The sequence below is a fragment of the Myotis daubentonii genome, chromosome 15, assembly GCF_963259705.1.
Source record: "Myotis daubentonii chromosome 15, mMyoDau2.1, whole genome shotgun sequence".
NCBI lineage: Eukaryota > Metazoa > Chordata > Mammalia > Chiroptera > Vespertilionidae > Myotis > Myotis daubentonii.
This window is the reverse complement of record NC_081854.1, coordinates 9,242,575-9,365,760: the sequence shown is the minus strand read 5'-3', so window position 1 is coordinate 9,365,760 and position 123,186 is coordinate 9,242,575. Positions and strand designations below refer to the sequence as shown.

Genomic DNA, 123,186 nt, shown 5'->3' with positions numbered 1-123,186 from the left:
TAAAGAAAAGCATGGTGTCACAAACAAAATATTAAGTGTAACATTTTTCTGATTGGATGGGCAAAGCTGAGAAGATGGGCCAGGCCTGGGGTTGGGGGGAGGAGATGGAGAACTGGGCATTTCATGCTTTGGAGTGTGGGTTGGTTTCTGAGGCAGACTTGGTGATATCTGTCCAGGTCCCTCAGCCACAGACCATGAGTAGGACACCAGTAGTTGAGCAAATGTGGGTTTACTTACTTTTTAAGATTTTTTTCATAGCCTTTATATCTTTTTTTCATGCTGTTGAGCATCTTTGATATCATTACTCTGAACTATATTTCAAGTACATTTTTATGTCTTCTAGAGAATTCTCTTGTTTTTCATTTGGGGGTTGTTTGTCTCCTTACTTTGGCTCCCAGTTTGGGTTTGTCACTATGTATTCATAAATCAGTGGTTCTCAACTTTGGCTGCACATTAGAATCACCTGAGAATCTTTTTAAAATCCTGATTTCTGGGCCTCACCCTCTGGAAATTCTCTTTCTTTGTTATGGAGGGAGGCCACAACATTAGTAACAAAGAAACACAATTTCCCGAGGATGAGGCCCAGAAATCAGGATTTTAAAAAGCTTCCCAGGTGATTCGAATGTGCAGCCAAGGTTGAGAACCACTGTCGTAGATCCTCTACAGCTCTCAATCTGAAGTGCAGGACACAGTCAAATGCTGTTTCTGACTAATTAGGACAGGCAAAGCCTCAAAGCCTCCAGAGACTGCCTACAGACTGATAGGATTTCCACTTGAATTTGCTCCTGGCAATCATCCTCAGGTGTGGGGGAGTTTTTTCAACAGGGTGAGGCCACTGCTTTTGCCTGGAGACTAATTGTTCTTTTGGTCTCTTAAGTAGCCTCGGGGCAATGTATTTTCCATGAGAGTGGGTCAACGGTCTTTCTTCCCCCACTCCCACCAGGCAAGGGAACTGCCTGTGTGGAAAAGATGTCCTTCGCTGTGTGAGGGAATGGCTCAGTAGAGGAAACTGGGGGTTTCTGCCTTCTGAGCTCTAACCCCCGAGTCCCTAGTCCTGGGTTCTGCTCACACAGCTCCAGTCCACCCCGCCCCCTCTCTGCCACAGCACAAGGTGGAGTTTTGTACGTTGGCCCTTTAAGAGGGTGCCTGAATCTCCAGCCATCTCTCCCTGTCATATAGCAACACCGCTGCTTTTCACAGCCAGGTGCTGTGTAGGTACTCATCTCAGTTGTGGTGCTCTGGCAGGGGGCCCCAGCTTGGGGATTAGATCCAAGAGTTCTCAGTTGCAACTCCCCACAGCTGAGATATCTCCGGGACTTCAGATGCTGCCTGTGGGCACCTGGCCAGCCCTTGCGCCCCTCCGCACCGCCTACCAATCTCTGCAGTCTCCACTTTCAGTCCTTGGGTGTCAGGGTTCCATTGATTATGCAGGAAGTTTTTTCTGTATTTTAGTTGTAATTCCAGTTTGTTCCTGGGGGCATGTTCTTGCAGCATCCCCTTGCTCTACTGCCATTTTTAAACTCCTCAAGAATTTTTTAAAGTAATTTTGTTATTTATTGATGAGAGAGAGAGAGAGAGAGAGAGAGGGGGGGGGGGAAACAATGATGTGAGAGAAACATGGATTGGTTGCCTCCCACAAGCACCCTGACCAGAGCCAGGGATAGAACCTGCAACCAGGTATGTGCCCTTGACCAGGAATCCCTTGACCCAGAATGGAGCCCTCAGCTTTCCCGTGCATGACACAACCTCTCACCTACTGAGCCACACCAGCAGGGCTCTGTTTGTCTTTTAATTGGAGCATGTCATCCATTTATATTTAAAGGGATTATTGCTAGTTATGTATGCTTGCCATTTTATGGTTTTCTGATTGTTTTACATATTTGTCCAATCCCATAGAATGTAAAGCTCCCAGAGTGAACCTGAATGAATATTGTGGACTGGGAGTGATACTGAGGTGTCCATGTAACTCCATGGATCGTCCCCAATGGCCCATGCTTGTGTGTATGTTGACAATGGGGAGGCTGTGCATGTGGGGGTACATGGGAAATCTCTGGACTTTCTGCTCCATTTTTCCATGAATATAAAACTGCTCTCAAAAAAGAAAGTCTATTTTACAAAAACGAAGGAGGCTGACACTATGACGGATGGTTCTGAATTGACTAGCCTGCATGTGGCCTGAGCTTTGAGAATGTTTAACTCTCTCCCTGGGGGATTCCACATGTGGCCAAGGTCAAGACTCTCTGAATTTAGGGTTGTTGGAGAGCTTTACAACCAGGCAGGATAACAACCTCCTGAGACAGGTATCCTATATAGTAAAAGCCTAATATGCTAAGTATCCAGGCATCCCATCACCCATTCAACCAACCAAATTGTAATATGCTAATGATATGCCAAGGCCACCCAACCGCTTGCTATGATGTACACTGACCACCAGGGGGCAGAGTCGACCCGTCGACCAGTTGCTATGATGTGCACTGACCACCAGGGGGCAGATACTCTGACTGGTAGGTTAGCTTGCTACTTGGGTCAGGCTGATCCGGACTGGATACTCCCTGGAGCCCTCCACGGTCCCCCCCACCCCAACCTTCCCGCTGCTGGCCAACCTCCCATGTCCCTCCCTGGCCATGATCGTACACCAGTGCGGTCCCTTGGCCTGGCCTGCACCCTCTCACAATCCAGACACCTTGGGGGATGTCGGAGAACCGGTTTTGACCCGATCCTGCAGGCCAGTCTGAGAGACCCCACTGGTGCACGAATTCGTGCACCAGGCCTCTGCTGGGGTCTGGCCCCAGCAGGTCCAGGGGTTCCCATAGGTGTGGACGGAGTCGGCGAAGAAGGAATGACGGAGGCAATGTTCAGTTGATCAGCATGGTTGGGTTCTCTCGCCTGGTTCTATCCAGGATTCCCAGCCAGGTTCTGTCCTGTTCTATCCAGGATTCCCAGCCAGGTTCTGTCCAGGTTCTCTTGCCATGTTCTCTCGCTAGGTTCTCCAGCCAGGTTCTGTCTTCTATTGTCTTGTTACATCTGTATTTATTTTTTATTTTATTTTATTTTATTTTTTTAATTAAATCTTTATTGTTCAGATTATTACATTTGTTCCTCTTTTTTTCCCCCCCATAACTCCCCTCCTCCCAGTTCCCGCCCCACCCTCCGCCCTCACTCCCCACCCACTGTCCTCATCCATAGGTGCACGATTTTTGTCCAGTCTCTTCCCACATCTCCCACACCCCTTTCCCCCCCAAGAATAGTCAGTCCATTCCTTTTCTATGTCCCTGATTCTATTATAATCACCAGTTCATTCTGTTCATCAGATTATTTATTCACTTGATTCTTAGATTCACTTGTTGATAGATGCATATTTGTTGTTCATAATTTGTATCTTTACCTTTTTCTTCCTCTTCCTCTTCTTAAAGGATACCTTTCAGCATTTCATATAATCCTGGTTTGGTGGTGATGAACTCCTTTAGCTTTTCCTTATCTGTGAAGCTCTTTATCTGACCTTCAATTCTGAATGATAGCTTTGCTGGATAAAGTAATCTTGGTTGTAGGTTCTTGGTATTCATCACTTTGAATATTTCTTGCCACTCCCTTCTGGCCTGCAAAGTTTCTGTTGAGAAATCAGCTGACAGTCGTATGGGTATTCCCTTGTAGGTAACTGAGTTTCTTTCTCTTGCTGTTTTTAAGATTCTCTCTTTATCTTTTGCTCTTGGCATTTTAATTATGATGTGTCTTGGTGTGGTCCTCTTTGGATTCCTTTTGTTTGGGGTTCTCCGCGCTTCTTGGACCTGTAAGTCCATTTCTTTCACCAGGTGGGGGAAGTTTTCTGTCATTATTTCTTCAAATAGGTTTTCAATATCTTGCTCTCTCTCATCTTCTGGCACCCCTATAATTCTGATGTTGGTACACTTGAAGCTGTCCCAGAGGCTCCTTACACTATCCTCGCATTTTTGGATTCTTTTTTCATTTTGCTTTTCCGGTTGGATGTTTTTTGCTTCCTCGCATTTCAAATCATTGACTTGATTCTTGCGCTCCTCTGGTCTGCTGTCGGGCGTCTGTATAATATTCGTTATTTCAGTCCGTGTATGCTTAATTTCTAGTTGATTCCCCAATATAAGATCGAGAGTCTTATTAGTTTTCGTGTAGATCTCATTAAGTTTATCGGCAGCTTCTAAACAGTTCTTGAGAGACCTTAAAAGTGTGGTTCTGAACTCTATATCTTCCATTGACAATTTTGTCCTGTTTCTTTGTCTCCGCATTTTGTTCTACATCTGTATTTATACCAGTTGATTTTTAATCCTGTCAATTTCTATTCCAAAGGTTAGGGCGTTTCTTATCTCCATTCCAGGGTGTAAAGATTATGTAGTTTAAGCGTGATTGTTCATAGTTAAAGTGATTAACTACCCTCCTGGCACTTAGTTAAGGTATTTTATTCCCTCCCTAACTTCTGGGAAAAATCCCTACCTGGGGAAACAACCTTTCTCGGAGAGGTGACCTTGGTTAAAACACATAGCCCAAGAAGGGGAGCAAACATATTAAGAACAGTATGCCATATACACCAGGTCCCTTGAGACATATGCTGTGCAGATGTTTCTTCCTTGCAGCAACTGTGTCAAACAGCCAGGATGGACCGGCTTCCGGCAAATTCCCCCTTTTTTATTTTTTTAAATGATAGTGCATGTAAATCAGTAGCCACCTCTTGGATTGGGTTGTTTAAGACTCAGAAGACGACTGACAAGCAATGATAGTGAGCATAGCTATAAACATAGTGGATGGATTGCACAAGGAGCCTTGTTCCGGTAGAAGGTTGCTGGCCTCTTCAGTCAAGGGATTTCCGCTGTCCTCAAGTCGGTGGTTTGGTTGTCCTTGTTGATCTGGCTAGCGGGCGACTTCATTGGTGACGGGCTTCCCGGAGCGTCAGCGAGGTGAAGGGCTGGATCATGGGGTCCATCAGGGCTGTGCTAGATGGTGATGTCGGTGTCTGGGGGGGGAGTCAGCTGTGCCCTCTGGGTCGGCTGTTATGGATGATACCGGGGAGGAGGAGGATGAGGAGGAGACGGAGGGTGGTGTGACATAAGGTCGGATTAGATGGTCTGGAATCCACACAAGAGAGTCTGCATCCTGTGGAAATATACAAGCATATCCTCTCCCCCAGGTTAAAAGTACATCAGATCCCTTCCAGGCTCCTGTAAGTAAGTCTTTCCATTTGATGAAATAAGTGAGTTTCTGCTAAATGAAAGTTTCTTTTGCTGATTTACTCAGAGTCCTTGGACTTGGCTGAGAGAGTAGCTTCCACTTCTCGCTTTCCTACCATCTGTTGGGCCTCAGTTGTTAACTTCTTCAGCTGACCCCATGTTGGCACCTCAGTCCCTTGCAGAGCCTTTCTTTTCTTCTTTTTTCCGCTTTTCTGTCATCGGGGCAACTCTAAATCTTTGGAATGATGGGACAAGGAGCTTCTCTGGGTCCGTTGTGGTGACGCACGTAATGCATTTACTCAATCCAAAGCAGGCATTAAAAAGAAAAACCCCAAATGCTCTCTTGTATCCATTTTAAGAGTACGATTGGCGCTTTCCGCTATTACCTGAGTCCTGATCTATCACCCCAGGGAGAGCTTGCCAATCCTGCACTTTCCCGGGGTGGAAAGGCTGCAGTGGGGTTAAGGATAAGGATCCTTGGGCCTACCTTCTCCCATGCCTTTACATTTACCTTTCCTTCCTCAGAAAAGCATGGACATACTTCTTGTATAAAACGTTCCATCTGACTGGGCGTAACCTTAACTCCTCTGCTAGCAAGCATATGTGTTAAAAGATCAATACGGAGTCTTTTTTCTTTAGACTCAGTATGGCACATCTTCTCAATCTAAGTTCTGTACTATCCACCTTCTTACCCTACTTATCCCCTATAGGGGGGTCTGCAGCACCCTGGTGGAGTCCTATCTGTCCCGAGTGTGGGGGTTCTCAATGGGGGGGGGGGGCTTACCTAGGGGAATCCTGTTCCAGGGGTTCCCAAAGGTGTGGACAGAGTCAGCGAAGACTATCCACCCTCTTCCTATGGTGGAGTCCTATCTGTCCCAAGTGTGGGGCGCTTACCTAGTGGTCCCTGTTCGGGCGCCAATTGTTGGGGTCCAACCCCAACAAGTCCAGGAGTTCCCAAAGGTGTGGACGGAGTCGGCGAAGAAGGAATGACATGGAGGCAGCATTCAGTTGATCAGCATAGTTGGGTTCTCCAGCCAGGTTCTGTTGATCAGCATAGAGAGGTTCTCCTGCCAGGTTCTATCCAGGATCTCCAGCCAAGTTCTGTCCAGGTTCTCTTGCCATGTTCTCTCACTAGGCTCTCCAGCCAGGTTCTGTCGCCAGGTTCTGTCTTCTATTGTCTTGTTACATCTGTATTTATACCAGTTGATTTTAATCCTGTCAATTTCTATTCCGAAGGTTAGGGCATTTCTTATCTCCATTCCAGGGAGTAAAGATTATGTAGCTGGCCTCTACTTACTAAATAATAGAATAAACTACAAAGGAAGCTGAGGCCAGGTGGACAGTGGAAAGACATTGAAGAACATCTGGACTGAATGAGATGCATCCAGCTCCTTTTGAAGCACCCATCTTATATAAAAGCTGCTGTTTGAAATTTTAACTCTGATAGTATGGCTTCTGTAAATGCTTGCTTGCTTAAAAAATAGGGAAAACAAGACCACTCCCATTCCAAAGAGGCCGTAAACTATGCCCCAGACAGAGTTGTCAGTGCTGGAGCCAGGCCAGGCCTTGAGATAGGGTCTCATGGCCCCTTCCCAGCATGCAGGCCTTCTTTCTCAGAAGGTCCAGAAGTCTCATTCCAAATTTGGGAGACAAAGGACTAGAAAAAGTATAAATAGAGAGAGCTTCCTCCATGTTGGGGGCCCAGAATTTGAAAGACACATTTTTCTCTGGACCTGCAAGGAATCCTATCTAATAAAAGAGAAACATGGTAATTAGCCATACCTCCGCTACCCTTCCCATTGGCTAATCAGGGCCATATGCAAATTAACTGCCAGCCAAGATGGTGGCCGGCAGCCAGGCAGCTTGAAGCGAACATGATGTTTGCTTGCTTCAGTGACGGAGGACTCCAACGTTCCCCGCCTGCCGCTGCCAGCCTCTGAGCTTGCAGTTTGAAACATTGTTACAAATATAAAAGCTAAACAAAACCCCAGAAACCTGCTTTCAGCCAGCCGGGATCTCAGAGCTGGAGTTGAAACAGTGTTTCGATTATAGAACCCAAACAAACCAGATCCCTGCTTTCAGCAGCAGAGGCCTAAGAGCTGGAGCCAAGCCTCAGAGCTAAAGCTGGCCCAGAATAAAAAAAGAAAAAAGAAAAAAAGGAGCGGTTGGGAGCTTCAGTCACCCGCCAGCCTGAAAACAGCCCTCAGCCCCTCACCCATACTGGCCAGGCACCCCAGTGGGGACCCCCACCCTGATTCAGGACACCCTTCAGGGCAAACCAGCTGGCCCCCACCCGTGCACCAGGCCTCTATCCTATATAGTAAAAGGGTAATATGCCTCCCAGCACTGGGATCAGCGGAGCCACGAGGCCTCCCGGCACCGGGATCAGCGTGACAGGGGGCAGCGCCCAAACCCCCTGATCGCCCTGCGGCTGTGTGTGTGACAGGGGGCGGGGCCACAACCTCCCTATCCACCCTGCTCTGTTCATGACAGGGGAAGGCGCCCCAAACCCCTGATCAGCCCTGCTCTGTGCCTGATAGGGGGGAGCTCCCCAACCCCCTGATCGCCCTGTGGCTCTGTGTGTGACAGGGTGAGGTGCCCCAACCACCCCCCCCCACGGGCCCTGCTCTGTGTGTGACGGGGTAGAGCCATAACCTCCCCATCGGCCCTGCCCTGAGTGTGACAGTGGTGGCGCCCCAACCCCCTGATCGGCCCTGCTCTGTGGGTGATAGAGGGCAGCGCCCCAACCGCCCCCCACGGGCCCTGCTCTGTGTGTGACGGTGTAGAGCCATAACCTCCCCATCAGCCCTGCCCTGAGTATGACAGGGTGCGGTGCCCCAAACCCCTGATCCGCCCTGCTCTGTGTTTGACAGGGGGCGGTGCCCCAACTCCCCTATCGGCCCTACTCTGTGTGATGGGGGGAGCTCCCCAACCCCCTGATGGGCCCTGCTCTGTGCATGACAGGGTATGGAGCCCCAACCTCCCTGATGGGCCCTGCTCTGTGAGTGACAGGGGGCAGCGCTCCAACCCCCTGATTGGCCCTGCTCTGTGCATGACAGGGGGTGGCACTGCAACCTCCCCATCAACCCTGCCTTGAGTGTGACAGGGGCCGGTGCCCCAACCCCCCAATCGGCCCTACCCTGAGCATGACTGAGGGTGGCATTGCAACCTCCCGATCCGCCCTGCTCTGTGCATGACAGGGGGCAGTGCCCCAACTCCCCAATCAGCCCTGCTCTGAGCCCAACCAGGGGCTGCACCTAAGGATTGGGCCTGCCCTCTGCCACCGGGAGCAGGCCTAAGCCAGCAGGGCGTTATCTCCCGAGGGGTCCCAGACTGTGAGAGGGCACAGGCCGGGCTGAGGGACCCCCTCCTCCCCCCAGAGTGCACAAATTTTTGTGCACCGGGCCTCTAGTTTAATAATGAAATGTAACTCCCTTTCTCTAAGCATGGCTTGGTTTTTCTCTGGTCTTCTGCAACATTTGAGATCACACCCAACCAAACCAATTATAAAAAGACATCTTTGTGCCCTAACCGGTTTGGTTCAGTGGATAGAGCATCGGCCTGTGGACTCAAGGGTCCCGGGTTCGATTCTGGTCAAGGGCATGTACCTTGGTTTCAGGCACATCCCCAGTGGAGAGTGTGCAGGAGGCAATGGATCAATGTTTCTCTCTCATTGATGTTTCTCACTCTCTATCCCTCTCCCTTCCTCTCTGTAAAAAATCAATAAAATATATTTTTTTTGAAAAAAGACATCTTTGTGAATATCTGAGAAATTAAAAATTGGGCCAAGGATTATTTAATATTCAGGAGTTACTACAAATTTTGTATAATGATCTATTTATATGTAAAAAGTAAAATCTAGCCCAAGAGAATGGAAAACAAGGGCTGAAATAAAAACTTGTGCACAAATGTTCATAGCAGCCCAACTAACAATAGTCAAAAGGTGGACACGACCCAACTGTCCATAAACTGATGGATGGATAGACAACTTGGGATATCAAGACAATGAGATATCGCTCAGTCATAAACAGGAATTAACTTTTTAAAAAATATATATTTTATTGATTTTTTACAGAGAGGAAGCGAGAGGGATAGAGAGACAGAAACATCGATGAGAGAGAAACACCGATCAGCCGCCTCCTGCACACCTCCCACCGGGGATGCACCCGCAACCCAGGTATATGCCCTGGACCGGAATTGAACCTGGGACCCTTCAGTCCGCAGGCTGATGCTCCATCCACTGAGCCAAACCAGCCAGGGCAGTAATGAACTTTTAACACATGCTGACATAGATAACATTTTTTAAATCTCATGATTTTTAGAGAATGTTTTGGGGTGACATTGCTTAATGAAACTATATAGGTTTCGTCCTGACCAGTTTTGCTTAGTGCTTACAGGAGCCACCCAGGTACGGAAGGGTCTTGGTTTGAATCCTAGCCAAGCGCACCTACCTGGGTTTCAGGTTCAATCCCGGACCCGTGTACCCAGGAGGCAAACAATCTATGTGTCTCTTCTCTCTCTCTCTCTCTCTCTCTCTCTCTCTCTCTCTCTCTCTCATCAATAAAAATAATTTTTTGAAGTAAAACACTTTATTTAAGGAAAAGGCAGCTTGGGGGCGGGCAGAAAGTCTAATAAGTAACCGATGGCAGCTGCCTTCCGCACATTGAAGCCAGTGTCTGCAACAGTGATGAAAACATGACCAGAAACTGCTTCACCAGAAATGACTCCAACTCAGGCTGAGTGTTGCAGGTGTCCCTGTCGGATGGTAGGCTTTTAAAACCCACTTTATGGAGGGACGATGGACATAAAAAGCTGTATATATCCAAAGGATGCAACTTGGTGAGTTTGGAGACAAATAGACTTTAATTTTTGTTTGAAAATGCAAATGCACCCAAGCATGTTTGTGAACATCTCTACGCAGTCCATCCTCTGCCCACGTCACTGCAGATGAATCGCAGCCACAAGACACTGCGCTTCTCTGTCTCTTCCTGAGAGCGACTCCTGGGTCTCGCATCGGGGAGGGGATCCCAGAGACTCCGACGCACCTGCAGCCCAGGTCTCACAGGCACCAAGGAGGCAGGAGAAAGTGGGAGCAGGGCTTGAGAAGGGTTGTGCCCTCATCTGCCCATATGTCCCATGTCCTCTTCATTTCTCCTCTGTCCTGGCTGAGATTCTGTGGACTTCCCGGGCCTGGGCTAAGAGAGTGGGAGCGGTGGTGAGTTAAACCAGGTCAAGGCCAGAGAAACCCACTGGGGAGCATCCCGGAGACTGAGGGGAGGGACAGAAACCACATGAGGAGAGGGAAGGGAGAGCAGGGTAGACACAGTACAGACAGGTGGGAGGGGGGAGGTCAGAGGAGGGGTCACAGAGGTGGCATCTAAGTGGCAGGATAGTAAGACTCCCATCGATTCAGGACCTGTGACCCAGACTCTGTGCTGAGCATGTTAATGGCACAACACACTGCATGGCATTCACCCCCACATGCGTGGAGAAGGTGACATCATTACCCAAAGTCCCATGGACGTCCAGCTGCCCACATGTCCTTCTGCGAATAGTCCAAGAAGCAGGTTGGCTGGGCCCAGGGCCCAGAGCAGAGGGTGGGGGCTGTGCTCTCCAGCTGGGCAGCCGGCTCCCGCAGCTCAGATGCTGGCTGTCTTCTCAGAAAGGCGCTGGAAGGCTCTGGTGTGTGGTGGGGGCTCCTGTTGGCATGGGATTAGGCTGCCGGCCTCAATGGACATTTTATAGGAATGTTAGACTACATGGGACAGCTGCTGTGACATGGGAAGTGACCCAAGCTGGGGGCACCCTGGCTTTTCTGGTTTTGAGATCAAGAAATGTCCCTGCCTCGGTTTCCCCTTTGTCCCTAACCTCCATCTTGCCCCTCTCTGCACCTATGTTTCCCTTTCTGTGTCCCCTCTCCTGCTCCTTGGTCTGTCTTCCTCTGTGCACCCCCCCCCAAGGTTGTGCTCACCCCTCAACCACAGCCTGTCACATGTCCCTCCAAATCCCTGCTAAGTCTCCCTATATTTTGCTGAGGCTGGCCTGGCTAAGAGGATTGGAGCGTTTGCTAAATGGGACCAGGACAGGGTCAGAGAAAGGCTTTGGGACACTTAGGGGCCAGGGCAGCCACAAGAGGGCGGCAGAGGAAGCTGGAGACTGGAGACAGAGGGAACATGGAGCTCAAGCATGTCAAACTCCGGGCGGGCAGCCCACATGAAGCCCACAAAATATTTTTGTGGCCCAGGCAATATAACGATATGTAAGAAAGGTTTTACTAAAAATTCTGTAACCTAATTTTCACAATATTCTGTTCTGCATAATTATTAATAACGAAATACAACGTTCCCTAATGACTGATTACTATAATCGTGTTGCAGTCTTTGCCCTTAAGCGCCTTGTGCGCAGGCGCACCATATCTCTCCACTAATACCAGCAGCGAATATTGTAGCAGCCGATGGCCACGTCATTGGTCTTGGACTGACTTGTTTGGTGTGCGCAGCAGGAAATATTTCACTTTCGGAGAACAAGGAAAATAGGTTTATTTGCACCGTGCTCATTAATTTGTGCAGTTATTCAGTGTCTGGTAAGTTAATGTCCAAGGAAAAATATCAATTTTTATTAAAATGTTCTATTAGTTTATGTTAACGATGACTCCTTTATTTCAGCATGTCTCTATCAAAATAAACCTACATTTTATGAAAATTGAAGCTTTCAGTTTTTGTGGCCACACATAAACTTAAACCTTGTTTATTTGGCCCGTGTTAGCCTTTGAGTTTGACATGCTTGATGTAGATGGTCAAGTTTATAGATCATGTGGACCCAAAATGCACATGGTTCTCAAACACCTCGAACAACTAGGATCTGGACCCAGAAAAATGTCTTGGTTGTCGACCCAAACTTCAGTTTTCGACCAGACAATCCCTTCCTGCTGACACCTCAGCATGACAAAAAGCACCTCTCAGGCAACAAACAAAGGAGATAGAACACTTTGGCTGCTGGGGGAATCCACCCTTAGCACATTTTTAAAAGATAAACAGGCCATCAAGAGTGCTGACATTGCTAAGGGCGTGAAAGTGCTCCCAACACAACCATCCCAGGCACTTGAATAGATAGAAACCCTGTTGTTGATTGGAGGAAGGAAAGCCTTCAGGGCTAGTAGGGTGTGGTTCAATACATTTAAGTAATCTGTTTATTCACACAAAGGTTAAACCCTTTTTAGCAGTTGGCGGTCTGGAACAGATTAATGCCATTTACATAATTTCTAATGGGAAGGGGGGAATGCTTGGGTTTTCAAACAAATCGCTTCGCTAACGGCCTTCTAGAACTAATGAAGTTTGAGAAAGGAGGTTCCACTGTACAGATTTTGCGATACAAAGCAATGTTCATGGACCCTTGACTTACTGTTTATTTATACACGATTCTTTTTAACAATTAATTTTACAGAGAGGAAGGGAGAGAGAGAGAAACATAGAAACATAGGTCCCTTGCCTCCAGAATGCTCCATGATTGGGGATGGAACCCAAACCTGGGTCTGTGTCCTGACTGGAACCCAACCTGCCACATTTTAGTGTCAGGGACAAGGCTCCAATCAACTGAGCCACACACCTTCCCGGTGACTTATTATTCTTTTCATTGAAAAAAAGACTTTCAATTAGGGTTGACATTCAATATCATATTACCTTCAGGTGCACAACATGATGGTTAGACATTTATATAACTTGGAAAGTGATTTCCCCGGGGTAAGTTTAGAGCCCACCTGGAACCATGCATAGCTATTAGTATGTTACTGAGCGCATTCCCCATGCGGTGCTTTACATCCCCATGACTATTCCATACCTGTCAACTAGTACATCTCCATCTCTTCACCTTTCACCCCAGACATGCCAACCCCTCCCATCTGGCGACCATCCATTTGTCCTCTGTATCTGTGAGTTACTTTCTGCTTCCCCCCGTTCTGATTCCACATATAAGTGAAATTATATGGTATCTGTCCTTTCCTGTTTGACTTATTTCACTTATTAGCATAATATCCTCTCTAGGTCAATCCATGTTGTTGCAAATGGTAAGATTTCATTCTCTTAGTTGTTGTTAATCTAAACCCAAGGATATTTTTCCATTGATTTTTAGAGAGACTGGAAGGGATGGAGGCTGGGGAAGAGAGGGAAAGAAGGGCAGAGAGAGGGACAGAGAGATGTGAGAAAGATACATGGATTGGTTGCCTCTCGCTCCCACACCAAATGGGGTGGACAATCAAACCTGAAACCCAGTTTGTGCCCTTGATCTGAATTCAAACCCCACACCCTTTGATCTCACTGGCCAGAGCAAGATTTCCTTCTTTTTTATGGCCCAGTGATATTCCATTGTCTCTGTGTGCCATAGCTTCTTTAACTATTTGCCTTTCTATTGGAGTGATTAATGTAAAGTCATCATTGTTGCCCTAGCAGGTTTGGATCAATGGATAGAACGACAGTCTGTGGAATGAAGGGTCCAAGGTTCGATTCTGACCAAGGGCACATGCCTGGGTTGAGGGCTCGATCCCCAGTAGGGGGCTGTGCAGGAGGCAGCTGATCAATGATTCTCTCTCATCATTGATGTCTCTATCTCTCTTGCTCTCTCTCCCTTCCTCTCTTAAATCTATAAAGAAATATATTTAAAAATAATAAATAAAGTCATTATTAGCCTTAACTGGTTTGGGTCAGTGGATATACCGTTGGCCCAGGGAATGAGGGTCCCCAGTTAGATTCTTAACAAGGGCACCTACCTGGATTGTAGGCTCTATACCTGGGACAGGTTGGGGTGCCTGTGGAAGGCAACCAATCGCAGTGTCTTTCTCACATTGCTGTTTCTCTCTGTCCCTTCCACTCATTCTAAAAATGAAAGGAAAAATATTCTGGGGTGAGGATTCCCAATAACATATATATAATTTATTTTAAAAATATAAAACAATCATTGCTATTCATGTAATTTATGCCATTTTTTTCTGGTTGTTGTTGTTGCTTTTAATCTTCTTCCATTCCTTTCCTATTCTACTGCTCTATTTCCTGTATGTTGATTTTGTGTAGTCTTATCTTTAAATTCTTTCCTCCTATTTCTTGTGTATGTCTTGCACCGGGTTGACTTGTGATTAAATGGACCCTTCACTTATGACATATCACCAGCCACTCTATGAATTGACAGTTGGAAATCCTTGATGAAAAAATAACCCAAGCCAAAACCGGTTTGGTTCGGTGGATAGAGTGTCGGGCTGCGGACTGAAGGGTCCCAGGTTCGATTCCGGTCAAGGGCATGTACCTGGGTTGCGGGCACATCCCCAGTAGGAGATGTGCTGGAGGCAGCTGATCGATGTTTCTCTCTCATCGATGTTTCTAACTCTCTATCTCTCTCCCTTCCTCTCTGTAAAAAATCAATAAAATATATTTAGAAAAAAAAATAACCCAAAATTGAACTCCTTTCTCACCGAATCAAGACCAGATGTATTAATGGCCAGTTTGCAACCAGAAGAGGAGATACAATGAACACGACTTCTATAAATTTGTATGTCAACTTGAAAGTGAAGCTTAGGAAAGTCATTTTAATTTTCAATACATTTATTATTTTGCAGCACCATTTTTCCACTGGTGAAAACGACAAAGACATAATCTAATAACAGGCAATGAGTCATAGTGAAATAGATTACGTTAAAACCAATAAATTCTACCAACGGAAAATACAAATGTGACAAATTTGTAACACGTTCATTGCCGAGAAGTAGAAGCTATTAAAATATGTTACGAAAAATTAATAAAAATATAGATACTTGAGTTGACTATTCCTGGTGTCCAATGATGCCGCGAGAAGGGGGTCAGTTCTCCGAGTCCAGGGAATGCGATGGGAAAAGCACCAGGAAGCCGCGAGTCACAGATGTGCACACTGGAAAAGCGCGCCCAGTCCTATGAGCGCCAGAGCCCGCCGCCAGGAGGAGCGCGGAGGCTAGGCTGAGTCCTTGGGAAAGTTCTGGCCTGCAGCTCTCCAGGGGATCCCACACCAGCAGCAGCTATGGCGCTCCCAGCCTGAGAACCTGCAGCGAGGTCACCTGCGCCCTAATGGGCTCAGCCAGGACCATGGAAAGAGCAGGTGCACGCCACGCGCATGCGCAGTGGCCACGAAGGGAGCAGAGCCCAGGCCACCTCCCCCAGGTGGATGCTTAGAGGTGCGCCAACTCTGCACTACTGGCTGCCAAGACACACTGACCAGCGATTCTCGCACCCGCGTGGGCGCACACCCGGGTCCCCTCTGGTCCATCCCGCGGCATCTGCAGGACTTGGCGGGGACAGAATCCCTTAGAGATCCAGGAGCTTGTAGGAATCCTCCTCAGGCTCAGCCCAAGGCTGGCAGGAGGAAAAGTGCCCCTTCCAGGGGCCTTCGGGTGAGCGCAGCTCTGTGACTCTCGGGGTCACAACAGGGTTGATAGAGCAACTTAAGTGGTGGGGGCCCTGAGGCCAGGCTCTGGCCTGGGCTGGAGCTGGAGCTGGAGCTGGAGCAAGTGCAGCGGGGACTGTGCCCGGGACGCCCTGCGCAGGGCCCCAGCAGGCCTGGCTGTAGCTGAAGACGCGGTGCTCTGCTTCAGGGAAGACTTCGAAGGGGCTGTGCGGAGGGAGGCTGCAGAAAGCTGGGACCCCGTGGTGCAGGGCGGCAGCGGGGAGCACAGGGCCGGCTGGGAACACTGGCTCCTCAGGGAACACACATGAGGCAGGCAGCACAGGGCTGGCAGGGAGCACAGGGTACCCCTGGAATGCAGGGCCCCCAGGCGCAGGCCTAGGCGCAGGCTGAGGGGCGGGGGCTCCCGGTTCCTGGGGCGCAGCGTGGGCTCCCTGGCCTTGCTGCCCGCACAGTCGCTGCAGCCTGCGGTCTTTGGCCCTGCGGTTCTTGAGCCACACCTGGGGAGAGAGGGGACAGGGAGCAAGTGTAAGCGGGGAGAAGCTGGGCGGGACCGCCTGCGCCCAGGGCTGAGGAGGCTCAGGGAAGGAGGGCCGGCCTCACCCTCTCCCTCCGCCCCCAGACCCAACTATCTGCGCGGGGTTGGCGTGGGCTCCAGGGAAGGCGCAGAGGGAAGGAGGGGCAGGGCTTGGACACCCAGGGACCAGGCAGGGGTCTGTGAGAGAGGGTCCCGGGTTCTCCCCAGAGGCCCGGAGTTCTGGGACCGTGCCTGGAGAGAAGCCAGGGGCTGCAACGTGTTGTCGGGTTAGCCCCACACAGGGCTGAGGTGGACTCAGGGTCCAGCCCCGGACCACACGGCTGAACCAGGGCAGCACTTGTTCCTTCTGGCCTGGTCTCCCCTCCTCCTCCCACCCCCCCGCCCCGCTTCGCAGAAGGGCATGGATTAGGCCAGGGGGCAGCAGGCAGTGGGAGCGAGTGGGGTGATTCCTGGGGTGGGGGTGGGAGTGGGGGCTGTACCTGCACTTGGTGCTCCTGCACCTTCACCTGCTTCGCCAGGGTCTCGCGTTCCTCGTAGGTCCCGTAGCGTTTCTTCTTGTAGAATTCCTCCAGCTGCAGCCGCTGTTCTATGCTGTACACCGTGCGCTTCTGCCGCCTCTTCCCCCCATGGGCTGGGGAAGGTGGAGAGGCTGGCAGAAGGGGAAACAGGCTGAGATGAGACCCACAGACAGTCCGCAGCTCACCAGGCCTTTGTGAGAGTGGGGTCCCCAGGCGCAGGGCGGGTACCGCGCTGTGGATAAGAGCCTGGCATCTGACCCACACCCCCAACTGGCCGCCCCGACCCCTGACCTCTGTAGGCCTGGGCGTCCACATCTCCGAAACGGGCTGGGAGCCGCGCCTGCGTGCTTCTTGCAGGGCCCACAGCCAGGCACGGCGGGGCCCTCAAACTCACCCAGGCTGGTGCCCTGGGTGGGCTTCCCCTCCCGCGGCCCTCACCCCGAATGTGTGATTCCATCCCCCAAACCCACCAAGCCTCCCAGAGAAGCTGGCCCTGGTTGAAGCCCAGGAGCCTCCAGCCCCGGCCCCAGAATCCCACCTGCACAGCCCTGTCTGCTCTCCTCTCCTCCCTCCCAACCCTCCGCGTTAGCAGACTCACCCGGGGGCGACTCAGCTTCCTGCATCTTGGATGCTGCTGGGTCCTCTGCGCTAGAAGCTCTCGCCACCAGCCCTGCCAGTCCCGCCTTAAATACCTGGTAGGCACTCACCACCCACCGGGCCCACCCTAAAGGTTCTGCCAGGGACTTGTCCTCGCCCCGCCCTCAGGCCACCCCCTGTGGGGGGGATGGGCGAGTCACAATCATTGATTAGTCCTTTGATAGCGAAACTATTGCACCTGGTCCTTTTCCTGGGGGCTGGGAGACTTCAGGGGCCAGACAGCCTTGGTCTTGCCCCCAAGGGGACGCAGTAGTGTGTCTGGGTGAAAGAGTTCCTCTAGTCGCCAGCCAGTGCCCAGGGGTCATCCTCTCCCTTCCCAAGGGGCTGGGGAACCCGGCCTCTCATGCCTTGGAGTGCGGGCTGGTTTCTGAGACAGACTTGGTGATATCTGTTCAGGTCCCTCAGCCAAATATCGTGAGTAGGACGCCAGTAGTTGAGCAAATGTGGGCTTCTTTACTTTCTAAGAATGTTTTAAAGAAATTTGGTTATTTTTTGATGAGAGTGAGATAGAGAGAAACAATGGTGTGAGAGATACATGGATTGGTTGCCTCTCACAAGCACCCTGACCAGAGCCAGGGATAGAACCTGCAAGCAGGTATATGCCCTTGACCAGGAATCACATGACCCAGAATAAAGCCCTCAGCTTTCCCGCGCATGACACGACCTCTCACCTACTGAGCAACCCCAGCCGGGCTTCCTTTGTCTTTCAATTGGATCTTGTCATCTATTTATACTTAAAGAGATTATTGCCAGTTATGTGTGCTTGCGATTTTATGGTTTTCTGAGTGTTTTGGAATCCTCTGTTCCTCTTTTATTTTCCTGTTCTCTTGTCCTGTATGTTGAGGACTTTCTGTAGTGCTATGTTTGAATTCCTTTCTCTTATTTCTCGTGTACCTCCTGTAGACTTTTGGTGTGTGGTTACCTGGACCCTTGACTTAGGACAAATGAACAGCCTCTCCTTACATTGGAGGTTGGAAATCCAGAAGAAGAAAAAACACACACACCCCAAACCACCCCTACCTCACACCACACAGGATCACTGCTAGATGTATTCAAGGACAGTTTACAACCAGGAAAGCAGAGACAGTGGATAGGGCTTCTATAGCAGTGATGGCAAAACTATGACACGCATGTCAGAGTTGACACGCGAACTCATTTTTTTGGGGTTGATTTTTTTGTTAAATGGCAATTATATAAAATAAATATCAAAATATAAATCTTTGTTTTACTATGATTGCAAATATCAAAAAATTTCTATATGTGACACGGCACCAGAGTTAAGTTAGGGTTTTTCAAAATGCTGACACACCGAGCTCAAAAGGTTTGCCATCGCTGTTCTATAGAGTTTTATGTCAACTTGAAAATGAAACACGTGGTCAAGGTCATTTTTAACTTTTATTAATAAATTTATTATGTTTGAGGGCATTCGTTTGCCACGGTTGTAAAGGACAAACGGATATGTAACAGGCAACGAGAAGCACTGAAATAGTCCTTAACATCCAGAAATTCTACTGATAAAAAAATACAAATGGGACCGATGTTCAGAACCGTTCATTGCGGAGAAGTAGAATCAATTTCAATGAATGAAGAGAAATGAGCAAAGAAATAATAAAATCATATAAAATAAAATAAAACCCCCAAACACGTGATGAGTGTTCCCCGTGTCCAATGATGCCGCGAGAAGGGGTCAATTCTCCGAGTCCAGGGAATGCGATGGGAAAAGCACCAGGAAGCCGTGAGTCACGGGTGTGCACATTGGAAAAGCGCGCCCAGTCCTACGGGCGCCAGAGCACACTGCCAGGAGGAGCGCGGGGGCTGGGCTGCGACCTTGGGAAGGTTCTGGGCAGCAGCTCTCCAGGGGATCCCACACCAGCAGCAGCTATGGCGCTCCCAGCCTTGAGAACAGGCAGCGAGGTCACGTGCGCCCTAATGGGCTCAGCCAGGACCATGGACAGAGCAGCTGCACGCCACGCGCATGCGCAGTGGCCACGAAGGGAGCAGAGCCCAGGCCACCTCCCCAAGGTGGATGCTTAGAGGTGCGCCAACTCTGCACTACTGGCTGCCAAGACGCACTGACCAGCGATTCTCGCACCCGCGTGGGCGCACACCCGGGTCCCCTCTGGTCCATCCCGCGGCATCTGCAGGACTTGGCGGGGACAGAATCCCTTAGAGATCCAGGAGCTTGTAGGGATTCTCCTCAGGCTCAGCACAAGGCTGGCAGGAGGAAAAGTGCCCCTCCCAGGGACCTTTGGGTGAGCTCAGCTCTGTGACTCTCGGGGTCACAACAGGGTTGGTAGAGCAACTTAAGTGGTGGGGGCCCTGAGGCCAGGCTCTGGCCTGGGCTGGAGCTGGAGCTGGAGCTGGAGCTGGAGCAAGTGCAGCGGGGACTGTGCCCGGGACGCCCTGCACAGGGCCCCAGCAGGCCTGGCTGTAGCTGAAGACGCGGTGCTCTGCTTCAGGGAAGACTTCGAAGGGGCTGTGCGGAGGGAGGCTGCAGAAAGCTGGGACCCCGTGGTGCAGGGCGGCGGCGGGGAGCACAGGGCCGGCTGGGAACACTGGCTCCTCAGGGAACACACATGAGGCAGGCAGCACAGGGCTGGCAGGGAGCACAGGGTACCCCTGGAATGCAGGGCCCCCAGGCGCAGGCCTAGGCGCAGGCTGAGGGGCGGGGGCTCCCGGTTCCTGGGGCGCAGCGTGGGCTCCCTGGCCTTGCTGCCCGCAGAGTCGCTGCAGCCTGCGGTCTTTGGCCCTGCGGTTCTTGAGCCACACCTGGGGAGAGAGGGGACAGGGAGCAAGTGTAAGCGGGGAGAAGCTGGGCGGGACCGCCTGCGCCCAGGGCTGAGGAGGCTCAGGGAAGGAGGGCCGGCCTCACCCTCTCCCTCCGCCCCCAGACCCAACTATCTGCGCGGGGTTGGCTTGGGCTCCAGGGAAGGCGCAGAGGGAAGGAGGGGCAGGGCTTGGACACCCAGGGACCAGGCAGGGGTCTGTGAGAGAGGGTCCCCGGGTTCCCAGAAGCCCGGAGTTCTGTGGCCGTGCCTGGAGAGAAGCCAGGGGCTGCAATGTGTTGTCGGGTTTGCCCCACACATGGCTGAGGTGGACTCAGGGTCCAGCCCCGAACCACACGGCTGAACCAGGGCAGCACTTGTTCCTTCTGGCCTGGTCTCCCCGCCTCCACTCCCCCCCCCCCCCCCCCCGCTTCGCGGAAGGGCATGGATTAGGCCAGGGGGGCAGCGGGCAGTGGGAGCGAGTGGGGTGATTCCTGGGGTGGGGGTAGGAGTGGGGGCTGTACCTGCACTTGGTGCTCCTGCACCTTCACCTGCTTCGCCAGGGTCTCGCGTTCCTCGTAGGTCCCGTAGCGTTTCTTCTTGTAGAATTCCTCCAGCTGCAGCCGCTGTTCTATGCTGTACACCGTGCGCTTCTGCCGCCTCTTCCCCCCATGGGCTGGGGAAGGTGGAGAGGCTGGCAGAAGGGGAAACAGGCTGAGATGAGACCCACAGACAGTCCGCAGCTCACCAGGCCTTTGTGAGAGTGGGGTCCCCAGGCGCAGGGCGGGTACCGCGCTGTGGATAAGAGCCTGGCATCTGACCCACACCCCCAACTGGCCGCCCCGCCCCCTGACCTCCGTAGGCCTGGGCGTCCACATCTCCGAAATGGGCTGGGAGCCGCGCCTGCGTGCTTCTTGCGGGGCCCGCAGCCAGGCACGGCGGGGCCCTCAAACTCACCCAGGCTGGTGCCCCGAGTGGGCTTCCCCTCGCCCTGCCCTCACCCCGACTGTGTGATTCCATCCCCCAAACCCACCAAGCCTCCCAGAGAAGCTGGCCCTGGTTGAAGCCCAGGAGCCTCCAGCCCCGGCCCCAGAATCCCACCTGCAGAGCCCTGTCTGCTCTCCTCTCCTCCCTCCCAACCCTCCGCATTAGCAGACTCACCCGGGGGCGACTCAGCTTCCTGCATCTTGGATGCTGCTGGGCCCTCTGCGCTAGAAGCTCTTGCCACCAGCCCTGCCAGTCCCGCCTTAAATACCTGGTAGGCACCCACCACCCACTGGGCCCACCCTAAGGGTTCTGCCAGAGACAGGTCCTCGCCCCGCCCTCAGGCCCCGCCTCGTGGGGGATGGGAGAAGCGCAATCTTTGATTAGTCCTTTGATTGCGAAGCTATTGCACCTGGTCCTTGTCCTGGGGGCTGGGAGACCTCAGGGGCCAGGCAGCCTTGGTACTGCCCCCAAGGGGACGCAGTATTTTGTCCGGGTGAAAGGTTCCCTCTAGTCGCCAGCCAGTGCCCAGGGGTCATCCTCTCCCTTCCTGAGGGGATGGGGAATCCGGCCTCTCATGCCTTGGAGTGCGGGCTGGTTTCTGAGACAGACTTGGTGATATCTGTTCAGGTCCCTCAGACAAAGACCACGAGGAAGACCAGTAGTTGAGCAAATTTGGGTCTATTTGGAGGAGGTTACTCATTTTTAATAAAAATTTTAATTAAAAATTTTATTGATTGACTTAAGAGAGAGAGAGAAGAGGACAGAGAGTCATCGGTTTGTTGTTCCACTTATTTATACGTTCATTGCTTGATTCTTGTTTGTGCTCTGACTCGGTATCAAACCCACAACCTTGGCATTGATGGACAACTCTAATCAACTGAGCTACCCCGTCAGCCAACTTGGGTATATTGTCTATCTCCGGCTTCACACCCACCTGGAAGCTGATATCAGCTCAGGTGAGTAATGGTCCCAACAGCTGAGAGAACTGCTGTTGTCTCCCAGGTTTGTGCCCAGGGCAAAGGCAGTGCTGCTCCACCTTGTCTCCGCTCTGCAGGAGATACAGATCAAACGTTATTACCGGAAATCCAGCCTCTCTCCTACCACAGCACAGCCAGCAATTTGCATGGGCTTGTGGGTATCAGAAACCCCCAGAGGGCTTTATTCCCAGATGTAGTAGGTTCAGGGTGGGGCTCCAAAATTTGCATTTCTTTTTGAAAAAACAATTTTTTTAATGTATTTTATTGATTTTTACAGAGAGGAAGGGAAAGGGATAGAGAGCTAGAAACATTGATGAGAGAGAAGCATCGATCAGCTAGCTGCCTCCTGCACATCCTCCACTGGGGTTGTGCCCGCAACCAAGGTACATGCCTTTGACTGGAATCGAACCTGGGACCCTTCAGTCCGTAGGCTGATGCTCTATCTACTGAGCCAAACTGGTCAGGGCTGAAAACTTTTTTATGTATTCATGAAAGAAAGAGAGAGAGAGAGAGAGAGAGAGAGAGAGAGAGAGAGAGAGAGAGAGAGATTCAAGCATTTTTCTTAAGTGTGAGGCACTATTCTAGGTGTTTTATAATTATTCACTGGGGTCTCACTGGCTGCATCCCCTACCCTTAGATCCTCCCTCTATCATGACAGACTCTCTATCCTGCATGCACCCTCCTCTATGGACAGGTTCTCTATCCCTCAGAAATTCTTGTGGCCCCATCATTCCATTCCATATCAATTTTCTCTCTACTTTTGTGCCCTCCGAAATCTTCCCTCCTGTCCCCAAACTATCCACTCTTCAAATTCCAGTGTTTGTTTTAATATCATCCTTAGTCCATCCATCCACCCACCCACATATCTTGCATTATCTACTCATCTGTCTATCTCCCAGTTCGTTCTGAAAACAGAGGTTTCTTGAACCAAACTTGAGGAACAAAAGGACAAGCAAGGACACGTAGAACAAAGATGTTACCACACAGAGGACCTGGCCCTGAGCAGGTCTGCCCAGGGCCAGCAGTAGTATGGACTTCGTGCAGGAAAGATTTCACAATACGAGTCCAGGTGATTACAAGAGTTTGTTTATTAAAGCCGGTGGACAGTGAAACAAGAAAAAGCTTACATAGAAGCAACAGGAGGGCCTTAAGCCGGGATGCTTTAGTTCACAAGGTAGTCAGAGAAAAGGGGTTCTTGGAGTTAGGTTCAGTGGATTAGCCTGGGACAAGCTGGCACTGCCCATTTCTCCCCTGGTTGCAGGTCTTGTGGGGTCCCTTAGAGTTCAGGAAGTGCACACCTTCAGTGGAAGAGAGGGAGAATGGAAAGGGAGGGAGAGTATAGACTGGGTCCTTTTTTTGAGTGTTTTTAAAGGCTGAGAGTTTAGGGGAGGTCTAAGGGGAGATCTGAATAGAATATTCATTCGCTTTTCCAGGTGTGCTCTTGCAGGGTCTTGGTCTCCACTGATTGGTCAGTGCCAGGGCAGGAGGTCATTAGTCATTGCAACTGGTGATGGCTGCTTTTTCTGGGCCTGGAACTGAAATTCAACTGAGGCCTAGATGTTACTTCTAGGGAGGTGACCTGTGTCTGCTGTAAATTGCTCCACCAGTTTGCTCCATTATCTGTCTTTCTCCATTCTGCTTGCCAAGGAATTTTCCTAGTTTCTTACTATCCTGCCTCACAAAGAGGACATAGGTACAATTTTGCTCCCACATGCATAGCCTGCATCTGGGAGAACATACGAGAAGCTACTGAGAGTGGCAGCCCTGTGGGAGGACAACTGTGGGCTGGGAGAACTTTCACGGCTCTCATGACCAATTCCCCACAGTGCAGTTATTAATGATCAAATGCATATTAAATAAAATAAGGCCTATTCTCTTTTTGGAAAATGGGTTCCATTTTCTGATCTCTCCGGGAATGAGGCACTTTCCCCCCCAAGTTCATCTGAGTCTCAGGTTGACACCACGGAAATTAACCCATTTCCCATTTACTGCTCTGTGCTTCTGGTTTTCTCTGAAAAATGTCCCACCTATCTGGGCCTCTTTTTGTCCTCCCTGGAAAAACTGGCTTCAGCCTCATCTTCAGAGGAACATAAAAAATAAAAATTAAAAAAGCCGTTGCTGGGTAGCTCAGTTGGTTAGATCATCAACCCGATACACCTAGATTTCAGGTTCTATCCCAATCAGGGCACATACAAGATCAACCAATGATGTATAAATAAGTGGAACAACAAATCAATGCTATTCTCTCTCTCCCTTCCTCTTTCTCTAAAAAAAAAAATCCGTAAAAAACAAAGTAAACAAATAAATAAATATTTCAGTGAAGGATAACATTGCTTGAGAAAAAATGCACAGATTAATAGGTTATCAGAAAGTGAGCGCTTTTCCTGTGAAAGCCGCCGGGTAGAGAGGAGTGTGGTTTTCTCCTCTCCCAGCCATGGCGTGTGCTCGTCCACTGATACCTGTGTACTCTGAAAAGGGGGAAACATCTGGCAGAAATGTCACTTTGCCTGCCATGTCCAAGGCTCCTATTCGACCAGATATTGTGAATTTTGTTCACACCAACTTGCGCAAAAACAATAGACAGCCCTATGCTGTCAGTGAATTGGCAGGTCATCAAACCAGTGCCGAGTCCTGGGGTCCTGGCAGAGCTGTGGCTCGAATTCCCAGAGTCCGAGGTGGTGGAACTCATCGTTCTGGCCAGGGTGCTTTTGGAAATATGTGTCGTGGGGGCCGCATGTTTGCACCAACCAAAACCTGGCGCCGTCGGCACCACAGAGTAAACACAACACAGAAATGATATGCCATCTGCTCTGCCCTCGCTGCCTCAGCCTTACCTGCACTGGTCATGTCTAAAGGTCACCGTATTGAGGAAGTTCCTGAACTTCCTTTGGTGGTTGAAGATAAAGTTGAAGGCTACAAGAAAACCCAGGAGGCTGTTTTGCTTCTTAAGAAACTTAGGGCCCGGGATGATATAAAAAGGTCTACGCCTCTCAGCGAATGAGGGCTGGCAAGGGCAAAATGAGAAACCGTCGTCATATCCAGCACAGGGGACCTTGTATCATCTATAACGAGGACAACGGTATCATCAAAGCCTTCAGAAACATCCCTGGAATTACTCTGCTTAATGCCAGCAAACTGAACATTTTGAATCTTGCACCTGGAGGGCATGTGGGCCGTTTCTGCATTTGGACTGAAAGTGCTTTTCACAAGTTAGATGAGCTGTATGGCACTTGGCATAGAGCTGTCTCCCTTAAGAGTAACTGCAACCTCCCATGCACAAGATGCTCAATACAGACCTTAGCAGAATCTTGAAAAGCCCAGAGATCCAAAGAGCCCTCCGAGCACCGCACAAGAAGATTCGCTGCAAAGTCCTGAAGAAGAATCCACTGAAAAGCCTGAGAATCATGTTGAAGCTAAACCCATATGCAAAGACCATGCACCGGAACACCATTCTTCGTCAGGCCAAGAACCACAAGCTTCGGGTGGATAAAGCAGCAGCAGCAGCAGCACTAGAAGCCAAATCAGATGACAAGGGGGTTCCAGGCCAGAAGCCTGAGGTCGGGAAGAAAGGAAAGAAGGCTGTTGGCCTTAAGAAGCAGAAGAAGCCTTTGGTGGGGAAAAAGGCTGCAGCTACCAAGAAACCAGCAGCTGAGAAGAAGCCGGCAGAAAAGAAACCCACCACCGAAGAAAGAAGCCGGCAGCATAAACTTACATTTGTTTATCCCATAACGGTCAAATCACTGTGGACAGCTAATTTTGAATAAAAATATGATCAAAGGCAATGAGAAAAAAAAAAGAAAGAAAGTGAGCACAAAATATTTCCAGCAACACCAAAGCTCCCTCATGGCAGCTTCCATTCTCGACCAAAGGTAATCATTATCCTGCTTTCTAATACTACAGGTTTGTTTTGCCTGTTTTTGAACTTTACATGCATAGAATCATAGACAGTGTCTTCCTTTGTGTTTTCTTTCTTTAATTCACCATCGTTTGTAAGAGTCATCCCTCTTGCCTTAGCAATGGTCTGTCTGTGTTCTGATGTCGGTGTAGTTTGCCATTACATGATATAACACCATTACTGTATCCAGTCTCATTGGTGTGAGTCTAGATTGGTTCTGGCTTGGATTATTACAAACAATGATGCTATGAACATTCTTGTGCCTGTCTTCTGACACACACAAATATATGTACATTTCTGTTGGTATATTCCTATGAGTGGAATTTCTAGGCCATGGAGGAGGCATTTGCTTAAATTTAGTAGATAATGCTTAATAGATTTCCAAAGTTATTTTACTTCATATCCTCACCAAAACTTAGCAGTGTCTGTCTTTTAACTTTAGCCATGTGGATGGGTATGTAGATGAAGATCATTGTGGGCCTGTATTTTCCTCATAACCAGTGGAAATGAACACATTTTCCATTCATTATGGTCCACTTTATTTTATTTATTTCCCATACCCACCCAACTAGGTATCAAACTGAAAAACTAGGTATGTGCCCTGATCCAGAATTAAACCCGAAACTTTTTGGTGTACTGGACGAGGCTCCCGGCAACTGAGCCACCTGGCCAGGACATTATAATCTACTGTAAATCTTCCCTGACCCTCTGTTATATTGTAGAGATTATATCTATGTAGAGATTACACACAGATTTTGTTACACTTTTTTTCCCTCCTAAAGTATTTGATATTATTATTGATTGTGTGAGTTTTTTCAAATTTGTTTCCTGTTTGTGGCTGGAATATAATAAAAAAAAAATCTGTTCTTGTTCTATTGACTTATATCGAGTAACCGTGTCAAATTTTCTCATTACTGTTAAATAATTATGCATGTATAAATTCTTTTGGGTTTTCTACCTGAACAGTCATGTCATTTGAAAAAAAAAATGATAGTGGTAGTTCTTTATCTTTCTTTCTAATTCATACACCCTTTATTTCCTTTTCTTTCTTGATTGCATCTTTATTTCCTTACTAGAGGCCCGGCGCAAGAATTTGTGCACTGGTGGGGTTCAGCCGACCCACCCACATTGGGCCGATCAGGCTGGGCTGGCTAGGGGGAGGGGATGTGGGAGGTTGGCAGCTGGTCCACCCAGAGCAGGGTGTGGGGGGTACATCGGGGGTGGGGCCAGCTGAGGGAGGGGTACTCCGGGGTTGAGGGGACAATTTGCATATTACCCTTTTGTTATATAGGATTGAATGGACCTTTACTATAGTGTTGAAAGAAGTGGTGAGAACTAGATGATTGTCTCATTCCCAGTAACAGAAGAAAATCTTTCAACATCGAACATAATATTTCCTACAGGATTATTCTGCAGATACCCTTCATTAAATTAAGGAATTCACTCTCTTCCTCATTTCTTTTTTTTTCTCTCTTTCTTTCTCTCTTTCTTTCTCTCTTTCTTTCTCTCTTTCTTTCTCTCCCTCTTTCTTTCTTTCTTTCTTTCTTTCTTTCTTTCTTTCTTTCTTTCTTTCTTTCTTTCTTTCTTTCTTTCTTTCTTTCTTTCTTTCTTTCTTCTCTTTCTTTGTTAACCCTCACCTGAAGATTGTTTTGGCATTGCTTTTTAGGGAGTGAAAGGGAGGGGTAGAGAGGGAGGGAGGGAGAGAGAGAGAGAGAAAAAAACCTTGGATGTGAGAAAGACACATCCATTGGTTGCCTCCCACACCCACCCTGACCAGGCCGAGGCTCAGGCCTGTAACCGAGGTACGTGCCCTTGATCAGGAACCAAACCCCAGATTCTTTGTTGCACAGGCAGACTCTTCAATGAACTGAGTCACACTGTCCAGGACCCTCATTTCTTTTTTATTTTTATTTATTGACTTTAGAGAGAGAAAGGGAGCAAGAGAGGCATATCAAGTTGTTGTTTCACTTGTTTATGCATTTATTCATTGGTTGCTTCTTTTTTTTTTTGTACAGTCACTTTATTATTTACTTAAAATTTCATTAAATATGCATTACATTATTGTTGCGTTTCTTTAACTGGACATGGCTTTATTAGCTTTTTTATTTTTCTTTCCAGGATGGCAAAGAAAACTGACTCCGTTGAAACTTCAGGGAGGAAAGCAGGTAGGCACACGTAATGACAGAACTGGAGCACCTCCAGAATGCCAGGGCTGACATCACAGTGTCTCACAGCAACATCTGCAGCCACAAGTGGTTTCCGATGAGCCCAGTCCGCCAGTGCCTGCGTGAACTATGCCACCAGAGAGAAACCCACAGTTGAAAACTCCATGGGAACCAGTGCCGGGGTTGGGCCATCAGAACTGGAACCAGTGAGATGCAGGAGGCTAAGCGTGGAACACTTGTGAGAGGCGGGGGAAAGGAACCATTTTCCATTGGTTGCTTCTTGTATGTGCCCTGACCAGGAATGGAAGTGGCAACCTCTCAGTGCACTGGACGATGCCCAACTAACGAAGCCACTCGGGCCAGCACTAATTTTCCTTTATTTTAATGTTGTTGCCAGGTGTTTTACATCAAAGTTACGCAGGTCTCATGACATAAAATGAGAAACGCTTGTTCTCTTTCAAGGCCCTGAACATTTTTTTTTTTTAGACCAATGTAATTTCCTTCTTCTTTTTTTAAAATATATTTTTTTATTTGATTTCAGAGAGAAGGGGAGGGAGAGAGAGATGGAAACATCAACGATGAACGAGAATCATTGATCGGCTGCCTCCTGCACGCCCCCTACTGGGGATCGAACCCGCAACCCAGGCATGTGCCCTTGACCAGAATCGAACCCGGGACCCTTCAGTGTGCAGGCCAACACTCTATCCACTGAGCCAAACTGGCTAGGGCTGTAATCTCTTTTTTAATTGTTATGTGGAAGTCTTTGAGGAAGCCAAATGGTCATGGAGTGTTCTTTGTGTGAAAATTTTTAATTATGGATTACTCTTCGCTAATAGATTTCCTGTTTCGTGTGTGTGTTTGCTTTGGGTAATTGTATTTTGGTTCGTTATATTTTGCTAGAAATTTGTCATCTAAATTTTCAAATTTCTTGGCATATAATTGCCCATAGCATTCTCTTACCATCCTTAATGTCTCTAATGTAGGATCTTTAGTAATGTCCTCTTTTTCATTCTTTTTTTTTTTAAACTTCAGTCTTTTTTTATTATATCTTTATTCTCTTTTTCATTCTTAATGTTGGTTTTTGGGGAGCTATTGCTTTTATTTAGTTTTTAACAAAACATGTCTTGGTTTTTTCTATTGTACATTTTTTTATTTTCTCAATTTCTTTTCTCATCTTTATTTTTAGTTCCCTCTCTCCTAATTTCTTGAGATGATGTTTAAAATGGTTGATTTTAGTCTTTCTTCTTATCTGACATCTGTGATATCATTTAATGCTATAGATAAATGAAACGGAAGTTGGAATATTATGAACAAACGTATGCCAATAAACTCGACAAGTTAGAGAAGAGACACAAGTTCTGTGAGAGATACATCTTCCTTCGGCTGCTTGTAGTGTTGTGGGGTTTGATTCCTGCTCAGGGCGCATGCCTAGGTTGGGGGTTTGATCCCAGGTGGTAGGTGATTGATATTTCTCTTTCTCAGCGTTCTCTCTCTCTCTCTCTCTCTCTCTCTCTCTCTCTGTCTCCCTTCCTCTAAAAATATTTTCAAAAATAATACAAGATGGACAATTGTATAGCTGGCCAATGAATTAAACACATAATCAACCTCACGACAAACAACTCCTGGCATCTGCTTGTCCTTTCTTCCCCTGCCTTCTACTGTTCCTCCTTGGAAGGCATTTTCCCCTCCTGTCCCCCATCTGGGTTTCCCTCTCATCCACTCCATATTGTGAGTGTACTGAGAGCTGCATCTTTGAAGTCACCAAACAGGAGTTGCCCTCAAGGATGGTGGCCACAAGGTCATTCCATTCCCACCTCTGGGCCTGAGACGGCCAGAAAGCTGGGACTGGATTCTGGTATCTCTTGGGAAAGTCACTTAACCCCTCCGGACCCATAAAATAGCGGACAGGGAGATGGCCCCTCCCTCATGAGGTGTCTGAAGAGGCAGAGAGAAATGACAAGTACTCACTAACAGTGCCTGGCACGTGTCAAGGGCTTTATTTTTTTCTTCCTGTGTGTCCCAGGCGTGATTTCACCTGGAGGGGGTGGGAGTGGGTGGGAAAGTATCTGATGGTGAAAACTCAGATGTCTCTGAGAAGCCCCTCCCCCCGTGGGTCTGGAGTCTGAACCCAATCCCCACTAATTCCCTGTGGTGCGCTGAGGCTGGGCCCTCTCCTAAGAGGATTAGAGCGTTTGCTGAATTAGTGCTGTTCTGGGAGAGGGAACAGCCAGGGACAGTCTCAGAGATCAGGGAGGGACACGAGGGAGGAGGAAGAAGAGGGGTGAGGGGAGAGATGGAGAGAGGAAAAGAAAGCAGAGAAATACTCAGGCCTGTGGTGAGCCCAGGAAGGAAGAACCCGGGAGGAGAGAAGCAGGAGTGAAAGGCAGGACCAAAAATGGGGGGGGAGGGAAGAATTGCCAGGAAGGGCTGCATCCCAACAAGATACACAGAAATCCCAGTTCTACCTCTTCCTAGTTGTGGGCTTTGGGCAGGTTACCTACCTGACTTGCCTCTGCCTCAGTTTCTCATCTGGGAAATGGGAATAATAAGAATATACATCTGAATATAACAGCATGTCTGGTGGGTTGTGCTGAGAATTAGGAGTTAGGATTGGTTTTCACCTGTGTCTGGAAAACAGCTCAGTACATTTTTCTATTTCCCTTTTTGTTTTTAAATATATTTTCATTGGTTTCAGAGAGGGAGGAAAGGGCGGGAGAGATAGAGACATCAATGATGAGAGAGAATCATTAATCGGCTGCCTCCTGCACACCCCACACTGGAAATCGAGCCCAAAACTTGGGCGTGTGCCTTTGACTGGAATCGAACCTGGGACCCTTTAGTCCGCAGGCTGACGCTCTATCGACTGAGCCAAACCAGGTAGGGCTTTCCTTCTTTTCTTTTCCATCGATTTACTGAGGTGTACTATATATACTATACAATCCACCCATTTGCCCAGCCGGTGTGGCTCAGTGGTTGAGCATTGACCTATGAAACCAGGAGATCACGGTTTGATTCCCAGTCAGGGCACATGCCCGGGTTGCAGGCTCGATCCCCAGTGGGGGATGTGCAGGAGGCAGTCTATCAATGTTTCTCTCTCATCATTGATGTTTCTCTCTCTCTCCCTTTCCCTTGCTCTCTGAAATCTATAAAATAAATATTAAAAATAAAATAAAAACAAAATCCACCCATTTGAAGCATAAAGCTTGGAGGGTTTGGGCAGTTGCAGACAGCACCCCCATAATCAAGATATAGGACAGCGGTTCTCAACCTGTGGGTCGCGACCCCTTTGTCAGTCGAATGACCCTTTCACAGGGGTCGCCTAAGACCATCCTGCATATCAGATATTTACATTACGATTCATAACAGTAGCAACATTACAGTCATGAAGTAGCAACGAAAATAATTTTATGGTTGGATCACAACATGAGGAACTGTATTTAAAGGGCCAGAAAGTTGAGAACCACTGATATAGGACATTTCTAGCCCCCAAAGATTCCTGTGTGGTGACTCCCGCCTGCTGATCCCCAGCTCCCAGCAACCACTGTTTGTTCCCTGCCACTGCAGCTCCCCTTTTCTAGAATTTCATGTACATAGAATCACATGGCATGGACCGCTTTGAGCCTGAAGTCTTTCCCTCACTATTGTGCTATTCACCATGTTGTTCTGTTGGCCGGTTCATTGGTTTTTATTGGTGAGAAATATTCCATTGCCTGCATGCACCTGGGTTTGTTTATCCACTTGCCTGTGGACGGACATTTGGGTGGTCTCCGGTTTGAGGCCATTATGCATGAAGCTGCCATGAATAGTTCAAGTACAAGTTCAGTTAAAAAAAAAATGATCAGGTTAAGACAGTGGTCGGCAAACCACGGCTCGAAAGCCACATGCGGCTCCTTGGCCCCTTGAGTGTGGCTCTTCCACAAAATACCACGTGCGGGCGCGCACATACAGTGCAATTGAAACTTCGTGGCCCATGCACAGAAGTCGGTTTTCAGCCTGGGCGAGTCTATTTTGAAGAAGTGGCGCTAGAAGAAGTGGGGGTACGTTCGCTGAGGTCGACCCCTCAGATTGAGGACATTTTTAGCAAAGGCCAGCTTAGGAGTACCCTAATTAAGTTAATAACAATGTACCTACCTATATAGTTTAAGTTTAAAAAATCTGGCTCTCAAAAGAAATTTCAATCATTGTACTGTTGATATTTGGCTCTGTTGACTAATGAGTTTGCCAACCACTGAGTTAAGATAAACATTTAGACTTGACTTGGGGTGGTGAACACACAATTCAGTCTACAGTTGATGTGTTGCAGAATCGCACACCTGAAACCTGTATAATTTTGTTAATCAGTGTCACCCCAATAAATTCAATAAAAAGGGAGGAAAGATAAACATTTAGCACGATGTTTCTAAGGCCCATCCATGTTGTCAGAGCTTCATTTCTGCACCCCCCTACCCCCCACTGATTTTTAGAAAGAGAGGAAGGGAGGAAGGGAGGAAGCATGTGGATGGGCCCATGTCCGCAGAGACAGAAGGTGGGGGGAGAGGGCATGAGCAGAGCGACCCCTGTTTCTACCTTTTCGGCTTGCCCTTCCATAGAAATTTAAAAAATCACCCAGACTTTAAGTGAGATTCAACATTTTAATCATTTTTTCACTCTGAGAGGGGCCAGGGAAGGGGGATCTAGAGTTCTGGGGAGTGGAAAAGGGGAGGACAGAGGGCCTGGGGTCCCTTCCTTCCGTCCCCACTTCCCTTGTCACTCTTCCCAGTTTTGGAAAGTAGATGCTTTGACATGGACAACTGGAGAGCCAAAGGCTAGCCCAGGAACCTCCTGAACAGATCTATCCTGACTCTTTCCAACTCCTGGAGAAGTCTTGAAAGACCCCCAGATAGGGATCCATGTGTCCCCAGCCCCTGTTGCCCTCCAGCCTCCTTCAGAACATCGTGTCCATCCACCAAGCCCTCCCCAGACCCTCTTATCAAGCTGCCTTTGAATTGTTTGCACAGACATGCCTTCCCGATGGATGAGGAGCTCAGTCCTGTTTACACCCGAGATCCCAGCCTCCCGCACAGAGCATGGGAGTGTCTACGAAATGAATAACGAACACTGCATTCTGCTCCCCACTTGGGCACTGATCCAAAGCACAGTGTCGCCTCTGCCAGTCCCTCCCCTGTGAATTTTGTCTGGATCCCCCATCCTGCATCCCAACATGTGCCATCCTCTGCTTATTGGTGTCCCACTCTAAATCCTGAGCCTCTCCCGGGCTTAATGTCCCAGAGCCCAGCAGGTCTCAGGCCCACAGAGGTGACCAAGTGTTGTGTTGAGTAAAACATTGCTGTGGGCTCTAGTGATCACACTGTGCCCCTCGGGGGTTCAGGCTTAGGGACCTCTCTTGGCCCGAACCCAGAAAAACCATCTGATGCCTCCCAGCCTCTCTTCACACCATGGCTTCCTCCTGGTCCCTCTTCCTGCTCTGGGGGCCTGGAGCCAGTTCCTACCGGGTCATGAGCACAGATTACACACATCTCTTCCCAGCTCTGAGTTCAGTGACTTCAGATTCGTGCCTTGAACTCAGCCATAGTGGGAGGGTTTACACCACAGAAATTGGCAAACGCTACCAATCAGGGCTCTTCCTCTCCCTGGAGAGCAAGTTGTCGGCCATCTCCCAGCGTACCACGGCCTCCCACCCCACTCTCTTTCACCGCGTACCTGGCGAAACCCACGAGTGAAAGGCTCCTGGCTCCTGCCTCCCCTGAGCTAGAAATGAAAAGAAGTCAGATGAGGAGGAAGAGGCCAGAGCACCAAACTTCCAAGAGTGTCAAAATGCCCGATGCTTCCCTAAAATTCTCACAGTGCTCTTCTCTTTGCTGTGGGTCAAATTATGTTGAAAGAAATATGGTGTTGCTCCAGGGAAACATCCTCAGGCCAAGCACTGTTGTCCAGTCCCACAATCAAAACTGCAAGCGAACAGTCTACAAGAGGAATTGTCTATTTTAAATGTGGGCCTTCCTCCAAATCCGGTTCTCACCCCACCCCTACTTTTGTGTGTTTATATGTCAGGAAGCCTGTCCACCTCTTTCTCTATGAAATACCCACAACTAGGGCTGGTCCACCCCTTGAAACGACCCCAGTTCCTCCCATGTTTGGGTGAGCTTCACCTTTAGACAACCCTAAACCAAAAGGAAAAAATATACTAGTAGACATGGAGCAGGCAACTTGCCTTCCATTCTCCTACCAAATGTGTCCATTCCCAACGTCCGAATGAATGAATGACCAAACGATGAAGTATCTTTAAGAAGAAACTAGGAAATAGATACTAGATACATAGCAAACAGGCCCCTGTACCTACCATGTAACTGTCATTTGTAAAGTTGGTTATCATCGCCAAATACATGGCCTAAGCTTCCATGATGGGGCCTCTTAAAGTCTACCTTTGGAAGTTCTAGAAGGATCGCCAGCCATGTGCTAAAGAAGAGTTTAAAATGGAAAGTTAGGAAATCAAACCTCCCTACTGGTTTGTTCAAACCTTTTACCCCCAAATCAACTGTGAGTTTGGTTTCGTTTCATCTCGGGGCAAGTTCTCAGTGCCAGTTTCTGGAGTCTGGGGCTCATGTTTGAAAATGCCCGTTAGAATCGGTGTGAGATGGTGCTGGGTTGAGAGAATTACTGAGCCCTGCTGAAGGAGCCCCTCTCCCAGGGAGGAAAGGGGTGGACTGTGTTGTGTTAAGCTGCTCAGGAAGTCAAAGTGGCCACAGCCTTTGGCAGGATGGCTGGCTCCTGCTGCTTTTGCAGAGCTGTTGTCCAAGTACCTAAGCTTCAGGGAGGAGACTTAAACAAGAGGTGGAGACGTCGCTTCTATAAGATCTGAAACTTCCAGGCACTCTGATCTTTGTAGTCCAGAGGATCCATGGGGTTGTAGGCAAATTTCCAGGTGCCTGTAGGGTCCTTGAATTCCAAGCTGTCCATAGGGCTGTAGGCGCCATAGCTCTGGCCTGACAGGGAGGTGGGTGACTGGGCCAGGGAGGGTCCCATGGAGGGCCCAGAAAGGGGGCTGAGAGCCGGGCCCCCCAACTGGGGCACCATGGGAGAAAGATAGGGATCCAGGCCACTGAAGAAGGAGCTGGGAGACCCATAGGCTGAGGGGGAAGAGCAGAAAGCAGAGGCTGGGGCGTAGGTCATGGCGTAGGGTGCTGAGGTCAGAGAAGGCCCTGAGGCCACTAGCCCAGCCCTCTGGGCCTCGGGCAAAGGGGACTCTGAGGCTGGACTCCAAATGGACACAGTGGCCACTCCCGCGGTGGGGGAGCCTGAGGGGCCAGGCAGAGGGGGGCTGTAGGAATCTGAGATGCCCAGGGGGTCTGGACAGACATCAGTGGAGGGCCTTGGGGATGTGCCCGCCTTCCTCTTGGCAGGACGAGCCTTGGCTTGTGCCCCTGGGGGCTGCTGCTGCTGTTTCTGCTGCTGCCGCTGCTGTCTGCACTTAGCCCTGCGGTTCTTGAACCAAACCTGGGGGGTAAGAAGAGAGTGCGGTTGGGGGGGGGGGTGGTGAGTGGGGAGGAGGCCCTCATGGTGCTCAGAAATGATGCTGCTTATTGGTGAGACACGCCAGAGTCATACCTCTTCACTTTGCAGTCAGATATGGGCCACTCCATCCATCCATCCATCCAACCTCCCAACCATCCAACCATTCATACATACAATTGTACATATATACGTTCATACAAACACACATCTGTCCACCCATCCAGTCATTCATATGCACATAAATACATTCATCCATCCAATGCATACATGCAGTCACACAGATATACATATAACTGGGCACACATACACACATATCCATCCAATCACGTGCACATGCATACAATCATCCAAACACACACATATATATTCATCCATTCAATCAGTTAATAAACATACACTAACCCTCTTCTATATCAGTGAAGCTGACATTCTAGCTGAGAGAGACAGGTTATAAACTATATGCCAGTAAATCGCATAGTATTTTAGAAGGTAATAAATACTATAGAAGAACCAATTGAGCAGCATAAGGGGGAGCAGTAGAGTTGGCGGGAAGGGAAAATTGCAACTGTAAATCTGACCGTTGGTATAGGTCTCACTGACTGACACAGTGACTTGATTGGCTGGTAAAGATCTTGAACAGGTGATGGGGAGTAGCCATTCCAGGGAGAGGGAACAGAGTGCAAAGGTCCTGAGGCAAGAGTGTGCTTGCAGGCATGTTAGAGGAGGAACCGGGGCCAGTGGCTGGAGTGGAGTGGGAGGGGTAGGAGTGGGAGAGGCAAGGCCAGTGAGGGGGTGAGGACTTTAGGCCCCTTTATGACTGACGGTGGCAGTCACTCTGGGACCTCTCCTTCCTCCCCTCACTCTGGGCCCCAGGAAGGGCTGGGAGGGGCCCAGGGAACAGAAATCCCACCTGAACCCTGGACTCCGGCAGATTGATTTTCAGGGCCACCTCCTCTCGGGCGTACACATCTGGGTACTGGGTCTTGGCAAACAGGGCCTCCAGCTCCTCCAGCTGGCTCCGGGTGAAGGTGGTCCGCTCCCGCCGCTGCTTTCTCGGGGCACCTTGGGAAGCGGGGGGGGGGGGGGGGGCAATGGAGCTCTCAGGTGACCGGGACTCCCAGTCTCTTCCTCAGCTGGTGTGAGGCCCTGAGGGTGCGTGGGACCCCAAGAAGCCCTTTCTGGGTGTTCATCTGACCTTCTAGACCTCCCTCTGACCCCCTTTTGCCTATCATATTGGGGCTCATGCCTCACCCCGAGGAGAATTGGCTTTAGCCTTGCAGGGAGGTGTATGGATTTATTTTTTTGTTCCCGTTCCAAAATTCCTTAGGCACTAAGACATAACGTTGTAGATATCCAACCATTTGTCACCCATCACGGTCTGTAATGTTCAATTTAATGGGAAAAAAGCCCAGCTAACAGATAATGCCCCCAAATGGAGAGCTCACTTCCCTAACAGATTGGAATCCCACTGGGTCCCTGGTCCAGATCACTCCCCGCTCCCCCACCCTGCTGGAAGTCGGTCCATCCTTGCTGCTTGACACAGTGGCTGCAGGGAAGAAACATCTGCACAGCATATGTTTCAAGGGACCTGGCGTATATGGCATACTGTTCTTCTTTTTTTTTTAAAAAAAATATATTTTATTGATTTTTTACAGAGAGGAAGGGAGAGAGATAGAGAGTTAGAAACATCGATGAGAGAGTTAGAAACATCGATGAGAGAGAAACATCGATCAGCTGCCTCCTACACATCTCCTACTGGGGATGTGCCCGCAACCCAGGTACATGCCCTTGACCGGAATCGAACCTGGGACCTTTCAGTCCGCAAGCTGACGCTCTATCCACTGAGCCAAACCGGTTTCGGCTGGCATACTGTTCTTAATATGTTTGCTCCCCTTCTTGGCGCTATGTGTTTTAACCAAGGTCACCTCTCTGAGAAAGGTTGTTTCCCCAGGTAGGGGTTTTTCCCTGAAGTTAGGGAGGGAATAAAACCCCTTAACTAAGTGCCAGGCGGGTAGTTAATCACTTTACTCCCTGGAATGGAGATAAGAAACGCCCTAACCTTTGGAATAGAAATTGATAGGATTAAAATCAACTGGTATAAATACAGATGTAACAAGACAATAAAACACAGAACCTGGCTGGAGAACCTAGTGAGAGAACATGGCAAGAGAACCTGGACAGAACCTGGCTGGGAATCCTGGATAGAGATCCTGGCTAGGCTGCTGATCAACTGAAAGCTGTCTCCGTGTCATTCCTTCTTCGCTGCCTCTGTCCACACCTTTGGGAACCCCTGGAGCTGCTGGGGCTCGGCCCCAACACCACCCCAGAAGGAACCACCGTCCTACATTCTAGGAATGTCCAAGCCGCATGGAGTAGTGTTTGCATTTACGTGTGGGCCTGATGTCACCCCTGTGGGTGCCCATCGTCTTCCTGAGGTGAAGGGACCCCAGAGGCCCCAAAAGGGGGGGCCAGCCCGGGTGTTGGGGAGAAGGGCTATACTCACTCGGATAGGACACAGCCTGGTGCATCAGATCCACGCTGGGGCCGCTCAGGGCCAAGGCGCTGATGGAATAGTGGGGCCCCGGGTTCATATACGCCATCATGATCTTCGCGGACACTGGGGACCAGGTGAGTGGGCCTGCAAGAGAAGGGGTGGGTGGGACTCCAACTCTCCCCTGCTACCTTGTGGTGACAGGAAGGCTTGGCTTCAAATCCTGCCTCAGTCTCTTTGCCTCTGTGCCTCAGTTTCCCCTCTGTAAAAATGACCTGCTGCTAAGGGTCCCAAAGTTTCACTGAGCCCTGGCCGGTGTGGCTCGGTTGGTTGCAGCACCATCTTGTACACTGAATGGTGGGGGGTTCCATTTCTGATCAGGGCACATACCCAGGTTTTGGGCTATTCCCCAGGTTTCAGGGTATGTGCAGGAGGCAACCGATCCATGTTTCTCTCTCTCTCTCTCTTTTTCTCTCTCTAAAATAAATTTTAAAACATTCTAGTGTCCTGGCTGGTGTGCAAAGTGGTTAGAGCGTTGGTCCTGTGCACCCAAGGGTTGTAGGTTGGTCCGCAGCCCTGGTTGGGGCGTGTGTGGGAGGCAACCAATCTATGTGTCTCTCTCTCTCTCTCTCACATCAATGTTTCTCTCTCTTTCATTCTCACTAGAAGTCAATGGAAAAAATATCCTCAGGTGAGGACTAACAACAAAAAATACTGGTAAAACCAATTTCAATTTTAAAAAAAAGTGTCACCAAGACTGTGTGTAGGGCAGAGCTGAAGCTGTGAACAGACACCATAAATAAAAGTTCTTCTTCCTACTCTGTCCTTTAAAAAGTCTGACCCTGCCCTTTCCCTCACCAAAACCTTTCCTTCTAGGACCCCGGAAAAGATGTCCAGCCTCACGCAAACCAGGGAGAGCAGGTGACCAGCTGTCCCGGTCGTGTGGGACGCAGGTTTCTGGAGACGTGGGGCGCCCAGAATTAAACCCAAAGATTCCCAAACCAGCTGCGTGTCACCCTGAGGGAAGGCCACATTAAAGCACTGGGTGTTGCTCTTCCACACCCACGTCTTAGGCATGTCTTGGTGGATGAATAGATCTGTGTGTATGAGGTGAGATAGATGGATGTAGGGGTGGGTATGTATGTGTTTGTATGAATGTATGTATGTGCAATTGTATGTATCGAATGGTTAGGTGGATGCATAACTATGTTTACCTCTGTTCCTTGAATTCACCTCAGAAATAGCTGGTCCCTAATGACTTAAATAAACCTTTCACCTGTGTTTATTCACCATATGTGTCTGAAAGATTTTGAAATATTTTTAAATTACAATTTGAAAATAGGGATGAGTGTGTGTGTATTTTAGAGACCATATACTACCATATTAAATATAATGTAAATTATATAAGATATATATATATACAATATATATATTCAAAAATATGGTTCTGAGCAGTATGTATAGCATGCTACCATTTGTGATTTTATTATCCTATATAATTAAAGCCTAATATGTTAAGTATCTGGTCGTCCATTCAACCAATCAAAGCATAATATGCTAATGATATGCTAAGGCTGCTCAACCGCTCACTATGACATGCACTGACCACCAGGGGGCAGATGCTCTGACCAGTATGTTAGCTTGCTCCTGAGGTATGGCTGATCGGGACTGAGCAAGATGGGCCGGACCACCCTGGAGCCCTCCCACAGTCCCTCCTCAGCCCCAAATGTGCACTGGTGGGGTCCCTCAGCCTGGACTGCACCCTCTCACAATCCGGGACCCCTCAGGGGATGTCGGAGAGCCGGTTTTGGCCCGATCCCACAGGCCAGGCTGAGGGACCCCACTGGTACATGAATTCATGCACCAGACCTCTAGTTTTATTATATTTTTAAAAACTTGAAAAAAGACTCTTTTCTTTTGGAAAAAAATTGAACTACAGTTGACATTCAATATATTAGTTTCAGGTGTACAGCATATCATTTGTGATGTTTTTATCCTTAGCCAAACATATGTTTATTGATTTGAGACAGAGAGGAAGAGAGAGAGAGAGAGAGAGAGAGAGAGAGAGAGAGAGAGAGAGAAATGTGAAAGAGAAACATCCATTGATTGCCTCCTGACCAGGAACTTAGGTGTGACCAGGAATCAAACCTGCAACCTTTCTGTGTACAGGACAATGCTGCAACCCACTGAGCCACCAGGGCTGGATAACTTTTTAACCAATATATACATGTAACCTTTTCAAAAACGAAAGCAATCATAACCTTAAAAACAACAACAACAACAAAAGCAAATAAAGAAAAAAACCACGCGAACCTTTCCACAGGCCTTTATTGCCCTTGTTAAGGTTACCTCGCAGCTTCCCAGGGACAGCACGTGCTGTTCCCTGAACCAGGAATGCCTGTCCCCAGTTCAAAGTCCCCCCAGTAGCGAACCCCTCCTCCTCTCGTTTCAGCTCAAACATAACCTCTTAGGAAGGGGCCACCCCACACCTTCAGCTGGATGTTTCTCTCTCTCTCTCTCTCTCTCTCTCTCTCTCTCTCTCTCTCTCTCTCTCACACACACACACACACACACACACACACACACACACACACGGGCTCATTTCTCTCCTGCTCCTCAGGACTTTGCACATAATAAGTAGAACACACAGACGTTTGTTTACCCATCTGTCTCCCCCAACTCTGTCAACTACCCGAGTGCAGGGATGAGATATATTTCTGTCCCTGCTGTGTTCCCGGCACCCCCAATAAATATATACATTTTAAATATGGAACACTTCACGAATTTGCACATCATCCTTGTGCAGGGGCCATGCTAATCTCCGTATCATTCCAATGTTAGTATATGCACTGCCGAAGTGAGCACCCCAATAAATATTGGAAAAGCAAGTGCATTCACCCGGCTCTGAGAACAAGGGGTGCAACAAGAAACAAGACACACAGCCTCTCTGTTCTCATGGGAGTGAACTTCCAGGTTCCAGTCAGATAAACGGGCAGTGAACAAAGAAGTAGATTTGATTTTTTTTTTTCCCTCAGAAAATCAGAACGCTTTCAGAGAGTTTCAAGAACTCCGAGGAAAACTAAACAGGGGTGATATCATAATGGCAGCTGTGGGTGACGGCGAGGCATCTAATTCAGATCAGGGAAGAGCCCTCTGTAAGGGGGTGACCTTGGTGCTGCCAAGGGAAGGACTCCGTGCCAGCCATGGCCAGATCTCAGGACTCACACTGTTCCAGGCTGAGGGAACAGCAGGCGCAAAGGCCTGGAGGCTGGGATCGGTTCTCTTTCTTGTTGGAGGAGAAACAAGGTGTCCAGCATGACTAGAAGGAGCAATCAAGGGGGAACGTGGACTAAGGTTACGTAGAACCTGGTAGGAAGGTCCTGGCGGGGGGGGGGCCTCAGTGCTGGTAATAGTTACAGCAGAAACAGTAACATCTTATATAATAAAAGGGTAATATGCAAATTGACCTTAACAACAGAATGACCAGGAATGACTGGTCGCTATGACATGCACTGACCACCAGGGGGCAGACGCTCAATGCAAAAGCTGCCCTCTAGTGGTCAGTGCGCTCCCACAGGGAGAGCTCCGCTCAGCCACAAGCCAGGCTGATGGCTGAAAGTGCAGCAGCAGTGGCAGGAGCCTCTCCCACCTGCGCAGCGGCACTAAGGATGTCTGACTAAAGATCCCCCAGGGAGTGGGCCTAAACCAGCAGGGGGACATCCCCCAAGGGGTCCTGGACTGCGAGAGGGTGCAGGCTGGGCTGAGGGACCCCCCTGAGTGCATGAACTTTTGTGCATCGGGCCTCTAGTTAAATCATAAGGATCTATTGGTGCCATAGCGGCACCCAATCATCTTCACCCTGGTCTTCACACTCTTGAACTGTCCTTCCCACTGAGCAGGGCTGATGTGTGCAACTAACAGGCTGTCAGAAATGACAGCGAGACTTCGCAACTGTCTCCTTCCCTGGAGGGTGCTCAAGCCACCTGTAGGGAGATCTGTGCAGCCGGGAACCAAGGCCTCCTGCCAACAGCCATGGGATCGAGCCCCCAGTCAAGCCCTCAAACACCCAGCCCTCGTGGGACTCTGAACACGGCAGCCTGAGTCACCTGAGCCAGAACCAGGCAGTCCCACTGCTCCTGGACTCCTGCCCCTCAGAAACTGTGGGACATCATAAACCTTTACCGTCTTAAGCTTCAAGGTTTGGGGGTAGCTTGTTCCACAGCCACAGATCACTCACACCCAAGCCTTCTCCGTGGAGATATCACCGACGCCTCAGCACAACCCATGGAGGTAGAACCTGTATTACTAGGATGTCCCCATTTTACAGATGAGAACATCTGCAGGCTCAGGTGCCGGGACTCGCCCAGGCTGTGCGTGGGGCCCTGGGATTCCTGGAGAATTCCTGACGGCCCTGTTCTCCCAGTCCCCTCCCTCCCCCCACCCCCCCCCACCCCCGGCTTCCCTGTGTCCTCTCTCTCTTCTCCAGGGAGGGATGATGTTCCATCGGAACCTCCAGAGAGAGTGGAAACATGGAGAATCATGAACGTGTCCGGTTCCAGACAATTTGCTGGGCCCAGAACAAGAGCATCTACTTCTAGCGTCTTCGCCCTGGAATCCTTGCCGGGCTATCGTGCCAGCGGCTGGCCTTCCGGAAAGCCTGGGATTCCATCCTATGGGTAGGGAATGTGAGCCTCGCTCCCCATCAAGCAGCTGATAATGACAATGACCTCTGGGACATAGGGTTTGCCCACTCCTCAGACAACGGACAAGATTTGAGCAAAGAATAATAACAACAAGCCCTAACCCAGTAGTTCAGTGGTTAGAGTGCCACTCTGATACGCCAAGCTGTGGCTTCAAATCCCTGTCAGGGCACATACAAGAATCAGCCAATGAATGCATAACTAAGTGGAACTACCCGGCCGGCGTGGTTCAGTGGCTGAGCATGGACCTATGAACCAAGAGGTCACGGTTCAGTTCCAATCAAGGGCACATGCCTGGGTTTCGGGCTCGATCTCCAAGGTGGGGGGCGTGCAGGAGGCAGCCAATCAATGATTCTCTCTCAACATTGATGTTTCTATTTCTCTCTCTTCCTTCTTCTCTGAAATCAATATATATATATATATATATATATATATATATATATATATATATATATATATATATATGTAACAAAATCCATGTTCCTCTCTCTTTCTCTCTCCCTTCTTCTCTCTCTAGTCAATACATAAAATATTCAAAAAAATAATAACACCAAAAATAGTAGTGGGCACACATTGAAGACTCTGGGTTTGGCAATGAGGCAGCCGATACTCTCAGGATGTCAGGGCTGCTTCCCTCGGCTGCCACTCGGCCGGAGGCTGTCTGGCCTGACGGAGCTCAGACAACAACGTTCGCCTTTTGTTAGAACTTACACCAGCCTGGCAGCAGCCCTGTGACCAGTCTGCCGGGTGAACTTCAAGGCCACGATGTTTCAGGATCCCAAAGAGTAGGAAGAGGGAGACCGTTGTCCCTGCCCTGGGGACCCACCTGCGGGTGCTCGGGGCTCCTGGGGTTCAGCAGCCACTGGGTCCAGACTCCTACCTGGGCGGGTGCTCTGACAGGTGCGGCCTGGAGGCTCACACCCACCTTGTGGGGACGGAGATCATCCCATTCTACAGGCGGGGAAACTGAGGCTGAGGGTGGGGAGGAAGGGCCCCCCCAAGGTCAGGCAGCCACAACCAGGCGACCTCCAGTTGGGGTGCCCAACTGCTCGGACACTGCAGCCAGGGCCTCAGAACAAGATCTTGGGAACAATAATCCAGTGAAAACATTGTTATCCTGTGTCACAGAGGGAGAAACAGGCTTAGAGGCAAGTCCCAGTCCTGTCTTGCACGTCGGTGGCAGAGCCAGCGCCTGTCCCCTGAGCCTGCGCCCTCCCGATCTCCAAGCTACACAGCCTCTTAGGAAACTCACCACCACCCCACGGAGCTCAGACGTCCAATTCTCCAATGAGAGAACTGAGGCTGAGTGTGGTTCTGCCCATTCTCAAGGTCACACAAGGTGTGTCTGGCACAACCGGGAACAGAACCCAGAGAGCCCTGCCCTTGACCCTCAAATCTACCTGGGATTTCCCCAAAGCAGGATGAGGCCAGTGACACGGGCTTGCCGTGGCTCATCTGACTGAGGCCCAGAGAGGGCAGGTGAAGGGCCCAAGGCTGCACAGCGAGAAAGGGCAGGCTTCCCTCCCAGACTCAAGAGCTCCACGTCAGCCTCGGCAGGACTCGCCCAGCTCAGCCTCATTCCAGGTCCTCCTTCTTCAGATCTCCGTGGCCCGTGAGCTCCTCCATCCGTGGGACCAGGACCTGAGGCGCATGGGCCACCACCTGAGACGGAACCTGGGAAAGCCAGAGCCTCTGGGCGCAGTGAGGTCCCCACGTAAGCAGTTCACCAGCACTGTGACCCCCAAATCGTCCCCTTCCCAGGTCCCTTGGACTTTCATTCTCTCAGTCTCCCCTCCCTCCCTCCTGTAGCCCCGAAACCTTGGCCCTCTGTGTGGCCTCAGTTCTACTTGTCACTCATCCATCTATTCAACAAATACTTGGGCATCCCCAGCACATGCCAGGCATGGGAGGGAACCCAGGTTCCGTGGACAAACGCACAAAGGATGAGGAAGTTTCAGGCGGTGAGGAGTTTTAAAGAAAATACCACAGGGAGGTGCGCTAGGTGCCGTCAAGCGGGCGAGAGGCCCCAGCCCTGGGAACCGAGAGAGCTCAGTGGTGTCATTGCCCCTGACTCCTCCAGTGTCCCCAAGCCATGCCCCCCCCCGCCCCATCCACCCTCATTCTCTCCTGCTGCAGTCACAACCCAGCGGGGTCCCCCTCCGTCAGGTGGAACCTCTGTTCCACGTGGGATTCTGCCATCAGACATGGAGACAGTCTGGAATACAATGAGCCCGACTTCTGCCCGCTCCTGTCTCCTCTCTCACGCCCGTCCCCATCCCCTCCGGTGCTCCCGCAGACACTCACCTCAGGACGGAGGGACAGGGCCCACGTCCAGGACAGTTGTCAGATGGCAGAGGCTGGAGGAGACGGGTCCCCTCACATGGGGAGACTTTAAGCCCCGGCTGGCAGTGATGTCATTTGCCATGTGGCCTGGATCTCGGAGGGTAATCCTGGCCCGGGTGGGGGACTGGGCCCCGGGAGGTGGCATTGGCTGGGAGGGGGAGGGGCACCCATCTGCCTAATCCCCTCCTCTCCCCACCATGACATCTTGGCAATTAGGGCTGAAGGGAAAGGGGGGCCCAGCTCCTGCCTGTGACCAGGAGCCCCCACTCCTCGGGCAAGTTCTTCCTTAGGACTTACTGGTGAAAGAGGAGGAAAATGCTGGGATTCCTGAGAGACCGTTTGAAAAACGAGGAAGCAGGGCTTTCTGGGGCCCTCTCCTGGGTCACCCCTTCTCTCCCAGCAGTCTGTCTGCCGATGAATTCACCTCTGCTCTGCTCCATTGCGCTCTTGTTCTGCCTCTGTTTCCCTTTTTTTGGCCTCAGCCCCCATCACTCTCGTCTCTGACGTTCCTGTGTCTTCATCTCCAGACATGAACTTCTCACACTTGCTTGTTCTCTCTCTCCCGCCCTCCTTCCCTCCAAGTCAATGGTCTTTGTTTGGGGTCTCTGTGCCTCAGTTTCTCTTTTCTTTGGGCCTCAGATTATACCTCTGCCAATTTGCCTGTGTGTCCCTCTCTCATTCTCCATTTCTGTGTCTGTCCCTTATCTTTATCGGTTTTACCCTACATTCCTGTCTTGGTCGCTCTTATTCTCTTTCTCTCCTTCTATTTTTCTCTCTGTGACTCCGTCTGTCTGTGTTTTGGTTTTGGCATCTGTGTATCTATCTCTCTCAGCCTCTGTGTCTCTCTATGCCTGTCCACCTCTCCCTGTAACTCCAGTCCACCCTCGGTACCTCGATCCTTTTTTCTCCAACCTCTTAAGCTCCAATCTCTCTTCCTGTTTCTTTCTCTCTTCCCTGCTTCTTCCTCTGATTCTTGTTCTCTTTCTCTAACTTTCTCTTCATTTCTTTTTATTTTTATTGATTTCAGAGAGGAGGGAGGGAGGGAGAGAGAGAGAGAGAGAGAGAGAAATTGATCAGCTGCCTCCTGCATGTCCCACACTGGGGATTGAGCCCACAACCCGAGCATGAGCCCTGACCAGGAATCGAACTGTGACCTCCTGGTTCATAGGTCGACACTCAACCACTGAGCCACACTGGCCGGGCTCTCTTCATTTCTTTCTCCCTGTCTAGGCACCTCTCTCATTCTGCACTTCTGATTGTCCTTGTCTCTATTACCCTCTATTTTCTTCTCTCTGTCTCCCTCTCTGTCTCTCTCTTTGGATATTAATATCTCCCTGAGCTCCTGGTCCCTACATGAGTCTCTTCCACTTCCCCATACACCCAAACACGCACGTTCACACACACATGCTCGCCCACACATACGTGCATGAGATCATGGTAATCCTGCCTTGTGGCTGGGACCTTGTGTCTCACCATCAGGGGCCCTTTCTTTCTTGCCTCCCCCGAACCTCCTGCTGGGAGAGATTAAGGCCAGCAGCCTGGCTGGGGAATCAGGGCAGGTCTCATTAGCTTGAGAAGCCTGGGAGGACCGGGAGGGAGGGAGGGGCTTCCGGACCCACAGAGGCCAGTCAGGAGACTACTTGGTGGAAGAGTCCTTCCCAAAGCAGACCCACCTGGCCCACCGGAGCAGGGAAGGGCAGATGGCCATGCAGGAGAGGGAAGAACTAACAGGTCTTTGCAGGCCCGTGGGAGAAGGTGTCAGCTACTCTGTGTCACCTCCTCCTGGAATGTTGGCCCTAATTGGCCCTGAGGCTCAGAGTGTCCCCAGGGTGGGAGGGTGTGGAGCGCTGGGTTTCAGAAGGTTTTTGCATGCACGTGGACCTGAGGTCAAGTATACTGAGGCCAAACCCGTGGTGGTTAGCCTGGAGCAAGTTGCTTTCTTTTTCATCTAACCCCAGTGACTCAGAAGGAAATCTTGGCATTTACCTTTGCTCTCCACATTTTTTTCCTCACCTCCCATGCCCAATCACCCATAAATCCTGTCATCTCTTCTTTCAGAGAATGGTCCTGTTGGAATCTACAAAATGCAGCTGGGAGAAATTTTAAAAGACCCAAGTCAATGATGAAATATACCATGTTCATGGATGGAAAGAATTAATATTGATTGTTAAGATGGCCATCCTTCTCAAACTTATCTTTAGATTAACTGCAATCCCAATCAAAATCTCAGAAGGATATTTTCATAGAAATTGACAAGCTGATTCAAAAGTCTATAGGAAGCCCAGCCAGTGTGGTTCAGTGGTTGAACGTGTCTCACATCAATGTTGTTTTCTCTTCCTCCCTCTCTCCCTCCCTCTCTCCCTCCCTCCCTGTTTCCCTCCCTCCCTCCCTCCCTCCCTCCCTTCCATTCACTCTAAAAATCAATGGAAAAAATATCCTTGGGTAAGGATTAACAACAACAACAAAAAGGTACACAATTTAATGTTTTATAGTTTATTCACAGAGTTGTGTATCTATCACCACAATCAATTTGAGAACATTTTTGTCACCACAGTTAGAAACTCCACACATACATATAACCAGTTATTCCCAATTTCCCCGCCCCCCAATTCCTGGCAACCACCAATCTACCTGACTCTGTGGATTTGCCTATTCTGGGGATTTCCTATACATGGAATTCCACAATATATTACCTTTTGTGGCTGGCTTCTTTCACTTCGAGTAATGTTTGAAGGTTCGCCCATGCTGCAGCGAGGGTCAGTACTTAATTCCTCTTCATGGTTAAGTAATATTCCATTGTATGAATACGTGATGTTTTGTTTCGCCCCTCATCAGTAGACAGCGGTTTTGGTTTGTGTCTGCTTTTGGGCTGCTGTGAATAGTGCCACCATGAACTTTCCTGTATTGTAATGTATATTCTCATAAAATAGCATCAGTGACCTTGTCCATCCATTTACAGCTCTATTGGCCAAACATGTTGCTACACTTCCAAATTCTTGAGGGCAGGGAACATGGCTTTCCTGGTCACCACTGCCTTCCCAGCATTTTTTTTTAAAAAAGATTAAAAAACAACTACAACACATTTTATTTGAGAGAAAGAAACATCGATTTGTTGTTCCACTTATTTATGCATTCATTGGTTGATTCTTTAAAAAAAAAACATTTTTATTGATTTCAGAGAGGAAGGAAAGGGAAGAGAGAGATAGAAACACCAATGATGAGAGGGAATCACTGATTAGATGCCTCCTGCATGCCCCCTACTGGGGATTGAGCCCGCAACCCCGGCATGTGTCCTTGACAGGAATCCAACCCGGGACCTTTAAGTCCACAGGCCAATGCTCTACCCACTGAGCCAAACCGGCCAGGGCCATTGGTTGATTCTTGTCTGTGCCCTGACCAGGGAAGACACACTGAGCCTTCCCATCATGACCATGCTATATTTCATCATTGACTTGGGTCTTTTAAAATTTCTCCCAGCTGCATTTTGTAGATTCCAACAGGACCATTCTCTGAAAGAAGAGATGACAGGATTTATGGGTGATTGGGCATGGGAGGTGAGGAAACAATGGGGAGAACAAAGCTAAATACCAAAATTTCTTTCTGAGTCACTGGGTTTAGTTGAAAAAGAAAGCAACTTGCTCCAGGCTAACCGTGGCCTCAGTGTAATTGACCTCAAGGCCAAGTGCATGCCAAGACCTTCTGAAACCCAGCGCTCCACACCCTCCCACCCTGGGGACACTCTGAGCCTCTGGGCCAATTAGTGCCAACATTCCAGGAGGAGGTGACACAGAGTAGCTGACACCTTCTCCCATGAGCCTGCAAAGACCTGTTTGCTCCAACCAACTGAGCCACATGGCAAGGGCCCACTTCTCGGCATTTATAAGGTGTGTAAACCTGCTAGATGATAAGAGTTGACGGATTGTGGATTTTCCACTACAGATCATTAAGTAGCAGTTCAAAAAGAAGAGCCAGACATAAATAAAAATATCTATATGTTTTATTTGATTTTGACCTTTCAGGTCATTTCCAGCTTACTGGATGGTGAGCCTTCTCAGTGAGGCTTACCCTGACCCTTGACCCCAGAAGGGTCCTGGCACAAGAAGATGAGGTCCCAAGAATGTGCTCCCAGGAAGCAGAAATCATGTCCAGTGAGGGGAGACCCTACCCTGACACGGGAAGAGGCAGTTCAGACAGTGAGCTGAATCCAGCAAGGAGATCTCATAGTTTTGGGGGGGTTTTGTATTCGATCACCCAGGTCATCGTCTCTCCCATGGATTCTAATAAAAGTCCCCTGGGGATGAGCATTGCCAGGTGTCCCGTCTCCAGACCTGAGTCCCCAGCAGAACCTGGACAAGCAAGGAGTCCAGCCCTATGTTTAGACACGGGCCTGTGCAGCTCAGAGGGGCTGGGCTGGGTGACCAGTGACACATAGACCAGACCCAGGTCATCCATTCACAAGGGAAATCAGCTAACTGTCCACCTGCACCCCATCTCCCCTCCACCGCACAGGGAAACCAGCCCGACCCCAAACCACGGTCAGGGCCAGGGTGTGTGAAGTCTTCCAACTCCAGGGCCTGGGGGAAAACGTGGAGGATGGACTGGAGAAGTGGGAGTGGGCGCTGGGGACCTGGGAGGAGGCAGCTGGATGGTGGGAGAGGTGGGGCTCCCAGGACCGGGAAGGGAGAGGATGACCCCTGGGCACTGACTGGTCTACAGGAGAGACGGTTTACTGTGATGGGGACCTCCTGAAGACACAATGCAGGGTCCCCCTAAGTTAGAGCTCCCAGAGCTTGGGACCAAGGCAGCCTTGCCACTGAGATCTCCCAGCCCTCAGGACAGCGATTGGGTGCAGTAGCTGCTCAATCAAAGAACTGATCAATGATTGTGGCTCCCCCAGGGGCAGGCAAGGAAGAGTGGATCCCAGGACCCTAGGGTGTGCCCCGTGGGCTGACCAGTAGGTGCTATTGAAGCTCCAGGCCTTGTGGACAGAGTCTTATGTGCAGAGTGCCTCACCCGGCACTGGAGCTCAGAGCAAGCGGGAGCTTGTAAATTCAGCTCATGGTTCTGGCCTTTTAAGAGGAGCAGCTGGGTCTCCAGCAGCCTGTGGGTCACTCAGTCCCAATCCACAGTGATTTTTTAAAAATATATATATATATTTTATTGATTTTTTACAGAGAGGAAGGGAGAGGGACAGAGAGTCAGAAACATCGATGAGAGAGAAACATCGATCAGCTGCCTCTTGCACACCCCCCACTGGGGATATGCCCGCAACAAGGCATATGTCCTTGACCGGAATCGAACCCGAGACCCTTCAGTCCGCAGGCCGACGCTCTATCCACTGAGTCAAACCGGTCAGGGCTCCGCGGTGATTTTTACAGTCCGTAGTTCTTACAGCCCAATAGGGATTCCTTTCCCCAGCTCTGGGACCCTGGGCTGGGGGTCTGGTGTGGGGCTGGGACTCCTGGCTCCTCCAGGCGGCCTCCACAGAGGCCGTCTCCCTCCTGATTAAAAAAGCGGCACACCCGGGCGCCGGACCAGCCCGTTCTCCACCTCTGCACCTCCCACCAGTCTCAGTGTGCTTTCTTCACCTCTCTAGTTGTAGGACTTCCACTCAGCCCGCTTTCCTGTGGTTCTGGATGATAGTTGTTCTGTATTTTAGTTGTAGCTTTTTTGTTGTTGTTGTTTTTAAAATATATTTTATTGATTTTTTACAGAGAGGAAGGGAGAGGGATAGAGAGAAACATCGATCAGCTGCCTCCTGCACACCCCCTACTGGGGATATGCCCACAACCCAGGTACATGCCCTTGACCGGAATCGAACCTGGGACCCTTGAGTCCGAAGGCTGACGCTCTATCCACTGAGCGAACCCGGTCAGGGCTTTAGTTGTAGTTTTGATGTGGTTGTGGGAGGCAGCAAGTACAAGTGTTTACCTGTGCCGCCATCTTGGTTCTTCCCGCTGGTTGCTCTTCTGCAGCATTAACGCACCTCCATGTATCCAACTTGGGGAGGTGGCATAGCTGTGTTCCCTGTGTGGCCCCCGCATCCTCGCTGTGTTATTAAGGGTGCACGTGACCTCACGGTGGGTTCTCAGGGCTCGGAGCGAATTGCTGCTCCCAGTGCATGTTCTGCTGTAGTGATGCTGCCCCTGAACTTCCCAAGGGACCCAGCCCAGCCTCGTAGGCCATTTAATTTGAGTTGCATTAAGTCCATGAACGTTTCTGGCGGCAATTGACATCTTTATACACCACTGAGCTTTACAAACTAAGTGGGATATTCCGTCCTTGGGTTGTTTACGGAGTCTTCATGAAGTGTTCTTTTAATCATCGAGGCCTGAGGTACATATTTTTGAAGGTTTATTTCTAGTACTTTTTTATTGTCTAACATTTTGGATGGTATTTAAAAAAAAAATCTGTCCTGTTTATAGGATTTGGTTGACATATTACTTTGTTATCAGTTGATTCTAAATTTTGAGCGGGGACCTGACTCAAATTGTTAAAACTCTGTAACTTTTCTGGACATTGCTTGGGGCTTGATTGTTGGAAATTTAATGAAGTGCATGGTTGCCTTGTTTCCTGCAGAGCCTGTGAGTGTTGCCCCCTCCTTTGATACCCCCACCCCACCCCGGTAGGTTAGGAGCCCTGCTCACCCCTTCTCCATCATTGGCTTCCTCTACCCTTCCCTGGTAACCATCCTGGCCCCTGCGTCTCCCACAGCTGGTTCTCTGACCCTGTCCTGGTCCCATTTAGCAAATGCTCCAATCCTCTTAGGCCCCGCCAGCCTCCCCAGAATAGAAAGAATTAGATCCGATTTGGGGGCTTGGCGGGGGGAGGAGGGCACTCATGTGAATGGCTCTAGAGGGGAGTGCTGGCGGGGGGGAGGGGAAGACAGACCACCAGGATGTAATGAAGGCCTCTCCTGTTTATCTGATGCTAAAACCACGAAAACCACAACTCCATTCAGACCCCGGTACTGTCAGAGGGGCAGGAAGAAATTGAAATTTCCATCTTCCTCAGGAGAGGAAGCTGAGGTGGGGGAGTCCGTAGGGGCAGGAGGCAGGAGATGAGATTCAGGTTCACACCCTGGGCAGGGATCAGGGAGGGCGGTGCCCCTGGGGTCCCCCAAGCATCCAAGGACCATCAGCGAATGGAACCGGAATTAATGTTTTAATAAATGGAGATAGAGTTTGGCTTAGTCCTGACCAGCTGAGTAGAAAACGGCTGGATTGCCAGTAAGTGAAACCAGACCCCTCTCTTCCTCATCTTCTCAGTTCCATCTCAGCTCTTCCCCAGCAGGACCGGCACCCCTTCGGACCTTCTCCTGAATTCTCTCATCTCCTAGGAGGCTCCACCCACCTCTCCTCACAAGCCCAGCTGTTCCCTGACCATCCCCCATGAAAGCATCCAGACTGCCCCCTCAGCTCAGGATGGAAGAGGGTGGTGACTTGTTGAAGGCCGGTTTTTTTGTTTTGTTTTGTTTTTTTGTTTGTGTGTGTGTGTGTGTGTGTGTGTGTTTTACCAGGCACCATGGAAGGCCTGTTATAGATGCTGTATTATATGATGCTCACACCATTCTTAAAGGTAGCTATTATTCACCCCATTTTACAGAGTGAAAAACTGAGGCTATAAAACATTAAGCCATTTGTCAAAGCAACAAAGTAAGAGAGTTATTTAAACCCAAGGTTTTATGACTGCATGAGGTTTCCATTATATACACAGTCTGAAGGCAGGTCTTGGAACGTCCCCATATCTGGGTCTTCCAGGTTAGTGCCAGAGCAAGAATTTCCCTTTGTTTGCATACCCATAGCACAAATAATAATAATAATAATAATAATAATAATAATAATAAGATAAATTGTTGCACCATCAATCACATGGCTGTGGGTAGCCCCCACCTGGCCCCCTCCCACTGTGGCCCCAGTCCCCTGTCTGCCAGCAGCCGCTCCCACGTGCTGACAGCGCTGGCCCCGCTTGCACACACTGAAGGCGTGGTGTGATTGGGGCTGGTGCTGTCAGCAGGTGTGAGCAGCAGCTGCTGCCCCGATCACCCCTCAGGAGCAGGGGGAGGTGGAGAAGCCCTCATGGGCGATCAGGGTATGCAGCCACTGTTCACACCCACTGATGGCACAGAGCGAGTGGGGCCAGCACCGACAGCAGGTGCAAGTGCCGGGCGGGACTGTGGTGCGTGGGAGCAAATAATTTTCAGTAACCACCAGAGGCTTGCCCTGATGGCAGCAACAGGCGCCCCACCTTGGTCTGGCGCCCCCACTCACAGGCTCCACCATCCCACCCCAGCCAACGCCTGCCATGTTCCACACATGCCCCTTTGTGGTCAGTGCATGTCATAGCAACAGGTTATTCCGTTGTTCTGCCATTCAGTCTATTTGCATATTAGCCTTTTATTATATAGGATTTTATTGATTTCAGAGAGGAAGGGAGAAAAAGAGAGAGTAACATTAATGATGAGAGAGAATCCTTGACCAGCTGCCTCCTGCATGCCCCCTACTGAGGATCGAGCCCGCATCCTGGGCATGTGCCTTTGACTGGAATCAAACCTGCTACCCTTCAGTCCACAGGCCAATGCTCTATCCACTGAGCCAAACCAGCTAGGGCTGTCACCTGGAGTTTTAACATTCTGATGCCCCAGGCCAGGTAAGCCGTGTCTCTGGGAGTGGGCCAGTGTGTTTAAAGCTCCTAAGGGACCCTGACTGGTGTGGATTAGTGGTTAGAGCATTGGCCAAGCACTGAAGGGACACAGGTTGGATTCCCAGTCAAGGTCATGTACCTGGGTTGCATGTTCCACTGCCTGCCCCAGTTGGGGTGGATGTGGGAGGCAACCAGTCAATGTGTCTCTCACGCAGATGTTTCTCTCTCTTTGACCCTCACTTCTTTACACTCTCTAAAAATCAATGGAAAAAATATCCTCGGGTAAGGATTAACAACAACAAAAAGTTCCCAAGGGATTTTAAGGTGCAACTCTCAGTCAAATTTCTGCTGAGGAGTTGATGGACTCAGATAATATATTGCTGTCATTATTGAGACCAGACCTAGACTTTATTTCGTGAAAAGAAAATTCAAACTCACTGTATCTTATTCCACCTAAAAAAATCAAGTGCTATAAAAAGAAAGATTTTTTAAATGGTCACCATTGTTTTTATAGTAAATGAATACAGTATCTGCCCATAATTTTGCTTGTAAAAAAATAATTTTTAGCATTGTTTGATGCTGTACTTGAAATTCCTCTAAATAAAAGGCCTAACAGGAAATAACTCTAAACTAATGCCGTTTTTAAATTGTTGTCATAGTGAACAACTTGCAAGAGACACAGTTGGGTCAGATCAAAGATGGGGTTTATTCAGGGGCACCCGTAGGACTGGGAGAGACTGGGTGAGACGGGGTGTCCACATACCTGTTGTGATGCCTTCTGGCCAGCAGGGGGCACCAATACGCCACTGCTCCAGAGCGGAGACCTTGGGTGAGATGGGAGAGCTGTTCCACATTCAAGCGGGAGAAAAGCAGAGAAAAGACACGGGGGTGACATTATCCTAGTATTTGTTCCCAGCTAAAACCAAACAGCTGGGAAATGCTAATTTGGCAAGCATTTGGGTCCACGGCAGGTGGGAATTTAAGTTGGAACAGCCCCTCTGGAACACTGAGTAAACCCTGACGCACCCACAGCTTTATGGGCCCGCAGTTCCAGTCCTGGGCGCCTACCCAACAGAAATGCTCACCAAGAGACACACAAGAAGGCACATTCAAACGCGCATTACGGATTATCAGCCCAAACCAGAAACTTCCCAGGTGCCCATGAAGGATGTAATGAACCAAGTAAATTTCGGTACAATCACCCAATAAAATACCCTATGTGAGCACAAAACAGTTAAGATGGTGAGATGTACCATCTTAACAAACTGTAAATGCACAATACGGTATCGTTAACTAAGGGTACAGCGTGGGTACACTTCTGCAGCGGTCTCTAGAAGTTTTCATCTTGTATAACTGGAACTTTGTACCTTTTGAACAGCAACTCCCATTATCCCTCCCCCAGCCCTTGGCAACCACCATTCGACTCTCTTTCCTTGCGTTTGGCTTTCAGGTTCCTCGCCTAAGTGAAGCCATGCGCTATTTGTCCTTCTGTCTGGCTTATTTCACTCAGCACAGTGGCCTCCAGCTTCATCCATGTTGTCGCAATGAGCAGAATTTCTTTCCCGAACGCTGGATAATCCTCCATTGCTGCAGAGATCACATTGCCTTTGCCCATTCATTGTCGAACGTGTTCCGGGATAGAGCACATGTTAGGCCACAGCAGTGTTTTAAACAGGGGAAAACTTGGGAGGGAAGGAACCCAGATTCATCCCCAGGAGAAGGGGTCACGAAAATATGTCTCAAGGCTAAATATTAAACCAGTTATATAAGCAACATGGGTGAAAACCACATATAAAATACTGATTTCAAATGTTAGTTGATGAATGCATTATACAGCGTGCCATTTATCTAAGATCTAAAAGCCTCCATAGATACCACATATTGTTTATGGTCAAACACCACATAGTAAGAGAATAGTGTGAGGTGAGGAATTATACACTGCAAGGTCATGATAATAATAACCAATTGGGAAGATACCTAACTTCTGTCATTTAATTTTTTATTTTTATAAAAAAAAATTTGGCATAGCTTTGGGTAATATTTGTGTTCTGTATGTATTAAATATTTTTTAAAAAGCTGGGATGCCATGCAGTGAATTATAGGTATCCTGGTAATTTTTTTAGTTTTATTTTTTATTGATTTCAGAGCAGAAGGGAGAGGGAGCGAGAGAAACATCAATGATGAGAATCATTGATCAGCTGCTTCCTGCACGGCCCCTACTGGGAATTGAGCCCAAAACCTGGGCATGTGCCCTGACCGGGAATCAACGGTGACCTCCTGGTTTATAGGTTGTCGCTCAACCACTGAGCCACACTGACTGGACTACCCTAGTAATTTTTAACAGTCAAGTCGCCAAAGTTCAGAAATCTGATGATTCAAAGCTCCAGGATGAAGTAACAGGTTTTATGCAATTGCCAGCAGTCATTCACATGTACACAGGCAGGAGGACAAATATTTATCTCCGTGAGCTCTAGACATCGTTGAACATTATTCCCATGGGAACAGCTCTGGAGGGAGGCCCGCCATCTTCTCCCGGAATATCCTGTCGAAGACTTCAGCTTGGGCCACTGTGAAGTGATTTTTCCAGTCTCCAGAAATGCCTGGAAAACATAGAATAGAGATTCATATCAGATGGAGGGGCAGGTCCCAAGGCCCCAAGACATCTCCTTCTCGACCTATCCCTCTCTCCCCTTGACATGGAAATTGCAGCTAATATAGCAGAAAGGCCAGTGGGTCATGGTGGGCCTTTGACTGCCGGCAGTCTTACCCATTTACACGGTCACCTCGTCTGGAAACTATTTCCTACCTTCTCCTCTCTCCCAACCTACCATGTACACAATTCATCAGTGATACATGCAGCTCTGTGTTCTGATGCAGCTAGAAGCGCGACACTTCTCACCACTTCTCTTGCTACCACCTTGGCCCCAGCCAACCTCATTTCTCACCTGGATTATTGTATTAGACTTCTAATTAGTCTCTCTGTTTTGAGTCTGTCTCCTTTATAAGCTTTCCTCAGCACATCAGCTACCTAGATTCCTAGAGAAACAAGATGACCTGATTCCAGATCATGTCACTTCCTGCTCCACTTCTCCAAGGACTTGAGGTTTCACTCAGTGAATGTGCTTATGGCTTCCACGGGGCTTCTGGTGATTTGGTCCCCTCTCAGTTCTCTGACTCCATCTCTTTTTTTAAAATATATTTTTATTGATTTCAGAGACGAAGGGAGAGGTAGAGAGAGATAGAAACATCAATGATGAGAATCACTGATAGGCTGCCTCCTGCACACCCCCTACTGGGGATCGAGCCCACAACCGGGCATGTGCCCTTCACCAGAATTGAACCCAGGACCCTTCAGTCCACAGGCCCAGGCTCTATCCACTGAGCCAAACTGGCTAGGGCTGACTCCGCCTCTTAAGGCCATCCGCTTGCTTACTCAGCTCCATCATGTTGAGTCTTCTCATTCTGCCATAAACATGCTAGACATCCCCCCTTCTCAGACTATTTGAAGCAAAAGATTTTGACATCAGAAGCCATGCTCTTAATTTATTATTATATTATTTTTATATCATATAAATTAATACTTTGATGTTATATTAATATCTTAACTACATTAATACATTGATTAAATTAATATACAACAGAATAATATATAATCATATATAAAATAGTAATATATATTATATACTTATATGCATAGAAATCATATAACAGAATGTCTAACAAATAATTGGTACTCTATAAACATCTGCTGTTACTCTTGCGTTCATCACCTTCATTACTAGAACAATTTTTATTATACTAGATTCTTATCCTCCATATCACAGCTGACTTTGAGTGAGCCAGATTAAGCACTTGAGGAACCAGAATCTCTGTAAATTCAATATGGCTACCCTGTTTGCAGCATCAGATCGAGAGAATGTTTCTGTGCAGGTGAACCTGTGGAACCAAACATGTGGTCTGCTTCCCAAATACAATGGTATGGTCCTGGCTGGGTAGCTCAGTTGGTTAGAGCATTGTCCCGATTCGCCAAGGTACGGGTTGGATCCCTGGTCAGGGCACATACAAGAATCAAGCAATGGCCCTGGCCGGTGTGTCTCAGTTGGTTGGGCATCGTCCTGTGCACCAAAAGGTTGCCAGTTTGATTTCTGGTCAGGGCACATGTCTCCTTTATAAGCTGGGATGGAGGCATGGTCCCTAGTGGGTGCATGCGGGAGGCAGCCGATCAATGTTTCTCTCTCTCTCTCTCTCTCTCTCTCTCTCTCTCTCTCTCTCTCTCCCTCACCTGTCCTCTTTCTCTAAAAATCAATTTTAAAATCTTTTCAAAAACATCAACCAATGAATGCATAAATAAGTGGAAAAACAAATCAATGTTTCTCCCTCTCCCTTTCACTCTCTCTAAAAGCAATAAATAAACATTTTAAAAATTACAATAGGCCCTGAGAGGTGTGGCTCAGTCGGTTGGAGTGTTGACCCAGACACCAAAAGGTTTTGGACTCTATTCCCAGTCAGGACACATACGTAGGTTTTGGGTCCAATTCCCCAGTTGGGGCACATACCAAAGGCAACCAATCAGTATTCTCTCTCATATCATTGTTTCTCTCTCCCTTCTCCTCTCTCTAAAACAGCGGTTCTCAACCTGTGGGTCGTGACCCCTTTGGGGATCGAATGGCCCTTTCACAGGGATCACCTAAGACCATCGGAAAACACATATATAATTACATATTGTTTTTGTGATTAGTCACTATGCTTTAATTATGTTCAATTTGTAACAATGAAAATACATCCTGCATATCAGATATTTACATTATGATTCATAACAGTAGCAAAATTACAGTTATGAAGTAGCAACGAAAATAATTTTATGGTTGGGGGTCACCACAACATGAACTAACTGTATTAAAGGGTCGCAGCATTAGGAAGGTTGAGAAACACTGCTCTAGATTGTAAGGATGGAGAATCAGCCTCTTTGTCTTGATGCTCTGGCCTCCTGGCCCACTGGGGTGGTGGCCCCCAACCCTTCTGCCCTGGGTGGTGGCCCCACCTATTCAAAGTCTTTTGAAGCATTTAATTTCTTTCTTCCATGGATCATCCTGGATATACTTGAACTGTAGGGCTCTGGGAAAATGGGCTCCTCCTCTTCTATGCAGTGGACATACTTCACTCATCTTTAGCCCAAAGATATGAACACGATTAATCATTCCCCACAGGGTCTGATCGCAAGACAGGCTCTCAGCAAAGAGAAAAGTCTCTCCTCTCTTGTCTTTCTTCTCTCCAGCTGAGTCACTGTTTATACATTTCATTGTTCAGAATCGTTCTCCGTGCTAACTCAGCCATGGGGTGGCACCATGACCAACCCCACTCCTGTCCTCACTTCCCAGGACAACCACAGCTGGCAGGTTGGCAGGCATGGAGAATTCACCTGGGCACCACTAGCAGAGTGGATATCCCCCACACCAAATTCGTAGAAGGGAGAATCTGAATGACCTGCCTAAGTCAGATGACCATTCCAGGTCTAATCAACTTCCTCCAGGTGTCTGCAGCCCACATCAGTACTCTGATAAGAGCATGTGAGAAGTTCTCTGGGTGATGAACAGTTAAGGTTGATAAGTTCAAACACTCCCTAGTCCCAGCTGCTAGTGTCCTGCTGGAAGCACAAGAGTGCCCTCTACATGTTCTGATACCTTCTGAAGTCGGACCATTTGCTTTTACCTTTTCTCATAAGTGACCCATTCTTATCCTCTATAAGCCAACCACGCAGGAGAGTGTAATTGGACATCTTGTTTTCTTTCATGACCTGGAAGGAGCTATGCTTGAGGAGTGAGTTCAGTTCTTCTGGTTCTAATTTCTTGCCCAGGAAGCAGCAGATCTTCTGTACAACACTTCTTGTGTCCTAGAAGAAGGAAGAGCAAAAGAGAGGGTATGAAAAACAAAGGGCATAGACAGGAGATGAGAAGGAGGGAATGAATGGCAGAATGAGGAGCAGGAGAAGGAGGAGGGAGAGGAAGAGAGGAGCAGCACAGAAATGAGAAGTGGTGAGTTGAATGTGACCAGGATGAAGAAAGGGGAGAAGGTGAAAAGAAAGAGCAAATGTTTTTTTATTGAGATGAGAGAGAGAGGGAGGTTGTGGGTTCAGTCCCCAGTTGGGGTGCGTGTGGGAGGCAACCAATCCATGTTTCTCTTTCTCCCCCTTCCTTTTTCTCTAAAATCAATGCAAAGAACACATGAAAAGTAGAGCACGGCGCTTGGGGGTGCCGACCAGAAGTGGGACGATGGAGACCAGGGAGCTTCTTTCACTCCTGAGGACCCTTCACAAGGCTAAACTTCGACTGAGAAGGTGGACTCGAGACACAGAGGAGTGGATGGAAGCTAGAGGGAGTGACAATGTGATGAGACTGTGTGCTAACCACAGGAGCAATAGTTACCTGTTTTAGCTCTTCGTAACTCACTATCAAAACGTTCTCCTGCCCTCTCAAGGACATCCAGCCACGGGTGTGGTCAAACCACGATCCAAACGCCACTGTGCAGGGGAGGCAGAGAGAGCTGTGGGTTACAGACTGTGATAGCAGGGGCCCACCTGTCATGTTCAGTCTTGTGGGCACACTTGCTCCCACCGTGTCCGGCACATAACTATTTGCTGAATGAATGAGTGTAGAGATGGGAAATTATTATCCAACATCAGGCATTTACCTTGTATGAGCCTGGGTCATTGAGAGCAGACTCTGTACCCAGTTTTCCTATTTAAAAAATTTTTTGGGAATTGATTTTAGAGAGAGAGAGGAAAGGAGGGAGAGAGAGATCTGTTGCTCCACTTATTCGTGTACTCATTGGTTGATTCTTTTTTTTTAATGTATTTTATTGATTTTTTACAGAGAGGAGGGAAGAGGGATAGAGTTAGAAACATTGATGAGAGAGAAAATCGATCAGCTGCCTCTTGCACGCCCCCTACTGGGGATGTGCCCTCAACCAAGGTACATGCCCTTGACCAGAATCGAACCTGGGACCCTTCAGTTCGCAGGCCGACGCTCTATCCGCTGAGCCAAACCGGTTAGGGCGATTCTTTTTTTTTTTTTTTTTAATGTTTTTTTTATTGATATGAGAGAGAGAGGGAGAAAGAGAGAGCATTGATTGGCTGCCTCCTGCACGCCCCCTACTGGGCATCAAGCCTGCAACCATGGCATGTGCCTTGACCTGGAATTGAACCAGCAACCTCTTGGTGCACAGACAACACTCAGCCAACTGAGCCACACTGGCCAGGACTCATTGGTTGATTCTTGTATGTGCCTGGACCAGGGATAGAACCCACAACTTTGGTGAATCAGGATAATGCTCCAACCAACTGAGCTACCTGGCCAGGACTGTACTGAATTTTCTTTTTCACTAATCATCACCTGAGAATTGATTTTTAGAGTGGTAGTGGGTTTGGGAGGGAGAAGACAGGAAGAGAGAGAAAGAGAGAGAGAGACAGACAGAGAGAGAGAGAGAGAGAGAGAGAGAGAGAGAGAGAGAGAGAGAGAGGTGTTGTTCCATTTATTTATGCTTTCATTCATTGCTTTTTGTATGTGTCCAGTCTGGGGATTGAACCCACAACTTTGGTGTATCGGGGGGATGTTCCAACCAACTGAGTTACCAACCAAGGCTGTACCCAATTTCCAAGGGTCTCTAAGAAGACCTTGTCAGAGCCATACAAGAATGGTATTCTTGCTGCCCCAAATCTGTTCACCATTTAGAATTTTGGGTTGTCTTCTTGCTATCCTTGTTGCTGTTGTAATTACTGTTCCTTTGGAAATTATCTGCCTTTCCTCTGGTTTAAGATTTTCTTTCCTTTTTCCCACTGCAGCTTTCCTAGAGACCAGGTGAAGAACAACTCGTCATAAGTCTTTGTGCAGCTTGGCGTGGTTCTTCAACCTGAGACTTCACCGATGCAGGAAGTCCTCAGGCACATCTCCTTGAAAACTGCCTTTCCCTGTATTTTATATTATCTTCCCAGGAAGTAAATCTTCTCACTCCACCCTCTATATCTTAACTATTTTATGCTTTTTAATGGCTGCCTACCATACCTAACCCCTTCTTGACCCCAAAGTGTACTGGGGAATTATCAACTGAGAATTCTACTCAGTTAATCTATCACTTAAAAATGAGCGTAGCTCTGGCCGGTGTGGCTCAGTTGGTTGAGTGTCATCCCATGCACTGAGAGGTCGCCAGTTCAGTTCCCCAGGTTGTGGGCTTGATCACTGGTTGGGGGATGCAAGAGGAAGCTGATCAATGTTACTCTCTCACATCGATGTTTCTCTACCTCTCTCTCCCTTTCCCTTCCTCCCTCTCTATAAAATCAATAATAAAAACATTTTTAAAAATCTTTAACAAAATATTATCAACTTGCATATAAGAGTATATTGAGAGAATTATACACTATGGGATACACTGTTATTCAATATTGTCCCAGAGCTCTGGCCAATGAGGTAAAAGAAAAAAAGTAAAGACAATACATAGGTATTAGAAATTAAGATAATAGTCATTGCTTAAAGGTTACATTTATGCTTCCTAGAGAACCAAAGTTAGAATTAAGAATAGAGTTCATTCAGATTGGTGAATCTTCAATCAACATTTAAAGTCAGTTACATCCCCCCCAAATCAGGTACAAACAACTGGAAAATCCTATATAATAAAAGGCTAGACGCCCTGCCTCGGAGCCTTGAGGGCCGCAATCGGGCACTTCCTTGGCCCCAGCTGGAGAGAAAAAAATAAATGCAAATCGACCACTCGCTATGATGCGCACTGACCACCAGGGGGCAGACCCTCAGTGCAGGAGCTGCCCCCTGGTGGTCAGTGCGCTCCCACAGGGGAAGCACCTCTCAGCCAGAAGCCAGGCTCATGGCTGGCGAGTGCAGTGGCAGTGGTGGGAGCCTCTTCCCCCTCCGCAACAGTGCTAAGGATTGAGGTCTGAGGGCTTAGGCCTGCTCCCTGTGGGCTCCCAGACTGCGAGAGGGTGCAGGCTGGGCTGAGGGACCCCCCTATACACACACACACACACACACCTGAGTGCACAAATCTTGTGCACCAGGCCTCTAGTGTAATATAAAGATGTCATGATCTAAGAAGAAATGAAATGCATCCAAAAAAGAATCGAGGCTCACTCTCCCCCACCCAGGAGCATGCCTGTGCCTTTCCCTTCCCCTCTCCCCTTCTTCTTCCCCCACAGGCCTGCATCAGTTCAGGGTCCCCAGGAGACTTGCAACCAGGGCAGCAATGGGCTCCTCCCAGGCTAACCCCCTGAATCTGTCCCCAAGGCCCCTTTTCTCTGGCTTGCCCCATTGGGTTCACTTGGCCTTTTTGTCTGAAAGAGTAGCCTGAAGCAAAGCAGGAGAGTTCAGCCAGGATCAGCTCAACAAGAAATAGGACTGTGGATTTGCAACAGCATGGATGGAACTGGAGAGCATTATGCTAAGTGCAATAAGCCAGTCGGAGAAAGATAAATATCACATGATCTCATATGTGGGATATAATGATCAACATCATTTGATGAACAAGAATAGATCCAGAGACAAATGGTGGTGGGGGGGGCAGTTAGAGAGCAGCCAAAGGACTTGTATGCATGCATACTAGCATAACCAATGGACACAGACACTGGGGCGGTGGGGGCTTGCCCGGGGTGGGAATGGCTGGGGAAGGGGGGGGGGGTCAATTGGGGGAAAAGGAGACATATGTAAAACTTTAGACCAAAAAAAAGAAAGAAATACGACTGTGGGCTTTGAAATTGACCTTTATGCCGAGGGCAAACACTTCAGGGACTGTGTACTTGTCCACACGTAACAGGTGATTGCAACATAGCCTAGAAAGACTAAAGGGCATGTAGACAAGGACACCGCCACGTCTGTTATGTTAATCTAGGTGGGGAGTAATAGTGAAAGGGATAGCAAATAAATACTCATTATTTAGGAAGGCGTATCAGCTGCTTGCTGTGTAGCAAGCACCACTGGAGGACCTGGGGTCAAGAATGAACAACCCCAAGAGCTCACATTTCAGTCGGGGAGACAGGCGGAACAAACAAAGAGTCAGAATACATACTCATCGGTGATGAGTACTAAGGGGGGGAAGATAATACTATAGAGATGGGGAGGGAGGCAATTTTATATTGTGTTGAAAAGGGAGATTTTTCTAAATACAGAGGCATTTTAGCAGAGACCAGGATGAAGACATCACTCAAGGTTGTGGGATTTAGATAAAGGAAAGAGGTGAGGGACCTGGGGAAGTGGAGGGGGGAAAAGATGACACTTGGGGATGTCAAATTCATGCCCTTGGATGAGGGATGGTTCTATCCTATATAATAAAAGGCTAATATGCAAATCGACCAAACAGCAGAATAACCGGTCGCTATGATGCACACTGACCACCAGGAGGCAGACACTCAACGCAGGAGCTGCCCCCTGGTGGTCAGTGCGCTCCCACAGGGAGAGCGCCGCTCAGCCAGAAGCCCTGAGCCGGGCTCAAGGCTGGCGAGTGCAGCGGCGGTGGCGGGAGCCTCTCCTGCCTCTGCAGCAGCGCTAAGGATGTCCAATGTCCAACTGATGGCTTAGGACATCCTCCAAGGGCTTCCAGATTGCAAGAGGGTAAAGGCCGGGCTGAGGGACCTGCCCCCAAGTGCACGAATTTCGTGCAGTGGGCCTCTAGTTTATTTAATGAGATAAATACGCAGTAGGAGCCATTGGGGGCAATGCGTTCCATCTTGGACATATTGAATTCGAGGTTCCTGTGGTTCTCCAGGTAGATGTCCGTAGGCTTTAAAGAAACAGGTCTAAAGCCAGGGAGACATGTCACTGCTGAACTATGGGGCTCATCATATAGTTTTGGGGGAAAGTGAAAAATTTCAATGATTTGAGAAAGCCTAGAGACTCTGCGTAATGAAAAGGATGGAGATCCGAGCGTGACACATACACCTTTGCGACCAAAAGGACAAGAGGATAAAGGGAGCTTGATAAGGATGATCTGGAAAAACGGTGGCAAGTCAGGCTTGTGTTGTTCAGCAGCCCAATGAAAAGCTGACTCTTCAAAAGCAACACGTGGGAAGAGAGAGAAGAAGCTAAGTGCTCAGTGTTAGTATCAGGCAGCTGGGGTGTGGTGAGGGGCAAGCTGAAAGGCCGGCTGGGGCTCTGATCGGAGAGAGGCCATGGATTTAGAAGCCTTGGGTTCCAATGGTGATGGGCCCTGTCCCCCGGGGGAGTGGGATGTGGAGCAGCAGGTGGGCTATGCGATGGGGTCTGACAAAGGACCCTGACAAACCCGCAGCTGCCATATTTTACATATTTTCACTCACCGTGTCCTTGGGTGAACCATTCGAAATACTGTTCCAGGGACTCTGGTCTCTTCACGAACTTGGAAATAATCCAGAAAAAGTAACCAGACACGAGAATATCTCTGGGATTTCGGATGAGATAAATCACCTGGAAGAGAAAAGTGGGACGATGAAAGTTTCCCATCCTTCCTCATCTTCACAAAAACAGAGAACAAAAAGCCAGTTCCTAGGAAATGCCTATTAAATGTCAATGGGTTCTTTATTTTATTTTTTTGCTAATCCTCACTTGAGGTGGTTTTTCCATTGATTTTTAGAAAGAGTGGGAGGGAAAGGGAGAGACAGAAAGAGAGAAATGTTGATGTGTGAGAGCCACGTCAATTGGTTGCCTCGCACACATGCCCCAACCAAGGACAGGGATCAAGCCTGCAATGGAGGTACATGCCCTTGACTGGGATTAAATCTGCAACCCTTCAGTGATTGGCTCTAACCACTGAGCAAACTAGCTAAGGCTCAATGGGTTCTTTTAAAAATATATATTTTTATTGTTTCCAGATAGGAAGGGAGAGGGAGAAATAGAAACATTAATGATGAGAGAGAATCGTTGACCAGCTGCCTCCTGCACGCCCCCTACTGGGGATCGAACCTGCAACCTGGGCACATGCCCTGCCCAGGAATCAAACTGTGACCTCCTGGTTCATAGGTTGACTGATGCTCAACCACTGAGCCACACTGGCTAAGGCTCAATGGATTCTTTTAATAAGTTAGCTATTGCATTCATTAGTCAAATACATATTTTAAAGTTCCCGGGATAATATCAAGAATATAACAATGGAAGAAGACAGCATCGTCCCTTCCGTCTGGGACATTATGTCTATGCATGTTGGGAAGCAACCAGAGGCTTTGGAAGGTGAGCAGAATTATATTTACTTTCTATAGTTTAAAGATTATTAATAGGAGGGAGGACTAAGAAATCATGCTACATTCACCAATACTCAGCAGATGTTTGTATGGTCTAAGTGTATGTAAGTGACTTTGGAGGATGAGCAAACGAATCTATAGAGTTAGAGTCAGCAGGTGGTCGCCGCTGTGGGTGAGCATTGACTGGGAAGCGCATGAGGGAATTTTTTTGGGGGGGGGAAGTAAAAATATGCCACATCTGGATCTGAGAGGCAGTTACGCAGTTGTGTGCATAGGCAAGGATTCAACAAGCTGATACTCCATGTTGGTACACAGACAGGCACAAAGGTGCAAGAATCCGGATTCAGCACCAACTTTCTTTGTGACGTGATTCCAGGCCCCAGCTCTCTCTAGGCCTCAGCTTCCCCACACGGGGATTTAACAAACACCGAGAAATCACAATGTGAATATGCTTAACACCATTTATAATAATAGGTGTGTCATAAACAAGCTTGAGAAGTGACAAGTTAAAAAGAAAAAAAACACTTCATTTTCTTTCTCCAATTGCCTATTGAAGGACACTTGGGTTGCTCCATGTCTTGGCTATCCTATATAATAAAAAGCTAATATGCAAATCAAACGAGCGGCGGAACGACCGGTTGCTATGATGCACATTGACCACCAGGTGGCAGACACTCAACGCAGGAGCTGCCCCCTGGTGATCAGTGTGCTCCCACAGGGGGAATGCCTCTCAGCCAGAGGCCAGGTTCACCACTGGCGAGTGCAGCGGCGGTGGCAGGAGCCTCTCCTGCCTCCGTGGCAGCGCTAAGGATGTCCTAAGCCAGTAGTCAGACATCCCCTGAAGGCTTCCGGACTGCGAGAGGGTGCAGGCCAGGCTGAAGGACCCTGCCCCTGAGTGCACGATTTCGTGCACTGGGCCTCTAGTTGTAAATAATGCTACAATGAACACAGGGATGCATATGCCTTTTCAAATTAGTGTTTTAGATTTCTTTGAGGATGTAAAGTAGAGCAAAGGGAATATCGTCAGTGATATTGTGGTAATATGTCTGGTGCCAGGTGGGTACTAGACTTAGTGGGGACCACTGCATAAGTTACACAAATGTCTAACCACTATGCTGTGCACCTGAAACTATTGACTAGCAACTGTAATTGAAAAATAAATTTTTTTTAAAAGATTCATGGTGCTGTCACACATTGTGAACTCTCCGAGAGAAGAGAACATTATGCTAAGCTTCGCCATCGAATTTCAGCATAAAACATATTTTTAAGTCACAAACCAATGAGCACCTTCCAGGAAGGGGTGTTTCTAAAAGTCATCTGAGCTATGCCAGGTCCTGGATTTCCACATCCCTTCTGGGGATCATCGGTTAGCCCATGAGAGATTCGTGTGGCTGCTACACCCAATAGACAGCTAGACATAGGAAGACACAGCAGTTAATAAAACAATCATGATGCCCGAGCATTCAACCCAGACTTAGCCTTGAATTATGAATTTCCCGCCTCTCTACCCGCCGAACTCAGTGTCTGCTGCTTCTACCTGAGTGGCAGGAGGCAGTTTTTTAATTAAGATCGGCTAATTATTTTTTAGAGCAACAAAAGGGGAGTCGTCTAGTATGGAACACAGTTATAAATTCCGCTTGGGTTTAAAACGTGGTTTTCTGAGATCCTGGCATCACCATTTCGCTTTGCCTCTGGCGCAAGTATGGACCGTGGCCTCGCCAAAGGTGCACTCTCGGCCCCACCCCAGACCTACTGGGTGGCGTGGCCACTCCGCCAGGTCTCCAGGTGATTCCCAGGCACGTGGGAGTTGGAAAAGCAGGAATCAACATAGCTCGACCATTGTGCACTGACCTTGGTCTTGGACTTGAAGATAGACTTGGGGAAGAGGTGGATGGGGACATGGGAGGTGATGAGGCGTGGGCCTTCCTTATCCTTTAGGATCTGATACCCATGCGTGTTCTCTACCCAGGGAGAGCGTTCCCAGATAGGCACAGATTGGACCCACCTGGGGTCTCCCTTGGAGTATATCAGGCAGAGGATTTCAACCAACCAGTTCGTTCCTGGATAAAGAAGGAAAAAGGATGGGCACTCATTCTTACCATCTGACTTTTGAAAACAGTGTGATAAACTGCACCCTCTTACCCACTTTCTGTTTTAAAATTTTATTTATTGATTGAATTTAGAGAGAAGAAAAAGGAGAAAGAGAAAGAAGGAGAAGGAGAAGGAGAAGGAGAAGGAGAAGAAGAAGAAAGAGGAGGAGGAGGAGAAAGAGGGAGAGAGAGAGAGAGAGAGAGAGAGAGAGAGAGAGAGAGAGAGAGAGAGAGAGAGAAACATTGATGTGAGAGAGTTGCCTCCGGCACTCGCTCCAACTGGGGCCAGGATCAAACCTGCAACCAAGATACGTGCCCTTGACCAAGAATCAAACCTGAGAGCCTTCGGTGCTTGAGCTGATGCCCTCACCACTGAGCAACACCAGCCAGGGCCCCTTTCCTTCTATTTTTTCCTTAAGGACTCACTGGTCATCGCCTCCACTTCTCCATACAAGCACCCGAATCTGCTCTAGGATGCGTTCCTATGGGTTCCCCTAAGGGCTTCCATTACCCCCTCCAAACACTCATCTTCCTGTGTAACAGCCTGGCCACCTCCTCTTCTCTGGATATCGTTGGCATCCGGGCACAGCTCTATGCCCCCACAGCCTTGTCATTGGCTGGCAAAGAGAAAGCTCTCCATGCCCTTAGTGAACGGCGGAGGGACATAGGCCCAGCCTGCCTCAGTGTCTGGTCCGGCTTCCTTACCTGATTTGGGGAAAGACACTGTTAAGACATCTTCATCCTTGAACACAAAATCCTGCATTGCTCTCAGGTGTTCAGGGGTGCAGTCCACCACAGGGAAAGGGATCCCTTCAAACCACACATACCCGTCTGCCATCACCGCGAGCTCTCTGTACCTGCTGTGAGAGCTCCGGCCGTAGCCACCCGCGGTGAGAGGCGGTGGCAGCTGTCGCCAGGTCCCCTTTTATAGTAAAGGCAGAGCAATCATTAACCGCTCCAGTGTGTGGAGGAGCTGCCTGCTGACAGGGAGACGTAGATATCGTAACGAATAGATGACCACACGGTTGAGGATATTGAGCAACCGTGAAGTCATTCGGAGCACACTATTGGGTAATCTGAGTTTGAATTCTTGGGAGAGGACCAGGAATGCAACAACGAGAGCTCAAGGGATGTAGAAACGTGGGTGGATTACAAATGTGTTGAGCTCAGTTGGTTGGAGCTGTAGTGTGTGGGCTCCTGACTTCGTGCGGGAAAGATTACACGACAGGAGTCCAGGTGGTTGTCCACGTTTACTAAATAAAGCCAGGACTGTGACACAAGGAAGGGCCAAGGGTGGGAGCAACGGGAGAGACTGGAGGGGGCTGCTTTGGCTCTAGGAACTTCACGGGAAAGAAGGGAGCCACGGTGGGGCGGCTGTCAGCTCGGAGAGTCAGAGAAAAGGGAGCTTTGGGGACAGGTTCAGGGGATTAACCCAGGATGCGCTGCTGCTGCCCGTTGCTCTCCTGGTTGCAAGGCTCGTGGGGTCCCTTAGAGTTGAGGAGATGCGTGCCTGTGGGGGAAGGAGAGGAGAAGGGAAAGTGAGGGTGTGCTCAAAGGAGGGCCCAGGGGAGTCCCAGGGGAAGATCTCACTGGTTCTTAACTCAGGCTCAGCTGCCCTCACTCTTCCTTCGATTCCTTTTTTTCTCTAAAATTCCAAACATTACCCAGCCGGCGTGGCTCAGTGGTTGAGTGTTGACCTATGAACCAGGAGGTCATGGTTCCATTCCCACTCAGGGCACATGCCCGGGTTGCAGGCTCGATCCCCAGTGTGGGGCGTGCAGGAGGCAGCTGATCAATGATTCTCTCTCATCATGGATGTTTCTATCTCCCTCTCCCTCTCCCTTCCTCTCTGAAATCAATAAAAAATATATATATTTTTTAAAAAGCTATCCTGTGCTCTTACTGGATATTGCTCATTTAGGTATGAAAAAATTAGTGAACTTTTTATGTCCAATACTTTCTAAGAGATGAGACAGTATAACCTGCCACTATGGGAACATACATTTTTTTGAAGGAATAAAATATCCACAGTATAGTGGAGTATGACTCAAAATGTTATCTGTCTTTTACATGCATGCACCAAATGTTTTCCTTTCCTTCCAGTTTGACCATGACATTAGAATGTTATGATTTTGAAAATACAAATGTGGCCCCGGCTGGTGTGGCTCAGTAGTTGGAGGGTCAGTGTGCGGGAGGCAACCAGTCAATGTTTCTCTCTTTCTCCCTCTCCCTCCCTGCCACTCTTTCTAAAAATCAATGGGAGCCGAACTGGTTTGGCTCAGTGGATAGAGCGTCAGCCTGCGGACTCAAGGGTCCCAGGTTCGATTCCGGTCAAGGGTATGTACCTGGGTTGCGGGCACATCCCCAGTGGGGGGCGTGCAGGAGGCAGCTAATCGATGTTTCTCTCTCATCGATGTTTCTAACTCTCTATCCCTCTCTCTTCCTCTCTGTAAAAAATCAATAAAATATATTTAAACAAAAAAAAATAAAAAAAATAAAAATCAATGGGAAAATATTGGGTGAGGATTAACAACAACAAAAAATGCAAGCGGGTTATGCTCGTTGTCTTTAAAAATGTTCAAAAGCAAACTCCTCTGGTTTATGAAATGATTCGTGCTGGAGGAAATCACCTTTATATTAAAGGAAAAAACACCCGCCCTGACCGGTGTGGCTCAGTGGATAGAGCCTAGGGTCCCATGTTCAATCCCAGCCAAGGGCCTGTACCTTGGTTGTGGGCACATCCCCAGTAGCAGGTGTGCAGGAGGCAGCTGATCAATGTTTCTCTCTTATCAATGTTTCAAACTCTCTATCCCTCTCCCTTCCTCTCTGTAAAAAACTCAATAAAAAATATATATTTAAAAAAAGAAGAAAAAAACACCATTATTTTAAAATTTCTATCTTTGTTCTTGTGCACAGAGAGGTGGGCTTGGCAGGAAATATATAAAGTTGTCGGTAAGACTATATTTGAGAAGCATTTAATGTGTTTCAGGGGTGCGCAGGGCTAAGGGCCAGTAATGGAAGGGCTGGCTCATGGGGACCATCAAGAGCTAAGTGCCGCTCTAACCGGTTTGGCTCAGTGGACAGAGCGTCGGCCTGTGGACTGAAGGGTCCCAGGTTCGATTCTGGTCAAGGGCATGTACCTTGGTTGCGAGCACATCCCCAGTAGGGGGTGTGCAAGAGGCAGCTGATCAATGTTTCTCTCTCATCGATGTTTCTAACTTCTATTCTTCTCCCTTCCTCTCTGTAAAAAATCAATAAAATATATTTTTTTTAAAAAAGAGCTAAGTGCCACTCTAGCCTGAGGGGGTGGGGAGAGGGGATGGTGCCAGAGCTCAGACAGCCCAGCCCCGAGGCTGTAGGTGGCGGACAGGCTGCCCACAGGGGCTCTGGCCTCCAGCAGAGCAGCACAGCAGAGAATGTTGATGAATTAAATATTAGACATCATTCTTTTTAAAAAAATCCTCACCGGAGGATATATTTATTGATTTGAGAGAGAGAGACATCAGTGGGTTACCTCCCAACCAGGAGTTGACCCTGAAACCTAGGTATGTGCCCTGGCCAGGAATCGAATCCACAACCTTTGGGTGCATGGGATGAGGTTCCAGCCAACTGACAAACTTGGCCACTCTGTTCCCTCCGGCCAGTCTCTCAAAGGTGCCTCCAGTGGCAGCGCCCAACCAGAAGCCAGGGGGCCGGGACCTCACTGACAGCACAGGGAGGGCCGCCTCCTGGGACAGGACCGGGAGGGGGACACGGAGACCAGGGCCCTGGCTACTGTGCCGGCACCTGGGCTCCTGTAGCCACTCTTGCTGTTTCTCAAGAGAACTTGGAAACCTGGGCTTTTCCAAATTGTGGCATTTGTAAAGGCCGATGACTGAACTGGAGGTGTTTTCCAACACCGTGCGATCCGTTCTATGTAGGGGTGGCAACGAGCTGTAGAAAGTAATATATACAGAGACACCTTAAAGCAGTGGTTCCTAACCTTCTGGCCCTTTAAATACAGTTCCTCATGTTGTGACCCAACCATAACATTATGTTCGTTGCTACTTCATCACTGTCATGTTGCTACTGTGACAAATCGTCATGTAAATATCTGATCTGCAGGATGGTCTTAGGCGACCCCTGTGAAAGGGTCATTTGCCCGCCAAAGGGGTCGCGACCCACAGGTTGAGGACCGCTGCCTTAAAGTGTAGCCAGAGCAACAAACAAAATGGGAGCAGATTCATAGATACAGAGGACAGACAGCTGTCAGAGGAGAGGGTGGAGAGGGGCTGGGGGCAAAAGACGAAGGGATTAAGCAAAAAAAAAAACAACAACTACAAAAAAAACCCCTCATAGCCAACAACAGTGATCACCACAGTGAAATGGGGGTATGGGAGGTAGAAGAGCGTAAAGGGGGTGATGGAACGAGTCTTGACTTGGGGGTGGTGAATGCACAATACAATATACAGATGAGGTGTTATAGAATCGTGCCCCTGAAACGTATATGATCTCATTAACCAATGTCACCCCAAGAAATTCGACTTTCAGTAAATAATCAATAAAATGCAGCTGGGGCTGCCATCGCAGAGGAAGTGCCTTGAACGTTTTGATCCCCCCCCCCCCCCCGCCAAAGCTCTGGAACGTTAAAACAGGCCAAGGTAACCTCTGGGCTGGGGTTAAAGCCGCGTGGGGCCCACAGCACTGCTCGCAAAATAGCAAGGAGGCAGTATTCTCACTCTGGCTACCGGCCTGCTGGGTGGCTGCTAGGCTGACCACCTGAATTGACATCGCCGCATCTCCTTATCTGCACCAACCCACAGGCCTCCTTCTAGGGGTGTCGTTGTATCCCTGCCCTTTCTCGTGACTCACCTCCAATCGGGACACCAGGTGGATTTCTGCCTGAGCCACTTGTTTCCTGAACCGCTCTCCTCTGTTTTATCTCAGAGACACACTTGTTGCCCCTCGCCGCTGCCCTGGGCACGTTACAGCCACTCACCGGAACCGGGCTGTGCAGGGTGGTCCTCAGGGGAGGAGGGTGTGATGGCCTCCTGGGTGGGGCCCGCTGCTATTTTCCCCGAGGACCTGAAACCCCAAAGCCCTCATACTTCTGTGCACCACCTAGTCCCTCCCATCTCCACAGGCTCTGCCCATGGCCGGCGCCCCTTCTCAGGCAATGCCCCAAACCCTCTGAGTTCCCCAGGTGCCAGGGACACCGCTCAGCACCATGGTCAGCAACACTCTTGCTAGGCGGGCTCCCTGAAGACCACACACCCCCAGCCCCTTCCCAGCTTCACGGACTGGCATTTCCCATGTCGAGGAAACAGCCTAGCCCTGTGGACGGGTCCATGACAGGCAGGATCCCGGTGGCAATGCCGGCAGTGGGCCCTGCAGACAGCGACCCCTGGGGACCTGGGCCAGGAGAGAGAATCGGGGCCTGGGCCTGACACACGCTCATCGCCGCCCCCAGCCCCAGCCCCAGCTTGTGGCATTCTCTCCACTCCATTCAATGAGCACTGGTTTTCCACTCACTGAGAGGCAAGGTGTTCTGGTACGAACAGCATCGTTTCTAGAGTCAAACAGCCGAGGTTCCCACATCGGCTGTGTGACGTTGGCCGTGCTCTTAACCACTCTGTGCTTTGGCTGTCTCTTCTGCGTCCTGTGACCATAGCGCCGAAGTTCCAAACCTGGTTATAATTCTGATGGAATTTCTTATTCCACAGCACGTGGCTCTGTTACAATATTCAGTTTTCCGTGTGTGTGTGTCCTCAACGGTAGAGATGCGTGTGGATTTTTCTCTGTAAGGAGCACTTGGCTGTCCTCCCACGTCCACGCAGGAAACAGATGAAAAGGCTGCTGGATTCCTCATGCAAACTAAAGAGTTTGAGTCCTGTCTTGTTTACGTTAATGTAAACTACTGGGAAAGAAGGATGCAAAGAGTTTCTAGTTGGGCCCTGGCTGGCTGGCTCAGTGGATAGAGCATCAGCCTGTGAACTGGATGGTCGTGGGTTCAATTCCCGGTCAAGGGCCCATGCCCAGGGTTGCAGGCTCGATCCCCCAATGGGGGGCGTGCAGGAGGCAGCCAATCGATTCTCTCTCATCATTGATGTTTCTATCTCTCTCTCTCCCTCTCCCTCTCCCTTCCTCTCTGAAATCAATAAAAACATATTTTAGAAAAGTTTTTCCAGTTGGAACATTCCAGAAAAGGAGGAAAATCCTGCCCCTGCCCCCAGCTAAATATCCTTTGAAGCCGTTCATTTCTCCCCATTCTAAGTTCACGGCCACTAAGCTGCCTCATCTGCTCTCTTCTTGGTCTCCCCACCCCCAGCCTCAAACCCTTCTCATAGCAGCCAGAGGGGCTTTCCAAGGACAACCTTGACACTCCCCCTCCCGTGCTGAGGACCGCCCATGGCCCCCCAGTATCCTTAGGACAAAGCCCTTCCCTGATCAGCTCACCCTTGCAGACTCCTCCAGCCCCACCACTCACCCCTCCACACCACCTACTCTCAATCCAGGAGCAAAATCCTACTTCAATTCATGTTCCCTCTTGCCTCAAAGCCACCCCCTATCCTCTTCCTTCTCTGGAAGGCTCCTCCCTGAGACTGCTCTCCCTCACGAACTTACTGGGCCTTCAGACCTCATGGTGGACACCACCTCTCACCATGAGCCTTCCCACATCCCGCTGACTGGTGAGGGGGGCTGCCTTTGGGTTCCCCAAATCCTCTCCTGCCCCAGCAGCACTTAGGACACTGTGTTTCCCCTGCCTGAGGCTCGCTTTCCTCGCCCCGAGTAGCTGTGAGCTCTGAGAGCCATGGCTGTCTGCCACCAAGAGTCCCACACGTGGATCAGCAGAGAGAGAACAAAATAGATCTTTTTGGTTTAATGACTGAAATAGGAAGGAAAGAGGAGGGGAAAGAGGAGGAAAATCGATGCATGTAACCCTCTGTCTCTACCTCCCTGCTACGTGACCATGTAAAAGTGGGCCTGCTTCCCGCCCCTGCACAGACCCCTTCCCCCAATCTTCTCACCGCAGTTCATGGATTCTGTAGCCTTTGAGTAGCTCAGGCTAAAACCCTTGGGCTTGTTCTTGACCCCTCTCGTTCTCTGTTGCTTCATGTCCACCAGCAGCAAATCCTGTGAGTTTGATACTCAGAACATCTCCGTGGTCCCCTCACTTCTCCTCTCCCACCATTGCCCTCCTGGCCACCCCATCATCTCTTGATGGGTCATTGTGCTCGGTCACCACCAGAGGGCGCCTTGTAGCCTCCAATGGCTGGAGTTTACTTAACCACAAGCCCAGCAGCTGTCCCCCGAAATCCACTCCCAGCCCTCCCAGGGGCTGCGCCATGCCAATGCCTGAGTGTGGTGGGGAAACTGAGGCAGGCCCCTTCCTGGGAGACGCGGGACTTCTGACAGCCTCGGGGCAATGTCTCTTAGACCACATGGTGGTCCACACGCTTCCACCCAGCCTTTCTCTCCCTCGGGGTCTCAGCCCATGGCTCTCCCAGCCTTCCCCGTTCCTTCTCTACCTGTTCTCACAGGAGCGTCTCCCCTAAAAAAAGTCCTTGGTGTATAATCCCATTTAACCCCGCCTCGGCGTCTGCCTCTCCAAGGACCCGGACAAGCGCTCTCTCTACAGCCTCCTCCCTCTCCCCTGCTTCCACTCTGTAGACAAGGGCCAGGGGACCGTGAAACTTGTCTAGTTTGCCGCTCCTCTGCCCAGAGCCTCTGTGGCTCCCGGAGCCTCACCATGGCCCCCAGGGCCCTGCGCGCTGCCCCAGCCTATCACCTCCAACCTCTCTGTTCCACTCCCCCCTGATGCACCTCCCTGGGCACTTGGCCTCCTCGGGCCTCTGACATGCCAAGCTCAGCCTGCTCCCTGCCCCGGGACTATCCCCTTTGCCGCCTGCACAGCTCATGCCCTGCCTCCCTCTGTCTACGCACAAATGCCACCTCCTCAGGGAGGCCTCCCCTGACCACCCCAGCTAAGACTGCACACCTTCCCCTCCCGCCTCCCTGTCCCTCTCACTGCCTCACGGTTCCCCTTCGCCTGGGCCCCATTGTCACACCGTGTGTCTCCTTTGCTTAGCTGCTAAGTCTGTCTCCCCCACCCGAGCGTAAGCTCCATGAGGACAGGCGCTTGGTCTTGCCGGAGCCCGGATGTGCCTGGCACAGAGCAGGTGTCCATCACTGTGAGTGAATGGAGAGAGGAAGGAAGAAAAGCGAGGGAGGGAGGAGGGGAGAAGGTCCAGGCTCGGGGTCACTCACAGCTGATGGCCAGCCTGAGGGGGTCACTTCGGGCCCAGGTGCCCCAGGTTCAGACCGCACACTCCGAGGGCCCCGTGTTGACCTCCAGAGGTCGCAGGTGACCAGGGATCTGTTGTTAGTGACCACACAGGTGCTTGCTGGGCAGGAGGGGCTGCGGCTCCGTAACCACTGGACTCCAGCCCCCTCCTGGTTGGCTGGTAGGTCAGGGCCAGGGCTTGGTCAGCCGCTCGGGAATCACATGTACTTAACCCTTTTTCATCACCCACAGCCGGGGAAAGAGGAGAGCGCAACAGAGGAGGGGAAGGTGCAGGGGCCCTTCCCAGGCGGGGCCCTCAGGGCTTTCCAAGCATGTAAGTGTCGTGTTGTGGGGTGTGTGTGTGTGTATGTGTGTGTGCGCGCGCTTTGCATATGGCTGCATTGTGTGGGTGGTACGTGCAAGTCTTTTGTGCATGAGCGTGAGCTGTGTGATGATGACGTGAACATATTATGGATTTTGTGTGTATGGAGTGTGTGGATGTGTTTTGTGTGTGTGAGGTGTGTCTGTTGTATATGTGTGTGTTGTGTGTATATGTCCTGCAACTGTGAGGTATGGGTGTTGTACATACGCATGTGTGTGGGTGTGTACTGTCATATATTTTTTCTGTACATGAGTGTATGTTGTCTGTGGTATTGTATGTGTTATGCATATGGCTGAGTGTGTAGTCTATGGACACACTGGATGTGTGTCTTCTTGTGTGCTAGTTGTGTATGTACAACATGTGGTGTTTTCTGTGTTGTATGTGAAAATCTTGAGTGTCTGTAATGTGTGTGTTGTGTGTATGTTATCTACAGGGTGGGCAAAAGTAGGTTTACAGTTGTGAGTCCATGAAACAAAGTTTATTCTAGTGTTATTATTTTATTTATTTACTAGAGGCCCGGTGCACGAAATCCATGCACTCGGTGCACGAAATCCATGCACTCGGGGCACAGGGGAGTCCCTCAACCTGGCCTGTGCCCTCTCCCAGTACAGGAGCCCCACGATCGATTGCTTCCAAGAGGGAGGCCCCGCCCACCTGCTGCACCACCACCACAGGATAGCCTGGGCCTCCCTCTTTGGGGCGGTCGTGGAGCCCCTCAATTGATCAATCGCCCAGCTGGCCTGTGGCCTGGGCCTCCCTCTGCAGGGTGATCATGGGGCGATGGCCAGGCCCCCAACCAATCGCATTGCACCTGCCTTGGTTGGCTTGGCGCCAGTGGGTGTCATAGCATGGTCATCCGGAAGGTCATCAGGATGGTCGTTCTGCTGTTTGGTCATTTGGTCAACTTGCATATTACTCTTTTTATTAGTATAGATTCTTTTTTTAATCCTCACCCAAGAGTATTGGTTTTTTAGAGAGAGGGAGGGAGGGGAAGGAGAGAGAGAGAGAGAGAGAGAGAGAGAGAGAGAGAGAGAGACATCGATTGGTTGCCTCCCATATGTGCCCCTATTGACCCGACATTGAACCCACAACCTAGCTATGTGCCCTGGGTGGAAATTAAATCAACAACCTTGGCATATCGGGACGATGCTCTAACCAACTGCTCTACCCAGCCAGGGTGTGATGAGAACCTTTTGGAAGTAAAGGTGATGTTCGCACAACTTTGCAACTGTCCTCAATGCCACTGCATTGCTATCTTTTTTTTTTTTTTTTATCTTTTCTTTGGGTGCATTGCTATCTTTAAAGTAGCTCATTGGGGTCAGCTTTAGCTCAAGCGGTTACTTCGGATTCTGCTTGTTGCAGACACATAAAGTAGCTCATTGTACGCCGTGAACTTTACCTCCAACAATTAAAAGGGTACATTGTACTTAATTAAAAATTTCAAGAATTGTGTGAGGGGAAGCTGGAGTTTCTCTGAGAAGTTAACTTCCCAGAGACGATACTGTCAGCGATTCCTCAGGACCTTGATTTGAATGCAAGTTCTTCCCCACTGACGCCCTGCTGGTCCCCCGCCCCCAGGGCCAGGAAGGCACTGGTTACCACCGAGCTTCAGCTGTGCCTGGTTTCAGAGAGGGAGTCATCCACGTGGGAGAGGGATCAAATCTTTATTGGTCAGAATGATCCGGGAAAAGATCCATTTTGAGAGGCAGCTGGTGAATCCTATAACTTCTGTCCGTTCGTGAACACCAAGACTTACTATAAACTGTGGAAGAAAAGCAGAGGTAAGGGTCAGGATCCGTCTCCATCTTCCAGGATAACCTCTGCCCAATGGGAGGTCTGGTCTACCCCCAAGAACTAACATGGGCACGTGGAATGGGGGAAGGTGGAAGGGCGTTAGAGGTCAGTGGCCTACGGATAGGTGGAAGTATTTCTCTCTCACTCTCAAGCACAGTATGCCATTATTGATTATTTCAGTCCTTGGTTATTTTTTAAAATATATTTTTACTGATTTCAGAGAGGATGGGAGCTGGAGAGAGAGATAGAAACATCAATGAGAAAGGCTCATTGATCGGCTGCCTCCTGCATGCCCCCTACTGGGGATTGAGCCTGTAACCCTGACTGGTAATTGAACCGTGACCTCCTGGTTCATAGGTCGATGTTCAACCACTGAGCCACGTTGGCCAGGCTACTTGATTATTTTAATTGATTACTTTAACATAAGCTATGTAGTCTATACTTGGAGCAAATTTATTAAATTGATGATTTTCAGTGTTAAGGAAGTTTTTAAAAATGGGCAGACTCATATGTTTACTGAGGATAATTTAGAATAAAAAAGTTTAACACACACACACTTAACATGTACGCATCCACTGACCCAGTGACTTCACTCAGATAATCTGATAATACCACAAAAACACCCTCACACACTTACTCAAAAATCAATGTAGAAGGTACCCATTTGGTCATGGTCATAGCAAAATATTAAAAGCCACCCAATTATGCTTTACTTGGGGAAGAGTATATCCATATTTTGAAGTTTTAGGAAAGCATGCAGAAAGGTGGTGTAGATTTATGTCCTCACATGGAAAATTCTCCATAATGAAGATCAAGCCACAGGGCAAAGGGGATTGGGCCTAAACTGGCAGCTGGACATCCCTCTCGCAATCCCATCTGGGACCACTGGCTCCTAACTGCTCACCTGCCTGCCTGCCTGATCACCCCTAACTGCTCTTCCCTGCTGGCCTGATCACCCCTAACTGCCTCTGCCTCAGCCCCCAGTCACTGTGGCTTTGTCTGGAAGAAAGGGAGGACGACCAGAAGATGTCCGGTAGACCTGGTCTAATTAGCATATTATTCTTTTATTAGTATAGATGGCTGTACTAACTTTTTTGGTCACTGTGATGGCCATTGTCTTACATACATATTTGTGCAGTTGTCCAAGGTTTTCTATGGTACATATCATAGAACGGAAATTGCTGGGTGGAGAAAAGGGCTGTTTATGGACAAAGAGAGTCAAGGTCACCCAAATCCTGCTCACCTGCAGCAGGTACAGAGGCTCTGTGTTCTGTTCTAGTGCGTTAGTTTCAGGGAAGGCTCCGTCCTGCGTCCACTCATCCCTTCCAAGCCCCAACTGTGCACATCATCCCATATATCACCTTCTTCTAATTAATACTAAGTTTAATTTTATATGGCCATGCACTCCATCTTAAATCTCTTTTTACTGCCCAGCCAGCATGGCTCAGTCGTTGAGTGTTGACCTACGAACCAGAAGGTCACGGTTCGATTCCTGGACACGCCCAGGTTGCAAGCTCAGTCCCCAGTGTGGGATGTGCAGGAGGCAGCCGATCCATGATTCTCTCTCATCATTGATGTTTCTATCTCTCTCTCCCTCTCCCTTCCTCTTTGAAGTCAATAAGAAAATATATTCTTAAATCTCTTTTTATTTTTTAAAAAATTGGGAAAGTAAGGGGGGGGAAGGGAGAGAGAAAAGGGAAAATGCAAGGGGGAGGGGCAATGTGTGGGGTCAAGGACAGATCATTCAAGTCAGGGGCCAGCAAACTGGAGCCCAGAGGCCAAATGCAACCCACACCCCATCCGTTTTTATATGGCCCATGAACTAAGGGTTTTCTCATTTTCAAATGGTGGACAAAGACAGAAATCAAAAGACAAGAAATATTTTGTGATACCTGAAAATGACATGAGATTTAAATGTCAGGGTCTATTGATACAGTTTTATTGGCACACAGTCATGTTTATTTGTTTTCTTTCTGTTTTTTTGGTTAATCCTCACTGGAGGCTATTTTTTTCCATTGATCTTAGGGCGTAGAAGGGAGTGGGGAAAGGGAAAGAGGAGAGAGAGAAACACTGAATGAGAGACGCATATCGATTGGGTGCCTCCTGCGGGGGAACCTGCAACCCAGGTATGTGCCCTTGACCGGACTTGAACCCAAGACCCTTCGGCCAACACTCTAATCACTGAGCACTCCGGCCAGGGGTTTTTTGTTGCTGTTGTTTTTGTTTGTTTGTTTGTTTGTTTTTAATGCTGTGGCTGCTTTTGTGCCACAAGGCAGAGCTGAATATGTGAGAGACCATACGGCCTTCGAAGCCGGAATGACTTACTATTGGGCCCTTACAGAAACGTTTGCTGACCCCTGGCCTGAGCCATCAGCAGATCAACTTCCCTCTCCATCAATCCAGAGAATCCCCCACTTTAAGAGATGTCTAAGACACACCCCGCCCCACACACACACACACACACTCCATCCTTCCCCAGCCGACGTACTTGTAAGGAGAACACTGCTTCCATTTTCCATCTGCATCGTAATTACCGGTCAGCGAGCACCACGTCCGATTAAAAATGTAGCCTATCTTGGTGCACGTCTGAAAGAGTCTACTCCTGAAGCGGAAGGGGAAGGCACACATGGGGGGGTCTGCAGAGAGAGGGAGAAGCAGGAGGAGAAACATGAACATGGAGAGTCTCAAGGTTGCCTGGACCAGGGCTCAGTGGTTAGAGCGTTAGCCTGCGGACCAAAGGCTCACGGGTTCGATTCCTGATCAAGGGCACAGACCTCGGTTCCAGGCTGTGGGCGGGAGGCAACCCATGGATGTGCATCTCTCACATCAATGTTTCTCTCTCTCTCCCCCTCCTCCCTCCCCTCCACTTTCTCTAAAAACAACAACAACAACAACAACAAATCAATGGAAAGCCCTAGCTGGTTTGGTTCAGAGGATAGAGCATCAGCCTGTGGACTGAAGGGTCCAGGGTTTGATTCCAGTCAAGGGCGCATGCCCGGGTTGCAGAATCGATCCCCAGTAGGGGGCATGCAGGAGGCAGCCGATCAATTAGTCTCTCTCATCATTGATGTTACTATCTCTCTCTCCCTCTCCCTGAAATCAATACCAAAAAAAATTTTTTTTCAAAAAAACACGTGTTTCTCTTTTTAACAAATCAATGGAAAAAAATATCCTCGGGTGCGGATTAAGAAATAATAATAATAAAAGGAAGCCGTATGGCTGACCATTGTGAGACTAACTGCGCCCACTGCTTTCCAAGTGGTGAGAGCAAGTAGAGGAGCCAGGATCCGACCCCATTGTATCCAACACCCCAGGTCGCGAAGCCCGCTGCCTTCCATCGCCTCTTGGACCCGAGGCATCACGACAGCCGCCGGGAGGGACACTCACCATTGGCCGTGCAGTAGCGCCACCTGCCTTGGAATCTGTCGTCCAGGGAGCACCAGGCATAATCGCTGTGCACGGAGATGCAGCTGTAGTAGGTCAGGTCATCGTACGTAAATGGGAAGACACAGGGAGCGTTGAAATATTCTGGGACAGAGGGGAACATGGTCAACGGGGTCCCGCTTCCGAGAGGAGTGGCCGTTCTGCTGCCTCCCATCCACGTGGCCAGTCCCTGGCGCCCTCCCGTGTGCGCGCCACAGAACATACGTGGGTCAGAGGAGGCCTGACCTCATCCCGCAGCGGGGAGCCGCCTGGAGCAGGTGGCTTCCGTCGCAGGCAAGCCCCCCGGAGACTGGACACCCGTCTGCGACCCTGAAATGCTGGTCTTTCTTATGGTCCCCTTGCCCCCTCTCCTAGGAAAAGAAATCTCTCCGCCTGCTGAAGGCGGCTGCCCCTACGCTTCGCTCAGGGTGATTCGCTTCCCTGCGCGCCATTGGTCACCAGCGAGCATTGCGTCTTTGCCTTGACCACGGCAACAAGTTATTCCTGGATACTCCCAACCTTTCATCCCCTCATTGTTAGCGAGAATGTTCTCTCTTCAACACTGACCTGACCTTGCCACCGACTTATTGCTCTAAAGGCAAGAATTGGCATTGAAGTGGCTATGATTCCCTCTTGATCTGGTTCCCCAAACACCTCCAGCCTCACCTTGACCACCTGTGACCCGCTCTGGGAGCTGGCAAGGCCACGCCCCTTCCTGCTCCCATTCAGCCTGTAGGTGAATCTCCATGAAACCTCCTTGAACGTCCACACTATGCTAGATCCACTTGTACTGAACTTGCGTCTTGGTGCCCCTTTTTTCCCATTTATTTGACGTGTAGTGACCTGTTCAGAGTCTTTCTCCTTTGTCAGGAATGACCACAGGTTTCCTGTTCAACGCTAGACCCATATTATCAACTGATAGGAGCTGGCACAAAACAGAAAGTTAATAAATATTGCTTGGTCTTCCATAATAAGCCTGAAATAATTTTGATGCAAGATTCATTTTTAAAATGAATAAAAGTCAGAACTTTTATTTTACTATTTAACTACATTGTTATGTTTATCATTTAATATTTAAAACCAGAGGCCCAGTGCACCAAATTCATGCACTGGGGGTGGAGGGAGTCCCTCAGCCCAGCCTGCACCCTCTCACAGTCCAGGACTCCTCAGGGGATGGCCACCTGCCAGCTTAGGCTCAATACCCCTGGGGATCAGGCCTAAGCCGGCAGTCAGACATCCCTCTCACAATCCGGGATCCCTCGCTCCTTACCACTTGGCTTGCTGCTCCTTAGCACTGTCATAGAGGTGGGAGAGGCACTCGCCAGCCATAAGCCAGGCTTCTGGCTGAGAGGCCGCTGCCCCTGTGGGAGTGCACTGACCACCAGGGGGCAGCTCCTGCGTTGAGCATCTGCCTCTGTTGGTCAGTGAGCATCATAGAGACCAGTCGTTCCACCCTAACAGTCGCTTAGACTTTTATTATATAGATTATTATAACAATTTTATTAGCATTAGTTATTACCATGTTCATGATTAATGGGCTATTATTCGTATGAGAAGCTATGTTATAGCTTCCCCTGTGCTGCTGGACATAGTGTTCTGCATGATTTACAGACGCCAGCGTTTAACGATTTCCTTACTTCAGTCCAATGACTTGGGTCCTGTCATTGCCTCCTCCCCAGGCCCACTTTGGTCCTCAGCCTGTGTTCCCTGCACACAGAGCAGCCCTGCTGTCTGCTGCTCTGAAAATAGCTTCCTTCTGACGCCAAAAGCAAGAGAGCTGAAGGGCTACGGTTCCCCACCTTATACTCTAGGCCCGTGGTCGGCAAACTCATTAGTCAACAGAGCCAAATATCAACAGTACAACGACTGAAATTTCTTTTGAGAGCCAAATTTTTTAAACTTAAACTATATAGGTAGGTACATTGATATTAACTTAATTAGGGTACTCCTAAGACTTAGGAAGGGCCACACTCAAGCAGCCAAAGAGCCGCATGTGGCTCTCGAGCTGAAGTTTGCCGACCACGGCTCTAAGCCATGTTGGCCAAACCCCCAAACAAGTAATTGCTGATTGAAATAGTTTTAGAAACCAACCAACATATCTGTAACCCTTTCACTGGCTTGACTATCCCCATAAAGTGTTCCCACATCTGCATTTCTCTCCTAAAACTCCCAACTTCATGAGAGCTACAGGTTACAACTGAGCACCAGCTGTCTACATGTGCATGTGGTTCCTCTCTTCCAAGAATGGAGACACTGAGGCATAGTTATCTACAATGGATCCATATGAGCTCCATGATTAACTTTTTAACTTAAAAAACAAACAAAACAGATACTAAAGGTCACATGCATCTGAAATGTCCAGAAAAGACCAAGCTAAAGAGAAAGCAGATTCGTGGTTGCTGGGAATGGGAAAAGGGGTGACAGCAAATGAACACAGAGATCTTCTGGGGGGGGGGGACATTCTAGAGTTGAATCGAGGTGATGTTTACACCACTCTGAGCATTTATTACAAATCAGTAAATGGTATATTAAAATGGGTGAATATTATAGTGTGTGGGTTATACCTCTACATAGAATAGGTTGTTAAAAGTAACAACCAAACAAACAACAAGACCCACAAATGCTGATGGTAGTAACATAGAAAAAGGGTGGGAGAGGTCATCTGGGAGGGCTGGCTGAAATGGATCTTGAAATACAAGATTTGGCTGCCATGACCAGGGAGGGCCTTTGGGGCCAGAAGAAAACCAAAGGAAAGAGTAAAACAGCCGGGAAATGCAAGGAACTTTCAGGAAGATGATACTGTTTCACAGGCACAGAGTGGTAGAGGTGGGGAGGGGGCCTAACATTTCAGATGCTAACAAATAAAGAAATGTATTCCCACCTGGAGCTGGAGGACGTAAATGGACATTCAATTCTGAAAGAGGAAAAAAAAGGTTAGACCGGGTTCAAGACCAGCCAGGAAATATGAAGCTGTTTTATCCAGTAACATCAGCCGACCTTTAATCGGCCGTTCCTGTGTTCCAATCATTGTCCTTGGTTTCCCTCGCCACAGCCCTTGGAAGGAGAAATTATAACAGAGCTCTCGTCTCCTTCCATCCCCCAAGGTTGCCAGGTGGGAGGAGAGGACACAGGCCCCTGAGAGCCCCTGGAATGTATGTGACCCCTGACGGGTGGGAACTAGGTCGGACTCAAGAAGTCTGACTTCTGAGACTGTGATCCGCACACAGTACTGATAGCACCTTGGAACGTCACTTACCTGTCACTGTGCACGTGGCTTAACGCATGTGCCTCACTTTCTGTACCTTCGAGAAAACGTTACTCATTTACGGTTTGCGCCAGACGCTAGCTGGGAGCTGCTGTGTGGTGAGTATGGCATCGTGTTAGCTGATCGTGGCCCTGCTCGTCAGAAAGCAGCTAACGAGCTGTCAACATTTAAAATTTAAAAAAGAATTCAGTGATAGCTGACATACAATGTTATATTAGTTGTAGTGCCTTATGCTAATTGCCTCCAGGAAACCAAAGCTTTCAACGGCCCTGGAAGGTCCGTCTTATTATCTGTTGCATTAAAACTTTTTAAAAATATATATTTTATTGATTTTTTACAGAGAGGAAGGGAGAGAAATAGAGAGTCAGAAACATCGATGAGAGACATCAGCTGCCTCCTGCAACCCCCCACTGGGGATGTGCCCGCAACCAAGGTACATGCCCTTGACTAGAATCAAACCCAGGACCTTTCAGTCCGCAGGCTGACGCTCTATCCACTGAGCCAAACCAGTCAGGGCTTATTATCTGTTGCATTTAGAGGTGATGTGTTGTTAACGGTGATCTCCAGTTTGTAAATGCGGAAAGGGAGGCTCGGAGAGGGAAGTCACTTGTTCAAAGCCACCGGACTCAGAAGCAGTCCAGGTCCTCGGACTCCAGAAACTGAGCCTCTAAAACAGTGGTTCTCAACCTCGGCTGCCCATGAGAATCACCTGGGAATCTTTTTAAAATCCTGATTTCTGGGCCTCATCCTCCGGAAATTCTGTTTCTTTGTGATGGGGTGGGGCGGCAACATTAGTCACAAAGAAACGGAATTTCCGGAGGATGAGGCCCAGAAAACAGGATTTTAAAAAGATTCCCAGGTGACTCTCATGTGCAGCCGAGGTTGAGAACCACTGCTCTAAAATAACCCTGCCTTTGGGGGGCGCTGTTTCTCACCCCCGAACTCTTTTTTTTAATCCTCATCGGAGAATACGTTCTTATTGATTTTAGAAAGAGAGGAGGAGGGAGAGAGAGAGAGAAACATTGATGGGTTGTCTCCCCCACGCCCAAGTGGGAATCAAACCTGAAGCTTTGGCTGTATGGGGCGATGCTCCAACCAACTGAGCCGCCACCTGCCAGGGCCCAGAAACTCTTTTAAAGAGGTGCTGCCATCAGGCGGGGCCTCCCCCTGCGCAGGGCAGGGTCGCGCGCTGTGTTGTAAGCACCGGCTGTCCCCCATGAGTGTCCTGCTTTGTCTAGTCACCGAGGCTAATCCTTAAAACCTCTTATCTCTCTTCTCCTTACAGCCCACAGCCGGCTCCTCATGTCACAGGTGAAAGAACACAGGGATGCTTTCCCTGAAACACTGTCCGCTCGGTGACAATGCTGCAGCCTGGACTCCTGTCCGGCGCCGCCTGGTTCCTGGGAAGAAGCGATTTCTTGCCCTGGCCGGGTTTCTCAGTGGTTACAGCGTCGGCCCATGGACCGGAGGGTCGCAGGTCCGATTCCCAGTCAAGGGCAAGTCCTTCGGTGGCGGGTTCAGTCCCCCGCCCTGGTAGGTAGGGGCCCATTCGGGAGGCAGCCAAGTGATGTGTCTCTCACATGGATGTTTCTCTCTCTCCCTCTCCCCCCTCCCTTCCACTCTCTCTAAAGATCCATGGGAAAAAATGTCCTCACTCCTCGGGTGAGGATTAAATAAATAAATAAATAAATAAATAAATAAATAATACCAATTTTACAGAAGAAGCGAGTTCAGACCCCGGTGCCCCCAGAAACGGTCCTTTGCCTTTTCATTCACTGATAGTGCTGAGCACAGCCGCAGCCTCACCCGTCTTCCTCAGTCCTTGCCCGTTACCTGGTTATCACAGCACACCCCGGCCAAGCTTGGCCATCTTTACCACCTGATCCTCCCCCACTCCTCCTCCCCTCCCCCTTCTCCCTCTCCCTTTCCTCCTCCCCTCCCCCTTCTCCCTCTCCCTTTCCTCCTCCCCTCCCCCTTCTCCCTCTCCCTTTCCTCCTCCCCTCCCCCTTCTCCCTCTCCCTTTCCTCCTCCTCTTCCCCCTTCTCCCTCTCCCTCTCCTCCTCCCCTCCCTCTCCTCCCTCCCCTCCCTCTCCCTCTCCTCCTCCCCTCCCTCTCCCTCTCCCTCTCCTCCTCCCCTCCCTCTCCTCCCTCTCCCTCTCCTCCTTCCCTCCCCCTCCTCCCTCTCCTCCTTCCCTCCCCCTCCTCCCTCTCCCTCTGCTCTTTCCCTCCCCCTCCCTTTCCCTTTCCTCCTTTCCTCCCCCCTCCTCCGTCTCCCTTTCTTCCTTCCCTCCCCTTCCTCCCTCTCCCCCTCCTCCTTCTCCTGCCTCCTCCTCCAGTTAATGACCACGAAGCAGCACCACCCCCAATACCGACTGAGGACTTAGTGTGTCCAATGTGTTCTGAGACAGAGGACACAAAAGGTCCCCCCCCCAAAAAAAAAAAGCGCCACGCTGTCATTCTGCTGCGGACTGAACAACCTCACAGGATCACCACCTCAGACGAGAGCACTCGGAGATCTCGAGGAAACAAGATAAGGCAAGTCCACTTCAGAACTTCGCCTGAAGGCAGTCAAAGACAAGCTCACGTGTCCCAAATGACCGAACGTATGAGTGATGGCACTTCTTCGCCAAGGACACCTTTCTCCTCCTCCTCGCCCTTCTCCGTAGAGACCCCGTGAGCTACCCCTTTCTGACAACATCCACTGTTGAGTGGACCCGTCTTCCTTAATCCCCCCGAAACCTCCCAACCAGAGCCCAACGCCTAGAATAGCTTCTGACGCCGTCCTGCTTAGAACCCCCAGGTGCCCCATGGCACCCCAAGGTGCGTGGTCCTCTTGACTCCAGTGAGTGATACACCAACTTGTGCAGCTCCCACCGGCTCCCCGGGGCTTGGGCTGCAGGCGTCCACAGCTCCCAGGGCCTCACCCACCTTTTCTACCTTAACCCTTCCAAGGACTATGAGAGGCAACGATCGCATCCTCTCTGTTGCATTTGTTTTTGAGGGTTGCGGGGGGAGGCAAGTCACACAAGTTATAAGAGGAAAACCATAAAAATCCTCCCGGCCCCACCACCCTGTCCCCCTCTCCACAGATAACGGTGTTGTCATTCCTGTGACCTGCAGAGTCACCTTATGAATATTCAAGGCAAGTATTTTTTTAAATTGATGAGAGAGAGAGAGAGAGAGAGAGAGAGAGAGAGAGAGAGAGAGAGAGAGGAAGGAGGAGAGAGAGCAACATCATCAGCTGTTCCCACTCATTACACCGGTTGCTTCTTGTAGGTGCCCTGACCCGGGATTGAACCCACAACCTTGGCGTATTGGGGCGATGCTCTCAACAACGGAGCTGCCGGGCCAGGGCTCAAGGGCAAGTATTAACAGCCTTTCACGCCTTTTCTACACAAAGGATAGCCTAGCCTTTGTACGGTTTATTTTGAACCTTGTTCCCTTAACCAAAGATCTTAGCAATCCCTCATAAGCTTCCTCTTTCTCTTCTTTTTTGAATCCTGGCAAGAACTCTTGACAAGAGCGCTGCCTCCTTAGGGAATGTTGACGTGCCCAGGACGGCATCGCTGACTCCAGGCATCGCGTACTGCACAGCAGGTCTCTGGGACTTACTCCTCTTGGGTGACTGAAACGCCCTACTCCCAGAACGACTAACTCCCCATCGGCCTTCTCCCGGCCCCGGGCTATCACTGTTCTACTCTCTCTGCCTGTGGGTTTGACTATTTTAGATCCTTCGGAGAAGTGGAGTCAGGCAGGCAGTCTGTGTCCCTCTGTAACTGGCTGATTTCACTTGCCATAACGTCCCTGGGTTCATCCACGTTGAAGGCGGGATTTAGGAGCTCCCTCTTTCTTAACAGCGCTTGCCATTCTCTGGATGGAAAGACTGAGGCGTCAGGAGAGGCCGAGTGACTTGCCCGTGAGCACCCAACCAGCAAGAGGAAGAGCAGGGATTTGAACTTGGGGCTCTCCAAATCCTCCGCTCTGCACCAAGCATGGTGCTGCATTTAAATGACATCGGGCGCCCCTGCCGGGTGGCTCAGTTGGTTGGAGAGTGGAACCATGCGCCCGAAGGGTTTCAGGTTCCATTCTGGGTCAGGGCACATACCTAGGGTTCGGGTTCCATCCCGGGTTGGAGCTTGTGCGAGAGGCAATCGATCAATGTTTCTCTTTCACATCGATGTTTCTCTCTCTCCCCCCCCCCCCTCTCCCTCTCTCTCTCTTTCTAAAAATTAATATAAATATATCCTCAGGTAAGGATTGACCACAACAAGAATAAATAAATAAAATAAAAGATAGTAGGGACAATGGATAGTTGCTGTTTCCTGCCCGTCTCACCCCAAACCACCGCCTCCTAGGCCTCCCCTTCCTCCTGCTCCTCTCCTCCCCTGCCCATGCCATCTCACCTGCTTGCAGCCCACACATACAGAGCACCAGGGACACCCAGCCTGCCAGCTTTCTCATCACCTCCATCGACCTGCAGGTGGCCTGCCCCGGCACAGGTTGCCTCTGACTTTATACTCCCCAATGCCCGCCCCTCCTACTCGAGCTGCTCCAGCTGCTCCGGGGCACACAGACTTACTCCAGAGCACCGTGTGCCCTGCCCTGAACCTCAGGGCGCACACGAAGATCAGGAACATCCCTCTCAGAAGCGTGGCCCCAGACCAGCTCCATCCCCCTCACCGGCAAGCTGGTTGGAAATGCAAATCCTCAGGCCCCACTCCAGACTCTGAAGCACTGGGGAGGGGACCCAGGGCCTGGGTTGTAACGTGCCCTCCAGGTGAGCCCAGTGGTTGCTAAAGTCTGAGCACCATCGCTCTGGCTTAATACTTTCATATCCACCTCATCTCGTTTACTCCCTTCCTTATTTTTTTTAAAATGAAAGTCCACCCTGGCCAGTGGCTCAGTGGGTTGAGCACCTTCCCGTCACCAGAAGGTTGTGGGTTCAGTTCCTCGTCAGGACACATACCCAGGTTGCGGGTATGAGCCCCGGGTGGGTGGGTACGGGAGGCAACCAATCGATGTTTCTCTCTCTCCCTCTCTCTCTCTCTCTCTCCCTTCCTCTCTCTCTAAAAAGCAATGGAAACATATCTTGGGGTGAGGATTTTAAAAATGAAAGGGAGGGAGGGAGAGAGGGAGGGAAGGAAAGAAAGTCCAGTGAGAAAGGCAAAGCCAGTGTAGCGTCCTGGATAAGTAAGGTCAGAACGGCCAAGCATCATGGCTGTGGTCTGCCAGTATGTGGGAAGGACAGAGGGATCTGGGAGCGCAGAAGAGGAAAGAGCACTTTATGAGAGAGAAGAGGTTGGGAGAGTGAGAACCAATAAAGAGGTAGATGTTCTAGTCCCCCCCCCCCTCCCACCATCCCCTCCACCCCCGCCAGGGCAACCCAAGATGAGGAACAGACCGCCCTGGAGATCAAGCGTCATGAGAAGGGAAGGGACTGACTCATCCTTTAGCATACGTCTGTGCTGACATCTGTCTGTTATGCACATTTGTAAACATACAGGGACAGGTACTGCTTCTACACATATTTGCCTTTTCCAAACAGAGAGGATAGACGTGGAGAAACCCTGATAAAGGCACAGGCACTGGAGACACCGAGCTTCTCCTGTCTGACACGCAAGCTGTGGCTTTTTGCTGTTTTGCTGAAATGATGGATAGTGACACAGCGTCTGGCCTCTTTGCAGGTCATGAGGCCACCTGTCAATCAATCACGAGTAGGCAACATGGGTCGGCATCCCTTTGTACCCTGCAAGCGCTGGGAGAAGTCCCCGCTACGACTCCACAATGTGGGCATCGAATTCCTTGTTTGAAATCTGGGGAAACTGAGGCTCGGAGAGCTTCCATCGCCTGTCAGAACAGAAGCGGCGACCTGATGTCAAGCCTTCTTGCGCTCCCTCGCCCCGTTGTCACGGGGGTCTCACAGGCCAAGAGCCTTCAGCGGAAGCCGGTCCCTCCACAGTCACATGTTCAAGGCTCACTCTTGCCTGGTCCCCAAGACAGACCTGACCTCATTTCTGACACCTGCCAGCTGAGTGACTCTGCAAAAGTGACTTTTGTTTTCTAAGCCTGCAGCCAAATGTCTCAAAATGTTTGGGCTACATGCATTGATTGGAGAGCTCGGCAAATATTCTTTCTTCCCTTTCTTTCTTCCTTTCGAGTTAATTCCACTGAATTATTTTCCATCCTGCCACAGTCTCCAATCCACAGCTAGCATTATCAGAACACATACAAACAAATTCAGTGGGAATGTGAGACCAGTTTCCCCATATTTCTTAATTTAATAAGCTGTCGTTATTTATTAGGGAAGATAGGGCATCTTTGATTTCTCTCTGTCTTTCTCTTTGGTGCATTTTACAAAATGTTCTTAATTCTACTTGTAATGTCTCCCAAAGAGGATGGGAAGTCGTATTCCCAAGTATTCATGGTTTACGGGGGTGGCGCTGACTGCGTGCCAAGTTGCTGAGGCACGTTCTAGAGATTCACCCACCCCACACCCCAGAGGCAGGGCCAGGACACTCCGAGCCCAGCACACCCTACCCACTGAAGGGCCGCCGTGAACATTAGCAAGAACCCATTATTCCTTCTTTGCTTAACTGAACGGTCATTACATCTCCAGGCACGCAACCAGCTGTGATCAGATATTTCTCAGAACCGAAGTTGGTGTCCAGCCAATGGTGTTGGGAGGGCTGGGTGAGGATGAAAGAAAAATCTACCGAAGTCATAAACCAAGATGGGCTTGGACTCAAGAGCCTCCCTGAGAACAGCACTCATCACAGGCAACTGGAGAGAAATGACCAGTGATTACAAGCAGAGAGAGGGCTATGTGGGGCTCGGTTTTATCCTCTGCAAAAATGAAAAGACAGAGGAGAGGGGAGAGGTGGGGGTGGAAGTGGAAGAAGGTACCGGGGGGGATAAATGCTGATAGAAAAATAAACTAAAGAAAATAAAGATAGATAGCGCTGGGTATGGATTCAGAATGTCAGCTGGCAATGCCAGCTCTGAAACCAGTGGGAAATACATGAGCATTGATATCCAATAGACTAACTTTAAAATCCTAGATTTCCTGCTGATTCGTTGGGAACATTAGCTAAATAACTTGCCCACTATTTTTTTACAGGGGGTAGTTTGATATCTATGCTTCATAGATGCACAGCACAAGATGAACACCAAGCATTCAAGCTTCACTGGTATTTTGTTGCTTTCAAAAGCTAAGTACTGCCCTAGCCGGTTTGGCTCAGTGGATAGAGCGTCGGCCTGCAAACTGAAAGGTCCCAGGTTCGATTCCGATCAAGGGCATACACCTGGGTTGCGGGCTCGATCCCCATTGGGGAGCGTGCAGGAGGCAGCCAATCAATGATTCTCTCTCATCATTGATGTTTCTATCTCTCTCCTTCTCCCTTCCTCACTAACATCAATAAAATATATATATATATATATATATATATATATATATATATATATATATATATATTTTTTTTTTTTTTAACTGAATACTTGTAGATAAGATACATAAATCTCCCTGAAATCCTATGTATTCATCTGTTAGGGCTGTCATAACAGAATGTTACAGGCTGTGAGGCTTGAACAATAGGCATTAATATTTCACAGTTCTGGAGGCTAAAAGTTCATGATCAAAGTGCCAGAATATGTCTGGTGCAGGCTCTCTTCCTGGCTTGTAGACGACTACCTTCTTGTAGTGTCCTCTGTGCTCATATGGAGAGAGAGGGAGTTACCTCTGTTGTCTCTTCGGGGGGTTATGGTGTCAATATATGAACTGGGTGAGGTGACACAGTTCTACCCATAACACCCTGATTCGTCTGTGCTGAATGAGAGTGTTGGCCTCAGGCTTGTTTGCGTGTTGGGAAGATCTGAGATCACCGGCATGAATTGAGAGTCAACATATAAAAAGCAAAGATGTCTCGATTCTTGGAAAAGTTAAACCACATGCACATCTAGACAACTAGTCCTTAATTTTAATCTATCACTCACAGAGTTGAGGGTTTCAAGAGAGAGAGCTAGAGACGTGGCAATTCACTGGCACACAGAGAGGCGGTGAAGAGAAAGTGGACGAGCATTTTAAGAGTCAGGAATGCCCGGGTTTGAATTGAATGCCCACCTCTTTCTCACTGTGAGACTCTGGGCAGCTGGCTTAACCTCATTCGAGCTTGCTTTTCTCATCTATAAACCTGGAGTCATCAACATACTCTTCATTGCCCTGGCCGGGGGTGGCTCAGTTGGTTGGAACGTTGTCCCGTGCGCCAAAAGGTCACAGGTTCCACTCCTGGTCAGGGCACAGATCTAGGGTTTGATCCCCAGTTGGGGCATGTATCTTTCATCGATGTTTCTCTCTCTCTCTCTCTCTCTCGCTCTCTCTCTCTCTCTCTCTCTCTCTCTCTCCCTCCCTAAAAATTAATGAAAACATATTTTTGGGTGAGGATTTTTGAAAATACCCTTTATCTTCCCACCAAACCTGCTCATCCTCCCATCCCTTCTCAGTACCATTCAGCCAGATGCATGGGTCACACTGGAGTCACCCGTGGTTCCTCCCTCCTACCCTGTATCCAGTGCACCAGCCAATCCTACCCACTTCACCATGGAACTATGTCCTGGATCCAGCTGCTTCCCTTTTTTGCCAACGCTACCTCTCTAATGCAACCACCACCCTTCTCCCACGTGCCAGGACCCCTGCCTAACCAGCCTTCTCCCCGAGCCGCCCCCCAGCACTCTTGGCCTTTGCCTCCCTTCATTCATTCTCTCCACACGTAGCTGGAGCGAGATCGTGTTGCTGCTGTGGTGAGAACCCCAGACAGCCTTCCATGACTCTTAGGGAAAGCGTCAAAGCCCCTACTTGACTTGACCTCTGACGTTCCCCATCCCTCACTCAACCCAAGCGCCCCCCTTCCCCCCAAATACAATGCCTTCTCAGGGCATCCACATCCGTGTGTCTATCTGCCAGAAACGCTATCCCAGGGCACCTCAGGCAGGACCCCCTCCGCGCTTGTTTCAGGTCTCCGGGACTCAATGCCACCGGCTCAGAGACCCTCCTCAGCCGCTCTCTGTAAAGCAGGCACTCCCACAACCCCTCCCTGTCCCAGACCCTGACTTGGGATTTGACACGGCAGTCATCTGTCCCTGATGTAATTCTTCACATTCACACCTGTGTCCCACGTCCCTGTCTATGAATGTGTGTGTGTGTGTGTGTGTGTGTGTGTGCTTGCTTATGCTCTTCCTCCCCGACTAGACTGCAGACTCTGAAGGCGAGGACTTCCTCGTGTTCATTGCTTATCTCAGGAAAATAAAGAGGGGGCTGACAGACAGCCATGGTCAGTAGCCGCTGGATGGGACATTGGCCCATGATAGGCCTCCCTCGTAGGCCTGGTGTGAGGGTTTATGAGATGATGTGGTGAAGCAGCCGGGGCAAAACGTAGTGCAAGATAAGCAGTCTTTTTTTAAAAATATATTTTTATTGATTTCAGAGAGGAAGGGAGAGGGAAAGAGAGGTAGAAACATCAATGATGAGAGAGAATCTTTGATGGGCTGCCTCCTGCACACCCCCTCCTGGGGATCGACCCCGCAACCCAGGCATGTGCCCTGACCAGGAATCGAACTGTGACCTCCTGGTTCATAGGTCGATGCTCAACCACTGAGCCACGCCAGCTGGGCAAGATGAGCAGTCTTTTTTAAAAAATATATATATATATTTTATTGATTTTTTACAGAGAGGAAGGGAGAGAGATAGAGAGTTGGAAACATCGATGACAGAGAAACATCGATCAGCTGCCTCCTGCACATCTCCCACTGGGGATGTGCCCACAACCCAGGTACATGCCCTTGACCGGAATCAAACCTGGGACCCTTCAGTCCACAAGCAGATGCTCTATCCACTGAGCCAAACCGGTTTCGGCAAGATGAGCAGTCTTAACGGTGGTCACTGTTATTGTCGTCAGTCTGCAGACTGCGACTCGCTTTGTCATCATCGGAAAGTCACTGCTGACACTGGGTGGCAGACAGGAGGTGGGATGACTTTCTAAGTCTTTCCCAGGGCCAGTCGCAGGAACCGTTCCCATGACACTCAGAAAAAAGGACTTAGGTTTGCCTGAGAAACTAGCATTTCTGGTTCTGAAGCTGTGAGAGCCAGTTTGGGCCTTGCTGACGGCAACACTAAAACTGTCCAGTGAATCTCTCTGGCACTTTGCAAAAGGCAAGGATTGCCTTGCGTGGGGCCCAATGGCATGTTTTTAGCATGCCTGCATGTCCTCGTGTTTCTTGCGTGTGTGGGACACTGCATGAAAAAATATATATGTATTGGGGGGAAGGGGGAGAGGCTGTTTAGTTTGATGGCAAATACTGTGAACCCTCAAGTCCTATTCATCTGAGTTTGATTCTCATGTCTGCCCCCAAAAAAACCATCAGCATAATTGATTTTTAAAATTTTTTTTATTGATTTCAGAGAGGAAAGGAGAGGGAGAGATAGATAGAAACATCAATGATAAGAGAGAATCATTGATCGGCTGGCCTCCTAATGGGGATCAAGCCCATAACCCCGGCATGTGCCCTTGACCGAAATCAAACCCAGGACCCTTCAGTCCGCAGGCTGACGCTCTATCCACTGAGCCAAACCACCTAGGGTGTCATAGTTTATTTTAATGCTAAGAATGTTATTCCTGAATAAAGAGAGATTCAAGATGGCGGCAGTATAGGCAGATGCATCCCAGATCTTGTCCCGGAGCAAATGGAGTAAGCAGCTGAAACTAACAACACCCACCCCAAATTGGCGAAATTACTCAGCTGGTGAGACAGTTTACAGCCGGGAAGGGCAGAGCTCCCCTGGAAGGAAAGGTAAAAAACCAGGGATCTGGGCAGGAAAGTTTGCCAGATCTCTGAGCCCAGAGGGGCAGAGGGAGACCGCGTGGCAGACAGCCACGTCTCTTGGGATAGGCACAGCCCCTGACTGGGGAAAGGAGATCCGTGGGACTGTTGGTGCTGGGGGATTTGAGATCTGGGTTCTGTGATCACAGAGGACTGAGCCTAAAAGGGGCAGCCTGAAGCGCTGACCAGACCATGCAGTGCTGGTAAGAGAGGAGCTTACAGAGACTCAGCCTTCCGTTTCCTCGGCTGGCGTTTGTTTGTTTGTTTTCACTGAACCCTGTTCATAGGACATTTCAGATACAGACACTCACCTGTGCTGAAGAGAGGGAGAAGGTGCGGACGAGTGGAATCTGGGGAGAGGCTGAGGAGAGAAGGGGGGCCAGGAGAGGTGGCAGCAAATTGAGTGCTGAGTCACCCCTGAGCCCAGGACTAGGGCAGCCATTCTCTCCGGAGGTTAGGATTCCTCCCCCCAGCCCCCAGGCAAGGAGCACAGCCACACCTAGATTCCTCCCTAAACGAGATGAAGGATTAAAATAATCTGATTAGTCCCTGGGAGTTAACAGGGTCTGGCCTATAGAGGGACTTTCAGTCCCAGCAACAACACAGAGCAGGGTAATGATTAAAGAACCAGCTCTGGACAGTGGACCTCCACAAACCAGTTTTAAGTGCAACAGAGAAAATAAACCCTAGCTACTGGATAGAGAGGCCATATAGCCTCAGAGGCCAATCCAGAAACACTGCCACCCATAGGCTGAACCACAAACTGACTCTTAGGTAAATACAAATTAAGGCAGTCTGGGACACAAATACAGCCTGCTTTAAAATCAGGACTGTGGTTTACAACACGGAGGAACAGTGTATCGCAGGGAAATTCAACATTCTCCTGAATACCTGGCAGGACTAAGGCGAGCCAGACTGAAGAGTAGAAGAACTGAAGGACCTTCACTACTGCAAATTTTTATTTATTTATTTTTATGCTTTTTTCACCTTTTAACTAAGAAACCAATATTTTCTTTTTCTTTTTCCATCACCTGATTTTACCCTTTTAATTACTACATTTTTATTTTTAACCAGTATTATTATTGCTACCATTTTACCGTTTTTTAAAGTGCCATTTTATTTTCTCTTTATTTTATTTTGGGATTAGTGTTCTACATTCTATTTTCATTGTTCCTTTAGCATCATTTTTCTCTACCTCAATTTTACCTTTATGCTAAAACCCTCTTCCTCACTTTTCCCCTTTTATTGTCCTGTTTCTCTTACCCTATTCCTGCTTTAGATTTTCCCTATTCCTTCTTCTTACCCCCCTGTCAAAATTTCACCCTACTTATATATCCTATTTCCAATCCACTGCTCTAAATCCTTATACACCTCTTCCTTATCTTTCTTCACTATCCAAATTTTTTTCTTTTATCTTTCTATTGTTTTGTTGTTGTTTGCTTGATTGTTGAGTATATTGGTTGCTTGTTTTTTTTTAGGATTGGTTGTGGGGTTGTTTTGCTTTTGCTTTTTATTTTTCTGCTGGTTTCCCCCGCGCCCCCCCCCCCACCCGGTTATTTTTGTGCTTCTGTTTTCCCTTGCCTCACTTGATATTATTGGTTGTTTGTAGTTTGCATTCATCTCCAGGGATCTGTTGCTGGAATTTGTTGGGATTAGTGGCGGTTCTATCGGAGTTTTATCCTCATATAAATAGTCTCTTCCCCTCTTCTACTTCATTCTCTCTTTTCGCTCTTTTGTTGTTGTTGTTTTTTTCCCCTCCTTTTTCCCAATTTCATTTTTGCACTCTTTTTTTTTCTTTTCTTTTTTCTCTTTTCTCTTTTTCTCTTCTTTCTTCCTTATCTCCCAATTCTCTTAACTTGGGTGGTCACCTTAATTTGTGTTCAGTGCCTGGTATGTTGTGCTTTGTTGTGTTGTATTTTGTGCCTTTAAATCAACGCAACAGATCCAAGTAACAGCAGCCTCCTGATCACCACACCCTCTGTCTGAGGAACAGCAGCTATATGTGAAGCCTCCCCGCACCAGCCAGAAGAGCCACCACAGCTGTGAACAGCACCCACCAGAGGAGCTGCTGCCAACTGAGGAGCAGCTGCTACCACAACCGCACGAGGAGCAACCACAGCCTGAGGAGCCACTGCCACCCAGGGAGCAGCCACTGAATGACTCAACATCTAGATATGTCAGTGAGATCAAACATGGGTAGACAAAGAAACCCCCAAAGGAAAGAAAAGGAGGACTCGCCAGAAAAGCAGCTAAGTGATACAGAGGCATGCAACATGACAGAAAAAGAATTCAGAATAAGGGTCCTAGAGTGCATAAACCGGATGGAGGAAAAAAATCAACAACTTATGCAAGAAGCAAGAAGAATAAGATAAAAAAATCAATAACTTACATAAGACCCAAGAAGAAATGAAGAGCAATATAGCTGCAATAAAAAACACCGTTGACAGTATCAACAGTAGACTAGGAAAAGTGGATGACCAAATTAGTGAATTAGAAGACAAGGAAGCAAAACACACCCAAACTGAACTGCAATTGGAGAAAAAAATTAAAAGACAGGAGGAGAGCCTAAGGGAGCTTTGGGACAACATGAAACAAAACAACATACGAATAATAGGGGTGCCAGAACAATAGAAAGAGGAACAAGGATTCGAAAACCTATTTGAAGAAATAATATCAGAAAACTTCCCTGAGGTGGGGAAGAAAAAAGTCACACAAGCACAGAGAGTCCCAAACAAGGTGAACCCGAAAAGACCCACACCAAGACACATCATAATTACCATGGCAAATGTTCAGGACAAAGAGAGAATCTTAAAGGCTGCAAGAGAGAGACGGAAAGTTACATACAAGGGATCTCCCATTAGATTGTCAAATGATTTCTCAACAGAAAAACATCAGGCCAGAAAAGAATGGACAGAAATTTACAAAGTGATGCAAAGCAAAGGACTGAATCCAAGAATACTCTATCCAGCAAGGTTATCATTCAAAATTGAAGGGGAAATAAGAAGCTTCACAGACAAAAAAAGGCTAAGGGAGTTTATCACCACCAAGCTGGCAATGTAAGAAATGCTAAAGGGACTGGTGTAAAAAGAAGAAATAAAAAGCTCAGAAAGAAAACAGCCACACACAAAAAGAAATGGCTACAAACAAGTACCTTTCAATAATAACTTTAAAGGTAAATGGACTAAGTGCTCCAACCAAAAGACATCAAGTGGCTGAATGGATAAAAAAACATGACCCGTACATTTGCTGTCTACAAGAGACCCACCTCAGAAGGAGGGACTCATACAGACTGAAAGTGAAGGGATGGAAAAATATCTTTCAGGCAAATGGAAATGAAAAGAAAGCTGGGGTAGCAATACTTATATCGGACAAAATAGACCTCAAAGTGAAGGCCATAACAAGAGATAAGGAAAGCCACTTCATAATACTAAAGGGATCAATACAACAAGAAGATATAACCCTGATAAACATATATGCACCCAACGCAGGAGCACCCAAATACATAAAAAAAAAAAAAACTCCTGGAAGATATCAAAGGAGAGATCGACAATAATACAATCATAGTAGGGGACTTTAATACACCACTGACATCACTGGATAAATCCTCTAGACAAACAATCAGCAAAGAAACAGCAATCCTAAATGATTCACTAGATCAGATGGACTTAATTGACATCTTCAGAACACTTCACCCCAAAGCCACAAAATATACGTTCTTCTCAAGTGCTTATGGGACATCTTCAAAAATAGACCACATATTGGGTCACAAACAAAGTCTCCCCAAATTCAAGAAGATTGAAATCATACCAAGCATCTTCTCAGACCACGATGGCATAATATTAGAAATAAACTACAATAAAAACAACCCAAAATACTCAAACACTTGGAAGCTGAATAGCATGTTATTAAATATTGATTGGGTTACCAATGAGATCAAAGAAGAAATTAAAAACATCCTGGAAACTAATGACAATGAAAACACAACAATCCAAAACCTATGGGACACAATGAAAGCAGTCCTGAGAGGGAAGTTTATAGCTCTACAAGCCTATCTCAAAAAACAAGAAAAAATGGTAGTAAATCATCTAATTCTACATCTCAAGGAATTAGAAAGAGAGCAACAAGTAAACCCCAGAGTGAGCAGAAGGAAGGAGATAATAAAGATTAGAGCAGAAATAAGTGACATCGAGACCAAAAAAGCAATACAGAAAATCAATGAAACCACCAGCTGGTTCTTTGAAAGGATAAACAAGATTGACAAACCTCTAGCCAGGCTCACCAAGAAGCAAAGAGAGAGGACCCAAATAAACAAAATCAGAAACGATAGAGGCGAAATAACAACAGACCCCACAGAAATACAAATGATTGTTAAAAAATACTATGGACAACTCTACTCCAACAAACTAGACAGCCTGGAGGAAATGGACAAATTCCTAGAAAAATACAACATTCCAAAAATCAATCAGGAAGAATCTAAAAATCTCAATAGGCCAATAACTATGGAAGAAATTGAAGCAGCCATCAAAAAGCTTCCAGCAAACAAAAGCCCAGGACCAAATGGCTTCACAGGGGAGTTTTACCAAACATTTAAGGAAGAACTAAAACCTATCCTCCTCAGACTACTACAAAAAATTCAAGAGGAAGGAACACTTCCAAGTTCATTCTATGAAGTCAGCATCACCCTAATACCAAAACGAGGTAAAGACAACACAATGAAAGAGAATTACTGGCCAATATCCCTCATGAACATAGATGCCAAAATCCTCAACAAAATCTTAGCAAATCGGATCCAGCAGTACATCAGAAAGATCATACACCATGACCAAGTAGGATTTATCCCAGGGATGCAAGGATGGTACAATATCCGAAAATCAATAAACGTGATACATCACATAAACAAATTGAAAGGAAAAAACCACATAGTCATATCAATTGATGCAGAAAAAGCATTTGACAAAATCCAACACCCATTTTTGATAAAAACTCTCAGCAAGGCGGGAGTAGAAGGATCATACCTCAACATAATAAAAGCTATATATGACAAGCCCACAGCCAACATCATACTCAATGGACAAAAACTAATACCATTTCCTCTAAGAACAGGAACAAGACAGGGATGCCCACTCTCACCACTTCTGTTCAACATAGTACTGGAAGTATTAGCCATTGCAATTAGACAAGAAGAAGAAATAAAAGGCATCCAAATTGGAAAAGAGGAAGTAAAACTGTCCTTATTTGCAGATGACATGATATTATACACACAAAACCCTAAAGACTCCATCAAAAAACTACTAGACTGAATACATGAATTTGGCAATGTAGCAGGATACAAAATTAACCCCAAGAAATCTAAGGCATTTCTATACACCAATAGTGAACTTTCAAAAAGAGAGACTAAAAAAACAATCCCATTTACCATCGCACCAAAAAAATTAAGCTACCTAGGAATAAACTTAACTAAAGAGGTAAAAGACCTCTACTCAGAAAACTACAGGAGGTTGAAAAAAGAGATAGAGGAAGACATACACAGATGGAAGAACATACCGTGTTCATGGATTGGTAGAATCAACATCATTAAAATGTCCATAGTACCCAAAGCAATCTATAAATTCAACGCACTTCCCATTAAAATACCAATGACATATTTCATAGATCTAGAACAAACTCTCCAAAAATTCATCTGGAATAAAAAAAGACCCTGAATAGCTGCAGCGATCCTGAGAAAGAACAAAGTAGGTGGGATCTCAATACCAGATATCAAGCTGTATTACAAAGCCACTGTTCTCAAAACTGCCTGGTACTGGCACAAGAACAGACATATAGATCAATGGAATAGAATAGAGAGCCCAGAAATCGGCCCGAACCAATATGCTCAATTAATATTTGACAAAGGAGGCAAGAACATACAATGTAGTCAAGATAGTCTCTTCAATAAATGCTGTTGGGAAAATTGGACAGATACATGCAAGAAAATGAAACTAGACCACCAACTTACACCATACACAAAAGTGAACTCAAAATGGATAAAGGACTTAAATGTACTACGAGAAACCATAAAAATTCTAGAAGAATCCAAAGGCAACAAAATCTCAGACATATGCCGAAGCAATTTCTTCACTGATACAGCTCCTAGGGCACTTGAAATTAAAGAGAAAATGAACAAATGGGACTACATCAAAATGAAAAGCTTCTGCACAGCAAAAGAAACCATCAACAAAATAACAAGAAAGCCCACTGTGTGGGAAAACCTATTTGCCAATGTCATATCTGATAAGGGCCTAATCTCCAAAATCTATAGGGAACTCATACAACTTAACAAAAGGAAGATAAACAATCCAATCAAAAAATGGGCAAAGGATCTAAATAGACACCTTTCAAAAGAGGACATTCAGAAAGCCAAGAGACATATGAAAACATGCTCAAAGTCACTAATCATCCGAGAGATGCAAATCAAAATAACAATGAGGTACCATCTCACACCTGTCAGTATGGCCATCATCAACAAATCAACAAACGACAAGTGCTGGAGAGGATGTGGAGAAAAAGGAACACTTGTGCACTGCTGGTGGGAATGCAGACTGGTGCAGCCACTATGGAAGACAGTATGGAATTTTCTCAAAAAACTAAAAATGGAACTCCCATTTGACCCTGTGATCCCACTTCTAGGAATATATCCCAAGAAACAAAACACCAATCAGAAAGGACATATGCACCCATATATTCATAGCAGCACAAATCACCATAGCTAAGATCTGGAAACAGCCTAAGTGCCCATCAGTGGATGAATGGATTAGAAAACTGTGGTACATCTACACGATGGAATACTATGCTGCTGTAAAAAAGAAGGAACTCTTACCATTTGCAACGGCATAGATGGAGCTGGAGAGCATTATGCTAAGTGAAATAAGCCAGTCAATGAAGGAAAAATACCACATGATCTCACTCATTCATGGATAATAGAGACCATTATAAACTTTTGAACAAAAATAGATACAGAGGCAGAGCTGCCTCAAACAGACTGTCAAACTGCAGTGAGAAGGCCAGGGAGGGTAGGGGGGCAGAAGGGAGCGGTAAGAGATCAACGAAGGACTTATATGCATGCATATAAGCATAACCAATGGACATAAGGCATTGGGGGTAGGGGAGGCCAGGGGATTGTCAAGGGCGGGGGGGGGGGGAAGGAGACATACGTAATACCCTTTGTAATACTTTAAGCAATAAAAAAATAATAAAAATAAATTTAACTGCTAAAAAAAATTGTAAAATACACAGAACATAAAGTTTACCGTCTTAATCACTTCGAAGTGCACAGCTGAGTAATGTTAAATACATTGCTGGGAACCAGTATTCAGGACTCTTCTCATTTTGTCCTCATTAAACAACTTCTATTCCACGCCCTCACTCCCCAGACTCAGACAACCACCATTGGACTTTCTGTCTCTATGAGTTCAGCTGCTCTAGGTGCCTCACATAAAGGGACTCATGCAATATTCACCCTATTATGACTGGCTTACTTCACTCAGCATAATTTCCTCCAGGCTCATCCACGTCATAGCATGTGTCAGCATTTGTTTTCCTTTCAAAGCTGAATAATATTCCACTGTCCGCATAGATACCACATTTTTGCTGGGGTCCAACCCCAGCAGGTCCAGGGGTCCCCAAAGGTGTGGACGGAGTCGGCAAAGAAGGAATGACATGGAGACAGCGTTCGGTTGATCAGCAGCCTAGCCAGGATCTCCAGCCAAGTTCTGGTTAGGATCTCCAGCCAAGTTCTGTCTTTTATTGTCTTGTTACATCTTTATTTATACCAGTTGATTTTAATCCTATCAATTTCTATTCCAAAGGTTAGGGCGTTTCTTATCTCCATTCCAGGGAGTAACCATTATGTAGCTTAATCGTGACTGTTCATAGTTGAAGTGATTAACTACCCACCTGGCATTTAGTTAAGGGGTTTTATCCCCTCCTTAAATTCAGGGAAAAATCCCTACCTGGGGAAACAACCTTTCTCGGAAAGGTGACCTTGGTTAAAACACATAGCACTAAGGGGAACAAACATATTAAGAACAGTATGCTATATACACCAGGTCCCTTGAAACATATGCTGTGTCGATGTTTCTTCCCTGCAGCGACTGTGTCAAGCAGCAAGGATGGACCGGCTTCCAGCAACATTTGGTTTCTCCATCCGCCCATTGATGGACACTTGGTTGGCTTCCGCCCTTTGGCTTTGGCAAGTAATACTGCCATGGTCCTGGGTGAACAAACATCTCTTTGAGGTCCTGCTGTCAGTTTTTTTGGGCGTGTGCCCAGAAGTGGAACTGCTGGGTCATACAATAATTATATATATTTTTTAATTTTCTTTGAGAAACTGTCCTACTGTTTTCCACAGAAGCTGTACCATTTTACATTCTCACCGACAGGGCACTAGTGTTTCGATTTCTCCACATCCTTGCCAGCACTTGTTATTCTCTGTCTTTTTTTCCATAGTAGCTGTTCTAGTATGTGGGGGCTATGCTCTTTTTTATTGTCTAAAGTTTTACATATGTCTCCTTCTTCCCCAATTGAGGCCCCCTCTCCCCCCAGCCATTCCCACCCTGGGGAAGCCCCCACCGCCCCAGTGTCTGTGTCCATTGGTTATGCTAATATGCATGCACACACGTCCTTTGGTTGCTCTCTAACTGCCCCCCACCCGCATCCTCTACCATTTGTCCCTAGATCGATCTATTCTTGTTCATCCAATTATGTTGATCATTATATGAGTGAGATCATGTGATATTTATCTTTCTCCGACTGGCTTATTTCACTGAATATAATGTTATTTCCTCACCTGAGAATATGCTTTTTATTGATTTTAAAGAGAGAGGAAGGAAAAGAGAGAGAAACATTGATTGTTTGCCTCCTATACATGCCTGAACTCAGGACCAAAACGACACCTAGGTGTGTGCCCTGGCTGGGAATCAAACCTGCAACCTTTTGGTGCACAGATTGATGTTCCAACCAACTGAACCACCCAGCCAGGGCAGCTACACTCTTAATGTATCTAGGAATTGAAATTAGCCACCCCCCAAAATTTTTAATTAATTATCCACCCAAAGATTGTATGGTCAGCATAGTGAGACCTTGATTATGTAGTTAATCATGCAAGTTATGGTGAAACATTCTCGACAGTTAGAATCCTTTTCTGCCTGGCACGTCCTTGTCCCTTGGCTAAAACTCAAAAAACACTCATATTCATGCACTTTAATTCCATGAAGTCCTTTTCTTTTTTAAAAAATGTATTTTTACTGATTTCAGAAAAGAAGGGAGAGGGAGAGAGAGAGAAACATCAATGATGAGAGAGAATCATTGACCGGCTGCCTCCTGCATGTCCCCTACTGGGGATTGAACCGGCATGTGCCCTGACCAGGAATCAAACCATGACCTCCTAGTTCATAGCTCGAAGCTCAACCCCTGAGCCACACCAGCCGGGTCCATGAAGTTCTTTTTCAGTGATCACATTCTATATTCCAGAGATTCCTAACTTGGGGCCACTAGGCAAGCACTCGTGTCCATGAGGCCCTGGATTTGTATTTTAAAAGTATGCATTTATCAGGGTAGTGAGAGCAGCTATTGTAACAAACTCCAACGTATCAGAAGCTTCACCCAAGAGCATTTTATTTCTTGCTCCTATGAAATCCAATGAGGGTGCATCTAGTTGGCAGGGATCCAGCTTCTTTTATCTTGGGGACGACCATCCCCAAGGACTTCAGAATGCTCTGTGGATTCTTTGCTGATAGACAAAGACCAAGAGAGTCTGGAAGACTTTGGAGGAAAACCTATGTTTGGCCAGGCCAGGAAGTAACATCCATCACTTCTTCTCATTTCCACCAGCTGGATCCCCTTCAAATCGCATCTCAGGGAGCGTCCTGCCTCCCCTCCCCTCCCCAGCAAACGCTGTAGGTTCGCTCCCCTGAGGGTCCGTGCACCCCTTCAGTGTTGAGGCAAGTACATGTCATCGCAATACTTCCAGACCTTCTCTTTGTTGAAATTCCGGGTCAGTGAGCACCATCGTTTCCCAAATGCTTCCGAGTCATCTGTACATCCCCAGTAGATGGTGCGTCTGAACCAGAAGGGAAACACGCATTTTGCGAAGTCTGCGGAGAAGAAAGAAGCCATGGGAATAAGAAACCTTCCTATCCGGTGCCTCCTCTTCATCCTAACACCCACGCACACCCACGCACACGAGCACGAGAGCACCCACACTTTTCCACTTTTGCTCTATTCCACCCAGCGTACACGGCAGCAGTATTGGTGGCGGGTGGGGGTTCTGCTGCCCACAGATGTATCTGAACGCGCTTGAAGCACTCGTCTGTCTTTGGTGCCCTGTGGTTTCCGTATCATCAGAGACCTGCACACAACCTATTTTCACAATGTGATGGCCTGTGCATTCCATTTGTTTTCTTTTGTTTTGCTAATCCTCACCCAAGGATATTTTCCCAATGGTTTTTAGAAAAAGTGGCAGGGAAAGGGAAAGAGAGAGAGAGGAAGAGAGAGAGAGAGAGAGAGAGAGAGAGAGAGAGAGAGAGAGAGAGAGAGAGACATCGATGTGAGAGCAACACATCAGTTGGTTGCCTCCCCCACGTGTCCCCAATCAGGGCTGGGCATCGAACCTACAACGCAAGTGCATGCCCTTCACTGGAGTCGAACCCGCAACCCTTCAGTCCACAGGTCAGCGCTCCCACCACTGAGCCAAGTGGCTACTAGGACTGTGCGTCCCATGTGCAGAACCGTATGAGGATCTCAGAGACGCTCAGCGCTGGGCTGAAGATGCCCCCCGAGGTCGTCAGAGGCAGGCACTCACCTTTCTCGGAGCAGTACTTCCAGTAGCCTTCAAAGTTCTCCGTCACGGAGCACCACTTGTGCTTGGCCTTGAACTTGATACAGTCGTAGTACATGTTGTCCTTATAGCGGAACGGAAAGAAACACTTGCCATCTAGAGAAAACGAACACACTGCCTCCATCTCTGGGCGGCGGGTTGAGGTGCTGCCACGCCCCTCTCCTCAGAAGGGTGGTTCTGCCCTGCCCGGAGCCCCCCACCTGCATTCTGCTGGAGCTTATCCACCCCCAGAAGCGGGGCTGCTGGGCCTCTCTCCCCACGAAGGGTTAGCTTTAGACACGCACCCCTCTCCCACTATTCCCATTGCATGAACGGCCTTGACATTTTGCTTAGCATCTGGCCCCAGTTCCAGAAACCGACCCTAAGCTTAGAAACATACATGTGGCCATTTATCTATTAAATGATTTCCCTTCTGCCTCTTTTCTTCACCCTCTTCTGTCTTCACACACACCCATGTGCACACACACGTGCACACAGACACACAGAATGTAGGCTTGTATCTTTCCACACTTTTTCCAGGCCCATATGGATGTCTGAATCTACCCATCTCTCTCTGTATATATAAAAGCCTAAGCAACCGTTAATACCGAATGACCAGAATGACCAGAACGACCGGTCGGCCAGTTGCTATGACTTGCACTGACCACCAGGGGACAGATGCTCAACACAGGAGCTGCCCCCTGGTGGTCAGTGTGCTCCCACAGGGGGAGCACCACTCAGCCAGAAGCCAGGCTCACATATATAATAAATATATAATAAATATATATATTTAGAGAGAGTGAAAAGGAGGGAGAGAAGGAGAAACATCTGGAACCAGCGACCCTTCAGTGGGCAGGCCAGCGCTCTAACCACTGACCCACAGCAGCCAGGGCCATAGTAAACATTTTATGGTCAACCTACCTTTCATTTCGGGAAAGTAAGGCATCGTTTCTGAAAAATAAAATTTGAAGCCGAAATTTATTTCGCTATCATGTCTTCCAACCAAGAACATGGCATGAGAGCCTGTGTTTTAGAATCACTTTATGTTCTTCAGGATGATGTTATCACTGACTTCCCCTAAGTCCTGCACATTGCTTGCCGATTTCACTCCACGGCGGTTTTCACCATTGATGTAAAGTAGAGTGCTTCCTTTTTCATCAACGTGTAGTAAATTCTTACCAGCAAGGAGAAAAACGATTGACTGTGTATGTTTGTCTTATATCCAGCCACATAGCCAGCGTCTTCTGTTAAAACTCGTCATCTTTCCCACTGTTCCTAGGCACTTTTAAGTTTACACTCATAAAATAATGCTGCCCATAATTTTCTGTAGGCTTACAGGCTATTTCCTTTTTGCAGTATCACCTACGTTAGAACACCCCCTCCCCCGATAATGTTAACGAGCACTGGTCAAAGTAGACACCCTGACCTCTGTACTTCCCTGGTTTTGCTTGGAATGACATTCCGGTTAAGAATGTTCATTTTAGCGTGGCGAATAATAGCACAACAAATAGAAATCAATTCAAAAATGTTCATCACTACGGGAATTTTAAAGTAAAATATGGCTTTATAATGTCGTACAGGCAAACAGGAGATATAACATAGGAATGGAAAATTTTGGGCTTCATCTGAAGGTGACGAAAGGCATCTCCTATTTCGTTATGTTCTATAAGACTAGTTCTGCAAAAGGAAAGTCAATAATAAGGTTGTATATAATGAAATATTTGATTGTGTGAAAATAGTAACAGTAAAATTGATTGTTCTCTTCCTTTTCCTTAATGATTTTTAACATAGAATGTACTTTTTTATGTTCAAGGACATATAGTAGCAGTTTTTCATGAAAAATATGATTTCTTTCAGGAAAAAAAAATATAATGTTCAACAACTTCACATTTTATTGCGAAATATAAAAAGAAACTGTAGGTCGAGAAACCAAGATAGCGGCATAGGTAAACACCTGAAATGGCTGCCTTGCACAACCACTTCAAAAATACAACGAAAAGACAAAGCGGACACCATCCAGAACCACAGGAAGGCTGGCTGAGTGGAAATTCTACAACTAGAAGGAAATAGAAAAGCACACTGAGACTCAGAGGAGGTTTGGAAGTAAAGTGCAGAGGTACGGAGGAGGGCGCCCGAGGAAAGGGCTGGCAACGGAGGACGCTGGTGTCTTTTTCAATCAGGAGGGAGTCTCAACCTCCAGACTGCTCTGAACTCCAGTTCCGGGTGAGTCTCTGGGGACCCAGACTCATACGCGAGAAACTGGACTGTCTGGCAGCAGGCAGAAGTCAAGAGCAGCTTTCTCTCAGGTACTTGCAGCGTTAACCGCAGGACACTGAGATGATTCACTGAGACCCCAGGCCCCTTAGGGCTGGGCTGAGGATCAGCCATAGCTGTTTGCTCTGACCTGTTGATTCCCTGAGACCCCGCCCCACCCAAGCTGCTAACAGAGGCTTTTGCAGATGAATGGGCTGGCCCTTTGAGATCTAAAATTACCTAACAAACTGCAGCTGGGTCAGAGAGACCCAGAACATCCAAAAGAAGGCCCAAGGCCCCACAGAAGCTTGCATTGCTTCACAACTGGGCCTCATCTGGGCACCTCAAAACCCCAAATAAGGAAAAGGAATCTGCAGATCTCTGTGTACCTCCTGCTGAGTAGCCTCAGGCAGAGGCTAAATTAGCATGTACTTAGAGATCCAAGAGCCCGTGTACCCAGTAGTCAGATTGGGACCATCCAGATTACAACTCCTCAGATCCATAAGGGACATACTCAGGGATCAGACTCAGTGAGCATCAAAGCCCCACTGAAGCAAGTCTTGCCCCAGAAGGGTGTCTTCAGCACAGAAGTTCTCCGACTGTACACACAGACAATTGGCCTGGAGGTCAATTCCTCCCAGTGATCCTACAACAATCAAGGCTTAACTACAAAAGACTGTGCACAAAGCCCACAAAGGGGTGCACCAAGAGTGTCTACCTCAGGTAACTGGGGAGGCTGAGCCACTGGGCCCTCTAGGACACCTAGCACACAAAGCCACTCTATCAACACAGGGAAGCAGCCAAAATGCGGAAACAAAGAAACAGATCACAAATGACAGAAATGGAAGAAAGCAAACTGCTGGATATAGAGTTCAAAACCACAATTATAAGGTTTTTCAAGAATTTTCTAGAAACCGCCAATAAATTTAGTGAGACCCTCAAGGATATGAAAAAGGACCAACTAAAAATTAAGCATACACCAACTGAAATAAAGAATAATATACAGAGATCCAACAGCAGACAAGAGGATCCCAAGAATCAAGTCAAAGATTTGAAATACGAAGAAGCAAAAAACACCCAACCAGAAAAGCAAAAAGAAAAAAGAATCCAAAAAGATCAAGATAGTGTAAGGAGCCTCTGGGACAACTTCAAGTGTACCAACATCCGAATTATAGGGGTGCCAGAAGAAGAGAGAGAGCAAGATATTGAAAACCTATTTGAAGAAATCATGACAGAAAACGTCCCCTACCTGGTGAAATAATAGACTTACAAGTTCAGGAAGTGCAGAGAACCCCAAACAAAAGGAATCCAAAGAGGACCACACCAAGACACATCATAATTAAAATGCCAAGGGCAAAAGACAAAGAGAGAATCTTAAAAGCAGCAAGAGAAAAACAGTCAGTTACCTACAAGGGAGTACCCATACGACTGTCAGCTGATTTCTCAACATAAACTATGCAGGCCAGAAGGGAGTGGCGAGAAATATTCAAAGTGATGAATAGCAAGAACCTACAACCAAGATTACTTTATCCAGCAAAGCTATCATTCAGAATTGAAGGTCAGATAAAGAGCTTCACTGATAAGAAAAAGCTAAAGGAGTTCATCACCACCAAACCAGGATTATATGAAATGCTGAAAGGTATTCTTTAAGAAGAGGAAGAAGAAAAATGTAAAGATACAAATTATGAACAACAAATACACATCTATCAACAAGTGAATCTGAAAATCAAATGAATAAAAAATCTGATGAACAGAGTAAACTGGTGAATATAATAGAATCAGGGGCGTAGAAAGGGAGTGGACTGACAGTTATTGGGGGAGGAAAAGGGGTGTGGGGGTGTGGGAAGAGACTGGACAAAAATCATACACCTATGGATGAGGACAGTGGGGGTATAAGGGCAGAGGGTGGGGTGGGAACTGGGTGGAGGGGAGCAATGGGGGAAAAAAGAGGAACAACTGTAATAATCTGAACAATAAATATGAAATAAATAAATTAAAAAAAGAAACTGTAATAAAAGTTTTGAGCTACTCACCAGCAATTGGCATATCATAAACTGAAAGACACAATTTTAAAGAAATATTTATTTCACTAGATTTAGCCTTGGAAATAAAATAAATTTTACCAAATTATATCTGAGTACTCATAATATTTTAAAGGTGATGCGTCCAAATTTCAATAGTGCTCATTTTTTAATGAAATATTTGATCACGTTTAAATATTAACAGTAAAATTGATTGCTCTCTTCCTTTTCCTTAATGATTTTTTAACGTAAAATGTACTTTTTTTAAGTTCAAGGACATAAAGTAGCAGTTTTTCATGAAAAATATGATTTCTTACAGGAAAAAAAATATAATGTTCAACAACTTCACATTTTATTGCAAAATATATAAAGAAACTGTAATAAAAGAGTTTTGAGCCACTCACCTGTAGTTGCCACATCATAATCTGAAAGACACAATTTTAAACAAGTATTTATTTCACTAGATTTAGCCTTGGAAATAAAATAAATTTTATCAAATTATATCCTAGTAATCATAATATTTTAAAGGCAATGCATCCAAATTTCAATAGTGCTCATTTTTAATAGCATGATTAGAAATTAGATTTCTAATTTTCCCCTTTGCCTTAACTATAGTTTCCAAATATTGTTATTGAACAGGAAAAATTAAAATTATTTTTAAAACAGCCCTAACCGGTTTGGCTCAGTGGATAGAGCGTCGGCCTGCGGACTGAAGGGTCCCAGGTTCAATTCCGGTCAAGGACATGTACCTTGGTTGTGGGCACATCCCCGGTAGGGGGTGTGCAGGAGGCAGCTGATCGATGTTTCTCTCTCATCGATGTTTCTAACTCTCTATCCCTCTCCCTTCCTCTCTGTAAAAAAAAATCAATAAAATATATTTTTTAAAACAAAAAATTCGGCAGGCAACAGCAATTAACTTTTCCCACACTTTCCTACAAAATAAACCACATCATAGTAGGAAATATGTGTTCTATCATTTCACCCTTCTTTTCTGTTCTTATTTCTTTTTGGTCCTCTCTGAAAGGTACAAGTTGAAGAACGTTTTATGGAAGTATCCTTGGCTTTTACAATGAGATCAAATTAGTTTTAGCATCTGCTTATAAAGAACCTTTGCATTCAACTCGATCGGTTCGGTGCCAGGATGAGATGAACACATATTTGCCTCAGTTGATTGGGCATCATCCTGTGCACCCAGAGGCCACCCGTCCGATTCCCGGTCAGGGCACGTGCCCGGGTTGTGGACTCGATCCCCAGCAGGGGACCAGCAGGAGGCAGCTGATCGATGTTTCTCTCTCACATCCCTGTTTCTCTCTCTCCCTCTCCCTTCCTCTCTCAAAAATAAAATAAAATAAATTTTAAATACTGTGAATGAACAGGTACCTCAAGGCTCTGCAGCACACACGGAGCATAGAAAGCACTTAGCAGATGGAGACAATTTCGTTGCAAGGATAAGGAGTTCTCTTCTTACAGAAATCGCTATTATTTCCTCCCCTATCCGATGACTCGCTCAGGTTGGCCATACATTTTCACAAACCATAGAGCACTTATATCCACTAAAAATTGCTGCAGAATTCAAGCTTAGGGGCCTTTCATGTCTGGCAAATATTGAAGTTACAGTCAAAGAAAGTACTAAGGCATTGGCCATTGTTTGCAGAACTTCAACTGCTTCTCTAAGACCAGGACGCAGGCTGCATCTCAATGCCTGTACGTTCTAAACAGGCAACCTGTACAAAAGATGAAACTTCTTTCTCTAGGAGCAGGAAATGCGGCAGCAAGAGGGAGAGAGTCCCTTACAAGTGAAAGATGCCAGTAGGAGGACACAAATATGCATGGACAGTGGGGAGATGTGGCTAAAGAAGGGGAGGGTTGAGGGGGGCGGGGGGTGGTAAGATATCAGCCGAAGGACTTGTTTGCATGCCTATAAGCATAACCAGTGGATGCAAGACACTGGGAGGGAGGTGAGGGCATGTGCAGGGAGTCGGGGTGGCTGTGGGGGGAAGGTCAATTGGGGGGGAAAAGGAGACATATGTACTACTATTTGTAATACTTTAAACAATTAAAAAAGAGAAAAAATGTTAAAGGAAGGAAGGAAGGAAGGAAGGAAGGAAGGAAGGAAGGAAGGAAGGAATAAAGAAAGAATGAAAGATGCTCTCTGCCCAGCTGACATGGCTCAGTGGTTGAGCGTCGACCTATGAACCAGGAGGTCATGGTGTGACTCCAGGTCAGGGCACATGCCCAGGTTGTGGATTCCATCCCCCGGCAGGGCGCATTGGAAGGTAACCAATTGATGTTTCTCTCTCTCTCCCTGTCCCTTTTTCTCTCTTTAAAATCAATGAAAACATATCCTCAGGTGAGGATTATAAAAATAAACAAAAAGAAAGGAAATCGGCTATCTCAGAATCTTTAGCGCAAATCCCAGTTGTCACTCGCTAGCTGAGCGGCTTTAGGAAAATGACTCAGCCCCTCTGTGCCTCCGATTCTATGCTACAAAACTAGGGCCATGCTGTCACCTGCCTGGTGGGTTATTATGAGGAACAGATGTTTTATGCATATGAACTCCGTAGAATAGCGTCTGGAGCAAAGGAAGCACTTAGCAACTGAGAGCTGCTATTGCTACCACCAATGTCATAGCCATTGAACTGTCAGCAGCTGCCTCACCATCTTCATCACCGTCGCCTGTACTTCATCACCACTGTCTGTCATCAGCGAGATTCAGGCTAGACTTCGGGGAGGGCTTGGTGGTGTTTCTGATATGGAATACAACATATTTCTCCCATGTTTGTCACCCTTCCCACTCCCTCCTGAATTCTACTCTTAGGGATTCATGCCTTTGGAGCGGTCGCTGTCTAAATGGAAATCCCTTCCTCAAGGAAAGAGAAATGAAGACGAGACCACTGAGGTATAGAGGGGAGGCAAAGGCACTGAGCATCTTCCATGTCCCGGGCGCTACGCCGAACGCATCAGAACGTTGGGAGACAAGCATTCTCCCCACCGTTGCACAGACCAGAGAGCTAACATCCCGAAGGCGCAACTGAGCTCCATAATGTTGCTGAGTGGGTCCGGCTGCTGTATCACCTGGTCTCACTGCTCTGTGGAATCTAATGAACAAAATAAACGGATGAACAAAACAGGTCCAGAGACATAAAAGCAAAGAATAGAATTCAGAATCTCAGAGGGAAGGCAGGGGTGAGGGAGGGTGGGTGGGTGGGAAGAGATAAACCAAAGAACTCGTATGCGTGTATGCATAAGCCGCGGTCACAGACAGTGTGGTGAAGGCCTGTGAGGGGAGGGCGGGGTGGTGGGGAGGGAGTTAATGAGGGAAAAGGGGACATCGTAATACTTTCAACAATAAAGATAAATTGAGAGAGAGAGAAAGAGAGAGAGAGATCAGTTGCCTCCCGTATACACGGAATCCTAGGTATGTGCCCTGACCCGGAATGGAACCTGCAATCTCTCGGTGGGTGGGACGATGCTTCATGCAGCTGAGCTGCCGGCCAGGGCACTAAGACTCCTCACACGGAGATAATATGCGGGAAAACATGACATGATGTTTCAGGAGGCCAGACACTCACATGGAAGCGATTTAGGGCCATCTTCACCAGCTCTTTCCCTTCCATGGGTGTTTTAAATGCACATACAGAAGTGAGATCCCATAAAAGGATGTTTGTCTGGGTCAAAAACTGCTCTTTTTCTATTGGCGTGAAATAAAACATCCAACTGATAAGCAAGCAGTGATCACAGCTCACTGAAGACTATCTTTTCTTTTTTTCTGGTTGTTTTGGGGGGGTTTTTAGACCTTTATCAACCCCCGTGTTTGATTTCTTTTTCTGCGAAGATGGCCTGGAAATATTTACAGTCGTGCATGCGCCCTAGCCAGTTTGGCTCAGTGGATAGAGCATCCGCCTGCGGATGAAAGGGTCCCAGGTTCGATTCCGGTCAAGGGCACATGCCTGGTTTCCAGCTTGATCCCCAGTAGGGGGCGTGCAGGAGGCAGCCCATCAGTGATTCTCTCTCATCATTGATGTTTCTCTCTTTCTCCCTGTCCCTTCCTCTCTGAAATCAATAAAAATATATTTAAAAAAAATATTAAGTCGTGCATGCAAGATCCTGGTCCCTGGCCATCCCATAAAAAAAAAAACGGCTTTGGCAGCTCTGGGAAACCCTTGCCATATTCCTGGGAAATGCATCCGCCACGAAATCTCTCCCTCTGTCGTCACCTTATCGTTGTAAAGGTGACATGGTTGGTAAAGGAACGAGGCAGGCGTCCCAAACCTTCGTTTCCTTGCAAACCCCTACAGGAGGCATTTAACACAGACTGGGATGGAGGGGGGCACCGCTTCTGTCAGTAGAACTTTCCAGCTGACATTCCCAGGCTTTCGTGTGTATTACTGGATCCCTTTTTATGTTTTCTTTTCTTTTCTTTTCTTTCCTTTTGTTTTCTTTTCTTTTCTTTTCTTTTTTCTTTTCTTTTCTTCTCTATTCTTTTGTTTTAAAGCCCAGCAGTGGACCATGTGTGTGAACTAGACAAAGTAGAGAGCATCTTTCTCCTCCTCAGAGCCCAAGACCTAAGGGTGAGCCTCGCCCTCCCGGGGCCCGGACTCGGTGGCCCAGGCACGTGTGCCCAGCCCCACACACCGTCCCAAACTCCTCACCTTCGGCGCTGACAGCGCTGAGGAGCCCGCAGGCCCACGCCAGCAGGAGCCCCGCACGCCGTCCCATGCTCCTCCTCCGGCCCGGACTGGGGCGCCCACTTCACCCTCACGGTTTATAACCACAGCCAGGCCTCCTCTTACTCCCCCCTTCCTCCTCCTCCCCGTCTCCCGGGCTCCATTGTAGCAGCTCCTCCTTCTCTCGTCCCCTTCCTACTTCTCATCTCCTTCCTTCTCCTCCTCCTCCTACTCCTCCTCCTGCTCCATCTCTTCCTCCTCATCCTCTCTCTCTCCCGCCCTCTGTCTGTCTCTGCTCTCTCCCCTTCTCCCTCCCCTCCTCCACCTCTTCTCCCTCCCCTCCTCCCTCCTTCTTCCTCCTCTTTCTTCTCCTTTTTCACCTTTCCTCCCTCCCTCTCTCTGCCCCAAAGCCAGACAACCTACTCTGCCTAGGAAGAAATACAGAAGGAAAAAAACACTTAATTGGCACTAAATATAGACAAGAGTGTCACCGCAATACATTCAATAAAAAGAAAATAAATGAATATAGACGAGGATTTGAAATTCCTGATGAAGAATTTCAGGTTGTTGCCAGGACAACGGTCTTCAAGAATCACAGCAGCCACAGGCAAATCTGTGCCCTAGACCCAGTGGGTGTCTGCGAGCCGGGTGTCCTCGAGCCCGCTCAGAAGTCCCTGGCGAGGCTCTGGGCGGCTCGGGGCGGCTCTGGGCGGCTCAGGGTGGCTCAGGGAGGCTGCAGGAGCAGTGGGTTTGCTTCTTCTTCGTGTTTGTCCCACGGAGCCTCCGTGCAAGAACCCTGTGCCCCGGCCACGCTTGGCGACTCGCCTAAAGGGCTGCAGGGCCTTGCAGTTCTCAGGAGTGAGTAACGCAAGATGTACAGTCACCGACATTTCCCAGCTCTGAAACGTGAGGATAATTGCAAATTCTGAAACACACTGCCTTGTATTCTTTTTAAAAAAAATATATATATATGCTTTTTATTGATTTTAGAGAGAGAGGAAGAGAGGGAGAAGGAGAGGGAAACATCGATTGGTTGCCTCCCATACGGAGCCCAACTGGGGATGGAACCCACCACTAGGGCCCGTGTACCAACCGGGAGTCGAACCGGCGGCAGCGACCTTCTGATGGACAGGATGATGCTCAACCCACTGAGCAACATTGGCCAAGGCTACTGACATCATTTCTACATCTAAGGTATATGAGATGCCCTTGCTGGTGGGTCTACAATGCAGACTCCTATGTAAAGGTGAATGTCGCCCTGGCTGGTTTGGCTCAGTGGATAGAGCATCGGCCTGCGAGTTTGACTCCGGTCAAGGGCACATGCCTGGGTTGCAGGCTTGATCCCCATTGGGTGGTGTGCAGGAGGCAGCTGATCAATGATTCTCTCTCATCATTGATGTTTCTATCTCTCTCTCCCTCTCCCTTCCTCTCTGAAATCAATAAAAGTATATTAAATATATATATATATTTATATATAAAATAAAGGTGAATGTTAACATAATGAAATGAATTTAAAACATGACTTTTTAGCACTGCTGAGGTTTTGCATATTAAAAATGAAAACAGCCTCGATGATCTCAAAGAATATTGGTCCAAGCATTTGGGAATTCGAGGACAGATACTGAGAGAGGCAATTACACTGTCTGACCAAAAGTCCAGGTCACGGCTGGGGTGACTAGTGGTTGAGCATCAACCCATCAACCAGGAGATCACAGTTGGATTCCCGATCAGGCACATGCCCAGGTTTTGGACTCGATTCTCCAGTAGGGGGCGTGCAAGAGGCAGTCGATCAATGATTTTCATCATTAATGCTTCCATCTCTCTCTCCCTCTCCCTTCCTCTTTCTGAAATCGGGGAGTGACGAAGGGCGGGAGGGTTAATCGGGGGGGGGGGGGGGACATGTAAGAGAGACATTCCCCTGCCAGCGTGGCTCAGTGGTTGAGCTTTGACCTGTGAACCAGGAGGTCACAGTTCGATTCCCATTCAGGGCGCATGCCCGGTGTGGAGTATGCAGGAGGCAGCCAATCCATGATCCTCTCTCATCATTGATGTTTCTATCTGTCCCTCCCTCTCCCTTCCTCTCTAAAATCAATAAAAAATATATTTTAAAAAAAATAGTAAATAAAAATAAAATGAGACCCCCAACCACACTGTTTCAGCCCCTCTGTCCCCACCATCGGTTGTATGGCTTTTGGCAAGTCCTCAACACATCTGTGCCTCAGTTCCCCCATCTGCAAACCGAGGAGTCCTGCTTGGGACCTACGGTGCCCCTGGGAAAGGCTCTGCGCGCCCACCCTCTGATGCCAAAGGGAGGGCCTGTGGGCGGCTAAGGAGCTTTCCGATGGCGGAACAGAGTTCCAACACCAGGCGAAAGCAGACGCCGTGTGTCCGAGGGCCGGTCCTGGTTCCTGGGGCTCTTGTCTCTCATTATTCAGCTGCTCCCCATTCTTGTCCTCGTGACTGTCGATGAAGGAGCCCTTTCCCCTCCGCTCATTACTATTCTTGCCCGAGGCTCCAGCCCCCGTAAAGCGCATTAATGCACACATGAATGAACTTTATGGGCTGATGAATATGGATGCACGCAGGTCGGGGCCTCGTTCACCACGGGGCCATCCCGTCCAGAAGGGCCCCCCTGTGACCAGTCACTCAAAACGTCTCCCTGGGGCTATAGCTCATCCTACAGATAGGCCGGGGCCGCGCGGGAGGGCCAGCCCCCAGACAGCCCAGAGGCCGTGGGAGCAGGACCCGAACGCGGGCCAAGAAGGACGCTCTCACAGGTACAACTCAACGAGAAACCTGGGGGTGGGTGAGAAGCCAGGCCTGCGCCCCCACAGCAAGGAAGGGGGGTCTGGGGCAGCCTGCCCACTGGGGAACTGTCACGGGAGCCACCTGGCTCCCGGGGCGGTTTCTAGGAGCCACCTCCTTTTTAGAAAGTCATCGGAACATTTATTTTATTTTTTTAAACTAATGATACATTGCTATCTTTCTTTTTAAATATATTTTTATTGATTTCAGAGAGGAAGGGAGAGAGAGAGAGAAACATCCATGATGAGAGAGAATCACTGATCAGCTGCCTCCTGCAAGCCCCCCACTGGGGACCAAGCCCATAACCAGGGCCTATGCCCTTGACCGGGAATGGCACCCGCGACCCCTTGGTTCCTGGGTCGCCACTCAACCGCTGAGCCACACCCGGCCGGGCAGGTGCCATTTATTTCAATGGCATGTGTTGGTGAACCATGGTATCCCACATCTGACCGTTTCAACATGCAATCGAGACAAAAAATGATGGAGATGTTTACCTTCTTTTTTCACACTCGATCTTCAGAACCCAATGCGCGTCTTACGCCTGTTTTACGCAAATGGCAGCTAGAGCTCACGTCTTAGGGCCCAGAGAGCCCCAAGGCTGGCGGCCGTCATGGGGGACAGTGGCCTCCCGAGCTCTGGGAAGGAAGCACCGAGAAAGTGGGAAGGCGGCCGGGGGGCAGACTGGGTCCTTTCGCTGCTAAGACACCTGAAGGAGTGGGAGTCTGCCTGCGTCCTAAGTTTGGGGAAAGAGATGGAAGAAAAGGGAACGAGGCTGGACACGGTGCCTGTGAGCATCTTTGTGGTTCTGAGTCTTTAGACCCACCCTCTGAGGCAGCAGCCTTTCTTATCTCACGGCACAGAAACTGTTACTAAAATTCTGCGGCACACCAAAAAAAATATTATTTTTTTTTTGCCGACCTGACCAAATAAATAGGTATTCTAACTCATTTACCCAGATCCGCTACTGTTGTGTTGGCTGTTGTCATTTTTAAAAAGTACATTTTTTAAATATATTTTCTTGATTTTTTACAGAGAGGAAGGGGTAGAGAGTTAGAAACATCAATGAGAGAGAAACATCGATCAGCTGCCTCCTGTACACCCCCTATTGGGGATGTGCCCGCAGCCAAGGTACATGCCCTTGACCTGAATTGAACCTGGGACCCTTCAGTCCCCAGGCCAACGCTCTATCCACTGAGCCAAACCGGTTAGGGCTAAAATATATTTTTATTATTGATTCAGAGAGGAAGGGGGCGGGAGAGAGATCTGGAAGCTTCAAGGATGGGAGAGAATCATTGATGGGCTGCCTCCCGCAAGCCCCCTACTGGGGATCGAGCCTGCAACCCGGCATGTGCCCTGACTGGAAGTCAAACCATGACCTCCTGGTTCATAGGTCAACACTCAACCACTGAGCCACATCAGCCAGGCAGGACTCAGTATTTCAGAGATACACTCTCTCTAGTGACTTCACGCCCACGGGCGCCTGCCCCCGCACGGTGGCTTCCATAGTTGGATTGTTATGTCCACGTAACCGATGAGGACCTTGAACACGGGAGGTCAGAGAGCTGATGGGGCCTTCCCAGGGCCGCCTGGGGCCGAGGTTAATGAGCCCACTGAGGCGCAGCTCTGAATTGTTGGTGAGTCAGGCATGGAAGCATGAAACTGGGAGGCCAAGGGCGTGAGCAGGGGGCACACCGTGCCTCTCTCCTGTCCATCAGCAGCCCTGAGCACCCCCCTTGCACGCCCTCTGCCGTCTGCACAGGACTTTTCCGCATTGACTGCACTGAACAGCGGTTCTCAACCTGTGGGTCGTGACCCCTTTGGCAGTCGAACGACCTTTTCACAGGGGTCGCCTAAGACCATCGGAAAACACACATATAATTACATATTGTTTTTGTGATGAATCACTATGCTTTAATTATGTTCAATTTGTAACAATGAAATCGGGGGTCACCACAACATGAGGAACTGCATTAAAGGGCCGCGGCATTAGGAAGGTTGAGAACCACTGGCTTAGAATAAGGCCTTGCGGTGGGCTTTATGCTCCCACATTTGATGATCGGGAGACGCACCCCGGTCTGACTGTGCTTTGACTCCAGAGACGCAGCACCCCTTTCTCTGAGCGCCCGGCAAACGGGTGCCAGTGGCCGGATGCCAGCCCTGTCGCCCCCACGGCCTGGGACAGAGTCCTCCAAGCGTTTGAACATCCTCAGCCCTAAGGGGAATGTTCCAGACGTGGGTGTGTGACTATTAAGGCTCCCTTTACGCTTCAGCCACTGTCTTGAACTGCCTGCAGAATATTTTGTATTAATATCCACATCGTGATCCAAGCAGACTCAACATCCCAGAACGTCAGTCCATATCAACTCCTCGTATTTGCACAAAATCCTTTACAGCTCAAGGAAGGGAGCCATGCAGATGGCACGGATGGATGGTCGGGGGTGGAGCGGAGGGATGCATTGCAGGGCAGAGAGAAGCGCAGGTGCAAAGGCCCTGAGGCTCAGCCAGCTCAGCTGGTGCAGGAAACAGTGAAAAGGTTAGTGTAGCTGGGGCAGATCCAGGGAAGGGAACGTGAGGGCCATGGTGTGGACTGTGGATTCTGTTGTAAACCTGATGGGGAGATTTGAATGAAAGATGCCGCCTCCCCACACTGTATCCCTCCCGTGGTTTCCAGCTGCCTTGAGAATATAAAGAAGGCTCTGCAGGGTGCGGCCCCACCCACCTCACCGGGCACCTCTCTCGCCTCTCTGCTCCCAGCCCCAGACACAGCAGTTCGACTTGTTCCTTGAACACAACTAGCTCTTTCCAACGCCAATCTCTGCCCAGATGAGTCCCCCGCCGCCTCCACACACCCCAGCTCCCCCCATATCTACCCCCTATTTCTCTGCTTCCAGGTCTCCGTTTACACATCGTTTTCCTCGGCGTCCCGATCAAAAAGTAACTTTGCACCGTTATTTCTTATCGCCGCCCTTGTTCTCGGTCTTCATGGCAGGGATCACAGCTAGGAGTTATACGTTTGTCTCTGGTTCATTCACTTCCTGTCCGTGCCCTTCGTAGACAGCCCAGTGAAGGCAGGGACCACGCCCGGTTCACACGCTGCTCTACACTCACCCTCAAGCCCTGCACCCCACGCAGTGGAAACACTCAATAAACATCTGTGTCTGATTGAGACCGTGAGGACATGCACCAAGAGAGAGACCCTGCCAGCAGCGTGGAGGAGTGGACAGGGCAGAGACTGGAGCCAGGGGATCAGGCGGGGAACGTGACAACAGCTTAGGGAGAGATGGTAAAGGCCTGAGGTTGGTCAGTAGCAGCAGAGGCAGGAAGGGAGGAATGGATGCCAGAGCTGCTCAGAAAGTAAAAGCAGTTGGATTTGGTGACTGATAGGGCACAGGGAGGGGAGAAGGAGAAGAGAGCCTTACTTTTGGGGTGATAGCTTGAGAGATTAGGGAAAGCATTGTCTTGGCCTTTTCCGGCTGCTGTAGCAGAAATATGGTAGACCAGATGGCTTATAAACAGCAGACATTCATTTTTCCTGGTCCTGAGGCTGGGAAGTCCAAGATCATGGCCCCGAAGATTTGTCTGGTGAGAAGTCACTGTCTCCTTATCATCCTCACAATCGACAAGGGAGCTCTCCAGGCTCTTTTCTAAGGGCACTAATCCCATGCAGGAGGGCCCCACCCTCATAACCTAATCATCTCCCAAAGGCTCTACTTCCTACTACCATCATCTTGGGGGTTAGGATGTCAACATATGACTTTTGAGGAGACACAAACACTTAATAGCAAACATAGTGCAACGAATTAAGTCCTGGGGGTGGGGTGCCAACCAGTGTGGCTCAGTGGTTGAGTTTCGACCTTTAAACCAGGTTTGATTCCCAGTCAGGGCACATGCCCGGGTTGCAGGCTCAATCCCCAGTGTGGGGCGTGCAGGAAGCAGCCGGTCAATGATTCTCTCTCATCATTGATGTTTCTGTCTCTCTGGTGTGGCTCAGTTGGTTGGAGCATCTCCCTCTCTCTTCCTGCCTGAAAGCAATAAAAATATATTTTTAAAAAATAAATGAAGTAAAGGGGGAGGATAAGATATTTGGAGCTATCCATCAAATGCCAGATGTTGGACTTTGAGGTGCTTGATCCAGAGGGACATGTCCAGGAGGCAGTTGAAAAGGAGATTCTGGCCCTGACCAGTTTGGCTCAGTGGATAGAGCATCGGCCTGTGGACTGGGCGGTCCCCGGTTCGATTCCGGTCAAGGGCATGTACCTTGGTTGTGGGCACATTTCCAGTGGGGTTGTGCAGGTACAGATGGTCGATGTTTGTCTCTCATCGATGTTTCTGGCTCTCTATCCCTTTTTCTTCCTCTCTGTGAAAAATCAATAAATATTGTTTAAAAAAAAAAAAAGACGATTCTGCCGCAGAATTTTAGAGATTAGTTCAGGGGTGGGCAAACTTTTTGACTTGAGGGCCACAATGGGTTCTTAAACTGGACCGGAGGGCCGGA

The 123,186-nt window shown here is 48.4% G+C and overlaps 4 protein-coding genes, 1 non-coding gene and 1 pseudogene across 6 annotated transcripts; 1 reads left to right on the top strand and 5 right to left on the bottom strand.

The window, feature by feature from the left end:
• The first annotated feature begins 24,430 nt into the window (after positions 1-24,430).
• Positions 24,431-25,843, top strand: LOC132216658 (large ribosomal subunit protein uL4-like; annotated as a pseudogene).
• Positions 25,844-34,636: 8,793 nt separating this feature from the next.
• Positions 34,637-45,514, bottom strand: LOC132216657 (cone-rod homeobox protein). Its single transcript, XM_059665989.1, has 4 exons — positions 45,118-45,514; positions 38,126-38,260; positions 36,533-36,684; positions 34,637-35,604 (listed from the first exon to the last, which is right to left on the bottom strand). The coding sequence occupies exons 2-4, from the start codon at positions 38,223-38,225 to the stop codon at positions 34,957-34,959; spliced, it is 900 nt and encodes a 299-aa protein (XP_059521972.1). The 5' UTR covers positions 38,226-38,260; positions 45,118-45,514; the 3' UTR covers positions 34,637-34,956.
• LOC132217754 (U6 spliceosomal RNA) lies at positions 40,875-40,976 on the bottom strand. Its single transcript, XR_009449011.1, has one exon. It is a non-coding gene; the product is annotated as a U6 spliceosomal RNA (small nuclear RNA).
• Positions 45,515-55,790: 10,276 nt separating the features above from the next.
• SULT2A1 (sulfotransferase family 2A member 1) lies at positions 55,791-69,398 on the bottom strand. The gene is made up of 6 exons (XM_059665988.1): positions 68,803-69,398; positions 67,859-68,067; positions 65,111-65,237; positions 60,222-60,316; positions 59,509-59,689; positions 55,791-56,399 (listed from the first exon to the last, which is right to left on the bottom strand). The coding sequence occupies exons 1-6, from the start codon at positions 68,933-68,935 to the stop codon at positions 56,287-56,289; spliced, it is 858 nt and encodes a 285-aa protein (XP_059521971.1). The 5' UTR covers positions 68,936-69,398; the 3' UTR covers positions 55,791-56,286.
• Positions 69,399-78,390: 8,992 nt separating this feature from the next.
• On the bottom strand, positions 78,391-89,871 carry LOC132216321 (binder of sperm protein homolog 2-like). 2 transcript variants are annotated; one of them, XM_059665493.1, is made up of 5 exons: positions 89,628-89,871; positions 84,841-84,873; positions 81,924-82,064; positions 81,025-81,172; positions 78,391-78,504 (listed from the first exon to the last, which is right to left on the bottom strand). In XM_059665493.1, exons 1-5 carry the CDS (start codon positions 89,692-89,694, stop codon positions 78,498-78,500), a joined length of 396 nt encoding a protein of 131 aa, XP_059521476.1. In that variant the 5' UTR covers positions 89,695-89,871; the 3' UTR covers positions 78,391-78,497. The 2 variants fall into 2 exon arrangements, with proteins under 2 accessions (XP_059521476.1, XP_059521475.1); XM_059665492.1 differs by lacking the exons at positions 84,841-84,873; positions 89,628-89,871 and having other exon boundaries at positions 81,924-82,958.
• A 15,858-nt stretch (positions 89,872-105,729) lies between these two features.
• LOC132216320 (binder of sperm protein homolog 1-like) lies at positions 105,730-108,818 on the bottom strand. Its single transcript, XM_059665491.1, has 3 exons — positions 107,867-108,818; positions 106,931-107,062; positions 105,730-106,223 (listed from the first exon to the last, which is right to left on the bottom strand). Exons 1-3 carry the CDS (start codon positions 107,955-107,957, stop codon positions 106,060-106,062), a joined length of 387 nt encoding a protein of 128 aa, XP_059521474.1. The 5' UTR covers positions 107,958-108,818; the 3' UTR covers positions 105,730-106,059.
• Positions 108,819-123,186: the final 14,368 nt, after the last annotated feature.

Bases quoted from the DNA above. Each gene is read 5' to 3' on its own strand.
- LOC132216320 (XM_059665491.1), bottom strand. From the start codon at position 107,957: ATGTTCTTGGTTGGAAGACATGATAGCGAAATAAATTTCGGCTTCAAA. The intron at 107,063-107,866 runs GTAGGTTGACCA...CGTTTTCTCTAG, and splicing joins TTACTTTCCCGAAATGAAAG to ATGGCAAGTGTTTCTTTCCG. The intron at 106,224-106,930 runs GTGAGTGCCTGC...TCTTCTCCGCAG, and splicing joins GAAGTACTGCTCCGAGAAAG to ACTTCGCAAAATGCGTGTTT.
- SULT2A1 (XM_059665988.1), bottom strand. From the start codon at position 68,935: ATGGCAGACGGGTATGTGTGGTTTGAAGGGATCCCTTTCCCTGTGGTG. The intron at 65,238-67,858 runs GTCAGTGCACAA...TTTCTCTTCCAG, and splicing joins TCTTCAAGTCCAAGACCAAG to GTGATTTATCTCATCCGAAA. The intron at 60,317-65,110 runs GTGAGTGAAAAT...TCCCCTGCACAG, and splicing joins ATGGTTCACCCAAGGACACG to TGGCGTTTGGATCGTGGTTT.
- LOC132216321 (XM_059665492.1), bottom strand. From the start codon at position 82,182: ATGTTCTGTGGCGCGCACACGGGAGGGCGCCAGGGACTGGCCACGTGG. The intron at 81,173-81,923 runs GTGAGTGTCCCT...CTCTCTCTGCAG, and splicing joins GCGCTACTGCACGGCCAATG to ACCCCCCCATGTGTGCCTTC.
- LOC132216657 (XM_059665989.1), bottom strand. From the start codon at position 38,225: ATGATGGCGTATATGAACCCGGGGCCCCACTATTCCATCAGCGCCTTG. The intron at 36,685-38,125 runs GTGAGTATAGCC...CCGCTTCCCAAG, and splicing joins CCAGGCTGTGTCCTATCCGA to GTGCCCCGAGAAAGCAGCGG. The intron at 35,605-36,532 runs GTGGGATTTCTG...CTTACCCCCCAG, and splicing joins TGCCGGAGTCCAGGGTTCAG to GTTTGGTTCAAGAACCGCAG.